Source organism: Zingiber officinale, chromosome 2B (assembly GCF_018446385.1).
Source record: "Zingiber officinale cultivar Zhangliang chromosome 2B, Zo_v1.1, whole genome shotgun sequence".
NCBI classification, from domain to species: Eukaryota; Viridiplantae; Streptophyta; class Magnoliopsida; order Zingiberales; family Zingiberaceae; genus Zingiber; species Zingiber officinale.
In genome coordinates, this window is record NC_055989.1 from 150,364,234 (window position 1) to 150,508,412 (window position 144,179).

At 39.3% G+C, this 144,179-nt stretch overlaps 4 protein-coding genes, 2 long non-coding RNA genes and 4 other non-coding genes across 10 annotated transcripts; 3 read left to right on the plus strand and 7 right to left on the minus strand.

Moving 5' to 3' along the window:
* Nucleotides 1-15,868: 15,868 nt before the first annotated feature.
* Nucleotides 15,869-15,942, minus strand: TRNAI-AAU. The gene has a single exon. It is a non-coding gene; the product is annotated as a tRNA-Ile (tRNA).
* Nucleotides 15,943-22,887: 6,945 nt separating this feature from the next.
* TRNAI-AAU lies at nt 22,888-22,961 on the minus strand. Its single transcript has one exon. It is a non-coding gene; the product is annotated as a tRNA-Ile (tRNA).
* A 1,420-nt stretch (nt 22,962-24,381) lies between these two features.
* TRNAI-AAU lies at nt 24,382-24,455 on the minus strand. Its single transcript has one exon. It is a non-coding gene; the product is annotated as a tRNA-Ile (tRNA).
* A 104-nt stretch (nt 24,456-24,559) lies between these two features.
* On the minus strand, nt 24,560-24,633 carry TRNAI-AAU. The gene has a single exon. It is a non-coding gene; the product is annotated as a tRNA-Ile (tRNA).
* Nucleotides 24,634-56,925: 32,292 nt separating this feature from the next.
* Nucleotides 56,926-67,682, plus strand: LOC122047829 (nardilysin-like). The gene is made up of 19 exons (XM_042609332.1): nt 56,926-57,371; nt 58,005-58,080; nt 59,356-59,402; nt 60,806-60,918; nt 61,013-61,086; nt 61,211-61,306; nt 61,386-61,505; nt 61,640-61,873; nt 62,367-62,515; nt 63,455-63,611; nt 63,802-63,957; nt 64,401-64,780; nt 65,191-65,340; nt 65,792-65,974; nt 66,104-66,307; nt 66,487-66,593; nt 66,741-66,894; nt 67,004-67,125; nt 67,324-67,682. The coding sequence occupies exons 1-19, from the start codon at nt 57,033-57,035 to the stop codon at nt 67,568-67,570; spliced, it is 3,108 nt and encodes a 1,035-aa protein (XP_042465266.1). The 5' UTR covers nt 56,926-57,032; the 3' UTR covers nt 67,571-67,682.
* Nucleotides 67,683-71,354: 3,672 nt separating this feature from the next.
* LOC122047831 (transcription factor CSA-like) lies at nt 71,355-72,969 on the plus strand. Its single transcript, XM_042609333.1, has 3 exons — nt 71,355-71,898; nt 72,001-72,441; nt 72,513-72,969. The coding sequence occupies exons 1-3, from the start codon at nt 71,637-71,639 to the stop codon at nt 72,761-72,763; spliced, it is 954 nt and encodes a 317-aa protein (XP_042465267.1). The 5' UTR covers nt 71,355-71,636; the 3' UTR covers nt 72,764-72,969.
* A 2,435-nt stretch (nt 72,970-75,404) lies between these two features.
* On the minus strand, nt 75,405-90,686 carry LOC122047832. Its single transcript, XR_006130670.1, has 4 exons — nt 90,535-90,686; nt 89,564-89,692; nt 76,233-76,413; nt 75,405-75,571 (listed from the first exon to the last, which is right to left on the minus strand). It is a non-coding gene; the product is annotated as an uncharacterized LOC122047832 (long non-coding RNA).
* A 345-nt stretch (nt 90,687-91,031) lies between these two features.
* On the plus strand, nt 91,032-96,330 carry LOC122047835. The gene is made up of 3 exons (XR_006130671.1): nt 91,032-91,135; nt 93,394-93,671; nt 95,602-96,330. It is a non-coding gene; the product is annotated as an uncharacterized LOC122047835 (long non-coding RNA).
* Nucleotides 95,388-96,769, minus strand: LOC122047833 (NAC transcription factor 29-like). The gene is made up of 3 exons (XM_042609334.1): nt 96,563-96,769; nt 96,191-96,492; nt 95,388-96,120 (listed from the first exon to the last, which is right to left on the minus strand). Exons 1-3 carry the CDS (start codon nt 96,726-96,728, stop codon nt 95,608-95,610), a joined length of 981 nt encoding a protein of 326 aa, XP_042465268.1. The 5' UTR covers nt 96,729-96,769; the 3' UTR covers nt 95,388-95,607.
* An 8,161-nt stretch (nt 96,770-104,930) lies between these two features.
* On the minus strand, nt 104,931-106,162 carry LOC122047834 (NAC domain-containing protein 67-like). The gene is made up of 3 exons (XM_042609336.1): nt 105,896-106,162; nt 105,515-105,813; nt 104,931-105,443 (listed from the first exon to the last, which is right to left on the minus strand). The coding sequence occupies exons 1-3, from the start codon at nt 106,080-106,082 to the stop codon at nt 105,045-105,047; spliced, it is 885 nt and encodes a 294-aa protein (XP_042465270.1). The 5' UTR covers nt 106,083-106,162; the 3' UTR covers nt 104,931-105,044.
* Nucleotides 106,163-144,179: the final 38,017 nt, after the last annotated feature.

Here is a 144,179-nt window from a genome sequence, read left to right on the forward strand (position 1 = left end):
ATAATGATATAATATTATTCACTTTAGACTTAAGTCCTGTTTTATTTTTGGACTCTATCCAAAAAGTCTATAGCAATGGAGATATCTTTTTCTTATAAACTCATAATTTTTTCCATGTATTTTCAACATGTAACTATATTTACAACTTTACAATCCTAACAATTACCTCATATTTGCCGTTGCCTATGCCAAAAATCCTCTAAAATATTCTTTATTGTATTATTGACAATCCACTTATGAAACTCTCGTATAAAATGGATACAGTTAAATATTTGTAGTTATTTATGATTTATTTCTATCATATTTACTTTGAGACGGATTGACGAGGATGTTGAACAAGTGCAGTCACCTTTTATCAATTCTGATATAAGATGGACTGAAGGATGGATATAACAGCGTCAAAAATTATGTATTGACATAACTTTTCATAAATCTTCTCAAAGAACTAGCTAAATGAAATCCTATATCAGGTAACGTTAAATTATTTTATTGGTATGTTAAAACTTAAATTTAGCATTTTTTTTAGTTGACTCATGTATATAATCTTTATTCAAGTTTTAAAATGTCGAACTACAATACAATATTAGGGTGCATCAATGAGATTTTAATACTTAATTAAAATAAATTATTAATTATATTATAACTAATTTTACTTGCTATACATTATAATTAATCATATATTTAATAATTAATTAGATTGTTAAGATATGTTTAGTCTTTTATTTTTTTTCATAATTATTTTTATTACTTAAGTTTTTAGAATTAATCAATTTTGTCCATTAATCTAACCCAATCGATTTTACTAATAAAATCAAACAAACCGAACTAATTAATAATTGATTCATTTGATTGGTAACCGAATTAACTTATTATAAAAAAAATGTTAAGAATTTTTTAGAAAATTATAATCAGTATAATAAAAATCTCAAAGAATATTATTTTTATTAATTAATAAAAATTAGTTTAATCGGTTCCATTGATTGTAAAAATTTATAACCAAACTGATTTACCTGAAATAATTAATATTTAAAAAATAATATAAACTCAATTAGTTTTTTGAATTAATTTATTTGGTTGGTCATTTCGATTGAATTAAAATTTTATTTTAATGATTGTTAATAATTCTGGTATGAATTATCTACTTTAATGTTGATACAGTAATGTTTGTTTGAATGAATAATTTCTCTGCCTATATAATGCTTTTAATGATACAGTCATTTAGTAGATTTGGTTGTTCTTCCTCTTCTACTTTACTAATATTGAAATGCTGATTATTTTTTTATAGTTATCACTTGGAAAGTAGTTGTGAGTACTCAAAGGGTGCCTAAAAAAAGTTAATAATGCGTTGATTTATGCATCTCCGTGACATAATTTTTCTCTCTCTCAAACTAATACAATCTAGAGCATTTTCATAATGCCATGGCAGATTTATTAATTTCACCATCAATATTTTTGTATTATAGACAAATATATATCTTAATGTTAATTATTTTTTAAAATTCTACTCTTTATGTCTGTTTTGAAAAAAAAAAACTAACTACTGTTTTGTTGATTTTAATCAAGCACTGCAAAGTGCTAGTGCTAGTTTACAACAGCTTCACTGCTATATATCTACACTATGTCAACCTTTCAATATATTCTTTTAGGTTAAACTTTTTGCAAAATTTTCAATTAACTCTTTGTATCATTTTAATAGCTATTAATTATTTCTAAGTTACCTTTATTGTAGGGAGTAAGAAGAGTTTGATGGATGCCATGAAGCATGGTGCAAAGTTGTTGGATGATGTATGTGCATTGTATTCATTAAGAATGGATCTAAGAAAATATCATATACTTATATCTTTTTCATTTACGAACAAATAAACGATTATAATATGCAAGTTATAGTGATTTAAAAAATAAAATAAGGTTATAAAGGTGCACTCTTATTTGGACAAATCCAACTCAACAATAATGAGTTAAGTTCTATGCATTTACAGCACACTTTATTATTTTTCTATAGTATTTTCTACACGAATCTTTCTTTCCAATGAACTTTTATCAAGATTATTCCATTAGGAATATTCAAATCTCTTAAATCACTTTAAATTACAATGGTTAATAAGAGTTTATGCCCTTCTATCCATTACTACTAATGTGAGCAAATCGTCCACTATAAAGTATTTGTTGGAAGGTAAATAACTAAAGAGCATAAAACAGAGTGAAGTTATTGATTGGTTCAATAAATATTTGAGACCACCATCTTCACAATATTTGAGACCACCATCTTCGAAACACCGACAACTTGTTGTTCAAGACAAACAATGCAGAAGAAGCACCTTCACTTAGTGAATTGGGTATGATCATTGAAGACATTAATACATTGAAATCGTTTTGTGATCTCTATCCAAGTCTTTAGTAAACAATAATCCATATACAGCAAGAGTGGAAAAAGTAAAGTCGAGATTTGCTTTTATACTGTTCGTCAAAATTACCAATTTTGCTTTAATATGGTTTGGCAAAATTGCCATTTTTTCATACTATAAACTAGTCCCCTTCCTCTGCTTGTGATGGAACATCATAAGGTGTAAATATTATATCGGTAAAGTAGAGAAAAATCTCCAATCATAATTTGAATTTTGCATACAATCTCCATTCATAAAAAAACTTTGTTTTCACTCCTGCATGTAAAGTTTTATTTGTTTCAACTCCCTCATGTAAATATTGTGACCTAATTGTCCCTCAGATTTTTAGATACAAAATGTTTAAAAATGAGTATAATTCCTCTTAAATTCAGTACTTTACATTAGAATCGAGTATATTTTCTATTAAATTGAGTATATTTTTTTCCTATTTTAATATAATTCCTCCTAAATTCAGCACCATATAAAAAAAAATCTAGTATATTTTCTATTATAATTTAAAGAAAATCTAGTATATTTTCTATCCAATTGAGTATCATTTAAAGAAAATCTAGTATATTCGAGTATATTTTCTATTAAAATTGCCCTTCATATTTTTTAAGAATAAATAGTTTAAAATTGAGTATAATTCTTATTAAATTCAGCATTTTAAACTAGAATCGAGTATATTTTTTATTAAATTGAGTACGATTTTTTTTCTATTTAATATAATTCCTCCTAAATTCAGTACCATTTGAAAAAAAAATCTAGTATATTTTTTATCCAATTGAGTATCATTTAAAGAAAATCTAATATATTTTCCATCCAATTGAGTACCATTTAAAAAAAATCTAGTATATTTTTCATCCAATTGAGGTGGAAAAAGAATCGTACTCAATTTGATAGAAAATATACTAGATTCTAATTTGATGTACTGAATTTAAAAGGATTTATACTCATTTTTAGACTTTTTATACTTAAAATATCAGGGGTAATTAGGTAAGTATATTAGACTAGGGAGTGAAAATAAAAAAATTTTCTAATGGGAAATGCATGTAAAATTGTTTTTGTCAATGAGGATTGCATATAAATTTTCCCTTAATAATTCTTGTGCTATAACTAACATCTCCGCTATAATGTGTCGAGTGTCTAACTTAGATCTGTAAGAACTATTGTGTCCTTAGATTGTGATGTTTCTTTTGTTTATTGTCAAAGACGGATGTATGCATGAGCTACGATAGAGTGTAGCCCACCAAATTTTGAATTTGCATCCAGAGGTTTTTTAATTATATTTGTCGGGTTTTGACATGACAGTGATAAACATGTAATAAGTAAAACCGAGAGAAAAGAAATAATTATTTTATCAAGAATATTATCATAAACTAACAAACTTATTTAATAATATATGAAATAATATTATGATAAATATGATAATATATTATGATATTTATGATGATAATAATAAATATAGAAATAATGATAAATAAGAATATAATTGTAATCCAAACCTAATAAATCATCAATAATTTAAACTAATTTTTGATTTTATTTCGACATAGATAAATCTTTTATTATTATTTTGGATTATTATTTTGTTGTTATTATCGCCATAGACAAAAAAAGATGGAGATAACGCTCCACAATAACAGCGACTACTCTGCCGCAACTGGGTTCATGCGTTACGTGACCGTTAGGTAGATGATCATGTTGGCATGCAATCCGAAGCTTTGTCGACCGCTAGATCGTTCATTGATTTTCTCCGGCAACTTGTCTTCATCGAGCGACTGCCTCCTCCCCAATCATTGCCCACCAAAATATCTATTGAGTGGCCGTTGCCTCCCCAAGCTTTGCTTGCCAAGATATCTATTGGGATATAATCAAAGTCTTATAAGAAAAAAAAAATAATGAGCTTAAAAAAATGTAAAATATCGTAGAGCTTGAAAATAAAATTATGAGGATTTAGATTAAAATAGATAATATCATATTATTATATAGATATATGAATATTTTTTTTAAGACAATAATATTGGTTAGATGATTTTTCGTTCGTTCATAAATGAGTTTTCGAAATTTCCACTGGTTTTGTATTCAACTAAGAATAAGGAAGAAAAAAAAACAGGTACGGATTAACTAATTAAATGCTTTAATTCAAAATAACTACACTGACATGTAAAAGTTGCGATGGATTATTGAGAATAATTTTAATTTATTAAATGAGAATTAGAAAGATACATGACATGTGTAAAGTCATAAGAGGGTATGTATTAAATAATTTAAATTAAACAAATCATTTGATTAGTTTAGATAATGTTGGGATTAATTACTCATATCTTTAGGATTATAAAATATTAAATATTTTTTTTTTATAGATTCGACTTCTCAACTAATTCGATATTAGATAAATTCTTAAAACTCACATAGAGTACATTTCTCTTTTTTATCTCCTTAAATTATTTTTATACATGAATAAATAATTAAATATATTGTATTATTATTTTAATTAGGGTATATAATTGATATTAAATATGAGTTAATATTGAAATTTATCAAACTAAATTAAAATGAGAGAAAAATTAAAAAAGATGCTCTATATTACTTAATCGACTAGGTTTACTTTACTTGATCGGTGTTAATAAAAATGAAGATTTTTCACTTCTTTTGTTAAGCCACACTCTCAAATGATAGAAAAGATGAGTTTGAGGAGCTCCCATATGACTATCATCACTTGATTGCCTAGGATTGCTCAGTTTTATCGGTATTGCCGGTAACACTGAAGATTTAATCTTTATGTACTTGCAGCATATCTTGTTATTTGTCTACAACATATTCTATTTGACAAGAATATGTTTTTCCAATGAATACTTTTTACAAGATTATTCCATTAGTAATATTCAAATCTCTTAAATCACTTTAAATTTGTAAGAGTTTGTTTATGTTCGTTCAATATATATAAGATCAATTAATGAGCAAGTTTAAACAACTCGTTTAACTAAACGAATAAGTTTGAACACATGTGTGTTCAGCTGATTATCGTTTGTGAATAATATTCATGAATATGTTCCTGAACAACATTCTTGAATAATGTTTGTGAACAATATTCGTGAACATGTTCATGAATCATGTTCGTCAATAAAATTCTCATCAACTTAATAAATAAAGAAATTTTCAAAATGAATAAATAAATTTGTATTATAAAACTTAATAACTAATCAAACAAGCTTAAAATATAAAAGTTTCAAATAATCAAACAAGCTTAAATTGAAAGCTCAATAACATCTAAACGAACCAAATTCAAACGAAACTCAAGCTCATAAAAAAGAAACCAAACCAAACTTGAGCAATCACTTTAGCGGCTTAGTTTATTTTAGGCTAGGTTCATCTTAGCTCAATTATCTTATCAAATAAATTTAAACATCATAAAGCTGGGCTCGGCTTGACTTAACTACAACCCTAGGCAAAATTATCCGGAAAGAGTTTGAGGAACTTGGTCATCCCATATGACTTGAATCACTTGATTTAATAGGGATGCTTGGCTTGATCAATGTTGTAGGTAAAATTGAAGATTTTTTTGCTACTTTGACCAAGGCACACGCTCCAATGATAGAAAAGTTTACGTGAAAATAGTTTGAGAAGCTTGCCCACCTTATATTGTTGGAAATATTTTATTTTGATTACAAAATTTTCTTTATTACGTATCACATATTTGTTAAGATTTTATTTATATACAATCTTATCTTAATTAAGAGGTTATATATTGTAAGATTTAAATGTGCCTCTACCTAGGTCAGTAAAGAAATCATCTAGGTTATATATTATAAGATTTAAATTTGTTTCCTTATTTGTTTCCTCATTAATATATTGAAATCGTCTTGTGACCTCTACCTAAGTCTTTGTAAAGAATCCTCCTTATACGGGTAAAGTGAAAAAAGAATAATCAAGATTTGCCTTGATACTGTTTGACCAAATTGCTAATTTTGCTTCAATATGATTTAGCAAAATTGTCATTATTTTCATATTTTAAATTGACCCCCCTTTCTCCACTTAAGATGATGGGATATTGGAAAGTGTCGTTGGTGCTGGAAATATCATATAATCAAACTTAGTTTTAATGTTGACAAAGATTTAAAGTTAAAAATTATTTGTGATCTAACTAAGCGTGCAAGAAAGTCATAGTTGAGGCTAAATCAATAAAGAAGTCGTGATCAAATGGATTGAGAAAGAAAGTCTTGGTCATGGACTGGGCAATAAGGAAGTTTTGGTCAAGTGGATTAGATAGAAATCTTAGTAAATCTAGGACGTCGGGCAGAAGTCCTAAGGGTCGAGGATATTAGACAGGAAGTCTTGGGAGTCAAGGACACCAAACAGAAGTCTAAGTGAGTTGAGGATCGGAGATCTAGCAAGAATTCCTAAAGGTTAAGATTAAATACTGAGCAAAAGTCTAAACATATCTGAAATACCAGATATTTGACAATAGGTAAACTCTTCAAAGAGGAGGAAGTAAAAAACGTGTTCCCCGTTGAAGGAATAGTAGGTGTCGATCTGATCTAAGGTTTCAGCAAAATTCAAAAGTGAAAATTGGACAGTCTAAAGACTGTCAAATCATTTTATTTCATATTATCATGTTTTCTGTGTTAACTCTGTGATGCAGAAGTCAAAAAGTCTGAAAGAGTTGATCTAGACACCTGGAAGGGATCTAAGCTCTCTAAGCTATTACAAATGTCTGAAGGGATTCAGGCACCCTGATCACCTCGGCTTACGGCAGGATGCGGTGGCAGTCTCTGATTGGTCGGTGCACGGTAGCATTCAGACGCTCGGAAGGGATTTTGGGGCCTGGGACGAGATAGACTCGTCCATGATAGAGCTCCAACGAGGTGTTGTCATGTTAGCGATCCAAGCACCCGGGAATAGTCTAGGCGCCTGGAAGTAGAGAAGTTGGTGACGAAGGTGAATCGAATATGCCTCAATGGAGATACCTGGAATGGCCTATAAACGCATCTTCAACCAATAGCCTTTTACACCATTCTTCTATGCTCAAACAACGCTCGTGCTTCTCTGAAACTCCGCTACAACGCTGAAACGCTACTCCGACAACAACCTCCAAGTCTATACTCTTTCCGAATTGTCGATATAATTATTTTTCCTATTACATTTCATTTCCTTATTTGTAATCAGATATCTTGTACTTATCAAACTCTTAGTGAATTACTTAACAAAAGTACTTAACGAGTACATGTCTTAGACAAGCAGGATGGGTTATGAACCAAGTAAAACAAAATTGTTAGTATTATTTTTTTTTTAATTTTGCTATATTATTTCCTATGTTTACCAAAAAAAAAAAGGGGGGAAAGAATGATGAGCGCTATTCATCCTAGCGCTCTAAAGGGTTGACCCAAATGAACTAGAAATAGTTCAATTGCTACTTAAGCATCGATACATTTATATTTATTTTAAATTTTTTATTTTAGAATTTTCAATCATAATCTTTTATTTAATAATATTTATAATAATTTAATAATATTAAATATTGTTCGACCAACAACCAGTTATCAACTAAATTGATAACCCAATTGATTTTCTTAGCTCAATCGGTATCCCCAACTTGGCAACTCTAATAAGCTCACCTATGACACCCAATTAGCTCTAATACGGCTCGATTAGTTTTCCTAACCTAATTATCTTGATGAGTCTGTCTATTCAATTAGTTGCATTTTTTTTCCCGCTGTGCTAAATACACGTGTTCTTAAATATATTTTATGTTTCTTCATAAAAGAATGTCAGTCCAGCCCGTTTATAGAGGCCCATAATAACTGGCCAATTTATACATAATTATTCAATATATAAAGAATCTCAGTACAGCCCATTTCATAAAAGGGCCTTAATATAGGCCCATACATAAATAATTATTGTCAAAAACGACCAAATGGCCCATGCAAGTTTCGAACCTGCGACCTTCGCGTTATTAGCACGACGCTCTAACTAACTGAGCTAATAGGCCAGTTGAAGTTTTAATGAGCCATCATATTAATAATTGTTATTAATTTCATTAACTTAATGTAGGCTGAGACATATTGCTTCTTAAATTCTTAATGTAGGCTGAGACAATAAATGAATTATTGTCAAAAACGAGAATATGGCCCATCCTGCGACCTTCGCGTTATTAGCACGACGCTCTAACCAACTGAGCTAATAGGCCAGTTGAATTTTCATTGAGACATAATATTAATAATAGTTTATATTTCATTAACTTAATGTAGGCTGAGGTATATGTCTCTCATCAGCCTTTAGGATTATAAAAAACTGCCACTATTTTTGACAATCAAATTGGAAAGCAAGTTTAATCCCATCGAATCATAGTTCATTTTAATAGGTTCTATTTTCTTTAAAAATATATATTTCTAACTTTAGAATTTGATGTAAATAATCAATTATCAAATTGTAGTTATTTATTCATAGATTTTATATCGGAGGAGATTCCCCGAGTTAAGGCTTTCAAGGTAAATCTTGTTTTTGTCAATCATTCATACGGAGCTTTGTCACAAATCATGTATGTATATGTATATGTATATGTATATGTATATGAAAGGTGTCTCCGATGATATTTATCTTTTGCTACTATATATATATATATATATATATAATTTCTCTCATCTCTTAATTAATTTGGTGGATAATTATACGATGATCCTATAATTTACCTCCCTTAGTTTCATATAACTTAAAAGATGGAATATGAAGGGTGTCTGATGAGGATATTTATCTTTTGCTTTCACGATATTATTGTCTATGATCCTAAGCATATATTAATTACTGCACGCCACAATGTGCTTCTAAAATGGATCCATGGTAACTACTATATTTTACTTCTCCCACCTGGTTAAATTATTGATTTGGTCGATCGGTCAATCTAGCTAGCAATTTGCATCTAAATTATCTTATTATTTTTTACAATTTATATTTACACTTTATTACTTTTATATTAAAAATAAAACATAATTATGCTTATCCCAAACGCTCTCTTAGTTCATCCCTAAATTATATGAAGTGAAGCAAATCACAAAATTAATTTATAACTGACCGACGAATGATTAAGGGTGAGAGAAGATTTTTCCTAAAAGCATGGATCGGTCGAAATTTAATCTCTATCTAATTATATTAAACTTGTCATCTTCTAACTAATGGAGTAGCCAAGGAGACTTACACTTTATTTGTTAAATACCTTAGAGGCAGATCATAACTTTTCCTGGTCTAAAGTAGAAGAAAATCATGCATCAAGTAGTCTCTAATGAAAAATACACACTCCACTTTAGTTAGGAGCTTTGTTGTCCACGGGGTTGTCCTCGGGGTATGGTGTCATGGTAGGACATCCAGATTGTCATCCAGACACCCACGGTTCAATCCCCAGCTACGACGTATTTACAGGAATTTTTCTCCAAATGGGGAGCGCAATCAAAGATATTGGGCATCTGGGTTAGCTGCCGCGTGCGCTTCCCGATTTATCCTGGTGGTCGGTGAGAAACTTCCGTGGGATCGGTCCGGTCACCTCCAGAGATAATCAATGAGACTAACTGAGATTATCATCATTTTTTTTTTGTTGTCCACGAGGCTATGATATAGTTTGAAGATCATCCCGTTATCATCTAGATACTCACTACTTGATTCTCAACTACGACATATTTGTAGGAATTTTTCCTTCAAATAAGACTCGCGGCTAAGAAATATTAGATTTCTTGATCATCAGTCGTAAGTACTTTCTGATTTATCATGACAATTGATGAAAAAATTTCATGAAGCCGGATCGATTGTTCGAGATTTGACGTTATCTAATTGGGTAATCAATTTTTTTTCTCATTACTATTTCTTTCTTGTATACTTTTCGAGTAACTTAGTTTAATTTTTGAGTTTGCTTCTGCTTAGCCGAACAAGGCGTCAAATCCAATTTTCAAAACATTAATCCAACCTCTACTGTAATGAGTAATATAAATTATAATCAATCCCTTCTACGTTTTCCTTGATTGTATTTTATATATTATTATTTTAAATGACAGTTAGGAAGGAAGTAATTAAACTATTATATATTTCTTCGAACCACTTTTTCCATTTTATTTACTTTGACAAAACTAAATAATATTTTATCTATGTTAAATGCAAGTTATCATTTTCTCAAATTCCGTTCCATTTTAAGAAAAAGAAATTAAAAAAAAACTTTTTTCATTCTTTTTCCCTTCCATGTAAAGGCGAAAATAAAATTTTGAACCCAACGGTCAAATTTGAATTGAAACGGCAGCAACAATAAACGGCAAAGTTGGCAAATGCTCTCAAATCTAATTTGCTTTCTTTCCATTTCTTACCGAGCTAGCTTCCTCTTTAGCTATTATTTTTTTCTTTCTCCCATAAAAAAATCCACAGCTCCTCTTCGTCATTGGCATTGGGTCTCTGGACTAGAGCCCGGGTAGGCTATCACATGGCTCCGCCTACGACTGCATCCTTCTCTTTTTCTAACTATTTTTTATAAAAATCTTTCCTCATGGTAGGTGTTGATCTTGGTGCTTGGTCTCATAACCCTCTTGTTGGAGCACGTCTAAAAGACCTGTCTTCTTCTTCGAACGTGTTCTTTGAAGATCTGAACTCCTTGAAAAAGGTATGATCCTCAATTTTGTCCTGTTTTTTCTTATCTCCTTAGATTTGGAAATGTACGAGTAGCTAAATTGTGATATAGAAGACATGAATAGAAGAATGAGAATGAAATAAATCAATTTGCATGTAATACCAATAGCTTCACCACCAATGAGCACATATCCATGTTAAATTGCCAATTCAATTTTGTATAATGTTGAGAAGTCATTTTATATGAAACAATAGTTGATTAGTTAAGATAAAACTCAAGACACAAATCTGTCAATATTCTTTCTAAGTGATTGGGACATATACATAATAATTTGGATCAACTCCTCTAAAGACAATTTCACCCTCATCTCCTTCATTGTAATCTCAATTCAACTAGAATGAGAAAATAAGTTCTTTGATAAGATATTGCTCAACCATATTATACCTAATAGTAAAAATTTTTGATTCAATTAATGAATAGTGGCTCGTTCCTATCTAATTAAGAATTCTCTCAATGAAAATTATAATAAAGTCATTATTTGCAAGGGCATCAACTCTATTAGGGTTTATCTCATATTAAATAGCTGTGTGGTTTATGAGTTATGGCCAACTTAATCCGTATAAACTATTCTGCCCTTCCTATAGTGTGATGTTTTGTATGCTTCCTATATAAAATTCTGAGTCATGGTCTCTTCCAACCTTGCAATTATCCCCCTCCTTTCTTTTCAACCCTATTAGGTGTTGTCGTAAAAGTAAAGTGAAGCTTGCTGATCCTATATGACTTGAATTATTTGATTGACAAAGGTTGCTCGGCTTAATCGGTGTTGTCGATAAACTTCCGGATATAGTTTTATATTAGTTACGTTGGTGGAGCTGTGTCTTAGAGAAGTGCAAGCAGACGTTGACTATCACTTCCATTATGGAGGCTGAGTTCGTATCTTATTTTTAGACGATCTCACATAGTGTTTGGATGAAGAATTTCATTTCGAAATTTTATTTCTAAGCCATTAAGGATATATTGTGATAATTCAACTATTGTCTTTATGACTAATAATAATAAAAGTGGAAGTTGAATTAAGCATATAAACATTAAGTATATAGACATAAAAGAATGTGTTAGAGATAAGACGGTGTGGTTATTAAACATATTAGCATTGAATTGATAATTACTAATTCTTTAACTAAAGACATGTGACTGTTAAAATTTAAGGATCATGTAGAGAGGATGTGACTTGATTCCCTTATATAATTTTTGTTGTTAAAATAATTTGGTTATTAATGAAACTCAATTATGATATTTTTATAATATTTGTGTGCACATTAATTAATTTGAAAAATATCACTAAAGTTGAACCTTAAATAAATATAAGGTTTATTCATTAAAATATGCTAGTTGAGAATCATGATACAATATAATACATGGAAGATAATATTAATTGTGGCAAAATTAATATTATCTTCCATTTATTATGTTGTATCATGATTCTCAACTAATATATCTTAATGAACATTAATGTTTAGAGGGCATGTTGTCATGATTCAAAAATCTTGTACACTCGTTTAGTGAATGGTGAGATACATATGTCAAGTGGTAGAATGTTAGAAATATTTTATCTTGATTACAAATCTTTCTTTATTAAGTGACACATATTTGTTAAAATTTTATTTATACACAATCTTTAATCTTAATTAAAAGGTCATATATTGTAAATTTAAATGTACATAATTAATTGAAATTAATCTTACCTTAATATGCATATCATATCTTTTTATATGATATGATTATCTTATTATGATTTGCCACGATATTAAAAATTGACTCAATGATGATAATGAGTTCTTATCAATAGTGGTATTTAGGATCCTAAACATACATACCTTTAAAGAATAATAACACCACCTATAGAAAAGGTTTGGAGTATTTAGAAGGCTCTAAAGTATTAAACAACAAAAGTGGTGTTCAAATGTTCTTAAAAAAATGATTAACTAGGTAGGTAATGTCGAATCTGGGGTGACTAGTTCGGCCCCATGAAAGTTTCCCACCGACTATTTGAGTAAATCAGGAAGCGCTCTTGACGGGCAGCACAGAAGCCTAATATCTCTTGATTGTGAGTCCCATTTGGAGAAAAAAATCCCTATAAATGTGTCGTGACTGGGAATTGAACCATGAGTGTTTGGGTGACAACTGGACGTCCTTTCATTCTACCATAGCCCTGGGGGCATGTTCAACCGTTCTTCAAAATTCAATGATCGTAGAGATAACAATCGATTTATTTTTTCACATTTAGTTATCTTATTTATTTAATACAAAGGATTATTTAAATTTCTAACACATACGACTTAAATCACTTGATTGACTAAGATTGCTCTGCTTGATCAATGTTGTAGGTAAAAGTAATTTTTTTTCACTTTTTTACCAAGGTATATGCTCTAACAATAGAACAAGTTACCTGAAAAGAATTTGAGAAGTTTGTCCACTCCATATGATTTGAATCACGTAATTGAATATGGTTGCTCGGCTTAATCGGTGTTGTCAATAAAAGTGGAGATTTAAGCTCTATACAATTGCAGCATACCTTATTATTATTTTTATAACATTTTCTCTTTCACAATAATTTCTCTTTCCAATGAACTTTTCCCAAGATCTTAAATCAATCATTTTAAATTAAAATGGATAATTAGAGTTTTTCTTAATGTAATGGATATGGATAATTAGAGTTTTTCTTAATGTTCTTCTATCCATTACTACTAATACGATCAAATTGTCCTTTTTGAAATATTTGTTTGACACATTGGAATTGGAGGCTAAAGAACTAAAGTGCATAGAAAGTGTAACGTTATTGATTGGTTCAATAAATATTTGAGACCACCATAATATCAACGACTTGCTATTTATGTCTAGGGTTGCAAGATAAACTATGCAAAACAAGAATCTTTACGTAGTTAATTGGATATGATTATTGAAGACATTAATATATTGAAATCATCTTGCGACCTCTACCTAGATCTTTGTTAAAGAATCCTCCTTATATAGGGAAAGAGAAAAAGAATGATCAAGATTTGCCTTGAAACTGTTTGGCCAAATTGCCAATTTTGCTTCAATATGATTTGGCAAAATTGTCATTTTTTTTATATCATAAACTGACCCCCTTCCTCCACTCACGATGATGGGATATTGGAAAATGTTGTTGGTGTTGAAACATTAGATAATCAAATTTAGTTTTAATATTGACAAAGATTTAAAATTAACAACTATTTGTGATCTAATGAGATTGACTAAGTGTGCAAGTCATAGTTGAGGTTAAATAAAGAAGTCCTGATCAAATGGATTGAGAAAAAAAGTCCTAGTCATGGACTAGGCAAGGAAGTCTTAGTCGAGTGGACTAGATAGAAATCTTAGCAAATCTAGGACGTTGGGCAGAAATCCTAGGGATCGAGGACACTAAACAGGAAGTCTTGGGGGTCAAGGACACCAAGCAGAAGTCTAGGTGGATTAAGGATTGGACAGCTAGTAGGAATTCCTAAAGGTTAAGATTAAATGCTGAGCAAAAGTCCAAACATATCTAGAAGACCAGATATTTGATAATAGGTAAACTCTTTAGAGAGAAGTAGGTGAATACGTGTTCCTCGTTGAAAGAATAGTAGGTGTCGATCCGATCTAAGAATTTAGTAAAATTCGAAAGTCAAAACTAGACAGTCCAAAGGCTATCAAATCATTTTATTTCATATTATCATGTTTTCTGTGTTAACTCTATGATGCAAAAGCCAAAAAGTCTGGAAGAGCTAATCTAAGCACCTGGAAGGGATCTAAGCGCTCTAAGCTATTACAAGTGTCCGAGGGGATTCAGACACCCTAATCACCTCGGCTTGCGATAGGATAAAGTGACAGTCTTTGATTGGTCGACACACGTCAGCATCCAGCGCTTAGAAGGGATTGAGGGGCCTGGGACGAGATATACTCGATCATGATAGAGCTTCAACAAGGTGTTGTCACGTTAGCGATCCAGGCGCCTGGGAGTAGTCTAGGTGCCTGGAAGTAGAAAAGTTGGTGACGAAGGTGAATCGAATATGCCTCAGTAGAGGTAGCTGGAATGACTTATAAAAGCATCTTCAACCAATAGCCTTTTATATCATTCTTCTATACTCATCTATAGATGGATCACTAAAGGGTAGACTCAAATGAACTAACGATACTGTAAATCATGAGAATGTCATAACCATCCGGTCAATGAGGGGACACGGGGACATATCATTTTTAGGAACTTTACTAAATCATCGATTCATTTATTTATTTAAAAAAATTATTTTAGATTTTTTAAATCATAATCTTTTATTTAATAATATTTATAATATTTTAGTAATATTAAATACTATTCGACCAACAACTAGTTATCAACTGACCTAATTATTGTCTTGTCTAACTCAATTGATTTTCTAAGCTCAATTGGTATGCCCAATTTGACAACTCTAATAAGTTCACCTATGATACACAATTAACTCTAATACGGCTCGATCAGTTTGCCTAACCTAACTTGAGTCTGTCTATTCAATTAGTTGCATTTTTTTCCCGCTGTGCTAAATACACGTTTCTTCATAAAAGAATGTCAGGCCAGTCCGTTTATAGAGGCCCATATATAAAGAATTTCAGTACAGCCCATTTCATAAAAGGACCGTAATATAGGTCCATACATAAATAATTATTGTCAAAAACAGCTAAATGGCCCATGCAGGTTTTCGCGTTATTAGCACGACGCTCTAACCAACTGAGCTAATAGGCCAATAGAATTTAATGTGAGCCATAATATTAATTATTTATTTACTGTGCTATAAAAAGACCGTAATATAGGCCCATACATAAATACTTATTGTCAAAAACGACAGAATGGCCCATGCAGGTTTCGAACCTGCGACCTTCGCGTTATTAGCACGACGCTCTAACCAACTGAGCTAGTAGGCCAGTTGAATTTTCGATGAGCCATATATTAATAATGGTTTCTAATTTTATTAACCTAATGTAGGCTGAGACATATTTCTCTCATCAGCCTTTAGGATTATAAAAAGCTACCACTATTTTTGACAATCAAATTGGAAAGCAAGTTTAATCCCATCGAACCATAGTTCATTTTAATAGGTTCTATTTTCTTTAAAAATATATATTTCTAACTTTAGATTTTGATGTAAATGATCAATTATCAAATTGTGGCTATTTATTCATAGATTTTATACATGAGGAGATTCCCCAAGTTAAGGCTTTCAAGGTAAATCTTGTTTTTGTCAATCATTCATTCATATTCATATGTAGCTTTGTCACGTACCGTGAATGCATGTAAGGTTAGCTAACATTTCATAGCCTTTTATATATATATATATATATATATATAGCAGCATTTATGAGATGATTTTATAATTTACTTTCTTTCATATAATTTAAAAGACGGAATATAAATGATGTCTGTGATGAGGATATTTATCTTTTGCTATCACAATATTGTTATATTGTTGTCTATGATCCTAAGCATATATTAATTACTGCATGCAACAATGTGCTTCTAAAATGGATCTATGATAGTTTGGCTATTATACTTAACCTCTCCCACCTAGTTAAATTACTCTTTTTCCTCGATTGGTCGTAAATTATCTTATTATTTTTTAGAATTTCTATTTACACTATTTCTTTTGTAGTAAAAATAAAATATAATTATGCTACCCTAGACGTTCTCTTATAGTTCATCCCTAAATTATATGAAGGAAGGTAAATCACAGGATTAGGTTATAACTGACCGACAAGTGGTTAGAGGTGAGAAGCGATTTTTCCTGAGAGCATGGATCCATTGAAATTTATTCTCTATATCATAATAAATTTGCCATCCTCTAACTAACGGAGTAGACCGAGAGACTTGCACTTTATTTGTTACATACCTTAGAAATCACAACTTTTCTGGGTCTAAAGTAGAAGAAAATCATGCATCAAGTAGTTTGTAATGAAAAATACACACACCATTTATGACTAGGAGCTTTGCTATCCTCGGTGCTATGATATAGTTAACATTTAGTTATCATCCAGATATTCATTATAACGTATTTATAGAAATTTTTCCTCCAAATAAGATTCACAATCAAAGAATATTAGGTTTATGGGTCGTCCATTGTAAGTACTTTCTAATTTATCATGATAACTGATGAAAAATTTTCATAGAGCCAAATCGTCGACATCATCTAACTGCGCAATCAATTTTTTTTTCTCATTGCTATTTCTTTCTTATATACTTTTCGAGTAACTTAGTTTAATTATTGAGTTTGCTTCTGCTTCCTGATTTAACAGCCGAACAAGGCGTCAAATCCAATTTTCAAAACATTAATCGAACCTCTACTGTAATGAGTAATATAATCAATCCCTTCTGCATTGTCCTTGATTGTAATTTTTATATTATTATTTTAAATGACAGTTAGGAAGAAAGTAATAAACTATTATTTCTTCGAACCACTTTTCCCATTTTATTTACTTTGACAAAACTAAATAATATTTTATTTATGTTAAAGGCAAATTATCATTTTCTCAAATTCTGTTCCATTTTAAGAAAAAGAAACTAAAAACAAACTTTTTCCATTGTTTTTTCCTTTAATGTAAAGGCGAAAATAAGATTTTGAACCCAACGGTAAAGTCGGCAAATGCTCTCAAATCTACTTTGTTTTCTTTTCATTTCTTACCGAGCTAGCTTCCTCTTTAGCTATTATTTTTTTCTTTATCCCATAAAAAATTCCACAGCTCCTCTTCATCATTTCACGGTAGGTGTTGGTCTTGGTGCTTGGTCTCGTAGCCCTCTTGTTGGAGCGCGTCTGAAAGACCTATCTTCTTCTTCGAACGTATTTTTTGAAGATCTGAACTCCTTGAAAAAGGTATGATCCTCAATTTTGTCTTGTTTATTCTTATCTTCTTAGATTTGGAAATGTGTGAGTAGCTAAATTGTGATATAGAAGACATGAATAGAAGAATGAAAATGAAATAAATCAGTTTGCATGTAATACCAATAGCTTCACCACCAATGATCACATATCCATGTTAAATTGTCAATTCAATTTTGTATAATGTTGAGAAGTCATTTTATATGAAACAGTAGTTGATTAGTGAAGATAAAACTCAAGACACAAATTTGCCAATATTCTTTCTAAGTGATTGAGACATATACATGATTTGGATCAACTCCTCTAAAGACAATTTCACCCTCATCTCCATTGTAATCTCAATTCAACCAGAATGAGAAAATAGGTTCTTGATAAGACCTTGCTCAACCATATTATACCTAATAGTAAAAACTTTTGATTCAAAATTATAATAAAGTCACTATTTACAAGGCATTATGTACTACTAAGCAACTCTATTAGGGTTTATCTCATACTAAATGGTTGTGTGGTTTATGAGTTATGGCCAACTTGATCCGTATGAACTATTCTGCCCTTCCTATAGTGTGATGTTTCATATGTTTCCTATATAGAATTATGAGTCATGGTCTCTTCCAACCTTGCAATTATCTCCTTCCCTTCTTTTCAACTCTATTAAGTGTTGTCGTAAAAGTGAAGATTTTTCACAAGGCATGTACTCTAACGATATAAAAGTGAAGCTTGCCCATCCCATATGACTTGAATTATTTGATTAACAAGGGTTGCTCGGCTTAATCGGTGTTGTCGATAAACATCTGGATATAGTTTTATGTTAGCAGGTGGAGCTGTGTCTTGGAGAAGTGCAAAGCAGACGTTGACTGTCACTTCCACTATAGAGGCTGAGTTTGTATCTTGTTTTTAGGCGATCTCATATGGTGTTTGGATGAAGAGTTTCATTTCGAGATTCTATTTTTAAACCATTAAGGATATATTGTGATAATTCAACTATTGTCTTTATGACTAATAATAATAAAAGTGGGAGTTGAATTAAGCATATAAGCATTAAGTATTTGACATAAAAGAATGTGTTAGAGATAAAACAGTGGTTATTAAACACATTAGCATTGAATTGATAATTACTGATTCTTTAACTAAAGGCATGTCATTGTTGAAATTTAAGGATCATGTAGAGAGAATGGGACTTGGATCCCTTATATAATTTTTGTTGTTACAATAATTTGGTTATTAATGAAACTCAATTATGATATTTTTCTAATATTTGTGTGCACATTAATAAATTTGAGAAATATCACTAAAATTGGACCTTAAATAAATATAAGGTTTATTCATTAAGATATATTAGTGGAGAAGCATGATACAATATAATACATAGAAGATAATACTAACTGAGGACTTGTTGTCATTATTCAAAAATCTTGTACACTCATTTAGTGAATGGTGAGATACATATGTGTCAAGTGAGAGAATGTTAGAAATATTTTATCTTGATTACAAATCTTTCCTTATTAATTAAGTGGCACATATTTGTTAAGATTTTATTTATACATAATCTTTTATCTTAATTAAAAGGTCATATATTGTAAATTCAAATGTACATAACTAATTTAAATTAATCTTATATTAATATGCATATCGTATCTTTTTATATGATATGATTATCTTATTATGATTTGCCACAATATTAAGAATTGACTCAATGATGGTAATGAGTTTTTATCAATAGTGGTCTTTAGGATCCTAAACATACACACCTTTAAAGAATAATAACATCATCTATAGAAAAGGTTTGGAGTGTTTAGAAGGCTCTAAAGTATTAAACAACAAAAGTGATGTTCAAATGTTCTTGAAAAAATGATTAACTAGGTAGGTAACGTCAAACCTGGGATGACTAGCTCAGCCCCATGGAAGTTTTCCACCGGCTATTTGGGTAAATCAAGAAGTGCTCTTGACAGATGGCCCAGAAGCCTAATATCTCTTGATTGTGAGTCTCATTTGGAAAAAAAATCTCTATAAATGTATCATAGCTGGGAATCGAACCATGAGTATTTAGATGACAACTGTACGTCTTTCCACTATACGATAGTCCTGGGGTCATGTTCAAGTGTTCTTCAAAATTTAATGACTGTGGAGATAATAATCGACTTATTTTTCCGCATGTAGTTATCTTATTTATTTAATACAAAGGATGATTTAAATTTCTAACAAATATGACTTAAATCACTTGATTGACTAAGATTGCTCTGCTTGATTAATATTGTAGGTAAAAGTGAATTTTTTTTTCACTTTTTTACCAAGGTATATGCTCTAATGATAGAAAAAGTTATCTGAAAATAATTTGAGAAGTTTGTTCACTCCATATGATTTAAATCACTTAATTGAATATGATTACTCCGTTTGATCAGCGCTGTCAATAAAATTTATTATATTTAAGCTCTATACAGTTGCAACATACCTTATTATTATTTTTATAACATTTTCTCTTTGACAATAATTTCTCTTTCCAATGAACTTTTCTCGAGATCTTAAATCAATCACTTTAAATTAAAATGGATAATTAAAGTTTTTCTTAATGTTCTTCTATCCATTACTACTAATACGATCAAGTTTTCCTTTTTCAAATATTTGTTTGACATATTAGAAATGCAGGCTAAAGAACTAAAGTGCATAGAAAGTGTAAAGTTATTGATTGGTTCAATAAATATTTGAGACCATCATAGTATGTTGTTTATATCTAGGGTTGCAGTTCCCGGGGTTATGGAACCGTAGTAGGACATTTAGGTTGTCACTTAGATATCCACGATTCGAATCCAAGCTACGGTATATTTGTAAAAAAATTTCCTTCAAACGGAGAGCGTAACCAAAGGATGTTAGACTTCTGGGTTGGCCATCACGTGCGCTTCTCAATCTATTCTGATGATCGATGTAAAACTTCCGTGAGATAGGACTGCCATCTTGCGACCTCTACCTAGGTCTTTGTTAAAAATCCTCCTTATACGAGTAAAGTGAAAAAAAGAATAATCAAGATTTGCCTTGATACTGTTTGGCCAAATTGCTAATTTTGCTTCAATATGATGTGGCAAAATTGTCATAATTTTCATATCTTAAACTTACCCCCTTCCTCCACTTACGATGATGGGATATTGGAAAGTGTTGTTGCTACTGGAAATATCATATAATCAAATTTAATTTTAATGTTGACAAAGGTTTAAAGTTAAAAATTATTTGTAATCTAACTAAGTGTGCAAGAAAGTTATAGTTGATACTAAATCAATAAAGAAGTCGTGATCAAATGGATTGAGAAAGAAAGTCCTGGTCATGAACTGGGCAAGGAAGTCTTGGTCAAGTGGATTAGACAAAAATCTTAGCAAATCTAAGACGCCGGGCAAAAGTCCTAGGGGTCGAGGACACTAGACAGGAAGTCTTGGGGGTCAAGGACACCAAGCGGAAGTCTAGGTGAGTTGAGGACTGGATATCTAGCAAGAATTCCTAAAGGTTAACATTAAATGCTGAGCAAAAGTCCAAACAGGTCTGGAATACCAGATATTTGGCAATAGGTAAACTCTTCAAAGAGGAGTATGTGAAGGCATGTTCTCCGTTGAAGGAATAATAGGTGTCGATCCGATCTAAGATTTCAGCGAAATTCAAAAGTCAAAATTGGACAGTCCAAAGACTGTCAAATCATTTTATTTCATATTATCATGTTTTCTGTGTTAACTCTGTGATGCAGAAGTCAAAAAGTTTGGAAGTGCTGATCTAGGCACCTGAAAGGGATCTAAGCTCTCTAAGTTATTACAAGTGTCTGAAGGGATTCAGGCGCCCTGATCACCTCGGCTTATGGCAAGATGAGGTGGCAGTCTCTGATTGGTCGGTGCACGGTAGCACCCAGGCGCTTGGAAGGGATTTAGGGGTCTAGGACAACATAGACTCGACCATGATAGAGCTCCAACGAAGTGCTGTCACGTTAGCGATCCAAACGCCCGGGAGTAATCTAGGGGCCTGAAAATAGAGAAGTTGGTGACGAAGGTAAATCGAATAGGCCTCAATGGAGGTACCTGGAATGGCCTATATAAGCATCTTCAACCAATAGCCTTTTACATCATTCTTCTATGCTCAAACAACGCTCGTGCTTCTCTAAAACTCTGCTACAATGCTAAAACGCTACTCCGACAACAATCTCCAAGTCTATACTCTTTTCGGATTGTCGATATAATTGTTTTTTCTATTACATTTCATTTCATTTCCTTATTTGTAATAAGATATCTAGTACTTATCAAACTCTTAATGAATTACTTAACAAAAGTACTTAACGAGTACATGCCTTAAACAAGTAAGATGGGTTGTGAACCAAGTAAAATAAAATTGTTAGTATTATTTTATTTTAATTTTACTATATTATTTCTCTTGTTTACCAAAAAAAAAAAAAAAAAAAAAGGAAAAGAATTATGAGCGCTATTCACCCTAGCACTCTAAAGGGTTGACCCAAATGAATTTACTTAATCATCATTCATTTATATTTATTTTAAATTTTTTATTTTAGATTTTTTAAATCATAATCTTTTATTTAATAGTATTTATAATATTAAATATTGTTCGACCAACAACTAGTTATCAACTCAATTGATCAACTGACCTAATTGTTGTCTTGACTAACTCAATTGATTTTCTTAGCTCAATCGGTATCCCCAACTTGACACCTATGACACTTAATTAGCTCTAATACGGCTCAATTAGTTGGCCTAACCTAACTAGCTTGATGAGTCTGTCTATTCAATTAGTTGCATTTTTGTTCCCGCTGTGCTGAATACACGTGTTCTTAAATATATTTTATGTTTCTTCATAAAAGAATGTCAGTCCAGCCCGTTTCATAAAAAGGACCGTTATAGAGGCCCATAATAACTGGCCTATTTATAAATAATTATTCCCATACATAAAGAATCTCGATTTCATAAAAGGACCGTAATCTAGGCTCATACATAAATAATTATTGTCAAAAACGACTTAATGGCCCATGCAGGTTTCGAACCTGCGACCTTCGCGTTATTAGCACGACGCTCTAACCAACTGAGCTAATAGGCCAATTGAAATTGGAGCGACCCATATTATTAATGATCTTTGTTAATTTTATTAACTTAATGTAGGCTGAGACATATTTCTCTGATCAGCCTTTCGGATTATAAAAAACTACCACTAGTTTTTTGACAATCAAATTGGAAAGCAAGTTTAATCCCATCGAATCATAGTTCATTTTAATAGGTTCTATTTTCTTTAAAAATATATATTTCTAACTTTAGACTTTAATGTAAATGATCAATTATCAAATTGTGATTACTCATTCATAGATTTTATACCTGAGGAGATTCCCTAAGTTAAGGCTTTCAAGGTAATCTCTCTCATCTCCTAATTAATTTAGCAGACAATTATAAAATAATTTTATAATTTACCTTTCTTAATATAACTTAAAAGATCAAATACGTAAGCTATCTGTGATGAAGATATCTACCTTTTGCTACTATGATCCTAAGCATATATTAATTACTACATGCTACAGTGTGCTTCTAAAATGGATCTGTGGTAGTTTAGCTACCATATTTAACCTTTTCCACTTGATTAAATTATTGTTTTGCTCGATCGGTCAATCTAGCTAGCAATTTGCATCCAAATTTTCTTATTATTTTTCAAAATTTCTATTTACACTTTATTTCTTTTGTAGTAAAAATAAAAAATAATTATGATAATCACAATGTCAATGTATAACTGATCGGCAAATGGTTAAGGGCGAGAAAAGATTTTTCCTGAGAATATGAGTCTATCGAAATTTAATCTCTGTCTCATTATAGTAAATCTATCAACCTCTAATTAACAAAGTAGCTAAGGAAACTTGTACTTTATTTGTTAAATATCTTAGAGGTTGACCATAACTTTTCTTGATATAAAGTAGAAGAAAACTATGCATCAAGTAGTTTGTAAAGAAAAATAAACACTCCATTTTGACTAAGAGCTTTTCTCTCCTCGGGGTTTATATAGTCGAAGAACATTATGTTATCATTCAGATATTTATTGTTTGATTCTCAACTAAGACACATTTATAAGAATTTTTCCATCAATTGAGACTCACGATCAAGGAATATTGGACTTTTGGATCATCCGTCGTAAATACTTTCTAATTTATTATGACTTCATGGAACAGATTAATCATCCGAAATTTGACGTTATCTAACTGGGTAATCAATTTTTATTTTTCTCATTGCTATTTCTTTCCTATATACTTTTCGAGTAAACTTAGTTCAAATCTAATTTTCAAAACATTAATCGAACCTCTACTGTAATGAGTAGTATAATCAAAAAGGAATCTCAGTCCAGCCCATTTCATAAAAAGGGCCGGTATACAGGCCCATATATAAACGATTATTCCATATATAAAGAGTCTACAGCCCATTTCATAAAAAGAACTTAATAAAGACCCATAATAAATAATTAAAACAAAAAAAATCTTATATGGCCCATGCAGGTTTCGAACCTGCGACCTTCGCGTTATTAGCACGACGCTCTAACCAACTGAGCTAATAGGCCAGTCGAAATTAGAATGAGCCATAATATTAATAAATTTTGTATATTCTATAAAAGGAAAGTAATATAGGCCCATACATAAATAATTATTGTCAAAAACGAATAACTGGCCTATGCAGGTTTCGAACCTGCGACCTTCGCGTTATTAGCACGACGCTCTAACCAACTGAGCTAATAGGCCGGTTGAATTTTGTATGAGCAATAATATTAATAATGGTTTTATATATTTAGATTATAACTACCTCTGTTGTTTACAATCAAATTGGAAAAAAGTTTAATCCCATCGAAGCATAGATCATTTTAATAGCCATTAAGTTCGAATCTCATTAAAGTCGAGATAAATATTTCCCTTATGTGTTAGTCATTATTCCAAATGTTAGTAGTCATCCGTGATTTATCTCCTCCGTGTTGACCTTGGGACAAATTGATGGGGGCGCTGGGGGCGAGCATATTTACCTTTTGCCATCATTTTAATAGACTCCCTTTTTTCTTTAAAAATATATGCTTCCAACTCTAGAATTTGATGTAAATCAATTATCAAATTGTAGTTACATTTCATAGATTTTATACCGGAGGAAATTTCACGCGGTTGATAAATTATCAAAATAACTCCTTTATATTATAATTAATTTGGTTGTGCATTTACTAAATTATCTCAATAAAATATCAAAAAATTATTTAGAATATTACAAAAATAACTAAATTAATTATCTCAAATTAAATCACATTCTTACATTTCACCATAAATTATCTATAAGTTTCAACTTTAAAAAATTTAACCACTAAAAGTTCAAAATTAAGAATTATAAGTTTTGTTAAATGTCAATTAAAATTTGAGATTAGAAGCAGAATCAACTACATTGTGAGGCAGCAATAGGAGGCTGTAAAGTGGTGGAGATATTGGTATTGTGTAAAAGATGAAATATTCGTACTCAGTGCCCCGCCAATCGATCATACCACCAATAGATTCTATAAAGAGTTATGATGCGATGATAAGAATTTATCTGGGTCAGGTGACACGGTGTCGATCAAAGTCAATGTGTCAACACCTGGACTTGCGGAAAGAGCATCAGCCAATCTCGGTGGGTAAAGGAGTGGATAAGTGGATCACCCGGCCGGTAAGATAAATGAACATCATGGGTCGGTTAGACAAATGGCCAACCAGCAGTTATTTGTTCTGGTAGGCAGAAAAACAAGCCGCTCGGATCGCCCGTCCGGCAAAAAAGCGAGTCGTTCGAACCGCCCATCCTGTGCTAGAATGACACTACACAGGAAGAGATGAGAAAATAAAAGAGAACACTCCGTCTATCATCATTAAATATGAAGAAGTCAAGACCAAGAAGAACACTCCATTTATCATTAATGCACAGAAGTCAAGATAAAGAAGGTTTCCTCTGGTAATTAATATCATTAAATAAGGACAGATGAACGATCACAGAGATATAAAAGGGTACACCAGGTATGAGAAAAGACAAGATTCATCTATTTCTCAAATACTTATTTTCTCTTCCTGATTCTAACTTGAGCGTCGGAAGGCCAACACTAGATATCCCTTCCCTAGTTTGGTTATATTTTGTAGGATTAAGATTTTCATCCTGTCGGTAGTCACCCCATCCCTGACTTTCCAGATTCCTTCATTCGGGCATGATCAAGTGGCATTAATATTTTAGTTTGGACAATATTTAGTATTTATTTCATTTTATGTTCGCATGTTTGGTTTGAACAATAATTTCTATTTAATGTGTTACTTTTAGCTCATCATTAATGCTAATGACAATAATGGAAATAATCTCTAATTGATTTTAATCAATTGAGATTTATTATATTTGACACACAATCAAGATTAACATGAATCAAATAGGAAAAATAATATTTCCAAGTCTATTATATTACTATGTTTATAATATTATGATTGTATGCCTTATTTAATATTTCCATTATTATTTTGGACAATTTGTATAAATAAACGGCTTTAGTAATAAGATTATCAAAAAAAACTTCATATTATTTCTTTCCTCTACCTATTAATTTCTATATGGTATCAGAGTCATGATCCTTCCTTTTGCTTATCTTCCCTCAAAATTTAGCTTCTTCCTTCTTTAATTCCTCTTCCAACACCTCAATTCGAGCACTAGATTTCTACAACATTAGTCAACATCAACGTGAACATCTTGGAACACAACAACAACTTGGAGCAACCTAAAGATCAATGTGTTCTAGTAACATCTTGCAGTCTCATCACCAACGTCCTTTCTTGTCAGTTTTGTGCGGCGACCTCGGGAACTTCGACAACTACAATAACAATTTTTTTTTTCTACTAGTTCGGTTTTAGATTCTCTACATTGAAAGAAAAAAAATAGATTTTGATTGATGTATCTGTTCGCTTTCATGTAAAGTCTTAAGATTTATATTTGTTTAGATTAAAAAAAAGTGAGGAAAAAAAACCAAGGAAAAAAAAAGTGAGGAAAAAAATTGAGAAAAAAAGTGAGAGAGAAAAAAAATGTCTTCTCTCGAGTCTACTGAAATCTCTTCATCATCACAAAATACCTCTTTTTAAATTCCTATGGTTCATTCTTTCTCCATTAAATTTGACCATGATAATTATTTACTATGAAAATTATAATTTCTTCCTTTACTATGTGTTCATGATTTACTTGGTCATGTTGATGGTAGTTTATCCCCACCACAAAAAGATGATTCGTCCTATACTATTTGGTTTAAGAAGGATCAATTAATCTTGACTTGGTTAATTTCATCAATTATTGAGTTTATACTTCCTATACTCGTTGGGCTCAACACTTCGCGCCAGGTTTGGGAAGCTCTGATCATTCTTTTGCATCTCACTCTCAAGCACGAGTTCTCCAACTTCGTCTACAATTACAGTCGATACAACGACAAGATGCCTCCATTATTGATTATATGCAATCAGTCAAGATCATTGGCAATAACCTAGCTGCAATTGGACATCCAGTCTCTGATCCAGAACCATTAATGCATATTCTTATAGGATTTGGTCCTCAATATGATAGCTTTGTTCCCAGTGTGACGACTCGCATGGATCAAGTGTCACTGGAAACGCTTCATAGTATGTTATCCTCTCATGAAAGGCTTCTATAAATACAATCTCAAAGGATGTTAGATTCTCTATCTTTATCGACACACATGATTAGCAAGGCTCCACAACCTGATCAACATAATCAGTCTCCTCCCCAATATAGTCACCAAAATCAGTTTGGAGGTTTCAGAGGTCGAGGTCAAGGGCGCTGTCAAATTTGCTTTAATTATGATCATTATGCTCAAAATTGTTATAAAAGATATGATTCAAATTTTCGAGGAGAACCTGTATCATCAAGTTGACCCTCTTCCTCATCATGGAAATCCAGTACTTAATCATCTAATTCTGGAGCATTTTCACTCTTCATCCCTCCTAATGCAACGTCATCAGTTCCTAAAACCTGAGGATGCCATCCAGATTCTGGAGCAACTCATCATGTTACACCAGAATATAATATTCTCACATAAGCTTTGCCTTATCATAGACCTGACATGATACAAATAGGCAATGACTCAGGTTTACAAATTGCTCACATTGGAAACACATCTTTTCATTCATATGGTCGTACTTTTCGCATGCGCGACACTCTTCATGTTCCTTCCATTACTAAAAATTTACTTTTTGTCCATCAGTTTGCTCTTGATAATAATGTGTTCTTTGAATTTCATCCTCATCATTGTCTTGTGAAAGATCCCACAACAGGAAATATTCTACTTCAAGAAAATATTAAAGATGATCTTTATCGTTTTCAGCTCACCTATACTAATGTGTTTGTTGGAGAACGCACTGATAAATTCTCTTAGCATGCGCGTCTTGATTATTCGTCTCTACATGTTGTTCAGAATATCATTAACCAGTATAGTTTACCAATTTCTTTAGTCTCCTATTCTCATTTATATGAAGCTTGTATGAAAGCAAAATCTCATAAATTATCTTTTGTGTCTTCTTCTCGCACTTCTAGTTTTCCTTTAGAAATTATTCACTCAGATGTGTGGGGTTTTGCTCCTATTCTATCTAATCTAGGTTTTCTTTATTATGTTATTTTTATTGACAATTTCAACAAGTTTACTTAGATTTTTCCTATGAAAAGAAAGTCTGATCTCTTTGATAATTTTTTTTCGCTTTCAAAAATAAGTTGAGCGCTATTTTGATCGTAAAATCTTCTCCCTTCATTCTAATTGGGGTGGATAGTATCAAGCGATTCATCGTCATCTTACTTCCTCTGTCATCATCCATCGAGTCTCTTGTCCCCACACTCTTGAACAAAATGGGTCCGCCGAGAGAAAACATCGTCATGTGGTTGAAATTGCCTTAGCTCAATCATGCCTTGGTTCCACTTAAATTTTGGGATGATGTCGTCCAAACCGTAATTTACCTTATCAATCGTTTACCCACTCCACTACTTCAAAATAAGTGTCCCTTGGAAAGACTTTATAATTATCTTCCAGATTACTCCTTTCATATCTTTGGTTGCGCATGTTATTTTTGGCTATGACCTTACTCTAAGCACAAGTTAAACCCTCACTCTTTATAATGTATTTTCCTTGATTATAGTAATTTGCATCATTGGTACCGTTGCCTCCATATTTCGACCGATTATATATATATTTTTCGACATGTTACTTTTGATAAATCTCTATTTCTATTTGCAGTTGCTACCTTAGATTCTCCTTCAGATAATCAATGCAACTATCTAATATCACCAAGTAATATACTAGAAGCCCACATATTGATTCATTATGACATATTAAAAGTACAAGGGAGGATGGTATCTTGGGTCCTGCTCCATCTCCACAAGTTCCAGTAGACTCGGCGGCTAGTGGTGATCTACTCTCTAGTTTTGATTATCATCCGTCTAACCACTCATCTCCGAGTAGCTCTGATGATGATATTCCTCAGCGGATGCTTCCTCTAAGCAATATTTATGCACAATGTCCACCAATTTCCACTCATTATCCTCTTTCACATGCTCTTATTGTTTCTTCAAATTTTGTTGAACCTTCTAGTTTTACACAGGCAGTCAAAGATCTAAATTGGCGTGTTACGATAGCTACAGAATTTGATGCTCTTTTTCGTAATGCAACCTGGAGCTTAGTCCCTCATACCCCTTTTATGTATATTGTGGACTCTAAATGAGTTTCCGAATTAAGTATCGCGCAGATGGTTCTATTGAACGTTACAAAGTTCGCCTTGTTGCTAAAAGCTTTAATCAACAGCTAAGTATTGACTTCAATGATAGTTTTAATTCAGTCGTCAAAATTACAACTATCAGATTGCTACTATATATAGTTGTAATCTCCATTGGCCAATACGCCAATTAGATATTTCCAATGCTTTCTTTCATAGACACCTTGAAGAAATTGTTTATATGGAGCTACCTCCTGGATTCATCCACTCGTAACTTTCAACGCATGTGTGTTAATTTCAGAAGTCTATATATGGTCTTCGACAAGCACCCTGTGCATGGTTTCATCGTCTATCTACCTAATTTCATACTCCGGGATTTTCTGGCTCAAAAATAGACTCTTCCCTATTTTACAAATGTAATGAGAAATTTTTAATATTTGTTCTGATTTATGTGGATGATATATTAATAATTGGTAGTGATCAAAATGACATTACTACTTTACTACATCTTCTCCGTCAAGAGTTTCCTATTCGGGATCTTGGCAATGCTTGCTTTTTCTTTGAAATAGAGTTTCTCTCATATTCTGAAGGTTGTATTCTCTCTCAGAGCAAATACATTACTGGACTCCTACAACGAGCTAAACTGGATGGTGTACGTCCTATCTCCACACCAATCATTGATGGTGGTTTTACTGCACCTTCATCCTCCTCTTCGATGTTTGACCCGAGATCTACCGTAGTATTGTTGGTGCTTACTTACAATATGTCACAATTACACGATCCGATATTGCTTTCTCTGTGAATCGTGCCTATCAATTTATGCATGCTCCTACTGAACATCATTGGGAATGTGTTAAGAGAATTTTTCGATATTTCAAAGGCACTATTTCTACATGGTCTTCTTTTATATCATCAGTCTTCACGAGAGTTGATTACCTATAGTGATGCAGATTGGACTGGATCTCCCGAAAATAGACATTCTACTAGTAGATATGCTATATTTCTTGGGAGAAATCTTGTTTCCTGGCTTTCAAAGAAGCAACCTATAGTTTCTCGCTCGAGTACTGAAGCTGAATATAAAGATATCGCTAACGCAACGTCAGAAATTATTTGGCTACAATCTCTTCTTTCAGAATTACACTTTTTCCTAACTGCTACGCCTAAAATATGGTGTGATAATATTGGAACGACTTATCTTGCGACAAATCTTATTTTTCATGCTCGTACTAAGCATGTAGAGATTGATTTTCATTTTGTTCATGAGCGTGTAGCGACTCGACAACATTCGATTTCTTATATATCTACGGAAGATCAAATTGCTGATATATTTGCCAAATCATTATCTTGACAACGTTTCACCAAGTTAGCACTCAAACTCAACGTTTAGACACTCCTGTTGAGTTTGTCGGGGGTAATGACAATAATAGAAATAATCTCTAATTGATTTCAATCAATTGGAATTTATTATATTTGGCACACAATCAAGAACGATATGAATCAAATAGGAAAAATAATATTTTCAAGTCTATTATATTACTATGTTTATAATTTTTATGATTGTATGTCTTATTTAATCTTTCCATTATTATTTTGGACAATTTGTATAAATAAGCCTATTGACTTTAGTAATAAGATTATCAAAAAAACTTTATATTATTTCTTTCCTCTACCTATTAATTTCTACAAAGGCTACTAAATACATTTCCTCTGTATATTGGAAACATTGGGTGATGCCTCTTTTTTAAGCGATAGCTCATTATAACAACGATTCTCCAGTCCCGTGACAACATTTTGAACGTGCTAGAAGATTGAAGTATAGTCTCCCGAGATGGTGCGATAGTTGAGGTATGAGATGTTATCATATAAGATTTTAGGATTGAAACTCGGCACGTCTAAGTATATCTTTCTTCATGCCTTAGCCACTTGTACTAATGGCTAGTAATTACTCGTGATTTACTTCCTCCGTATTAACCTAGGAACGGGCTACCAGGGACGCTGAGAGACGCTGGGGGTACTGGAGGTAAGCAAATTACCTTTTTATCACATAGAAGATTGAATTGTAGTTTTCATAGGGTGCCTAGTTATCTAGTGGCTATTGATTTATTATTATAAGATAGAGATCAATTTTCAATGGACACATATTCTTGGGAAAAAAACTCCTTCTGCTCCTGATCATTAACGGTCGACTATAAACTAATTTGGTAATTTATCTTCATTCATATAATCTAGGAACAGACCGTGAAAAATACTTGAGGTGGGATGAACATGATACCTTTTATTATAATAGAAGATTGAACTATAGAAATCCTAGTTTGCTGAGTGCTAAGCTATAAGCCGACTCATTCCCTGAATTGGTCTAAATTTGTCGGATAGTAAGATGTTAATACTTAGTATAAAAAAATTAAACAGTACGACATTCATGAATATTCGATTTATTTACTCCTCAACAGTTTTTTTTTAACAGAGCGTGTTCCTCATGAGGTTTGATCATCCGCTCTGGATACCATGTGGCTTGTATGTTTTAAAAATAGAAATAAAATCGGTTGTTGTTGATAGGAGGGATATAATGGAAATCAAATACTTCATTTGGAAAATCAGAAACTTAAATACGTTTTTAAATTTTTTTGACAATTTTAAATGTGCCTTTTTGAAAATTACCGTTAATTATAATTTAATTCGATTCAAGTAGATTAGGATATCTATCGTTGTGAAACCTCTAGATTCTAGATTTTTCGTTATATATATTTCTTTCATGTTTCTATTCTACTATATTATATAATTAAATTATAATAAACTTAAATTCATAAATTATTAATAGAAATAAAATTTAAATTCAAAATTTATTAATCACAAATTGTTTTATTAATATTTTAAATCAGAAATAAAACTAGTTAATAAAAAATTAAAAAAATAGCAGAAGCAACTCTATAAACACGGAGTCACTTTCTCATAATTATACGAAGGAACTCCTCCATTATGAGAGAGATCCTTCACTGGAGCCACATCATAGTTAGAGCTCTGTATGGATGCTCTTATCAAATTAATTTAAATATTACAAAATTTAATTTAGTTTACTCATTTATAGCCCACGATTCAATATAAAAATTTTCACATGTTATCCATTGGCCGCCCTTTTCAATATGATCCTTCTCTCACTCTCCATGAACAAATTTTGCAATAAGCAGGCACCAAGTAATTAAATTAATTTTCTTACAAAGTTCTCATGGGGTTCAAGAAAAAAACATATTGTATACAGGTTGATCCTAAGAGATCGGTTTTAATACTTAAATTCATGACTTTTAAGTCCCACATCAATAATTCTACTAGATACATTGCAAGAGCAAAGCGAAAGTCCAACAAAGTTCAAATGAGTAAAAGTATGCTGGATATTTAGTAGACATGTAAGAAGTTTCGGTAGATCCGAAATTGTGAAGTTGGAAAGTTGAAAATGTGACGGTTCCGTTAACTGGTTAAAGACCTCGCTTCTATCTATAAAACAAATCAAATTAGGGAAGGGGTCCTTGACGTTGACCCTCCGACGCTCAAGTTAGAAATAGAAGAGGAATCGAAAATAATAGGGACAGAGATCGATGAATCTTCCTTTGCTTCATACCTATCATACTCTTTTATACCTATCTTAGTGTCCCTTCATATTCTCATGTTCAATGATATTAATTTGCATACAATGATAGATGGAATGTTTTATTTTGTTTTCTTTTTTTTCTTAAGTACTAGTGACCCTTTATAATGAAGTCATTAGGGTAAAGTACCAGACTTTTGAAAATCTAAATTATTTGGATCTTTGAAAATCCGAATTGTTTGGATTTTCAAGTATCACCCTTACAGCTTCCCAAAAAATTAATTTAATTTAATATTATACTTATCTTAGTAAAAAAACTATGAAAAGTATATTTTTTAACATTGTCGGCCTAACATATTTATAGAAGCTTATTTAATCATAGTATTTCAATTCTAAGATGTGGGACTAAAGAGAACTATATTTTTTTTATATAAAACAACCAGATAAAAAATTAATGACGAGAAAAATTCATAATAATATACCGTAGCTGAGTCTCGAACTCTAGATCATTGATTGCTTGCTTGTGGAATTACTAATAAACCTTGGAATTATTTTTAGTGTGAATAGAAAAAAGGATATTAACGTAAATTCATTTTAGGCTTCACTAAAGTTAGTTAGTAAAGGGGGGGAATTTTTAATAAAATAGTAAGATATTCATTTTTTCCCTTTTTTATTAATTATATCGGTTCATATATTGTCAATGGCATACCCCGAGCCGAATGGGTGACCCGCTCGACCTTCTCCCCTGCCGATCGGGCTGACCGGACGTTGTTTCATCCAGATGACCGATCGAACAACGGTTCCTCCGATCAGCCTATGTAATTCCCTCGCGACGCGGTTGAGCCTATGAGTCATGACGTTGACCGTTTTGACTTTGACCTCTATCATGACTGTTGATCTGTACCAGGTGGGCTCCTCCTTACCATCACATCAAATACTATTATGAAATGAAATAGAGTTGTACCTGCATTTACCTCCCTCCATATCCGTGGGACCGACTCTAGGAGGGCCGCTGATGTGACGGTTCCACATTTTTTTTTTAATTTTATGGAATGAAATAGAGTTTTAAATTCATTTTAAGTAAAAAATATAATTAATTAAACAATTCAACCCATCTTTACATCATCTAAACGATTAAAATAAGGGTCCCATTAAAATAACTAATAGGTAATTGATTCATCGAAATTTACAATTTATAATTAATCAAATATATTGTCGGATAAAATAATTAATTTATCAAATAAACTAACTATAAAAAGAAGTTTAAAATAATACCAAGACTTAGATAGATATATGACTATGCTAAAACACCATACGATTGATTAGGGGTGTAAATGAGCCAAGCCACTCGTGAGCTATTCAAAGCTCGATTCGATAAAAGCTCGTTTGAGCTCGTTTAATTAGACTCGTTAAGATAAACAAACCAAACTCAAGCTTTACAATATTCGGCTCGTTAGCTCGTGAACATGTTCGTTAAGCTCATGAATCAATTTTTAAATAAAAAAATAATAGTATTAATATTGAATTAATAGATTTTACACTCTACTTATGAAAAACATAAACAAATATATTAAATTTATTGATTAAAATAAAATTATAAATTTTAACAAGAATATTATAATTTTTTAAAAATATATAATTTAGTTTTTAATGAATATTTAAATTTATAATTTATATTTATTAAGCTCGTTTAGGCTCGATAAAAGCTCGAATAAGCTCGTGAGCCATGAATATATTCGTTAAATAAAGCTCGAGCTCGGCTCAATTATAAACGAGCCAAACTCATGTAAAACATTACATATTTTGCAAACCATATACCTCCGGCCATCGTTTTGATCAAGGAAGACGACTGCAACAAAACTTGATGCTTCCGGCCCTTTCTCCACAAGAAATGATGGTGTATCTTTGTCTCAAGAAGAAGACACGAGAGGAATAGGAACCAGGGACCAAATTTATATCATGCTCCAATATTCTGCCATCATCGAAATTTTGGAAGCAAGGGAAAGTAGTTACAGTGGTTTTTGGAACCGTTTCAGTTTTTGGAAATGTTTTCACATTTCACATTCCAAATATATAGACCAATAATCGATTGGTTGTTCCATGGCCAATGGAGTCAAAATTTAACCAACATTCTCCCACTTGGTCTATGTATATCCACTGTATAACAACATTAACATATGGATCATGGCGACAGTTCCTCTAAATATGAGTATTATCATCCATGTATCACAATATGTTACACTTCTCAATATCAACCCAAACCAAATTAAAATAAACCCAATGTTTATTGTGGTCCAAACATAATGACATTTTTCAAACAATAAATATGTATACAACTCAAGAGAAAAATATCCAAACTAAATAAGAGTTTCATTAAAGAAACAAAAAACATTACATTATGGAACTAAGTCCCATACGCGCTACATGATCCCTGAAACCCTTTGGTGGCATGCCCTTAGTCAGAGGATCCGCGATCATCAATTCAGTGCTTATGTGTTCAATAACCACTTTTTTTTTTTCTTTAACACGCTCTCTTATGGCTAAGTACTTAATGTCGATATGTTTACTACGACTACCACTTCTATGGTTCTTAGCCATAAATACAGCAGCTGAATTATCACAATATAATGTCAGAGGCTTTGAAATAGAGTCCACAACTCTAAGCCCAGATATGAAACTCTTCAACCATACACCATGCGAGGTTGCTTCAAAACAAGAGACGAACTCAGCCTCCATAGTGGAAGTAGCAATCAAGGTCTGCTTGGCACTTTTCCATGACACAACCCCATCGGCTAACATAAACACATAACCAGATGTTGATTTACGTGAATCAATACAGCCAGCGAAGTCTGCGTCACTGTATCCAATGACTTCCAATTTCTCAGTTCGTCTATACATGAGCATGTAATCCTTGGTTCCTTGAAGGTATCTCATAACCTTCTTTGCAGCCCGCCAGTGGTCAACACCTGGATTATTCTGATATCTTCCAAGCATTCCAACAACAAATGCAATGTCAGGCCTAGTACAGACCTGAGCATACATAAGACTTCCAACAGCTGAAGCATATGGAATGGTTTTCATTTGTTCCTGTTCGAGCTTATTTTTAGGACACTGATTCAAATTGAATCTATCACCTTTCACAATGAGTGCTACACTTGGTGAACAATCCTTCATTCGAAACCTCTCTAGAACTTTGTTGATATAGGTCTCTTGAGACAAACCCAAAATGCCTCTAGATCTATCTCTATGAATCTTTATGCCAATGACATAGGATGCATTACCCATATCCTTCATATCAAAGCTCTTAGAAAGAAATTGTTTTACCTCATATAGCAAACCCTTGTCATTAGTCGCCAGCAAAATATCATCCACATATAGCATAAGAAAGCAAATTTTGCTCCCACTAACCTTCTGGTATATACAAACATCCATGATATTTTCTTCAAAACCAAATGAAGTAATAACATCATGAAATTTTAAATACCATTGACGAGAGGCTTGTTTTAATCCATATATGGACTTATTTAACTTGCAGACTAAATTCTCACCACTACTAGAGGAAAATCCTTCTGGTTGTTTCATATAAACTTCTTCCTCTATATCACCATTGAGAAATGCTATTTTCACATCCATCTGATGCAGCTCTAAATCAAAATGAGCTACTAATGTCATGATCACACAAAATGAGTCTTTCTTAGATACAAGAGAAAAGGTATCCGTGTAGTCTATCCCTTTCCTCTGAGTAAATCCTTTGGCAACAAGTCTAGCCTTATGTCTCTCAATGTTACCTTTTGAGTCTTTCTTAGTTTTAAAGACCCATTTACAACCAATGATTTTTACATCATTAGGCAACTTGACAAGATCCCAGACTTTGTTAGATGCCATAGAATCCATTTCTTCTTTCATGGCTTTGTACCATAAGTCAGAGACATTAGAACTCATGGCTTGTGAAAACGTTTCAGGATCATTTTCGGCTCCAACATTGTAGTCACATTCTTGTAGATATACAACATAATCATCAGAAATTGCTGATCTCTTAGTCCTAGTAGATCTCCTCAATGTTGCATCAACATTCTCCTGTGTAGTAGGATCATGTTGCTCAACAGATTGTTCAACAATTTCAGGTATTTGTTGAACCTCAGAGTCTACTGAATTTGGATTAGCAGTCCTCAATGTTGTATCAACACTCTCCTGTGTAGCAGGATCATGTTGCTCAACAAATTGTTCAACAATTTCAGGTATTTGTTGAACCTCAGGATCTAATGAATTTCGATCAGCAGTTTGTGGAACCTCTTGGACCTGTTGCTCAATATGCGCATGAACACAAGGCGCATTATGAACTATAACAATTGGTCTACTAGTTGAAGTGGAGTATTGAGTATCTTGATGATCTTTCCCAAGACCAAGGTCTTGAAAACGATCACTCCCACTAATTAAATCATTTTCAAGAAATTTGGCATTTCTTGATTCCACAAACCTAGTGCTGTGAGAAGGACAATAAAATCTATATCCCTTGGATCTTTCGGCATAGCCAACAAAATATGCACTTAAGGTCCTCGGGTCTAACTTCCTTTCATGTGGATTATAAATCCTCACCTCGGCTGGACACCCCCAAACGCGTAGATGTCGTAAACTCGGTTTCCAACCTTTAAACAATTCAAAAGGTGTCTTTTGGACAGCTTTGGTTGGAACTCGGTTTAATATGTACGTCGTCGTCTTTAGGGCTTCAGTCCATAAGGACCTAGGAAGTTTGGAGCTAGCAAGCATACTCCTAACCATGTCCATTAAAGTTCGGTTTCTTCTCTCAGCTACACCATTTTGATCTGGAGAACCAGGTAAGGTGTATTGGGCAACAATCCCACAATCTTGAAGAAACTTTGCAAATGGACCGGTTGCTTGTCCACTCTCAGTGTATCTACCATAGTACTCTCCTCCTCTATCAAATCTTACGATCTTAATTTGTTTGTCACACTGTTTCTCTACTTCAGCTTTAAAATTTTTGAAAGCATCAAGTGCTTCACTTTTGCTGTCTAATAAGTAGAGATACATGTAACGAGAAAAGTCATCAATAAAGGAGATGAAGTACTTGTCACGATATGATTTTAAATCAAGACTACAAATGTCTGTATGAATTATTTCTAACAATTTAGAACTTCTCTTGGCACCTTTCTTTGACTTGTTGGTCTGCTTACCTTTAATGCAGTCTATACAAGTACTAAAATCGGTCCAATCAAGAGCACTAAGTACTCCATCATGTACCAACCTCTTAATTCTTTCAATGGAGATATGACCTAATCTCCTGTGCCACAAATTAGAGGAATTCTCATTAATGACACATCGTTTAACACCAACATGCATAGAAGAATAGTGATTATCATTTTCTAAATTAAGACGAAAAAGACCATCAGACAATGTACCACATCCAATAATTTCAGATTCATAAGTAATACTAAAAGATGAATTTGAAAATTTAAAGGAATATCCAACAGATACAAGTCTTGAAATTGAAATTAGATTCCTAGCAAAACCAGGAATATAAAATGTCTTTTCCAAACTTAAAATAAAACCACTATCTAAAACAAGCTTGCAAATGCCAATGGCTTCCACATGTGAAGACATTTTATTTCCAGAATAAATGTAACACTCACTTCCCACTGGTTTCCGTAGGTCTTGTAAGCCCTGCAAGGAGTTGGTAACATGAATTGAAGAACCAGAGTCAATCCACCATGTGTCATGAGTAACATCAATCATGTTAGATTCATAACAAACAAAAGAGAGTTGAGTACCTTTCTTGTCAAGCCACTGTTTGAACTTGGTGCAATCTTTCCTTAAATGCCCTTTCTTCTTACAGAAGAAACATTTGGAACTTTTCTGAATGTCCCTTTTGGCAGGAATCTTGCCCTTGTCCTTGGCTTGAAATATCTTCTTCTTTCCAGGTGTAGTCAAATTTACCTTCTCACCCTCTTCCATAGCAAGTCTACCCTCCTCTTGAACACACATGGTCATAAGTTCATTAATTGATCATTTCTCTTTAGGTGTATTATAAGAGATTTTAAATGGGGTATATTGCGATGGTAAAGTGTTGAGAATGTAATGCACTAGGAAAGAGTCAGACATCTCAACCTCAAGTCTCTTCAATTGAGCTGCAATGTCCCTCATCCTCATAATGTGGTCACGTACACCGTGTATCCCACTTAGCTTCATGGATGAGAATTGGTGAATTAGGGTGCTAGCTAAAGCCTTGTCCGAAGACACAAATTGATCATCGATTGCCTTCAGTAAGTCACGGACATTGTCATAATGCTCAAGGGAACCCCTAATGTCATCTGAGATCTTGGTCTTTATGAACATTATTGAGAGGCGATTAGATCGCTCCCATTTTTCATAAAGAGCAATATTTTCAGGAGGCGGTTCATCCTTCATTATGGCGTAATCAACGTCCTTGCACCCTAAATGAAGGAGAGTTCTCTCCTTCCAAATTTTATAATTGTCCCCTCGGAGCTCAGGAACATCACATATCATATCAGAGAAATTAGCAGGCTGACAAACTACAAAAACAAAAATTAATCATAATCATGTTACAAAATTTGAAGCTAATTAAACAACATGACATATCTACCAATGTAAAGTATGTCTAAAATATGAATCTACTGACATAAAACTTGCTTGTGGGCCAAAGCATTAATTCAATTAGATTCATAAAATAATATGATAAAATTATCAAATTATTTCTAATCCCTGTGGGTAAAAATTAGAAAACATATAGTTGATATTTTATCCAAATCAAGTACATGAGATATAATAAATTCTCCTGTGGGATAAAATTTATTACATCTTATATAATGAATTAAAATTTCAATATCATCCTACACAATTTTTATCTAAATCAATTACATAAAATATAATAAATTTTCCTGTAGGATAAAATTTATTACATTTTATATAATGAATTAACATGTCACAATCATTCTACAATTAAAAATAATTAATTGCCCATATCATGGAGTAAAATTGAGAGAATAATTAATAAGGCCAAAATAAAGTTAACATGCAGCCTAATAAGAAACTAAACAGAATGATTTTTTTTTTTTTTATATATATCAAAGATGCGATAAGTTTCTGCCCTATTCCCAACTTTGGCGACACTGCTCGCCGCCCATGCAAGCTGCTGCAACGCCTGCAGCCTGCGCTCACCAGCAGCCCCGCAATCCAATGGCTTCGCCGACGCCAGCAGCCCCGCGATGCGATGCGATGGCTTTGGTGGCGCCAGCAGCGTTTCAAAATGCAGAAATTACTATTTGGGACAAAAGATTGCTGGGGAAAGAAACTCAAAGTTCAACAACAGGTAAGTGCCTTTGCAAAGCACCATCTTTATTGACTTTGCAAGGAAGAATCAGAGGCAGAAGCAGTAATTTCAACAGGCATGAAGAAACGAGGCAGAGGCAGTAAAGCTCTGATACCAAATGTAAAACATTACATATTTTGCAAACCATATACCTCCGGCCATCGTTTTGATCAAGGAAGACGACTGCAACAAAACTTGATGCTTCCGGCCCTTTCTCCACAAGAAATGATGGTGTATCTTTGTCTCAAGAAGAAGACACGAGAGGAATAGGAACCAGGGACCAAATTTATATCATGCTCCAATATTCTGCTATCATCGAAATTTTGGAAGCAAGGGAAAGTAGTTACAGTGGTTTTTGGAACCGTTTCAGTTTTTGGAACTGTTTTCACATTTAACATTCCAAATACAAGACCAATAATCGATTGGTTGTTCCATGGCCAATGGAGTCAAAATTTAACCAACAACTCAAACATTCAAGAGTTCGGCTCGACTCGACTCGGCTCAATTACACTCCTACGATTGATCAAAGTCTTTTTAATCTAATCGAATTTATCGATCGGGAAGGATGATCGGTTGAAGCTCTTTTAAATCATGACCTTCCGCTCTTAGCCTCCAGTCGGAATTGGATTTGAGAGTGGGCTCACTCTGATATCTAGTTAAATCTAATCAGGTGAGAAAATTTTATTAGGGGTGATGGATCAGACTGATTCCAATCGGATTGAAGTAAAAATATTTATTATAAAAAAAATCTCAACTCAAAGTCGATCTAAATCTGAACATAATTCGAAAATTCAAAATCTAAACTTGAATAACTTGACCAACCCAAATAATCAGATCGACCCGATTATCTTAATACTTCATCTTATTATACTAACTTTTTACTATTATTCATATAAAATATCTTAATTATTAAAATAAAAATTAATTTATCTAAAAAATCTTCAACCCTAAATTCAAGTGAATCCAAATTCAATCCAACCCTAACACAATTCCAAAAACTTCAATCCTAATTTGAAGACTCTCAAATTTAATCTGATATTTTTTAAATCAATTCAGATAAGATTGACAGATAAGTTGATTTTTGATACCGTAAGTGGGATTATTATTCTTTTTTCTTTGAAAGAACAATGAAAAATTGATAAGGATTGAGCCAGCGAGAAGAAATGGAGAGGGAGATGGAAGGCGAGAATGATAAGAACCGATGAAGATTGAGGCAACAAGAATAAGCAATGTAAATATTAAAAAATATGTTAGGTTATGCATATATGATTTGAGAATGATAAAAAATTAAAATTATTAATAAATTTAAATTATTTTCGGTATAAAAAGAAAAATAAAATACTAACATAACTTAATTTTGTGTTTCACAAAATCAATTGAAAGTTGCTTATTTAGGGTCCAAATTATTAATTAAATACTACGATTATAATTTATTATGAATTTAGGTAATAATTGTGTTATTCAAAGAAAATTAAGAGATTTTTTCTTGTCATATTTAGAAATTCACAAGTTATAAAGTAATTTTAATTTACTCATTATTAAAATTCAAATTTATCCCGGCTAAAAATACCCTTTTCTCTAATGCACTTTTTCTGGTTGGATTTCATAGTTTTGTATTCACTTTTATTCAATAGCAAATCACATATGATTTAAATTTGTGACTTTGTAACAAAATTATATTGTTTGGGTTAAAAATAGGGATGACAATTTTCCCCGTGGGTTTGGAGCCCCGCGGAAAAAACCCGAAATGGGGATGGGGATCTCCGATTTTTCGGGGATGGGACGGGTTTAGGGCGGGTATGAGAATACTATCCCCATCCCCGAATCCGTCCCGAATATTATTATTATTAATATTAATAAATAATAATATGATTTTTTAAAAAAGTATTAATAATAGTATTAATATTAATATTAAAATTTTTAAAAATATTAATAATAATAATATTATTAATATTGATGATCCGGCGGTAAAAATCCGGAACCCCATAAGGAGTCAACGCTGAGGGGAGGTCAAAGGGTCTAGTGGTTCGCCAGAAAAGGGCAAGCCGACCGGACTCAGAAGAAAGGGAAATCTGATAGTAAAAGGCACCCTGGTAGGGACCAGGGTTCCGACGCTCAAATAAAACAGTGTATAATGACCGAGCGGAAGGAGGTGCCGCCCGTACGGCGCAAAGAATCCAGCCCGTCCGGACGACGTTCATCGCCCGCTCGGTGGGCCGGGCACCCCCGTCAGACGGTGGGTAAAAGACGGGGACGTCTGCTGACAGCCGTCAAGTCGTATGGCTATGCCATACTTCTAGTCTGACAACGGGTGGTCCTGCCGTCCCATCAAAGGACATGCTCGACGGTGGCAGCATGGTGTCAGGTAAGCTCTCCGACAAGTGCATACCGTGGTATGGGTTGCTGATACGTACGCACCTCGGTAGGCGTGCATCAGTTCCTTCTCCATCCTATATAAAGAGGCTATTACTTCGCCGAAGGTACGCATAATAAAAATTTGGCAGCCACTTTCTCCACCACTTACCTGACTTGAGCGTCGGAGGGTCGTCGCCGGGAACCCCTTCCCGGCTAGACTTTGGTGCAGGATCGCCGGAACTTCGTTCGACCAGCCGGAGGTTCACTCCAACGATTGGGAGCGTGCCGCGTGCCCAGTGTCCCTTGGTTCAGCGATTCGGACAGGATCAAATTGGCGCCGTCTGTGGGAACGCTCCTGCATCCGATCGGAAACAATGGACGAGGCTGGACGACAACACACGGTGACGCTTTCTAGGGAAGAACTCGACGCTCTGGTCGAGATAAGGGCCGCCAAAATTGTTGAACAAAAACAGAAAGCAGCGGAGCAACAAGCAACATCTGCGTCGGGTGGCCGAGCGGAAGCACCTCCAGCCACCGTCGCATTCCACCGGGCCTTATTTCGCACCCCTGAAGCCGGACCAGCTCGGAGAGATAGAGACTCTTCCTCAGACGAAATGCCAAGGCGAGACGACAGAAAAGGGAAAGCTCCCCGAGCGGACCCATCTCCCGAGCGGACCAATCGCCAATTCTCGGAGGCTATTCTACGAGACCCTCTACCCAAGCACTACGTGCCTCCGACGATCGGCGAGTACAATGGAACAACGGACCCGGATGACCATCTGGGTAAGTTTGACAACACAGCCACGCTCCACCAATACACCGATGGAGTGAAATGCCGCGTCTTTCTTACCACTCTCTCGGGGTCTGCTCAACGGTGGTTCCGGAGGCTGCCGGACGGATCCATCACGAGCTTCAAGGAATTCCGAACGGCCTTCCTCCACCACTTCGCCAGTAGTCGGCGGTATCAAAAGACAAGTGTCAGCTTGTTCGCCATCAAGCAAGAGCCGAGAGAATCGCTTCGAGCTTACATTCAGAGATTCAACCAAGTGGCGATGGGCATCCCAACGGCCACTTCGGAGACGATGATGAACGCCTTCACGCAAGGCCTTGCAAATGGGGACTTCTTCCGGTCGCTCATCCGAAAGCCGCCCCGAGACTATGATCACATGCTACATCGAGCCAACGAATATATAAATGTGGAAGAAGCGCAAGCCGCTCGGAAAAAGGAAGCTCCAGCTGAGCGGGCACCTACTCATGCCGAGCGGAAATAGCACACCGCTCAGCAGCCACCTAGAGGACCGAGGGCCGATGCAATCCGATCCCCCCATGCCAGATCTCACGTACAAGAGGTGGCTGCCGCTCGGCCCAAGCCAAAGAAGAGGTGGACCCCTATGTTCTGCACCTTCCACCAGACGGATACGCACAACACGAGGGATTGCCGAAGCCTTCCCTTTGTATCCAATCTTGTTCCCAGGAAAGCCGAACGACGGTCTCCTCCCATCGACAGGAGACATAGGACCCATGAAGCTGACTGGACCCGCACCGAGAGACGACATCAGCAGACACCCGAGCGGCACCGATCTCCGAGGCAGGAGAATCGCCGGGCGTCCAGAGAACGGTCACGACCGTCCGCTCGGGAAGAGGAAAACTGGAACAATACTTCCCGAGGCGAGATCAACGTTATTGCCGGCAGACCGACCGGAGGAGACTCCAATCGAGCCAGAAAGGCGGGCGTCCGACAGCTGCAGATCCACGCGGTCGGCTGTAGCCAAGAGCGAGCAAGTGGACCGGAAATCACTTTCGGACCCGGGGACTTGGAAGGAGTAGAAGTGCCCCACGACGACGCGCTGCTCATTAAAGCGGTAATAGCAAATTACACCATTCACCGCATATTTGTTGACACAGGGAGCTCGGTCAACATCATATTCAAGAAGGCGTTCGATCAGCTGCAAATTGATCGAGCCGAGCTGCTGCCCATGACGACCCCTCTCTACGGGTTTACGGGCAACGAAGCCGGTCGGACAGATCCGGCTAGCCACCTCGCTGGGAGAGGAGCCGCTCAGGAGGACCAGGACAATAAACTTCGTGGTGGTCGACTCTCCATCATCCTACAACGTCATTTTGGGACGACCGGCGCTCGGCGAATTCCGAGCGGTTGTCTCACTTCACAAAGATAAAGTTCCGTGGAGGACAAAGTAAGAAGTGCGTGGAGATCAGCCCGGCGGTGCTATATAGAGATGATCCGGGCAGAAGCTGGCTCTGCTCGGAAGGCGCCCCGAATCGAGGTACACGCCATAACCGAGAAACCTCCTGCTTTAACTTATGATGAAAAGGAGGAAGTTCAGATCCATCCGACCCGACAGGAGGCCACGACTTTTATCGCCTCGGATCTGAAGGAAGAGCAGAAGGAGAAGCTGATCCAATGCCTCCAGCGAAATCATGATGTCTTTGTCTGGTCGACACATGAGTTGCCCGGAATTTCGCCAAGCCTGGCGCAGCATGAGTTGCATGTCCGACCAGACGCTCGGCCAGTGAAGCAGAGAAAAAGGGACTTCAGTGCCGAACAAAATGCCATCATCCGGGCGGATGTAGAAAAACTTCTGAAGGCCGGCCACATACGCGAGGTGCAGTTCCCGAGCTGACTGGCCAACGTGGTATTAGTCTCCAAGCCGGGCGGCAAGTGGAGGGTCTGCATCGACTTTCGGGACCTAAACAAAGCGTGCCCCAAGGATTTTTATCCTCTGCCCCGGATAGATCAGCTGGTGGACTCTACGGTCGGCTGCGAATTAATTTGCATGCTTGACGCCTACCAAGGATATCATCAAGTGCCGCTCGCCCGGGAAGATCAAGAAAAAGTAAGCTTCGTAACGGCCGACGACACATATTGCTACAAAGTGATGCCGTTCGGATTGAAGAATGCCGGGGCCACCTATCAACGCTTGATGAACAAGGTGTTCAAGGAGCAGATCGGGCGGAATCTGGAAGTTTATGTGGATGACATTCTTATCAAATCCGTCCTAGCTGCCGATCTTTTCAAGGATATGGAAGAAACCTTCCGAACACTGCGCAAATATGGAGTCAAGCTAAATCCCCAGAAGTGCCTGTTCGGAGCTAAAGGAGGGCGTTTCTTGGGGTATATAGTGACCGAGCGGGGAATCGAAGCAAATCCCAGCAAGGTGAAAGCACTGCAAGACATGCCGCCCCCAAGAAATACAAGAGAAGTGCAAAGGTTGACCGGTCGGATAATTGCTTTATCCAGATTCATCTCCAGAACCGCCGACCGGAGCCTGCCATTCTTCAAGATCCTGCGCAAGGCTACTAAGTTCCAGTGGGATGAAGAGTGTGGCCGAGCATTTGAAGAATTGAAGACATATCTAAATTCTCTGCCTGTGCTGGCCAAGCCGATCGGGGGTGAGTCACTGTATATGTATCTGTCGTCAACTGAGCATGCTGTAGGCTCAGCACTTGTAAGGGCGAGCGGCGAAGAGCAGCCGGTGTATTTTCTAAGCCACATTTTAAAAGATGCTGAATCTCGTTACACTGGGCTCGAAAAGTTGGCCTTAGCTTTGGTTCTAGCCGCTCGGCGCCTTCGACCGTATTTCTTGGCTCACACCATCATTGTCCGAACGAACAGTCCACTCGGAAGGGTGCTGTTGAATCCAGAAGCGTCCGGACGGCTTATCAAGTGGACGACAGAATTAAGTGAATTTGATATCCAATATCAGCCCCGCTCGGCGATTAAAGCCCAATCCTTGGCTGATTTTGTGACCGAAGTGCAAAGACCAGAGCCGGAAGCTATGTGGAGAATATATGTGGATGGGTCCTCCACTCGACTCGGAAGTGGGATCGGAATATTACTACTCTCACCTCAGGAGGAAAAGATGCACTTATCCGTCCGGCTAGATTACAAAGCGACTAACAATGAAGCCGAGTACGAGGCCCTTATAGCCGGATTGCAGGCCGCACGGCATGTGGGGGCCGGTCGGGTGACACTTTATTCGGATTCACAGTTAGCCGCTCAGCAACTTTCCGGCACCTTTGAAATCAACTGTGTTCGGCTTAAGCTCTACGCTGAGGCCTTTGAAAAACTCAAAGCTACTTTCCGAGAGGTGTTTATTCAGAAGATTCCCCAAACGGAGAACCAGGCGGCCGATGAGTTAGCCAAACTCGCGAGTTCAATAACGCCGGTCACCATTCAGCAACCAATTGAAAAAACGCTGCTGGTGGCGTATGTCGACCGGATGCAAGGCCTCACATTTCCAAGCGACTGGAGGATACCTATTATAGAATTCCTCCGTTCGGGCACCGCACCATCCGATGAATATGCAGCCCGGCTCCTCAGAAGAAGAGCCGGTCGGTTTACGCTCATCGGAGATCAGCTTTACAAGAAAGCTTTCTCGCGTCCTCTGCTGAAATGTGTAAGCTCGGAGGACTCAGCTTACATCCTCCAGGAAGTACATCAAGGATCATGCGGAGGTCATCCGGGCGGACGCTCGTTATCCAAGAAGATCCTCTTGGCCGGATACTTTTGGCCAACTTTACAGACAGATGCCGCTCGGACAGTATCTACTTGCCTTTCATGCCAGAAGTATCACAACTTCTCTCACCGACCGGCAGAGGAGATGAAGGCATCAACCATCTCATGTCCGTTCGATCAATGGGGAATGGATATTGTGGGTCCATTTCCGATGGCGACCGGGCAGAGGAAATTCTTACTAGTGGCGGTAGATTACTTCTCCAAGTGGGTGGAGGCCGAGCCACTCGCAAAGATTACTGAACAAATGGTTAAAAAATTCATCTGGCAACACATCATTTGTCGATTCGGCATCCCTCGCCGACTAGTGTCTGACAACGGGCGGCAGTTCACAGGGAAGATGTTAGAGGATTGGTGCAAGAGCTACGGCATTGAGCAACATTTCACATTCGTGGCCTATCCTCAGAGCAACGGTCAAGCTGAAGTCGCCAACCGGGAAATTTTTCGTATTCTGCGCGCTCGGCTCGACCATTTGGGAGGGAGTTGGCCAGATGAAGTGCCGAGCGTCTTGTGGGCCATCCGAACGACGCCGAAAGAAGGGACAGGAGTCACACCGTTCCATTTGGTATATGGCGGTGAGGCTGTCATTCCGGTCGAAGTCGGAGTTGAGTCAGCCCGGATCCAGAGCTACGATGACGATAACGCCGAACGAAGAAACATGGAGCTGGACTTGGTAGAAGAGGAAAGGGCAAAGGCGTCCGTTCGGCTGATGGCATACCGTCAGCGGATGAAGCAAAACTACAACCGGCGCGTCATTCCCAGAGCGTTCCAGGTCGGCGACCTTGTTTGGAAGAAGGTCAAGCCGGTCGGTGACGTCGGCAAGCTTGAAGCTCCATGGGCGGGTCCTTTCAAAATCATCGAAAAGCTCCGCTCGGGCGCGTATTATCTGGAGGATGAGGACGGTCGGCAGCTAGATAGACCGTGGAGCGCGAACCACCTCCAGCCTTATCGGGCGGGGTGAAAGGTGTATCACTGTAAATCACCATGTGTACATTTTTCGACTGATTACTGAAAATGCAGAAATGAAAAGTCAAAAGAGCGAAAATAAGGCATTATCATCGAAAATCGAAGGCCCCGTACCATTCGGACGGAGGTAAATTATCCAAGCCAAAATGCTCGACGAAATAGACCATGAGCCGTTCGGCCAGGAGTACGTTCTCCGCGCTGGGTGACAGGTGCGCTAAATATAAATGTATATACTTTTTCGTCGCCTATATGCTTGCGATGCAGGAAGCAAAAAGATAAAAACACATTGAGCATTCTCCGATGAACGGCTTGAAGACCCCGAGCTGTTCGGCCGGGCTGCATACTAGTGTGGCAGGAAGGAAAACCAAAACCCTGCGCTGATCAGGGTGATAGAGGGAGGTTATTGCCTGGAGCGAAGGCCTGAGTCGTTCGGCCAGGTACATTTTAGCTGATACTACCTCGGGGATGATTATGCACAAGCCCAGCGCTCGACGACGAACGCCGAGCCGTTCGGCCGGGTGTGTAGTCTCACTGGGACGCGCCGACGAGCCCCGTCGTTAAAAATCGAGAGCCGCACCGACCGGCTATAAATATCCGTGCCGTCGAGCTCCGACGATAAATATCTAGAGACGAGCCGGCGTTTATAAATAATCCGAGCGGACGCGCCGACGAGCCCCGTCGTTAAAAATCGAGAGCCGCGCCGACCGGCTATAAATATCCGTGCCGTCGAGCTCCGACGATAAATATCTAGAGACGAGCCGGCGTCTATAAATAATCCGAGCGGACGCGCCGACGAGCCCGTCGTTAAAATCGAGAGCCGGACCGGCTATAAATATCCGTGTCGAGCTCCGACGATAAATATCTAGAGACGAGCCGCCGTCTATAATCCGAGCGGACGCGCCGACGAACCCCGTCGTTAAAAATCGAGCCGCGCCAAATATCCGTGCCGCCGAGCTCCGACGATAAATATCTAGAGACGAGCCGGCGTCTATAAATAATCCGAGCGGACGCGCCGACGAACCCCGTCGTTAAAAATCGAGAGCCGCGCCGACCGGCTATAAATATCCGCGCCGTCGAGCTCCGACGATAAATATCTAGAGACGAGCCGACGTCTATAAATAATCCGAGCGGACACGCCGACGAGCCCCGTCGTTAAAAATCGAGAGCCGCGCCGACCGGCTATAAATATCCGCGCCGACGAGCCCCGTCGTTAAAAATCGAGAGCCGCGCCGACCGGCTATAAATATCCGTGCCGTCGAGCTCCGACGATAAATATCTAGAGACGAGCCGGCGTCTATAAATAATCCGAGCGGACGCGCCGACGAGCCCCGTCGTTAAAAATCGAGAGCCGCGCCGACCGGCTATAAACATCCGAGCGCGAAGTAAAAGATGGTTAATCAGAATTAAAAAATGCGAGCAAGTGAACGAGCGCCATCAGTGGTGCCGAGCGGAAGAGTTTTAAAAAAAAAAAACACTTAAAGTGGGGACGAGGGAAAAATTTCTCGCTAAAATAGGAAGGAACCGAAGATTGTCTGATATGCAAGCCAAAAAAGTCATTTTCACAGATAATCGGGGCCGAACGACGGGAATTCAAAAAGAAGTTAAACAGAAACGCTCCTCACACATCAAAATCAAAAAGAGCGTCGGGGATGGTGCCCATCACGCTCGCCAGATCCTCGTCGGGGATGGTCAGCTCGGCAGACAGGTGACCTTTGGTCTTCAGATAGCCCACCGCCGCCTTAATGGCCTCCTCGAACGTGAGGGATATCTTGTCGGTAAACTTCTCTCCGAAGTCTTCCGAGCGGAGGAACGCCTTCCTCACTTCGTCCGAGCGGGCCGACTCCCCCTCTTGATATTCCTTGAGCGCGGCATGGGCAGCGTCACTGGCGGCTTGTAGATCCTTCAAGTCCCCATCGAATCTTTGGAGATCAGCCGAGCGGCTCTCTTTTTCGGTGGCCAGCAGAGCGTCGAGATCCTTGATGCGTTGCTCCAGCCCCCGGATCTCCACCTTCATGTGGTCCATATCGTTGATGGTCTGTCGCTTCCGAGTGGTCGCCGTCTGGATCTCCTTGTCTCGTTGTTTAATCATTGTTTCTAGCCGAACGACCTTGCTCGCCAGATCAGCAGTTCATTTCCGCTCGGCTTCTAGTGATTTCTTGGCCTTCTCCAGAGCGGCCGTTGACTGCCTGGCATCCCCCTTTTTCAGTTCCTCCTCCAGCTCGGCCAACCGATCGCTAATGGCGATCTGCTCCACCCAGTTCTGCTAGCAAACACGAGCAGGTTAAAAACTTCAAATAAGAGAGAAAGGAAGGGGAGGGGCTATACCTCGGTAGCCGATTGAAGGTTGCTGTCACCGAGCTGCCCGGGAGTCAACTTGGCTATACGACTCCGAGCATCTATCCAAGCTTGCGCGAGAGGACCCGTCAGGGTGATCATCTGCTCAGGAAACACCGGCCGATCGGCGGCAGCCATGTACGCCTCTGAAGGGAGGCGCAGAACGGTTTTAAGTAGATTCTGGCCGTTCGGCCCGCTCTGAGATGGCCCGCCAGCAGAAGAGGTGGGTAGCTCGCCTAAACGCCTGAGACGTCGTCGAGTCCTCGAAGGGCCGGACGGCGGCACTTGAACAGCACCGGCGCATCTGCACCCCGCTCAGGTTGTGGCTCATCAAGTGTAGAGGCAGGTACGGATTCCGGTCGCCGGGGTTTCCGAGTGCGCAGCGGTACATCATCGGCCGAACGACCCTCCAATTCAGCTTCACTCGCAGGTTCTATATTGCCCGTGGCCTCATCAGGAGGGGCAGGGGCGTCCGGGGCTTCTGGGACCGTTGGCGTCCCCTCACCTTCTTCGCCGGCCGGATCAGCCGGAGCAAGGCCCCGTTCGGCGGCCTCCTTGCTCGTCACCGCCTCAATCCGAGCGGCCTTCAGTTTGACCTTCTCGGTGGCTCTGGCCCGCCACATGACCTCAGCTGCAGAAGCAGAGAATAAATCAGTTAGAACAAAATAAAGGGGAAGATAGGGAAGCTTACTCATGCTACAAGGCAGATCGGCTGGTGTAGAAGACAAGCCGAATATATGCATTACTCCTGGGAGAAGCATCTTGTCAATGTGATAGCGCTGACCGACTAGCTGTTCGGCTGCGTGGAGATAGTCTGCGTCACCTCTAAACTTGCCGAGCTCCGGTTGCGCAGGCATAGCCGTCTGCCACTTGGTGCGGAAAGTGGGCCGCTCGGGAAAGCGTATGTAGAAAAAATGCTCCTTCCAGTGTTTGTTGGAGCTCGGCATATTATCGAAAAGGACGAAGCCTATCCTAGATTGGAAAACAAAGGTGCCCCACTCGGCCTGCTTGGGATAAGTAGTGGAAGATTTTTGGGGTTAAGGGAATGCCGTTCAGCTTGAACAAAACTACCACTCCGCTCAGCAATCTAATAGAATTGGGAACTACTTGGCCGAGCGGAATGCGGAAATAGTTGCAAACTTCTAAAAAAAATTTGTGAGGAGGAAAACGTAGTCCGGCCAGGAATTGATCACGGAAGAAGACAACAGTGCCGGACGGAGGATCGTTAGGCCGATCGGAAGGCGTGGCTAACACTATTTCGTGGTCGGCCGGTAGGTCATATGCTCGAGTAAGGCGCATGGCGTCTTCCTCGTCGAACCGACTTTCCATGTTCGAGTACCAAAGACCCGGAGCACCGCCGGTTGACTGCGAGGTACTGGTCATGATCGAAAGGCCAGAATGCGGGATAGAAGAAGATGGTTCAAGCGATGGAAGAAAACCGACTGACAAGGATGATTAACAGAAAGAGGAATGCGTCTGGAGCGAGAAAAAGGATCTTACAAACGAGGGAGATGATCGGAAGTTGCCGTGTGATCGTCGGAAAATCTGAGCACAAAGTCGCCGGCGAAAGGAGGAGTGACAGGAATCTGGAAACGAAGAAGACGAAATGCGGCGGAAACCTAGTCAAGAGTCTTATATCGCCGATATCGAGGTTGTCATCGGATCGTCCGTTTCAAACGGCGGCTGTCCCATCGGAAGTGACGCAACCGCCATACTCTGACAAATGCACGGTCGCCACGTGTCAGCCGGTTACTAGCCGCATTTAATGAGCTCCTCTTACCGTGCGCAGAGCACGTGATGGGTAGTGTGGGAGAACAACGGACATCGATTCCAAGAAAGTACAAGGCATGGACAGAGTATCGCCGAACGGAAAGATATCGCCGCTCGGCTGAGCATCCTTATGCATGGCCGAGCGGCCTAAGGCAATGATCATTGTTCGACAGATCGGCGGTCCAGTCAGTCGGACTTTGCCTCCTTCGACTAGACTCGAGAGGAAGGCAAGTGATCCGGCGGTAAAAATCCGGAACCCCATAAGGAGTCAACGCTGAGGGGAGGTCAAAGGGTCTAGTGGTTCGCCAGAAAAGGGCAAGCCGACCGGACTCAGAAGAAAGGGAAATCTGATAGTAAAAGGCACCCTGGTAGGGACCAGGGTTCCGACGCTCAAATAAAACAGTGTATAATGACCGAGCGGAAGGAGGTGCCGCCCGTACGGCGCAAAGAATCCAGCCCGTCCGGACGACGTTCATCGCCCGCTCGGCGGGCCGGGCACCCCCGTCAGACGGTGGGTAAAAGACGGGGACGTCTGCTGACAGCCGTCAAGTCGTATGGCTATGCCATACTTCTAGTCTGACAACGGGTGGTCCTGCCGTCCCATCAAAGGACATGCTCGACGGTGGCAGCATGGTGTCAGGTAAGCTCTCCGACAAGTGCATACCGTGGTATGGGTTGCTGACACGTACGCACCTCGGTAGGCGTGCATCAGTTCCTTCTCCATCCTATATAAAGAGGCTATTACTTCGCCGAAGGTACGCATAATAAAAATTTGGCAGCCACTTTCTCCACCACTTACCTGACTTGAGCGTCGGAGGGTCGTCGCCGGGAACCCCTTCCCGGCTAGACTTTGGTGCAGGATCGCCGGAACTTCGTTCGACCAGCCGGAGGTTCACTCCAACGATTGGGAGCGTGCCGCGTGCCAAGTGTCCCTTGGTTCAGCGATTCGGACATGATCAATTGATATTAATATTAATATTATCAATTGACCCAAACAAACAACAGACACTAGAATAGCTCATGCCAGATCAGATTACATGTATTAATATTAATATTAATATTGATGATAATATTGGTATTAATACATGACAGTTAAACTTTCACCTCCATGGATTGCATGTTTCTGTGTCTGTGATTTGTTTGGGTTAATATTCTACTGTTTCTGGTGTTTGTGGTTTGTTTGGGTCAATTTGGAAATGGGGCGGGGATGGGGAATCCCCGAACCCGTGGGTTCGGATTCGGGGAATCTCCGAACCCGAAAAAATAAGAATGGGGCGGGGATGGGAATGGCAAACCCGTCTCCGCCCCGCCCCATTGCCATCCCTAGTTAAAAATGAACCCATCAATTTTTTTTTTTCAAATAGATTGAGCTGATCAATATTTTTAATAAAAAATAATAAATTAAACTAATAAAATATTAAGTAATTCAATTTTCAATTGAATTAACTTAACTTTGAAGACTAAAATTTAACATTTTGGAGAGGGCAGATCCTCTAGTCCGTAATTTGTGGATCAGGGGATGGTCCACTATTATAGATCGTTGATTTGGATGGACCCTACCAACTTAAAGGTGAGCTCCATCTAAATCAATGATCCTTATAAAGTGGATCATCCCCTGATGCACAAATTGCGGACCAGAAGATCCGGTCCGCATTTTGGAGAGTAATTCTCTCCTTTATTTTTTTTAATAAATGGCGCAAATTACAGATAAAAATTATTTAAAATTTCTATTGATAAATGAGACTTAATTAGAATGGAATCAATTAGTTCAAAATATTTCTAAAATGTCTCTTTTTAGATAATTATTTTTTAAAATTTGAATTGAAAGAAAACAAATTGATTTCCTTTTAATTACAATTATTGATGCCTATCATATCAAAATAATTTATTTCTCAAATTCTAATCTAATTAGAATTATATAATTCTCCTACAGTCTTAACTATAATTTTTAATAAATATGATATATTTATCAATTGATAATTAATTATTATTATTAATTAATTATAAATTTTTTAAATAACTAACAATTAATTAATATGATATATTTACCAATCGATAATTATTTTTATTAATTAATTATCAAGTTTTAATAACTAATAATTAATTAATCATAGTGCATTGAAGAGAAAACCTAAAATTAATTAATATTTTAATTAATCTAAAAACATTCAATTTTGATTATGAGAGGGATAATGACTTATGAATTCAAGTTTCAATAAATTATAAAAATTAATCATCACGACTAATTATCAATTTATTAATATTGATGTTATTCTATTATAAATATGAGATTGAACTCTTAAATTAAATTAGTTGCATTTTTTTCCCCGTTGTCGTATTCTTAAATATTTTGTGTTGCTCAGGTACATCATTGGATTAAATAAACAATTAGACCAGCCCAAATAGTAGAAAAGAATCTCAGTCCAGCCCATTTCATTAAAAGGACCATTAAAGAGGCCCATAATAAATAATTATTGTCAAAAAAAAGGTTAGTGGCCCATGCAGGTTTCGAACCTGACCTTCGCGTTATTAGCATGACGCTCTAACCAACTGAGCTAATAGGCCAGTTGATTTATAATTAAAATATAATTCTAATAAACATTTAATGCTGGCTGTGATGGAATGTCACTATTTTTCACAATCGAAGTGGAAAAAGTTTAATCACATCGAATCAAAGATCATTTTAATAGGTCTTTTCTTTAAAAGTATATGTTTCTAACTTTAGAATTTGATGTAAATCAATTACAAATTGTAGTTATTTATGAGTTTATGATTATATAAATTGTAATTACTTAGGTTCATTAATAAATTCAAATATTTCCGGACTAACACCTATCTTTGGGAAATAAAATTGTTCTATCCTTAGTAATTTGACAATCAGTATTAGTTAACCATATAATTTATCTACTTTTACACAAAATAGAATAAACTGTAAAAAATAACTGTCATCTTTTACTACATCAATAAATTCAAACATATTTATTCAAAAGTAAAATATAAATAATAATTGAATAATTAAAAAAAATGACTATTTACCCAACAACGTATCTAAAATTTTAAATTTACTAAAAGGCATACATTACTTTACTATTTACCAAAGAGAGCACATTTTCCAAATGCAATTCTTATTTTACCCTTATGATAATCTTATTTTTTTTTACCGTTTTTCTTTTTTCTACTATTTTTCTCTCTCTTCTCTTTTTTATAAGCACACGTAAGTACGTAACATATGAATAACATTACATAGATTTAATCAATTTTTAATAATATTTTAATACATTTGAGAAACTGAAATAAATAATAGATACCATATTTGAATTCTTTGAAATCTTAGTAATTCATAGAAACTGAAATGGGTGCAATCAGAACTTTTAGGTCCATTAGTGGATTTCGGTCAAAACCCACTGATGGACCTAGAAGACTCCGATTGTAAGTATTTCAGTTCCTATGAGTTTCTGAGGTTTGAAGGAGTTCAAATATAGTATCCATTATTTATTTTGACTTTTCATAGATGTTAATATGTAAAATAGAAGAATCATCAAAAAGACACAGATCGGGCCTGATATGATTCCATATCAGGCCTAACGTGGGTCTGATAGCATTTCATATCAGACCCACGTCGTGCCTAATATGATTTCATATCAGGACGTGTGTTTGATATGATTCCATATCAAGACCAATGTGGGTCTTTTTGACGATTCTTCCATTTTACATATTAACATCTATGAAAAACCGAAATAAATAATGGATACCATATTTAAACTCTTTGAAACCTCAGAAATCTATAGGAAATGAAATGAGTGCAATCGTAGCTCTCTAGGTCTATCAGTGAGTTTCGATCGAAACCCACTGATAGACCTAAAGAACTCCGATTACTTTCATTTCAGTTCCAGTAAATTTCTGAGATTGCAAGGAGTTACAATATTTTATCCATTATTTATTTTGACTTTTTCAAATATATTAAAATATTATTAAAAAATTAACTAAATCTTATATAATGTTATTCATATGTTCTGCATGCCTGTAAAAAATATAAGAGAGAAAAATAATAGAGCAAAGAAAAACGATAGAAAAAATCAGATTGTCAAAAGGGTAAAATAGGAATTATATTTGAAAAGATGTGTCCTTTGATAAATAGTAAAATAACATACGTTTTTTAGTAAATTTAAAATTTTAGATCCATTGTTGGGTAAATTGTCGATTAAAATTTTTTTTAATTTTAAAATTTTAAATCTTAAATCCTACAAAATTTAAAGAAAATATACCCATCCAGTTAACCAAGAGAAAGACATAAAGAGATCGGGTAAGGATGTAAGTAAGTTTATGAACCAATAAAAAATTCGAGTAGAAATGCTGTTAGTCCACGTCCTATATAACCGCTGCCACTGGACGACAGTATAAATTTCCAATCTTCCGCCGTAAACCCTAAATCAAGAAAACTGGAAACCGAACCTCCGATTGCTCTTGCTCAGAGCTCACTCGAGAATCAAAGGGCGGCAGAGAGAAGGGTGGACATGGCGGAGCGCTTCGACGATGTGGTCATCAAGTCACCCACCGACCGTAGATTGTATAGGATCCTTCACCTTCCTAATGGACTTTGCGCGCTGCTGGTACATGATCCCGAGATTTACCCCGAAGGCCTTGATGCGCCCCATGACGGTGCCGTGGAGGAGGATGCTTCCATGGATGAATATGAAGAAGATGATGATGACGATTGCGACGGGGTTGATGATGATGAAGAGTACGAGTCGGATGAGGAGGATGAGTCGGATGAGGGAGAGGACGGGGAGGGAGAAGGGGACGAGGGCCAATCAATGATAAAGAGCAAGGGGAAACTTTCACACACCAAAAAGGTGAGAGCTTTTATCTGTTTTTTTACGAGGATTTAGTATCAACACGAAATCTGTTAGTTGAACTCTTATGATTAGTGATTTTGTCTGGCTATCTTAAATATCTGAAATTAGCTCATTGTAATCTGTTTTTTTTCTAATTTACGAGGTCCCCCTCGTAGATTCTGCATAAAAGATATGATTTTGCAGTTCGTTGCATTGGTGCAATTTGGAGATTTTAAATTTGGTTCATTATCAAAATTGACATCTAATTAAAACTTTGTTTAGGTTATTTGATAATTATTTGTTTCAATTGGAGATACTCATACTACAATACATTAGCAATGATGTTTACCAATATCATAAATTACACTATCACCCTTTACCATTTTCAACTTGTATTGTTGTGTTTTTTGCATTATTATACCTACTCAGTTAACCACAAGTTTAGAAATTGAAAATGACCTTAAAATTTGGTCCTTAGACTATAGATAACCCTTTTAAATACAACAGCCTATAGACCTAGTTCTATCTTCTAAAATAGGTATAAAATACATTCATCAAATATCTTAAAATATATTTAATTGCATGGATGTATTATTCTCTTGGTAATTTTGTTGATCGTCAATTGTGCTTATATGAATTATCTATTTCTAGGTTGCTGCAGCAATGTGTGTAGGAATGGGTAGCTTCTCTGACCCATATAATGCTCAGGGACTCGCCCATTTCTTAGGTTTGGCTGTTCTTCCTCTTCTATTTTACAGAAATTGAAATGCTGTCTTATTTCATGTTTTTAAAAATGTCATTTGGTACTTATTTTTATGTTTTAATTCCCCATGAGTTAATGCTAAACTATGCCTTATCAATATTCCCATGACCATGTCAAGATGGCACACTTGTCGAAATGGGTATGGTATGAAAAAGTATTGTCTTTTCATTCTATTCTCTTTTGATTAGGAGGACAAATGATAGTTTGCAACTTGGAAAGTAATGGTTTTCAAAATTTTATTTTACCTTGATTTTAAGTTAAATAATTATAATTGTTAAATAGCTTACCTTGGTTTTAGTTTTTAAGGGGGCAGTACCTATATCATATACGCATTGAAATGTAGCGTATTTAGTTAGGTTTATGTCTGTATGCGATTTGACATGGCTAAGCATGCTCTTGCAAAGTAATGGTTTTCAAAATTTTAATTTACCTTGATTTTAAGTTAAATAATTATAATTGTTAAATAGCTTACTTGGTTTTAGTTTTTAAGGGGGCAGTACCTATATCATATACGCATTGAAATGTAGCGTATTTAGTTAGGTTTATGTCTGTATGTGATTTGACATGCCTAAACATGCTCTAGTGAGACATTGAACCTTTTTAACTTTAACTGTCAGAAGCTCCATTTTTTTTTACAGTTTGGAGTTTGAAACTATAATGGACTGGTGCGTAGCTAAGACTGTTATTCGGGCTTGGCTCCAGATTTGCCTGACAGTTTTTTTCTGTTTTTTCACACTTTTTTTGTGTTATTTTTTCATCTTGATCTCTTGATAATTGTCATCTGAGTTACATGTTTATTGCTATTGATTTTTAAGAGTATTTGTTGATCTGATATATTGTGCACATAATTTTGTTTATTCTTATTTTGTTAAAGTGAAATAATACTATGCTACCTAGCTAATATAGTACTTTATAATCATGCTAGGTTTCTTAACCATAACAATTACAATTTAACTAAGTGGAAGATCCTTTATGAAAGGAACCCTCTAGGAATCTAAGGAAATATGTCTTCGATGAAAATAGATCTAATTAGTGTGAATCTTACCTTGTTTCCCATCAATGATACACTTTTCTAGAGGTTCATGCTTTTGTGGCTGTTTTTAGTCTCTCTTGGTTCAATGCTAAGGCTGTAATCCACTAGGATGGTTATTTATTCTGAAATTGAATGTGAGATCCAATGTTTAAGTTTTTTTATCAATATAAATTATTGGAACAATGATGATGATGCTTGATTTGCAGAGCATATGCTTTTCATGGGGAGCAAAGAATTTCCAGATGAAAATGAGGTCTGGACATCTCACATTACTATGAACCTTAAATTTTCTCTCTCGTGCACATGATTCATGTTTCCAAATTGGGGCATAAATGCATATATGTAACAAATTCTAGTTGCTGAATTCTATATTAGAAGGGAAAGCTGTAAGGTGCACAGAAGAGACAAATAGATGAGAAAATCTGATGCCGTTTTATACTCTCCTAAGCCCAGGTTGAAGGTTGGAAGACCAACAATATCCATGGGACCTTTGCGCCAAACAATTATAGTCTAAACATCTTTATATTTACTTACCGAATTAAACTTGGGGACAGAGAAAGTAGTGTCTGTTGGATTTTTAAACCAACTAAATATAGATCACTTGTCAATTACATGACCTTACAATTAAAATACAACAATATAAGTGATTTGTCATAACAGAAAGTACGATAAAACCCTTTTACCTAAAATTAAGCGAAAAGACTAATCGATGTTGGATGATTCCCTAAACCCAAAATACCAGGATTAAATGCATAAAACATCTATATATATATATATATATATATATAACACAAATTATCTATGACACTCCCCCCTCATGTTAAGCATAAATAAGATATCATGTTTTTTTACATTAATCAGAAAAGCTCTTGTGACCTAAACATAGATAAAGAAGTTAATCTATTGCATCAGAAAGGTAATTATATGGGTATAGATGACCTAATCTAAAACCCTAAACCTAAATTACCAACATAACATTCTCCAATGTTATAGGTAGTCTGGCTAAAATCCCTTGTTATGAATTCAGATGTAGATAACAAAGAGATTGTAAACGGCAGCCAGAGTTTGAATTCCAGTTATTGATTTTGTCTTGCTAAAAGCCCTTGTTATGAATTCAGAAGTAAATAACAGACTGTAGAGGGAAGCAAGAGCTTGAATCCCACTTTTTGATTTTGTCAGCGACACCTTGACAATTAGGAATTCCCATATACTTTTAATAGAATTCAGGGAATATGTCTATTCATTTTTTTTAAATATAACTAAATAATTATTTCAAACTGTTGCTTTGGTTTCCGACATTTCCTTTGGTAGGTCTGCATCAATCAATTTTTAATATATAGGTTCTATGGAAGCCAAATAATAGTTAGGATAGGATTTATTGTGGTTGCTTCCCAAACTTGTTTTTGCTCTACACTGATATTATTAGAAGAATGATGATTTTGTCTATGTAGTGAATGTTTTGGCTATTTTGTTTGGTTTTGAGAATTATTGTTCTTATCGTTATAAGAATCAACTGCAATTATCATCAGTAAATGGTGTGTAATTTTTTTTTAGCTTAGATAATTTACTTTTCCCTTACACTATTTAACTATAAATTATGGTACATTATTATGGCTTATAAGCCATTGACCTGTTGTCTATTGTGGTATTTCTTAGTATGATAGTTATGTGTCCAAGCATGGGGGCTCAACAAATGCTTACACCGAAACCGAATACACTTGTTATCACTTTGAAATTAGTCGTGAGTACTTGAAGGGCGCCTTGAAAAGGTAATAACGATTAGCTTTGTGTATCATGGAGTCAATACCTTTTTGTCTCTCGAACTTATATAGGTATGGTGCATTTTCTTAATGCCTCTTGTAGATTTAGCCAGTTTTTTATATCTCCATTGATGAAGATTGAGGCAATGGAACGAGAAATCTTGGCTGTTGATTCAGGTTTCTTAATATTAACTTTAATTTCACTACTAATAGTTTATATAGTATTACTTAATATCCTGAGGTTATTGATTTATAAATTCTTCTCTTTATGTTGTGCTATGAGAAAATTATTGTTTTGTAGAGTTTAACCAAGTACTACAAAGTGATAATGCACGTTTGCAACAACTTCATTGCCATGCATCTACACCAGGTCACCTTTTCAACAGATTCTATTGGGGTACACTATGCAAAATCTAACTCAATTCTTTGCACCATTTTATTAGCTATCAATTATTTCTAAGTCACTATTATTGTAGGAAATAAAAAGAGTTTGATGGATGCCATGGAGCATGGTGTCCTTTTGCAAGAAGAAATCTCAAAACTATATATGGAAAACTATCATGCAGGAATCATGAAACTAGTTGTAATAGGAGGAGGTGAGGAGCTGGATGAATTATGCATGGTATTCAATATAAATTGTCCATCAGTTACCAATAACAGTTGCTGCTGTTGGACTGAGAAGTAAACTTTCTCACCTTTTCATTTATGGGTTCACCCCATCATATTGCAGATCCCTTAGATGTGTTAGAGAATTGGGTAATAGAGCTCTTCAGTAATGTGAAAGCAGGCCCTTCATTAAAGACAAACTATAACACAGATGTGCCAATTTGGAAAGTGGGGAAGCTGTATAGATTAGAGGCAGTTAAGGATGTACATGTTCTGGAGTTGGCTTGGACACTTCCTTGTCTTCACAATGAATATCTGAAGAAACCAGAAGACTATTTAGCACATTTGTTGGGCCATGGTTAGTACTTTCATACTAAAATTATTTATGCCTAAAATTCAATTTTAGTAGTTGTTATTTTACTTGACAAAGATGAACTTATTGTCGACCTATGCTATCACAATATGTGTTCATTGAAATATAAAGATTATTTCCTTCCATCAAACAGTGTATGACAAACTATACCAGGTTCCATTCAAGTTATGATCAGATAGTTTTATTTCTTTTTCTAATTTTATTATTTCACTTGTATAGTTATAAGGTCCTATTCACTTTTATCTAGTATTGGTCAAATCATGAGTTAATGGATCTGTAGTTCCTTGAACTGTATTATACCCCATGGCTTTCTTTCATTATTCTCTTTCAGTCCAATTTTAAAATGTCTATCAATTCATCATTTCGTATCTAGTGGTTTGTTAAATTCTTAAAATATTGTTACTTTTTTTTTTCCATTGACGATACTTTTGTGCTCAATAATTGGAGCTTGCTTCTGACAAATGAGAAAATTATTCAGAGGGGAGGGGAAGCTTGCTCTATTTGCTGAAATCTAAAGGATTGGCAAGTGCATTATCAGCTGGTGTTGGTGAAGAAGGAATGAGCAGGTCCTCCATTGCTTACATTTTTGTCATGTCCATCTACCTCACTGATTCAGGTCTAGAGAAGGTATGCATAATTATATAAAGCAATGCATATAGCGTATTGTCATTGAGTTTCCAATGGATTTAATGAAGTGATTGTTGGATTACAAAGATCATAAATCTTATATGCACTGTGATTTCATAGACCTTTATTGATATCATTACTGATACAACTTCAAAAATTAAAATAGCTTTCCGTTTCAAATTCTATAGGCTATATTTTGAATATATCAATCAGTTCAAATTTATCTTTTATCATGTCTGAGCACCGTCTTCAGTCTTAGCTTTTTTGTCTGTGAGTCATTCCATATTATGCAAAATTCACGATGATAAAAGATGATGATATCTGTCTATTATTTAGCACAATATTTTACATTTTAGTATTTGCATTACGCTCATAGAATAAACTTAGTTTCTGTATGTTCTGCTAAAGTACGAACCTTTTTCCGTTGAATTTAGTATTCTTTTCCTTATGATTGATCAAATTGTGGATGAGGTGGATTTTTGTTTTATTTTTTTTCTTTTTAGTCTTTATTTCATTAAATTTTAATTGTTCCACTATTTTGTAAGACTCTTTGTACTTAAAAGGGTAGGCCGGTGCACAAAGCTCCCGCCAATGCGGGGTCATAAGGAAGGGTTTATTGTGCGCAACCTTACCTTGCTTTACAAGAGGTTATTTCTAAGACTCAAACCGTGACCTTTAGGTCACACACCGACAACTTTTCGCCCCAAGGCTCCCCTTCACTCTTTGTACTTCTTCGAGCAAAATAAAAATTAAACCTTATTAAGGAGATAGTTTCTATTTGTTAATGTTATAGTTTCCATTATATAAAGGCTTCAGTTTTTCCATTTTCTAGGAACGATCTTTGCTCTGTACTTTTTGAACAACATTACTGATATTTACTCCTTCCACAAACTAACATGTAAGGTGGATCGCTTAACTTTCTCTGTAATGCTTCTGCAGTTTGATGAGGTAATTGGGTTTGTATATCAGTATATTAAGTTGTTGCGCCAAACTTCCCCTCAAGAATGGGTTTTTAAAGAACTTCAGGATATAGGAAATATGGATTTTAGATTCGCTGAGGAGCAACCTCAGGATGATTATGCAGTAAATCTTGCAGGTAAATGAACATTAACCTTTTCATATATTTTCAGTTTTAACTATATTTATTCTGGAGAAACATGGATTAGCTATTCCAGTAAATTACATCTTACTCGTTTGTTAATGTGCTTCCGTGAATGTATACCATGATTTTTGCTATGACCTTTTGTTACTGGACAGGTTTTGATGTTTTGATCTTTCTTCTGCAGAAAATTTCTTTTTTTATTCAAAAGAGCATATTATTTCTGGAGAATATGCTTTTGAGCAATGGGATCCTGAGTTGGTGCAGAACATTTTGAGTCTTTTCTCACCAGAAAATATGAGAGTTGTCGTACTCTCAAAATCATTTGATAAACAGTCGCAAGGTAGTTATGCTTGCTTCTTTCACTTGCTTTACCTTTTAGATGTTGGCTGAATACAGTTTCTAAGTTTCTAAAGATTGCAATTTGTTAGTTTACGATTTTACGGAGAGTTTGTATGCCTCAAAGTTTGTCTTGCTATTGTATCTAGCAAAGTTAATCCCAAATATGGTTCATTGATGCAATGGAGCAACAAATTATTCCATTGAGTTCTTGACTGAACTATTATTACTAACTGTTGGATTGAATTTTCAATTACAATCTAGAGTCATTCACCATAAAGTGATACTCTTTGAATTTTTGTGCAAATTACAATTGTCTTACCTAATTTTCATGTCAATTTGTTAAACAAAATTTTGATGTGACATACAATTCATTAATCTTCTCTGAGTTCATATGTATTTTCAATGAAATTTATAAATTGAAACTACATTCTTTCATTATTTCAGCCATCCAATACGAGCCATGGTTTGGGTCCCAATACATTGAAGAAGACATTTCACCATCTCTTCTCAAGCTTTGGGGAAATCCTCCTGAAATTGCATCATCTTTGCATTTGCCTTCGAGGAATGACTTCATCCCTTCTGACTTTTCACTTCGAAATGCTAATATATCAAAAAACCTATCAAATATTAGTTGCCCTCAGTGCATTATTGACAATCCGCTAATGAAACTCTGGTATAAGATGGACACGACGTTTAATGTCCCCCGTGCAAATGTGTACTTTTTGATCACAGTAAAGGATGGATATAGCAGTATCAAAAATTGTGTGTTGACAGAGCTTTTCATAAATCTTCTCAAAGATGAGCTAAATGAAATCATATATCAGGTATACTTCAAAGTCAAAGAAAGATTTTAAGTTGTTCAATTATTTGTTTTATTCTTTAATTTGTGATTTTGTTATTTCATTAACCATTTAATCAATATTGTGTCATGTATTTATATCCTAGGGCAAAGATGGAAACTCTAATTTTAAATATGTTTTCATCAATATAAAATGTATTAAATTTGTTTTTTTTCCCTTTTAGTTAGTAACCTTGTCATATGATTCACTTAAATTTGTGAATATTCTTCTGTCAATATTTACCTCATACAGGGTCTTTATCTGTTTATTTTTCTGCCTGATTCCCTGTTTTACTCTCTTAATTGCTTTATGGTTTCAATGTATAGAAAGATTGACCTTTTGTGTAGAATTTTGGGTACTGTTCTTTGGTGATCATCCTAATTTTAACTGTGTAGGCTGGAGTGGCTAAACTGGAAACTTCTTTGTCATTTGTTGGTGATAAGCTCGAGTTGAAGTTGTCTGGTTTCAGTGACAAACTACCGATCTTGCTATCAAAGATATTGAACTTGTCCAAAACATTTATGCCAAAAAATGATCGATTTAAGGTATGCCATTTGTTCTGAAATTTTTGAGCAATTATAAATGTAGATAGAAGAGCAACTAGGGGTGAGTACTACATTCTTCTGTTGTGCGCCTCATATTGTTGTCTGTGGTGCTAAAAGTAAAAAAAAAGAAGCAATAGAGTTATGTGTTGAACCTTGCAGAACTTGTGTATGGAGCTGTTTATTTCAATGCATGATTTAAAATTATGACCGTATCAAAGTTTTGGTTTATGATTGGAACCAACTCTAGCAATGAGTCTCAACACTCAACTTTTTTTTTTATTTTTTTTCTTTTAGCTGATAAAGGGGCCAATATTTTGATGCTTCTATGATTACTTCATCAAAGTTTCGATTAAATTTTAGATGGGTTCTAATGTTGATTCTTTTTTAGTTCTACTTTCTGTTTTTTGGATAGTAAGAGTTTTTTTTCCTCCTTTTTTCTTGAACTATTTAGGTTATTAAGGAGGACATGGAGAGAAAATTCAGAAACTACAATATGAAACCTTTGAGCCATTCTTCCTACCTGAGGATACAATTATTGCGTCGTAAATTCTGGGGCGTGGAGGACAAACTTTCCTGCCTCTTGCATCTTACGCTTTCCGACTTAATTGAGTTTATTCCAAGACTTCTATCTCAGGTAACCAAATCGGTAGTATGAAGCTTACTGTCGATTTTTTTCTCTTATTAATCTGCAGTCTGAGTGATTGAAAAAATTTCAATTTACTATCTAATAGTTCTTACAACTAAGACTAATAAATCCTTTCAGTTATATATCGAGGGCCTCTGCCATGGAAATTTATCTGAAAAGGAGGCAATTGAAATATCAAATATCTTTACCGATACCTTCTCCGTAGAACCTATACCTGCAGAGTTACGACATAAAGAGAGTGTTATCTGCCTTCCATCTACTAGCAATCTGATCAGAAGTGTTCTTGTAAAGAATGCCCAAGAAGTGAACTCTGTGGCCGAGGTATTTTGTACTTCCATTTTATTTCACTTGCAGATCGAATCCTCCATTAGTTGGATTCATAAAACCGCGATTAAGGCTTGCTGCTATGTGCAGTTGCAGTCGCCTTTCGAAATTTTACTTCATTTTCTTGAACTCCTTCTGTATTATTCTGCTTACATGTATTTGATTTGAGTCGGCAGCTTTATTTTCAAATTGAACAAGATGTGGGGATCGAAGCCACTAGATTAAGAGCCATCACGGATCTTTTCAGCAACATTATAGAAGAACCGTGCTTCAATCAGCTTAGGTAATGTCCGTTGCACGGAAACTTCACCATGCTAAAACTCGATGTATTCACTTGACTACTTGAATGCCTATGAATTTGCATGCCATGCTTTAAAGTTTGTCGCGTAGAGATTTGAGTTAATGGAAAGTTGTTGTGTGCTGGTCACAGGACAAAGGAGCAGCTCGGTTATGTCGTTGAATGTAGCCCAAGGATGACCTACCGTGTTTTGGGATATTGCTTTCGCGTTCAATCCTCAGAATATAGTCCGATACACTTGCACGGCAGGATAGACAACTTCATCAACGGTCTGCGAGATTTACTGGTATTCCAATACCTGATTTTCTCTCGCTGAGTTTCTTAAATAAGACTGGATTCTAAGCCTAATATAAATGCTAACAATGTATGACCATATATTGATTGCTTTGCTATAGGAATCTCTTGACGACGAATCTTTTGAGAGCCATAGAAGTGGACTTATAGCAGAAAAGCTGGAGAAGGATCCATCACTTTCATACGAGACGGGAAATTATTGGGATCAAATTGTGGACAAAAGGTTTTCTGATAACTTCCTTCATTTTGTGCTCTTCTTCGTCGTCTAGCAACATTTTAACGACTTCATATGCTCGATAGATGGAAAAGATTCATGCAGCTAATTTGGTTAAAGATAACTGGATGATAATGAGTCGTATAATTCTGAAATATTTCAGCAAGATTGTTTTGTCACTAACAATATTCAAATTGTCCTTCTTAGGTATCTGTTTGACATATTGAAATTGGAAGCTGAAGAACTGAAGAGTGTCAAAAAGAGCGAAGTTATCGATTGGTTCAATGAATATTTGAGGCCAGAGTCTTCAAAATGCCGATGGCTCGCTGTTCACGTCTGGGGCTCCAGAACAAACTATAAAGAAGAAGCACTTTTGCATGGTAAATTGGGAAAGGTCATCGAAGACGTTGATCTATTCAAATCGACATCGAACTTCTATTCGAGTCTCTGTTGAATAACCCTCAAACAGCTAGAGTGTGAAAAAAAAGGCATTCAACGTTCCTTTTAATACCATTTTGTAAAATTGCCAATTCTTTTCTTTATTGTAAACTGATCCCCTTCCCCTAGAGTGGTATGGAATATCGAAAAAAAAATGGGTCCTTTCGCTAAAAAAATAATTAAAATAGTCATTTATATATATTTATTTAATTATTTTGTTATAAAAACTATTGAGCTAATAGGCCAATTGTATATTTGTTGAGCAATTAAAGTATAATTACTCTATAACTACCCTACATTTCAACCCCTGCTTTGCTCTTCAACAATAAGGATTGTAAAAAAAAATGGCACTAATTTATAAAATTAAATTGGAAAAAAAGAAGGTTCAATCTTTTTCTATTCCATAAAAGAAGGGGAGCTAATCGAACTAGTAAAAAATTATTACTATATGATCTTGAAGTTAGAGATTTGAATTATGAAAATAGCTTCTTAAGTGAGATTTCGTACATCAGATTCAATGTGGCATGATTAGAATTCCACATTGATGAAAATTTTATACATCTTTTTCTATTTCCTAAAAATTTGTTATCATCAAAAAGGCTAAGCGAGTCAATTAGACACCCACCAACCTCACCACCGACGCTCACATGCACACCACAATTCCAAAACCGAAACAATTACTTGAAGCATGTGATAAACAAATAAATTAAGTCGGCAATTAGTGGACAAACTCCTAATCACATGTGCTTAATTCTTCAACTACTTTACTAATCCGACATTTAGCTCTCCATCCAATCAAGTGTTACAAACAAACAAGATTAAGAAGACTAATAATTAATAATAATAGCAATCGAATGAGTGCACTTTATGCATCCATCACGGTCGCGGACGGCCTAACCCTAAGAGGGATAGGGCATGCTTTACTATTAAATCCAAATATTAACATAGATATTTCTTCGATTGATAATCTAGTAGTTATTCAACAAGATGGATAGGTGCCTATTGCCAAGCTAATAAAAGATGAGACGACAACATTCCTAGACTTCGTTCGGTGTGTTGTGTACAAAAATAATATTTTAGCTCCTAACTTTGTTTGCGGCCATAGAGGTCTCGGGAGTTAGGAATCTCGGAACTTTGCATTCTTCACTCGACATGTTTCACATGTAAATATAAATATAGATAGGCAGCGAGAAAAATTCACCATAAATTGTGACTCTTAAGTTCAAGGAATAGGTAAGTAGATTGCCTTTTTAAATGATTATTATCATTCGCAATGAAATATGATCTTTTTAGCACATTTCTAGCCTCGCACAAAGAATTTGATGCTTTTCCACGCAAAAGAGATGACGACAATGAACAACAATACCGAAGGGATCTTCGGATAGGTTCGACTTAATGATCTTTTCATCAACAAAATTCACCGAATCCATTCATGTCATTTCCATCTCTCAACTTGCCCCCCTTAATTTTTGTCTTGTTTTGAATATATATATATATAAAAAGAATATAGTTATTTGCACATAGGCCCACAACTTTAAAACAATAACACTTCGACAGTGTACTAAATTAATATCAAGTCAACTAATTCACCAAAAATTAGTCTTTAAATTGAGTTTGATCAAATCATATTGAATTAGTCTCCATATAATTATAAAATTATTTAATTAATTTATTTAACAGAATAGTAGCATGATAGATATGTCTCTTGTCCCTTACATCACTTTTTCTATCGAATAATATTTTTTCTCTTCTCTTTCTTGGATTTAGAAGAAAATATAACAAATTCTATGATTAATATGGTCCAACAAGATCAAGGAATCCAAATAGGAATGTTATTGCTCCTAGGCAACGGTATAGTGATAGAAAATTTTCTTATTTTTTTCATGGATAGGATTGAATCTTAATTTCATCGAATTAATGAATAATTTTTTTTAATAGACGATTGACCTAAAAATATTGAGCTGATAGGTCATCCGTTTTTCAATTTATCATGATCATAGGACCGAACAGATTACCTTTAAAATTAATCAACGTAAATTGAATACTTAATACCAACTTTAAAAAAAATAAATCGGAATGTTATCCATTATATGCTTCTATCAACCAACAAAATCAAGCAAAAAAAATTTCTTAAGAGCATCACTTCTTACCTCATGATTATTCTAAATACCCTCGGGACGAGTGAGTTATCATCTTTGACACTCTTTATCTAACGCGAATGATGCTATGTGTTTGTCATATCACAGGTCTCAATGGTGGGAGGGAGGGATAAGGGGACAAAGGGATCGCTAGAAAACTTTGCTCTAGGAGGAGTTTGGGGGGCGTTTGGAGAAAAAGAGATACCAGAGGGGGGCTACGACAAAACTCAATCTTTCCTTATCCCTCATTGCAAAAAGAAAGAAGACAATTGATTGAATGTGCAACATGCAAAAGGACAAGCACAAACCTGCAATTAGGGGAGCAAGTGCATGAACCTGAAACCTCCATCACCATGTCAACTAGTGATGGATCCTTGAGAGAGCCCCTGTTTACTGTTCTTCCTGTTGAGCAAAAGAACAAGGCATGAGGAAAACAGACCCCCCCAGAGCATCACAAAAAACCAAGTATCCAAAGATCACAATCTTTCCTGTTGTTCATTCTTTGAGAGCAAGAACGATTCCAAAAGGATTGGGCAACCTTGTCATTTCTTTTCTTTGCAAGTCCAATGATTCCTTCCTTGAGCATCATCATAATTCTTCTCCTTCAACTACAGTGCGGCAAAAAGAAAACTGATCATGCTTAATTTCAGTATTAAAATGAGGGAATGACTAGGTTAGCTTTTTCTTTAAGCCTGAGCATGTGTTAAGTAACTTGTCTTTTAGCAAAATGGAAGGGCAAAGTGACACAAGAGAACGTAGTATCCAAAGGAAAAAAGGTGATTGAGTTAAGCAGTCAATATTGACTAGGAAAAGGAAAAAAAACAATGTTTATAGTTTGATTGGGTCCACTCTACACATGAAATATATTCTTTCACACAAGTTTACAAACATCTGGAGTGGAGAAGAAAAGCAGAAGTAGGCCGATCCATTCCACAAAAACTAATGAAATGCAGGCACTAGTCTTTGGTTGTCAGCTATAGTGTGATTAAAAAAACATTGAGCTTAAACAACATCAGGAAATATATAAAACATAATATACTTTATTTGAGTGAATAATCTAAGCAGGACTGTTTGTGAACTAGTTGGCGAAAGCAATTTAGCAGGTAGAATGATGCCTTGATGGCGAGAGACTACAGAATATTGAACTAACAGGAATCAGATATAAACATTGAATATGACCACCAAACAGATTGGTTAGAAAAAAGAGGCATATGAGTACCTTTAGCCAATAGTTGGGCAGTTCACATGCATGTAAAAAATTCCTAGTTTTGCAGGTTTGTTCAAGGGCATTTAGCTAATGAGTCAGAGTTGAATCTTTTGATTTATTTTTTTTTTCAAAAAAAAAAAAAATTAAAACTTTGCCTGTGAAGTTCATCAATGTATTCTGAAACAACAGGAGCAGAGAATGCACAAGCATGGGAGTCTGATTCGGACATGGGCGAAAGAAGAGCAGTCCTATTCCACTAAAACTATGGTACACCAACCACCTACTGTGCACAAAATGGCAGCAAAAAGAAGAGGGTAAATGGTCACTGTAACTTTGTATTTCCCCTCGTTTGGCAACTTTTTTTTCTTTGCTCAGGAACAGCAAGAATGGTGGGGGACGGAAGAAGACAAAAAAAAATTCTGATGGCTCTGTTAAGTGTTAGAGAGACAGAGGCAGGTATCATCTATAAAAGTGTGTGTAGGGAAGAGGAGAGACTCCAACTCCAATACCCACACGAGTGGTTCTCCATTGAACCCTGTGCTTGCCATAACCATTTGTCTCCACCTAGACAGAGAAAGAGGGAGGGAGAAGATTTCTTCTTGACCTCCTTTTTTTTTTCTCTCTCTTACATTCACATTTACAAAGTTTTAAAGCTCCTTGATCTTGTTTGCTTCTCGATAGCATCCTTGCAGCCCTCAGCTGGTCATTTTGGGGCTCATTGTGGAACAGGTCTTAGAATGGCTGCAAGAGATGACATGGGGCTCTTCTCTGGAGGGAGAGAAGGCTGGGAGAGAACAAGGGGCCATGAGGGCACTGAGGATGAAGAAGAAGTTGGTGATGGTAGTGATAGCCATCAAAGTGAGCAGAAGAATCGGCAGCCGAAGCTATGTGTTAGGGGGCACTGGAGGCCAGCTGAGGATGCTAAGCTCAGAGAGCTTGTCTCCAAGCATGGTCCCCAGAACTGGAACTTGATTGCTGAGAAACTAGAAGGAAGATCAGGTAGTTGCATGCTTTTCAGTTCAAACACAAGCAAAAAATTGAAACAAAAAAAAGTGATTTTTTTGTGTGTGTGTGTGTGTGATCATCTTGTTTTTATGGCAGGGAAGAGTTGCAGGCTGAGATGGTTCAACCAGCTCGATCCAAGGATCAACAGGAAGACATTCAGCGAGGAGGAAGAGGAGAGGCTTTTGGCTGCCCACAGGATGTATGGCAACAAATGGGCATTGATTGCCAGGCTCTTCCCGGGGAGGACAGACAATGCTGTCAAGAACCATTGGCATGTCATCATGGCCAGGAAGCAGAGGGAGCAGAGCAATGCTTATAGGAGAAGAAAGCCATTTCTGGCTTCTTCTTCTCCCTCTCCCCTCCTCTCTCACGCCCTTCTCCCCAGTAGCAAAGGTGTCAGGACCAGGAACAACACCAACGCATGCAGTGCCGACTCTGCCATCACCAGCACCAGAGATGAGTCAGCCTCCACTAGCACAGACCTCTCTCTCAGTTCCTTCACCAGCAGCACTGTCCCTATCTATTCCATGACCAGCGGTATGTCTCTTGGCTTCCATCACATGTTTACTTTGCAGTTGTAACTGATCAACTCTCACACTCTTACGAAGGGTTCGATGAAAAGGCCTCCACTGCAAGGAAGAGGTTCTTCAACAAGTTTGGTGAATCTGATGATAGTTTTCTCCCCAGCGGCCCTCCAATGGTGTTGGTCCTTGGTTTTGACCAGCCATCTCCTGAGGCTTCAGCCAATCAACCAGTGGCCCACCAAGTCAGCAATGCTTTGCCTCATGGTGAACCACAACATGGGAGGAAGAGAATAATGATGCCCTTCATTGATTTCCTAGGTGTTGGAGCAACATAGAAGGTAGGGTAGGAGTATTAAATGCACAAGTAAAACCCTAGAGGGCGGTGGTAGAAGAAGAAGAAGAGGTTTACAGGGATAAGGTTGGAGCAAACCAGTTGACAAAGATTACAACTAAGAGCCTGATTATGATACTAAAGGTTTTAGTGGAACTGTATCTCTTCTTCCTTGTTGAAACTTAGATGGAGAATGGATATTTTCATCTACTTGTCATGTGCCATGAATCTAACTCATCATCTCGAACGGACTGCTAAAGATTGAACAAATAGAAGTCTTTCAAAGTAATAAGTAAAAAAAAAAAACACTACTTTTGTGAGCTCTGGTGCCACAGTGTGGAACAGCCAAAGCCAGGCCATAGTGGTTCCATGTCCTCAGCAAGAGGAAACCAGTGTAGTTGGTTATCACTTATCACCCTCCCAACTTGGAAGGTTGTTGAGTGCTCAGAGGCACTGAAAGCTGACAGTGCCAGCTTCCCAACTCACAATTGTTGGTGAACAGTTACCCTCAGTGAGGTCCATGGGAGAGAGAAGAGAGGGGAGGACCTAAATCTTTAATGCACTTCACCAATCAACCTAGCTGAAAGAGCAAAAAATTTGAACCTGTGAAACAATGAGACACTTATTTCTGCATTGAAGAAACACAAGGACATGCTCTTTCTTCCCTTAAAGTGCTCTGTTGAGGTTCTGTAAGAGCATTAAAACAGCATTTAGAGAACAGTACTGGCAAGGACAATGCTGAGCACACATTCTCTTTCAAGCTTAATGTAGATAGCAAGTATATCTTTTCCTGCAATTAAGTGAGTGGTCACACACCAATAGGACTTACACTCTTTGTGCTAATGGTGAATCATTGGAGGGTAAGGTCTCTCTATTATCTACCCTCCTAGATAAAATAAAGTTGGCAAAAAATGATTAAGCTCATCCTAACATCCCGTTAATTCGTCATAAGGTCAATACAAAAGAATTAAATAATGAATGACTATTAATTTTTGAAATAATGATTGACGGTGAGAAACTACTAAACAGTTTTGAGAGGGCATCCTAAATAAAATAAAGTGAAAAGGAGAGTGGGAGAGGACTACTACGAAGGAAAATAAATACAATATTTCCATTGGTGAAGCGTTCTGTCTGCTACAAAGCTTACGACTGAGTTTGATAATCTAATGGGCATGCCCTAGTTTCCTCAAAAGGGTGAGAATACTTGGTTAGATTTTCTCCACGACTGATGGCACAGAAGATTTCTTTTCCATATATGGGTCAATGATTGATGATGAATATAGTTTATGCAATGATGAACTCTAAACACCAGGCTACAGTCAATTAGTTCGAACTAAATCCGGTCTCGACCTATAAACTATAGCTTACTGTTAATCGATGACCTTGCCTTCAAGCTATATATATATATATATATATATATAAACATGTCTATAATTCTTATAATATAACACAATATGACTAAATTTCTTGAGATATACGACAAGGGGATAGTGCCCAGTGGGTGGACAAAAAAATGAATCATCTGAAATGACCTGTCTTCATGCATACAAGCCACACGTACGTGAACCGGGGGCCAAGCTAACTATGACAAGGTTTTGTAGGTGAAAAAAAAAAAATCTCAAACCTCCCACAATAAGATATAGATAAATCACAGAAAATATTTTACCCAGTATATTTAATCCCAAAATCTATTAAAACAAATACTATACATATATCAACTACATTATGACAAGATTTTAAAGCATGTCTAGACGACGATCCAGTCTAACAATCGAGTATGATACATTGGCCAAACACAACCCACTTCATAGAATTAATCATATCATTTTTTTTACCTAGAGTGAGCGTAATTATTTTTTACTACCATCGTATCATTTTTACTTTTTTTAAAAAAATTATTAACTATTTTAATAAATTTAAAACATCTTGTTTAGCAAGCCTATTAGTACACCATAGGTTTAGATAGACAAAACACATATTTTCTTTCACAAAGTGTAGCATTCCTCGAACATCAGTTGATCGAGAAAGAAGCCATAAAATAGCTCCTTCCTCCACTACCTCTAATTTGCTACTAGCTAGCACCATGCATCAGCCGAGATAGCACCGAAACCATCTCGTTGAAGTAGACCATTAAACTCCATTTCGAATGGAATTTTGAACCTTGATATGAGCACATGTCTATGGGTGCATGAATGATCAACTTGTGAAAAAAGAAATCAAGCTACAAGAAAATGTCTGAGAGAAACAAAGAAAGTATCTCAAATCATAAAAGCATGAAAGTCTCTGAAACCTAGTGAAACACAGAAACAAGTAAACTGAACTTTTGTGTGCACCAACCACTTCAAGGAAAAGTAAGTGTAGCAGCTTTGAAGAACTGAATGCCGACCATTGATTAAAATTATCAAGGAAGCAAAACAGGTGATAAAAATAAGAAAAATGATAGGTAGAGGGAAAAAATCTCAAAGAAAAGTTCAGGGATAGACACATAAAGTGATGGAGCCCACAAAAGTGAAATGATGAACCATGAATTTATGTGTCTATCATTAAATTTTTCCTTAAGATTTTTTTTTTCTGTATATTATTGTTCTAAAAATAAATGTAAGACACTCGCAGATGCATAAAAGTAATTGAGTGTGGTGATTTTTTTAAGTCATTTTCCCCTCAGCAAAAAGCTAAAGAGGGTAACCACTGTGTAAGCCATATGCTAGCAAGACATAACTAATATATTAAAAGTACAATTGTTATTATTAAAGATGTTTGCTTTATCAGATTGCAAGAAAACAGCCTAGATGAAGGCGCAGCAATTTTTGACCTGGGGAGAAAGTAGATTAAAAGACTTGATTAGCTCACCCTATAGCTAAACTAAAAAGAAACATTATCTTAGGCAGAGTACAATCAACTTTGAAGACAAGGCATATGCCAGAACTAATAAATCTTGGAAAAGGAATCTCTCCTGTTTAGAATGCATACAATCCTCCTTTTCAGTGCCAAAAAGAAGATCATAACTCACCTTGCAGTATATTTAGACGACCACATGGCTACTTTTGGTCAGCAACGAGAGGTTATAGGTTAAAAGAACGTCAAAAGAATTATAAGTGCATTTCGTTGAAGAGTCTCGACTCAACATAAAAAATGCAATCATGATTAGGTGGTGTGTAACCATTACCTAGTAGTTTAATTGACCATAGATGCTAACAATGCTAGCTAGGTGCATTTAGTTACCGGTCCTTGTCAGAACCTCATTCTATTAGTTGCTAATGACGATAGAATTGGCAGTCCTACAAGCAGTATTAGTCTTCCCCTACGCTTGAGAACAAACGAGGATCTTGATGGTATTTCTAGGTGTGTGCTTAAAGACCCAACTGTGACTCAATCTCATAATCCTATAAAATTTAGAAACAAACAACTCTCCTATGAAAATAAAATATAAATTTTCATTCGTTGTCTCGACTACTTCAAAATAAAAAACTTACATCTAAAACCCTGGAGACCAAGTGCTGTTGATTTCTCAACTGTATCATTCAACCTCAAACGAGAATCTTTAAATCGAACATCATTTTCAATGAGCAAGGAATACTGGCAATGCCATTCAAGTTTTCACCTTCAAGGAGCAGTGTTTTCGTTGTCTTCTTCTTAGTCATGCCTTCCATGTATCTGCAACCAAGATCAATGTATCAAGAAAACTAAACCAAGAATCCAGGGTTGCAGCCATGAATTATCGGCGATCCCATTCAATCCATCTCTCATCAACTTCACAGGAAATCCAGCTTCAGCAAGGATCATGAGATTAATCAACGGAAAACCAAAAAGCCATGTGTCAGACATAAATCCAAAAATATCATTTTGGCACAATGCTTTAATTCAGCTACGAGTAGGTGCAGTTCTTTTATGTGATTTCTCGCTTATCTTCGGCTATCCCAGCACTAAATCTTTATCTTAGACAGAAATTCCAGATATTAGTAAATAGGGAACCCCATAAACTTCAATAGAGAATTAATCCAACTCCGATTTTCTCAGCTGCATCATGTGCTTGAATCATAGATTCAAACACATCCAACCTTAACATAGGCAGCAACCAATATGAACCCAGATCAATCTTAACATCAGGTTCAAGAGAAATCGAAACTGACAAATTCAATCACCATCAACCTAGGAACTGAATCAGAGTTGATGCAAAAGACTGTGAATTGAATTTAGCAATCAGAACTGTTGGTGTAATCGACCTCCGTGGTTTTGATATTTATTTGACAATATGTTTCATAAAGCTTGGTCAAGGTTGAGCTTGGTCAAGGATGATCTAGTTAAGTGTGAAGTCTAGTTAAGTCAATATTGACTAGATGACTGGTAAGTGGTGAGTAGTCTACCGAGTGACTAGCAAGTCCAAATGGATCAAAGTTATTGGGTCACTTAGGAGCTAGAAGGGGGGGGGGGGGAGGTGTGAATAGCTTCTCGCGCTTCGATGATAATGATTTTTAGCGGAATAAACTCGAAGCAAGCGACTAATCCAAGGATCCACACACCGAGCACACTCCACTATGTAAACTCTCTTTCTCGGAACAACCGGAGGTGGAGAAACCTCATACAAGACTCAACAACAAAATACAACTCAAACAAGAAGTAAATACACAAGAATACAGATAAAACCTTCTTGCTTGATCTTGTTGATGAAGATTGTCTCTTGATGCTTGAAAATGCAGTAGCACCTTACTCTAAGCAACTTCAAGAACTGGCGGAAGAAATGGGAGAAGTGTTGTGTGTTCGTTGTGGCATTTAAACCTCATCATTGCCTTTATACTTCGCAATCTAGGGTTCCCAATCGATTGGGCATGCTCCCAATCGATTGTCACGTTAGATCCCAGCGATCCCAACCATCCAAAGCTCGCAACCTGCGCAACGGTCATATCCCAATTGATTGGGGAGACTTTGATCAATCGACCGATCAATCTAGAGTGCCTCTGTGCTCTCGCAGATAAATCTGGAATTGACCGATTGATTCCATCTGCCTCGCGATCTTGCGAGAAAACAAGCCCCAATCGATTGACTGATCGATTGAAGTATCGCAATCGATCGGTTGATCGATTGGGGAGCACACTGTGCTCTTCGCGAGCGGCTTCCAATCGATCGCCTGATTGATTGGCCTAGCCCGAAGCTCTCCCAATCAATCAACTGATCGATTGAGCTCTAGTTCAATAGATCGGCCATATTTCCCATTTACCTGGCTTCACTCAATCAACTGACCTGGCTTCACTCACCAGGATTTTCCATTTACCTAACTTCACTCACTAGGTCTTTCACTTGTCTTCACTCACCAGGATTTTCTATGTGCCTGGCTTCACTCAGCAAGATTTTTCAATTGTCTAACTTTACTCACTAAGACTTTCCATCTACCTGACTTCACTCACTAGGACTTTCCACACCAAGTGTCCGGTCAACACTGACCCACTTGGATTTTCATCATTTGTTAACCTCCCCATTGGACTTGCCCTTGCCTAACTTCCAGTTAGGACTTCTCAATCAAGTATCTGGTCAACCTTGATCTACTTAACTCTTCTTCACACCAAACTGGTCAAACATTGACCAGAGGAGAATTGCTCCAACAATCTCCCCAAATAAACGATTGCACCTGCAATCTCCATACATTGTCAAACATCAAAACTTAAACATCAAGGCTTAAGTTTGAGTCAATTCAAGCTTAGTCAACTTGGTCAACCTTGACCTAGGAAATTGCACCAACAAAAGTGACTTGATGCTTGGCCAGAGGAAAACCCTAGGGGGAGGTAATCCTAGGGGGAGGTAATCCTAGGTAAAGAGGAAAACCCTAGGGGGAGGTAACCCTAGGTAAAGAGGAAAACCCTGGGGGAGGTAACCCTAAGTACCTAAGGGGAGGTAACCCTAGGTCTTGGAGGAGTGAACTCCAAGTAAAAGTCTTAATAAGTGAAGATAGATGGTGAAAGTTCTGGTGAGTGAACCTATATAATGGAAAATCCTAGGGGGAGGTAACCCTAGGTAATGAAAAGCCTTAGAGGAGTGAACTCCAAGCTTGTGTGACCAACGGATTTTGGTAAACCTAAGTATAGTTTTACTAACACTATTTTGCATTACTATTATTGTTATTGTGCTAATTTAGTATTAAGGAAAAGTCTTAGTGGAGCAGGTGATGCTTGGCAAGTTAGTTGAGGTAAATTACTGGAGGTAGTGAAGTGAGGTCGTGTCCCATTAGGGAAAAACCTTAGGTACTGATTCAACTAAAAAAATCGACAGAGGTTTCTAAATTGAGATCAAGACAATCATTATTGTCTTATTCAAACATACTATATTTACACTAATCTTGATATGCAGATTTATGTTCTAACTCTGTTTGCAGGGTAAATATTATTTTTATTTACTAACACTGTTTTGCAGAAAAAGATCTCCCGTCGACGGAACAAAGGTGTTCAGTCGACGGATCCATGGAATATCGGAACAGTGAGATTCGATCTAGAATACAAAAGGAATTTTCGATTTAGTCGGCGGATAAAGTTAATCAGTCGACAGATTAGTTTATTTCTAGAATTAAACAATATTCGAATTAGAGTACAAATGGAAAAAGATGATTAGTCGACAAAAAGATCTTGATCCGTCCACGGAACAGCGAGATTTCAACAATCGAACTGATCGGATCATTGCAAACAAAGAAAGAACAGAGGATCAGTCGATGGATAGAAAGATCAATTTACGGATAGGTTCAGTCGACGGAACCCTTTGTCAGTCGACGGAATGAGCCCTATAAAAGGAGCCCTCGAACTCCGAGCTAGATAAAACCTCCTGCTTTTCAATTTACTAATGTGCTCATTCTCTGTCATGCAAACTACAACTACTAAGATGCTGAGAGGGTTCCGACAACCCGCGCTACTTCTTATATACATCGTTGTCGGTATACTTTACTTTTACTTGCACATTGTACTCTTATTTGTAATATCAGTTTATCATTTAGTGGATTACCCAACGAAAGCGATCGACGATTGCAGATCTTAGAGTAGGAGTCAGCTGGGCTCCGAACCAAGTAAAAAAACAGACATGTTCTTTATTTTTATTTTTACTTTATTCCGCTGCTTACTCTAAATACAAAAGATAAAAAAGAAATTTTAAGGCTACGAGATTTACCCCACGCTCTCGTTCTTTCATGATCCAATAGAAACGACCTTGGAACAAACATTTCAATTCCAAAAAAAGAATTCCAGAAACTGCACATGTTCACAATTGACATAGACACTCAGATACTAGCATAATAGCTATGCTTGTCAATGAATATAGCTTAGGCTAAGCCTGACTTGGGTAGTATATTAAAAGAAAAAATAAAAATATGATAAAAAACTAAAAATTATGTATAAACAATTTTTATTAAATTTAAATTATAATACATGGTTATCACTTATCATTACAATCACATGGTTTAAAAATTATATAATACTAAATAATTACCTTTAGTGAGCATAAACATCTACTAATACAGATTACAAAGTGTAGATATGCAATCTGCATGCCCGAAGTTTGATCCAAATGCTATCATTGTTGTGGAACCTCAACATCAGTATATAAAGCTAGATATCCTAAGTTGGATTATAGCTAGTAGTTTGTAAGACACATGTCTTTGACTGTTGAGAAGATATGATACCCCTATAAAATCCCAACGAGATCATCTAAATAACTGAGTAGGACATCATTTGTCTACATCCGCCCGGGGGGGGATCTTAGTGGTGGAATGAGAAAGTGAAGGAAAAACTGTAGGATCGAAAAACGCTAAAGGAGAGGGGGGAGGTAAATAGTGCTCGTGGCTAATTCGTTTGTTTTTAAGATAATCGAGTAATCACAGCGGAAAATAAAGATCAAACGCAAACACCAAGAATTTACTTGGTTCGGAGCAGGTGACGACTCCTACTCCAAGGCCTGCATGTAAGAGTACTTTCGATGGGCAATCACTATAACTTCGGAAATATTACAAAAAGAGTACAACAATTAAAGTGCTACCAAATATTATACCGACAATAAAGAAATCTGAAATTGAGAACTTTTGGTCATCGGAGTAGTGTTAGGAGTTTGCCGGATCGATTTGTTAGCCGCACACGGAAGAAGTATTGCAAGTTACTGTTGTATTTTTGCCTCTGCTCGAACCAGGCTTAAATAAGCCATTGAGGGCGCCTCCAACCTCCATAGGAGGCGCCTTCAGCAAGGATGCTTATCCTGGTTCCCGCGGTATCGATAATCTCTGATGCCTGCGTTGCTTATCCACCCGAAGGCGCCTCCAAGCTCCATGGAGGGCACCCTCTATCCAGCGTTCAAGGCGCATTCTATCTCCTTAGAAGACGCCTTCGCTCCTTGCTGCGCGAGGTTTTCATCTAAGGCACCCGAGACACCTCCAAGTTCCATGGAGGGCGCCTCGGGTACTGTTCATCCGAGGCTTCCCTTGGGCAACTTCATTCCTGCAAGGTATATTAGTCCACAAACAAGGTATACTTTGCAAAACCAAGTTAGCACAATAATATAAAATAAATACAAGTATTTGACAGTCACCGGACTGTCCGGTTCTGATTTCAAATTTCTCGAAAACCCTAGGTTGAACTGACGCCTACTGTTTCCTCTTCGGGGAACGTGTCTTCACCTACTCCTTTTAGGAGAAGTTACCTGTTGCCAGATTGATCCTCCAGATCAATTGGACTTTTGCTTAGCGCCCGAAGCTTCCGGTCTTCATGCTGGACGTTCGCTCCACGACCCGTCCAGACTTCCACCCGGTTCACGACACCAGGATTTCAACCTAGAGTCCCCGATTCTAGGATTTTGCCCGAAACGCTCGACCCGCCAAAACTTTCCACCTAAGGTTACCACCCCGTAGGATCTAAGGTTACCGCCCCCCTAGAGTTTTCCACCTGCCTAACCGTAGCTAGGACTTTTGCCTAAGTACACTTAGGACTTTCCTGCAATCTCATTCAAACTCGTTAGACCACAAATAACCTTAACTTTGAATCCTTTGTCATTATCAAAACTCAGGTTCGATCCTCTAATGCTTCCCGCACTAACAAAAACGAATAGCTTATAAAGAATTATATATTTATAAGAACGAGGAAAACTTTAAAAAATATACAATAGCCAAGAAAGAAGCTAAGAAAGTAGTGAGTGAAACAAAAAATGAAATTTTTGAACGATTATATAAAAAATTGGATACAAAAGAAGGGGAAAGAGACATTTATAGAATAGCTAAAGTGAGAGAAAGGAAAACAAGAGATCTTAGTCAAATAAAATGTATTAAACATGAATATAATAGGGTATTAGTAAACGATGGAGAAATAAAAGAGCGGTGGAAGAGGAATTTTCATCAATTTTTTAATAAAGGTTTAGATGACGAACTTAACTTAGGTAATTTAAGTAGGTCAAATGAGCATAGAAATTTTAATTTTTATCGTAGAATTCATACTTCAGAAGTAAAACAAACTTTAAATGAGATGTACAATGGAAAAGCTGTTGGACAAGATGACATTTTGATAGAGGTATGGAAGTGTCTAGGGAAACAAGGTATTAAATGACTTACAAAATTATTTAACATGATATTGAAAACGAAAAAAAAATGTCTGATCAATGGAGGATAAGTACTCTAGTTCCCTTATATAAAAATAAGGGAGACGTACAAAATTGTGCAAACTATAGAGGTATTAAACTAACGAGTCATACAATAAAAGTTTGAGAAAAAGTAATAGAAAAAGATTAAGGAAGGAGACCCGACCGAAAATCAATTTGGGTTCATACTTGGAAGGTCGACAATAGAAGCTATACATCTTTTTAGATAATTAATTGAAAAATATCGGGAGCAAAAACAAGATCTACACATGATATTCATTGACTTAGAAAAAACTTATGATAGAATCCCAAGAGAAATTATATGGAGTATTCTAGAAAAGAGAGGTGTTAGCATAACATATATTGAACTATTTAAGGATATGTACGAGGATGTAACGATAGAGTAAAGACTTCAGGCGGAGTAACTGAAGCATTTCTAATAAAGATAGGGTTACATCAAGGATCAACTCTAAGTCCCTATCTTTTTACACTAATTATGGACGAACTGACTGTGATACATGTTGTTTGCAGATGATATTATTTTGGTAGATGAAACACGTGAAGCAGTAAATGCTAAACTAAAATCTTGGCGAAAAACACTAGAAGGGAAAGGTTTTAAGCTTAGTAGATTAAAGACAAAATATATGGAATTTAAGTTTAGCAATATTAGAAGTAATGAGACAATTGTTAAGATAGGAGAGGACGAGTTGCCCGGAACTGAGAGATTTAAATATTTAGGATCATTTTTGTAAAACGGTGGAGGAATTGAGAGAAATATTTTACATAGAATACAAGAAGGGTGGATGAAATAGAGGGGAGCGTCAAGTGTTTTATGTGACAGTAAAGTATCTCTTAAACTAAAGGTAAGTTCTATAAAACTGCAGTTAAACCTGTTATGTTATATGGAGCTGAATGTTAGGCTATGACTCGAGCACATGAGTAGAAAATGAGAGTTGCAGAGATGAGGATGTTAAGGTGGATATGTGGACATACGAGGATGGACAAAATAAGAAATGAGAGCATTAGAGAAAAAGTCGGAGTTGCATCTATTGAGGAAAAACTCTGAGAGACACATTGAAGATGGTACGGACATGTACTTAGACGACCAATAAATGCTCCAGTTAGACAATGTAAAACTATGATAAACATGCATATCAAACGAGGAAGAGGAAGACCAAAAAAGACTTGGTTAGCAACAATAAAACAAGATAAAATTTATTTAAATATAGATGATGATGTAGTAGGAGATAGAGTTCAATGGCGTAAAAGGATTCATACAGCCGACCCCACTTACCCTATGTTTGGATGGAGTGAGGGAAGGTTCATTAACGGAAGGGGAAGGGAGGGGAAGGAAGGGGAAGTGAAGGGAAGTAAAGTATTTAACTTCTCTTTGTTTGGGAGGGAGGGAAGGTTCATTAACGTAACACGTGTTACTTTGTTTGGGAGGAAAGAAAGGGGAATGAAGGTTAAATAGACAAAGTTACAAAAATACCCTTACTTTTTAAATTAGACATTTTTCATAATATTAATATTTATTTTATAAATATAAATTAGATATTTTTAATAATAAAATTAATTTTTTATATTATCATTTAAATTAGTTATTTTTTTAATAAAAAATTAATCTTTTTATAATATTCATAACAAAACAATGAATTACCGATAATCAAGTAATTAAATGAGAAATAATGAAAATAATGATTCTAGAAACCTTAAATAAAAAAATTTGAAAGATAACGCTAATAACGAGAATTCCTATTCTTTAAAAACTTATTAAATTTTGATAGAAAAATTAAAAAATAGTAGATATCCTCTTAAATTTTGATGACAAAAATGATTTCTCCCTTCAATTCAATTAGAAGATGTGTCAGAGCCCCTCCTCTAATAATTTGGCAACAAACGAGCTATGAAGAAGGCGAGGAAATTAAACTCTGACGACATAGCAAAATTAGAAATTGGAACATTTCTTATACTATTAAGAACAGGGATAAAATTGGAAAAAAAATCTTTTATTTTCCCTTCCCTTTCCTTACGCCCCAATTCGGGGTGTAAGAAAATCTCTCTTTCCATGGGTAACGAAGGTTAAAGCTTACCCTTCCTTACCTTTCTTTCCCTTTCCTCACTCCTTCCCAAACAAGGTTCAAAGTTTCCCTTCCCCTTATTTCCCTTTCCTTCCCCTTCCCTCACCTCCTCCCAAACAGACCGTTAGTGGGAAAAGGCTTGGTTGTTGTTATAATTATCAAAATACAAAATAACCAAAATATCCCCATGATTTTATTTATTTTATTAGAAGAAGAATCATTTTGGGTTTTATAAATGTAAAAGTGCACCAAGCATAGCCAAAAACCAAACTCAAATTGGGTTAAGTCCGCATGTCACGTCTCAGGATAGGTAACTCAAATTGGGTTGAGTTCGCATGTCACGTCTTAGGATAGGTCAGTTATGACATGCAAACCAGCCATATGTTGCATGGCTCCCCAACCTATCTTCCTCTTTAATTTCAAATCATATATTTTTTGTAAAAATATACAATTAGAGAATAAAGATCTCTTAAATCAGTTTGATCCTCAAACAAGTAAGAAATTTTAAGATACAATGCTCTTTTTACACCATCTTTCCATGGCAATCATTTATGAAATAACACTCAAGTTATGATAGGGATCTTCCCTCTAAATTAAACAAGGTCATGCCATCCAACCCGAATCATCCAATAACAAGATAATGTCATATAATCACTTGGCAAGGAGACTTTTCCTCTAATAACTTGATCACTCAAGTTTGACAACATAGATTAAAAAATTTATTCATAGTTCAAATATTCATTAGTTTCTCTTACCAGTAATTTGATAATATAAGCATATCTTTTATTGAATAATATTTTATACTTAATACAAGCTTAGAAGATTTTCAAGGTTGTGCCCTTTATACACATTTTCAAATTTTTGTTGTCTTTAAGTCACTTTTTTTTCAACTCCGCCCATGACGAACCAGTCATGGTCGGCTTCAAGCCCGGATAAAGGAGAAGGATTACGTTAGGTTGCTAGTCAGCATTAAAACTATGACAAATATTTAATGAATGGATCCATTAAACTATTATACTAATGTTATGTTGTTCCCCGAAAAGAACGCGTTGTAGGGTTCAACTGTAACGTCTCGACAAGGGCTGCTACATCTTCAGAACTCGGGTGTAGTGCTAAATACGCAAGAGTTCGCAACAGTTCCACTGTAATGCATTGAAAAGGACCACTACATTTCCATGAGAACTGGGGTGTAGTGTTAAATAGGCAAGAGTTTTCACACCATTAGAGGTGTCAAAAATGAACCCGACTCGACGAGTCAACCCGAAAAAAATCAGGTTCAGGTTAGGCATTTTCGGGTTCGGGTTGAAAATTTTTGGGTCGGGTTCGAGTTGGGTTCGGGTCTGGTTTGGGTTGACTCGAATTTAGGGTTAAGTGGATTTTTTTTGGGTTAAATCGAATTTTATTTTGAAAAGTAGGATCTTTTTACATATATTAATATCAATGTTAATATGTGTTGGGGTTCAATCAAAGTCCCACATTGGAAAGATTTGGTAAAGATCATGAGGTTAAAAGGATGCATGATATCTTCATTGGCATGAGGCCTTTTGGGGAGAGCCCAAGAGCAAGCCATGAGGGCCCAGACCCAAAGTGGACAATATTATGCCATTGTGGAGATATGTGGAGATCCTTTGGGCACAACAAATGGTATCAGAGCCATGGTCCGGACCAGATGCCATGTGGGGTGGCCTTGAACGAAGTTGAGGGTGAGCCCGAAGCAGGTCAAGGTGACCAGATGTTCACGGATAGGCCCGAAGTAGGTCAAGATTGACCGGATTAAGCTGCTTACGAGGAGGCCCGGAACAGGTCAGGATGACCGGATGCTTGTGGGAAAGGTTCCGAAGCAGGTCAAGGTGACCGGATACTCGCTGGGAGGCCCGGAGTAGGTCAAGGTGACCGGGTGAGGATGCTTGTGGGGAGGCCCAGAGCAGGTCAGCATGACCAAATGCTCGCGGGGAGACCCGGACCATGAGAGTAATTGTGGTCATTCGTTTAAGGGGAGGATTGTTGGGGTTCAATCAAAATCCCACATGGAAAGATTTGGTAAAGATCATGGGGTTAAAAGGATGCATGATATTTTCATTGGCATGAGACCTTTTGGAGAGAGCCCAAGAGCAAAGCCATGAAGGCCCAGGCCCAAAGTGGACAATATTATGTCATTATGGAGATATATGGACATCCTTTGGGCACAACAGTATGCTAATGATGGAGTATTGAGGTAAAAGTGAAAATTATAGGGAAAATAGCCAAAAAAAAAAGAAGTCATTTTCAATTGGATTTTCAGGTTATTCAGGTTGGGTTCGGGTTGGTCGGGTTCGGATTCGGGTTTAGGGTTTTTGAGTTGAATTTGGGTTCAGATCGAGTTCGGGTTCGGGTTGAGTAAAAAAAAAATTTAACCCGACCCAAACCCGACTGACCCACCCGAATTTACACCCTTACATACCATAGATTAAATAAGAACAAATATGATAAGAAAACTAACAGTTTAATATTTGAAACATGGAACATAGAAGCCCTTAAAATGAAGGTAGTAAATACAATAATTAGGAGAAGAATTAACATTTTGTGTGTACAAGAGACAAATGGGTAGGTGAGAAGGCAAAAATGATAGAGAACTCGGATTTTAAGTTATGGTACATAAGAAGAGTAAAGAAAGAAATAGAGTGGGTATTGTTGTAGATAGTTCATTAAAGGATAAAGTTGTAGGAGTAGTTAGCAAAGGGGATAGAATTATAGCCCTTAAAATAATAGTGGTGAAAGAAACTATGAACATAATTAACGTATATGCACCGCAAGAAGGATTAGATAAAACTACCAAATCAAGGTTTTGTGACAATTTAGATGAAGTATTACAAAACATTCTACCAAATGAAATGATTTTAATAGGAGGTGATATAAATGAGCATGTGAAAAATGAGGAATATGAGAGGGTCTATGGGGGTTATGGGTTTGGAAAGTGAAATGAAGAAGAAAAAACTATATTAGATTTATAGTAGCTAATACATTTTTTAAGAAAAGAGAAGAACACTCAGTCACGTTCAAAAGTGGGAATAATCACAAATTGACTTTCTTATAGTTAGGAAGAAGGATAGAAAGATTTGTAAAGACTGCAAGGTCATCCCTTATAGATTAATAGTGTTGGATATATGTCTCAAGCATAATATCAATAGAAAGAAAATATATACAACTCTTACAATTAAGTGATAGATAGTTAAAAGATGGAAAGCGAAATATATTTAAGGAAAAGGTAGGAGTACAAGTATTAGGTGAAATATATAGCGACTCTAATAGATATGGGATAAGATGATATCAAAGTTGAAAATAGAATTAAAACTTTAAAAATAAAACAAACTTTAAATGAGATGCACAATGGAAAAGGACTAGATGATATTCTAATAGAGGTATGGAAGTGCCTAAGGAAATAAGGTATTAAATAACTTACAAAATTATTTAACATGATATTGAAAATGAAAAAAATATTTGATTAATAGAGGATAAGTACTCTAGTTCCTTTATATAAGAATAAGGGAGACGTACAAAATTATGCAAATTATAGAGGTATTAAACTAACGAGTCATACCATGAAACTTTGGGAAAAAATAATAGAAAAAAGATTAAGGAAGGAGATGGTGATCGAAAATCAATTTGGGTTCATGCCTGAAAGGTTAACAATAAGCTATACATCTTCTTAGACAACTAATTGAAAAATATCGGGAGCAAAAATAAGATTTACACATGATATTCATTGACTTAGAAAAAAACTTATGATAGAGTCCCAAGAGAAATTATATGTAGAACTATAGAAAATAGAGGTGTTAGCGTAATATATATTGAACTAATTAAAGATATGTACGAAGATGTAACAACCAGAGTAAATACTTTAGGCGGAATAACTGAAGCATTTCAATAAAGATAGAGTTACATCAAGAATCAACTCTAAGTCTCTATCTTTTTACACTAATTATAGACGAACTCACTACACACATTCAAGACACAGTACCATGGTGCATGTTGTTTGCAGATGATATTGTTTTAGTAGATGAAACATGTGAAGGAGTAAATACTAAACTAGAATCTTAGCGGGAAACACTGGAAAGGTTTAGACTTAATAGAATAAAGACAGAATATATGAAATTTAAGTTTAACAATATTAGACGTAATGAGACAATTGTTAAGATAGGAAATGATGAGTTGTTCAGGATCGAGAGATTTAAATATTTAGGATCATTTTTTCAAAATAATGGAGGGATTGAGAGAGAAGTTTTACATAGAATACAAGTAGGATGGTTAAAATAGAGGAGAGTGTCGGGGTGTTTATGTGACCATAAGATACCTCTAAGACTTAAAGGAAAGTTCTACAAAACCGCAGTTAGACCTACTATGTTATATGAAGTTGAATGTTATGCTATGACTCAAGTACATGAGCAGAAGATGAGAGTTGCAGAGATGAGGATATTAAGGTGGATGTGTGGACATACGAGGATGAATAGAATAAGAAATAAGAGCATTAGAGAGAAAGTTGGAGTTGTATCTATTAAGGGAAAACTTCAAAAAACACGTTTAAGACGGTACGAGTATGTACTTAGACGACCAATAAATGCTCTAGTTAGGCGATATGAAACTATGACAAACACACATATCAAATGAGGAAGAGGAAAACCCAAAAAAACTTGTTTAACAACAATAAAATAAAATAAAATTTATTTAAGTATAGATAATGATATAGTAGGAAATAGAGCTCAATGACATAAAAAGATCCTTATAGTTGACCCCACCTAGTGGGATAAAGCTTGATTATTGTTGTTGTTGTTCAAGTCACGTTTTTCATATTTTGATATTTACGTTTTAGCTGTCAAAACATAACATCTTTTGTTGAGATGCAACATCCATGATCTTTTGATATATAGGATTACCATCCAATGTGTTTCCAAACTGTTATTTTCATGACATATGCAGAACTTGGCCACTGAAGCAGCCTGCTTCAATCCATCTAACATGAACTGCTTTAAAGCAAACCATGTGTTGGTTTGTATATTGCTTGTTGGCAGAACATACTATTTGGCTACTTTGCACCCATAAGGAAGGAAAATAGAATAAGTACAATAAAAAAAATTAACAAACACTAAGGAAACAATTACCTCAAACATCTTCATTGGGAGTCAAGTATAAATCTTCTCCACATGTGCTTTAGGCTCTATTCGAAAAATCTTCTGGCACTGTGTTCCACTGCATTGGAGTGTAATCTTTATCTCTCAATGAAGAGAAGCCTATTGACCAAAAAAAACTTATGTTAGCACACCCTTTTTTATGTTTTTGAGGAAAAGGAGAGGTTGTCTACCTTGTTTGAATAAGTAAACTAAAATTAAAGGGCAAAGGTTATATGCAATAGGTATATTGATGCAAACTAGAGTAGGTACATCCAGGATGTAAGTTGGTGGATTTTCTGTTTGGTAATACTAAAGAATATGGGCTCATAAGAGAAAATTCTTCCGTCTCAATAACTGTTAGTGAAAATATCCAGGGGGTGGTCATTGGAGTGATAACAATTCCTCTGTCTCAATAACTGGAGGATTCAACCTCTTAAATGAAAAATTCTTCTGAATGGATGGAATTCCAAGTTTCATATACAATCAGGTGAAGCGAAAGACCCTTTTTATGCATGGAAACAAAGATATCGGCCAATTCTCTTTGGCATTATGATGCCTAAACTGCAACTGACATGAAATGCCTCGTTGGCGTAGCTAACATAAATTCCTCTAAGCCCAGTTATATGCATGCTACTCTCTCCTAGTTTTAGCAACAGAAGTGTCATGACAAACTAAAACTAGCATAGCTCTCATTAATACATCTAATATTGAATAACTTTGTAAATTATAGCTTAATAGAGTATTAAAGCACCATTGATTTCGAACACTCAACACCAGATTGGCGGTAGCACCAAACAGAAATTGGAACGAAATAATTACCGCAGCATTGAAAAGTTCCATGTGTCTAAAATTCCACAAAATGGACAAAATCAAGGATTCACACAATTACATCTTTCTTCGAAAATCCCAAACCCTACTTAGGCAGCAGGACACAGAGAGAAAAAACAGATGACGGCGAGTACCTAGCTAGATTCGCCAACGCGGGGGCACGAATAGGACGGCAGCAGCTCTCCGAAGATCAAAATAAGACTTATCGAAGCTCGAGGTTGAGCGTATGCGCCGCACTTCGACGCCGGCGGCGCCGGCACATGAAAGCCCCGCCGATTTGGGCCGCCGCGTCGTCGCGTGTGTATCGGCACTGCCTTTTATAGGGAAGGAAATTCCGGGTACCGATTTTCGAATTTTTGGATCCGAAACATGCAAATTTCGAATACCCCCCTCAACTATGTTTTATTGTAACAAACTTATAATTGTATGATTACGTTGAATTCTTAACAAATTTATTTTCTATTAAATTATTATTAATAACTGACGTACTACTATGTTAATTTATCAATTTATTTTTTATTTTATTTTTTTAGCATTTGAAAATTGTCGGTTTTGAATAAGTTGGGCCTGAACCGGACCGGGCCAGATGGTTACCCGGCCCAACTGGTGGAGTTGAGGATTCAGCGAGCAGGTAAACTCGCAGTTCGATGGTTGGCCCGGGCTCCTCTCCTTGATCGGCTGTTAGGGTTTCAGAATTTGGTTGCGGAATTTACATTCGTCTTCTCGCCTCGTTGGGTACCTTCTGGCACTTGGAATAGCATTCAATTCTTATTCTTTTCCGTTTCTATTTGATTCGATGATAAAAATGTCAACTTTCAATGAGAGTAGCAGCGTATTATGGGAACGATGCATTTCTGAGTTACTTCGATTGTAATCTCATTCCTCATATTCATTGTTCTAGTATTCCATTTCTGTTTCTGTAAGCGGAGTCTGTTTTTTTCCCTTTCAAAGAGCATCTTTTGTTAAGAATTTAGATGAGATTGTGTTCTGGTGCCTAGCAACGGATATGAAGTAAGAATTGGAATGGCGTTAGAGTTCAGTCTAAAAGAATCCAAGTGTTCTTCAGTTTGTAGCAGTCCATTGGATTACGGAGTCAAAGAGTAGTGTTTCTAAAACTGTATAGGACCGGACTGCTGGTTGAACTGGTTAACCTGGAATTGTAGGCAAACAGTCCAATGACTCGGTAAAAGAATTCTGTTGAACTAAATTTTGGGCCAGTTCAACTGGTGAAGACACTGTCTTCCAGCTCACCCATCGGTCTAGTTTTAAGTCACTGACGAAGATTTGCACAGTTAGTGAGGTCCTATGTAAGTCTGGTTCCCTGGTTTCTATCTAGAAGTCTAAAGGGTTTGTGATTTCTCTAATTCTTAGGTCTTTATTTAACATTCCGAAACCAACATTTTGAGGTGACAAACAACACCCTATTGATCATTAGCAAGTTAGGAACAGATGTGTTAAATGCTTGGTTTTACACCCTGTTGATCACGTCTATTAAGATATTTAGTGTGAGCATTGCTTCTCCTTGATTTCCTTTCAAAACAAGACTAATTGAAGTAGGCCCTATTGAATTTTTTTTCATCTCGAACTTTGGAAACTTCCTCTAGTTCTTAAACCATTAATGTTGATTGCCCCAACCAATATTAGATAGATCTCTAGGATATATATATATATATATAGGCAAATGATTCTTTATAATTGTAATTGTACGAGAGTTTGTTACAGTAACTTGATTGGATGAGATAAATATAAATTTTTGCAAGATCCTCTGTTGGAACTGGAATTATTTTTTTAGCCTGCCAAAGATCAAGTATTTAGAAGGCAGATTTCAGGTGGTAGGTATTTGACCCACTGCATAGTGAATTGGCGGTAAGCAGGAGGCTAAGCTGTAGTTATTAAATAATATTAAACTAAAATAGATTGATATTAGCATTAAGAATGACTAACATATGTATACCTAATAAAGAACGTTAATCAATTAAAACAAGTTTACAATCAAATAAGTGGTAATTGATAAGTAAACACGTAACAACATTAAAATTGTAAATTGAAAGAAAACACACTGTAAGAAAATGCAGCAATATTACATAACAATCAAGTAACTCTTAATTAGTGTCATGGTACATTATCAAAATGCAAAAACTTAGTTTAAGTTTGCAATCAACAAACACAATAGTTAGTTTTGTCCTCTTAGATAAAAAAATATTTTAAAAAGAAATCTTCAACTCTTCATTAGATTTGCATCATCAGTCATCGCCTTCCTCACTTTATTTTTTTCAATTATTAGAGTTAAGCAGTTCAACAAATGATTTTTTTTTTCAAGGGAACTCATGTAAACTGCCTAGCTACTCTACCACACTTCCTAACCTTCTTAGTTGGACCGTCTAGGTTTCTGTTTAGAAGACTTGTCTAAAGGGTACTACACAATGGGTAGGGAAAGTGGTCCCCTTGTCCAGACTGAGTAGGTAACCACCTAGATGGTCCAAGCTGCCAATTTAGAAATGATAAAGAAGATAAGAAATCTGAGAATAAAAGGAGAACTAAGAAGGTTGAAACCTGATATTGCCTTAGCCTCTTGGATCTACAAAGGGAAACGTGTAATTATATAGAATTTCAGAATGTAGAATTTTTATATTCTCTAGATGTTTCAATATTTTCTTTGTGGTCATTACCTTCTACAGTTTGTATTGTTTTATACACTCCATGGTGTGTTGTAAGACTCCATGGTGATCACACTGTCTTTGTTGCATTAAAACCAAAAGTTAAGCTGTATTTTGGTTTCAACCTTTTTCTCAACATAATCTTCCAGAAACAAGTTATTCTGCTTTTGAAAATGTTATGTGCTGAAAGGTTAACATGGCTATTTCAATGCTCTTTTATGCTACTAGTTTTAATTCAAAATTGTAGCCTTTTGCAGTCTGTTGTATGAAATTAATTAGTGTAAGCTACATGATATTCAATGATACTGAAGGTTCCTGCCACCCTGATTGGCACAGATACTAGGGACCATATATCAGCAGGGAAGGATATAAAACCAACGTCTTCTCCGATTCCAAGCTGATTGATTGTTTTTGATCCATACTGGCTATGATGAAGGTTGGCAGAGTTTGGACAAAATGGTTGGAAAAGCACTTTTGTTTCTATCCTCACTTGAAGATGTAGATCAGAATTATGAAAAAGGAAAAAAGGCCAATTAATAAGAATAAATGATGGTAAAAAAGCAAGTCACCTAGAGCAGCACCATTTATATTTTATTGCGGAATGCATCTCTGAGGTAAATTTCTCATCCGAATTCTGCAACCCTAAATTTTCTCTTGGTTTCTTTTTCACATAGAAAATATGTCCTCATTACAAGTTTCTAAACTAGTCACATCAAACAAATACAATACCTGTGTTATGAAAACACATATATGTTTAATTTTTGCTGCATCAACACTAATGAAATGTTTCAATCCCCCTAGTTACATCGATTCAAATCACTTGAAGCACTGTTATCAAACTAAGATCAATAGAATTGCTTGTGTGTTCGTATATATATATCATATTTCTTGTGAGTGAGCAACAAATCACGTCATGTGTTTCCTTCATGCTGTGCAAGTTGGACCAATGGCTTGCCTAAAATGGGGTGGTTTGAGGTATGGATTTGCATCGGGTTGGTGCAAGCATTACTTTATAAAAAACAACCAATTGTTTCTGCTCTAGAATTTATAAAAGTTACTCCTCAGGATGAATATTATTAACTTAAGGGTGGTCCTTCATTGTCCATGTGCATTTAACAAGTGCTTTGTCATTCAATGAGGTAAAAGGAGACAAAATTCTAACTCTCAGAGAATCCATGAGATACGTATGCTATCTTATTTGATGACAACTGCATGTGTTCTTGCTGAAAGATGTCTTTGTTTTATCTGTTAGCATGCAGCTCTTCATGTTCTTGTTCCTTCTGCTTTTCTTTGGAGGCTCTCTATTTTTTACACTCAATACATCTCCCTCCATTCTGATTAATATTTGTTTAATCCCCCAGAACAACATTAAGCATTTGGACTGGTGTGAGAGGAGATCCTATATAAGGAGCTGGAAAGGCTCCTCCACATGCAACCCCTTCTCTCCCTTCTCTGCGTTGCTCTCTCTCTCTCTCCTCAGCTCATGCGAGATATAGACTTTGAGAGGAAATGCATTGCTCGGTTCATTTATGGCTTAACATTAGGCACATGAAGTAAGTTGCAGCCAAGGATGACTTGCCTACACAAATTTCTTCCTGTTTGATAAGTAGGAGTAACAGAGAGCGATGCTGTAGGCAAGTTTGTCTTTGGCTACATGTTGCTTCCTGAGCCTCATGTTAAGTCTGAGATGATATATTTTTAATTCTTCTGCGCGTTTGAATCCAAACTAAGTATAAATTTCTTTCTTAAATTCGAGATGATACACGTTTAATTCTTTTGTGCTTAAAACTTCCAGTTGCTGATGATGTTTTTTTGTTGGTGGTTAAGTTCTGTTCTCTCAGTGTGAGGCCTGTCTTCTTGTATGAACTCATGAATTCCTACATCTTCCACTTCATCTCTAACCATGTTGCAATAGTCTTTATAACGATGGTAATTATATGGCTGACCCCTTCTTTCTCAATAGGAGATCCTCTATCACTCCCCACTTACCAAAACTCATGTCTTCCATCTAAAGCAAAAAATCAAACTCTTGTTTTTATCTACTATTGGTGCTCGGAATTGCACTCTTGAGCACTCGCAAATGCTATACCAAGACGTTGTAAGAATTGATGTGCGCTGTTCATTACATTGCCAGTAGTAATTCGAATTGACACACCATCATTTTGAAGTCATTGTCTATGTCTTGAGTAGGATGCAGATGCGGCTCTCAAGTACATTCATAAAACTATACTTTTGACTAGGCCCTAAAGTCTAAGTTTTCTTTCACGATCTCAATTAATTCACATCCAAATCAAACAACACATCATTAATCAAAGCAATGGATTTCATAGTTTATAGCATTTCAAAGAAGAAACTTCTTCTATAAAAATTTTATTGAGCAGTATAATGATCATCAAGTCATTTTCACAAAGCTACTGATTAATCAATCTCCTGCAGTATGCTTTAAACTGCAAATAACAAAAAAAAAACTTCTTGCAAAAAAATTATATAATCCTTCATCCATTTTTCTTCTTCTAATTGTATGTTTTCTTGTTTCATTTGCAGGCCAAGCTAATGCAATCCCAGGTGGGAGTTGAGCAGTAGCTGCTGGTTGAAGAACCTCTGGTTCAGCATGGAGAATTCATCTTGGAATTGGATTCCTGCATCAGTGCTGTAATTAGGGTTCTTGAGAGGTTGATTAATGAGTCCATGGATGCTTTCCATGGTGGAATTTGCCGAGATTGAAGCAGAGGAGTCTTCTCTGGTCCTCTGTTTTGGCTCAGCCAGCAAGAGCTGGTGGTTCATGCAGGGATTGGGGATGAGCTCAGGCAAAGCGTCTAACAGGTTGTGGGCAGCTCCAAAGCCATCCAGGAAGTCTGAAACTGATAGTGATTTCTGCAGCCGGAGGAGGCTGTTCGGTTGCGGGTCGTCGTTGTCGGTCGCGAAGCTCGATGTGTGGCCGAGATGATTCCTAATTGCTGCGTCGATCACTTCTTCTTGCTCTTGTTCTTGCTCTACCGAGGATGGTGCTGGTTCCTGGTGGCTCAGTTTCCTGTAGATCCTGCACAGCACCCAATCATCCAGCTGCAAAACATGGTTTATAGTTCGAGATTAGGTTTGCCTTCATGATGCATTTAAGAATTAGCAGGATTACCCTCATGGAGGTGTCGGAGAACTTTGCGGGTCGGTAGGTGTTGCTCGGTTTGGCCTCTGCGAGCCGGAACTCATGCATGATCCAATTTGTCTTTCGCCCTTTAGGCGGTTTTCCTCTATAAAACACTAGGGCTTTCTTCACCCCGATGTGCCCATCTCCTCGGCCCGACCGAATGGGTTTATCTGTCCCCGTCGCCTTCCAATACCCTGACACAGCCGCCCGATTCGGTCGGACCCCATTCGGATACTTCCGATCCCTCGGGCTAAAGAAATACCACTCTTGCTCTCCAAACATCGACTTAGCTACAAAACTCATAATCAAAAATCCATATCGATATTTCGAATCAGTTTATAACAAAAGTAATTTACAAACCAGGAAGCTCCCATGGGTCACACTTGTAGATATCAACCTCAGCGATGATCGAAGCTGGGCACGGCCGGCCAGCGGCTTGGTTGCGTAGGTAGTGCAAGATGAGCTCCTCATCGGTCGGGTGGAACCGAAACCCTGGTGGAAGCCCCGCCGGATCCCCCGCCATCATTAACTAATTAATATCGCACCACCAAGAACCACAAGAAGAGATTGAAATTTTGAGGAGCAAAGGGGTGGATGAGCTTATAAAGGCCATGTTTTCTTGTCTTCTCCTCCTTGATCGGTTCAGCCGTCGGATCAAGTCATGCCAACCGACGACGACCGTACAAGTGTACCAATGATGTGCTAGCTATTCCTCGGTTAGTCGACATCAACTAGAACCCAAAATGAATGTGGACTCTTGTCACTTGTCAAACCACAAGACTTGAATACATACGCCAAAATAATTCCCTTCCTTTTATAAAGATATGATCAAAACCCTAATGAGCTCTCCTCTTCTCCCAACCGAAAGCCGACACGTGCCCTTTCGGTATCTAACAAACACAAAAGCATATCCCATATGCTAAGGAATAGCCAAGTAGTATAACTTGTTCCTTCAACACTTGATCAAAAAATGTGAATTATGAGTCACACATGAGGACAAATCATGGAACAAAAAAGGCACGTTTGCTGAGATAATTAATGTGTCGAAATGGATTAATTAGTGGTTAAGTAAATTGATGAGAGGGGGAAACAAGTTAAAAAGAAACAGAGTGATTAGTGGATGTCATTAATTAGCTAGCTAATCAACTTTGCAAAGTTGGATAGCTTTGCACATGCATGTGATGCATCAAAAACAGTGACGTGCATGGATTTGCATGGAGAGAGAGAGAGGGAACGCTGAAGCTCATCTTCTCCACAATTATTTCCAATTATTTTCTATTTAAAGAAGAGTTGAGTTGTCATGCACTCATTTGAGTCAAAGTCTTTATGAATGACAGGTGCATGAATGAGGCTTGAAAGTGAAAATTGAATAGATTTAATTAATTAATTATTATTATTATTAATACTAAATTAATTAGTTTAATTAAAAATAGGTGGAGAAATTGTGATGGTGCAATCTCTTGGAGGGTTTGCATCAAAGGAAAGTTTGGGGTGATAGTGAGGAATGTGATCATGCTAGATGCCTAGCTCTCTCTTTCCATGTTTAATGGATGGATGTGGATGTCAAGTTGATTAAGTAATGAGAGGAGTGGGGGTGTCTCCGGATTAGTGGTGTAGTCTAAAGGTACCATCTTAATTGTTTTAGATATCTAAATATCAAGTTTTGTCTTCGTCGAATTAATAAATAAGTTTTTTTAAATAAGTGGTTGACCTAAGAAGGTTAATTTATAGGTCCATCTATGAACACTTCCTAGTTTATCTTGATGATCGATAAAAAAATTTTATAGGCTCAAATTGATCAACCCTAAGATTGATCCATCAATATAAATTAGATATTTAGTGTCAACTAAAAATAAAAAAAATGAAAATGAATAGGATTATAAATGAGTCGAGTCTAAGTTAAACTTTGTTTAAATTGTTTTATTTACTTATTATGTTTAAGATTATTTATTAAAAATTTATTGAGTTCGAGTTCAGATTATTTATTCTTACCAGTGTTGTTGTCGTAATAAATTATATTAAATGTTTATTTATTACATGAAATGTATATTATTTTCTTAATTTTTTATATTATATATAATTAAAAATTAAATTTTATATAAATTAATAAATAAGTTTATTAATAAATTATCCAAGAACTTTGTTTATTTTATATACGATGATGGTGTCCTTTTCTCCCTCTTCCTTCGGAGCTCAAGTGATGTGGGTCCTTTAGTGTCTTCGTTGCTTGGGTCTTATGAATTGAAGTGTGTCAATCAAGGGTTGGCATTGCCGGTGTGGCTCTTTCGACGATCAAGTCAGCGATGGACTGAAGCAAGAGTCCCGTGGGACTACGCAAGAGAGAGCGAAAGAGATCGGAGAAGATGAAAAGAGTTGTCTTTGTGTGAGAAGAAAATCATGCATTCACTTTGTGGAACCTTATATAGCCGCAGAAATAGATGGTCCATTTGGATTGCCCTGCAAGCCCTAAGCGGGCTACGTGGACAACAACATGAGTCATACGTTGTCCACCGGCCAACTGCACAAGAAGGCTATTGTGCCAGGGGCGACATCCATCGGTCCGTACTACTGGACAAGGGTGACAGATGTTGGTCCATACTACTGGTGTTGTTTGGTCGTTAGCCTGACGTCGTTTTCTAGGTGGGCAATCTCGCTGGGGTCGATTTTGCATTAAGGACGGTCGAATGTATGAGGTCTAAAAGAGTTCACTCGACTAGGATTCCTCGTTATTTTGGAACCTCTATGGTCGCTTTGGTAAAGGAAATTGGGATTGGATGGGACCCTATTATCGGGGAGGGCATCAGGCGAGTGTATAAGGTTCTGGTATGTGTTAGGATACTTTGGGAGTTAGAGGGGGGTGATTAGCTTCAATCGCTTAGTTGATGATGATTTTACTTGATATCTACCTTCTTGAGGTGACTAATCCAAGGGTCTACTCTTCTCACGATCTCATTCACTATGAAATCACTCATTCTCGAAAACAAACTAGAGGTGGAGAATCCCCGTACAAGCTCACAACAAGAATACAAGGAAAATAAGGAAGTAAATACATAATATAATGAAAATGTTACTTGGTTGATCTCTTGTTACTTGTAGATGCCTCTTTAAACTTGGAAAGTACAGCAACACTTGCTCATGAACTAGTGGAGAGTGTGTGTCAAGGATCTAGTTTGAAATATCCATGAAAATCCCTTTCTAGGGTTCTTTGACGTCTCTCAATTGATTAAGCTCACTCCTAATCGATTGCCACGTAGGATATGCTCGTTCAATCTACAAAATGACTTTTTTTTTAACCCAAATCAATTGGTGAGTCATCCCAATCAATTTAGAGAGCCTTAATCAATTTTCCAATTGATTCTTCAACTCTCTATTCACTCATAAACATGCCTTAAACAATTAGCCCAATCGATTAAGACTTACCTTAATTGATTCTTCCTTCTCACAATAAAATACTATCTAATCGATTAACAATGACTAAATCAATTGTCCCAATCGATTCAGTCATTGTTTTCATGATTTCTCTTTGTGAAACTCCCAATCGATTATGATTGCCGATTAGGATGCAATCCTAATCGATTGGGGTGGCTCTAATCGATTGGGGTGGCTCTAATCGATTAACCCAATTGATTAGGCGTGGACTAATTGATTGCCCTAATCGATTCTCTAACCCTAATTTATTTAATCCAAGTCTAAGGTTCCTTAGTCCAACATCTGGTCAATCATGACATGTTGAAACTTTCTCACTAAGTATCCGGTCAACCTTTAACATACTTGGGTTTTACTAACTTTCTGATGGGCCTCCGATCACCAAGTGTTGCTCTCCTTGACCCACTTAGATTTTTCTCTTATCTAACCGTAGTTAAAACTTTCCTCTTACCAATGTGCGGTCCTCCCTTACCTACTTACAACTTCCTTTGCTTAACTATTGTTAGGACTTTTCCCTTTACCAACATATGATTCTCTTTAACCTACTTGGACTTCCTTTGCCTTACTATAGTTAGGAATTTTCGCTTTGCCGACGTGTTGTACTCCTTGACTCACTTGAACTTTTCCTTTGCCTAACCCTTGAGTTAAGACCTGCCTTGTCAACGTGCGGTTCTCCTTGATCCACTTGAACTTCCTTTTATCTGACCATAGTTAGAATTTTTCTTTGTTAATGTATGGTCTTTGTTGACCCACTTGGACTTTACCTTGCCTAAACTCCAGTTAAACTTTACTCTTGCCTAACCCTCAAGTTAGGACTTTGCCTTGTCTGACCATCAGTTAGGACTTTACCCTTGCCTAACCCTTGAGTTAGGACTTTGTCTTGCCTAACCTCCAGTTAGAACTTTACTCTTGTCTAACCTCCAGTTAAGACTTTACCGGTCAAGTATTCGGTCTTCCACGACCTACTTGATTTTTTTCTCACACATCATCAAGTATCCGGACAACTTTGACCTACTTGACATCTTTCAGATATTTTCCAAACATATTAATGTTCAAGCATCGAAACTCAAGCTCGAAGTCACTCGAGCTTAGTCAAATTAATTAACTTTGATCCGATGACGATTGCACCAATAATCTCTCAACAGTATGAAGATCCAATCCGATTCACTCGGGTTACAAATTAAAATATACTTTTTATTATTGAACAAATATAAACTAGCTTTATCGAACATGATAAATTTATTCACGAATGCTTAATTCATTTACAAGGGTGGAACGTGATAATTCTTTTGTTAATCATGAATGTCTATTGCATCGATCAAGACAAAGTATATTTATACCAATAGATTCGATGATACACTAGCTATAAGGAATTGGCCGTATAGTTGATTTGTTATCTTATGATGTCTTTACAAACAAATGTTAGTGAGAGTATGAACAAACTAGGGTTACTAATTTAATTACACGAGAAAGGAGTCGTTTGATTAATAAAAAGGTCGATAGGGAGGATACAAATGAGCTAGGTTACTAATTTAGAGAAACTACCGGCCGGTCTCAATAGAGACAATGACAGAGTCAAAGGAATGACCTATTCAGGCTAATTGAAAATAAAAACTCTAAGCTGACAATCTACCTGATTAATATTTTCCCTCCCTTTTTCACATTCTTCCTTTCTCCTCTTTCTGAATTCGTCGGGCTCTGATCCCTTGGCTAAAGCCCAAGTAGGGCAATATGTGGCTCCGCCCTTGATGGAGAACCGATAGGACGGGATGATGCAAAACTCTAAATTGACACGATGATCCATAATTCATACACCTTATTAACAAAGAGGATATGAAGTTGACTAGTTCAAATGCCTATGTATGTATGAATCAAAATAGTATAGTCAGTGCGGATGGATAAGATCATCAAGAGTTTGATTCCAAGTCAAGTACTAGGCATGGAAACTAATTAATTAATTAATCGATCAAAAGTGAGAGACAAAAGTCTAGATGAGATGGAATGTTCATGTCAATCCAAACTTTTATTTGAGGAGGTCAAAAACAAGCACATGTGTTTTGTAGACTTAAAATTCGATTAGAAATCGAGAAGGATGATTGCCCAAGTCATAAATCATTCTCAAAAAGTGATGTAATATTGTCTAGTTCAAGTCATGCTAAGGATATATATTTTAGTCGATAATGATAAAGTTGTGAGAGTTTGATACCTATTAGTACTCTTCAACTACTTGTTAATTAATAATTAATTAAGGAATTATTATGGTGACCATGTTTTCCAATACCTTGGGAAATGGTAGTGTTCATGGCATTGACTCCTTCAAAATCAAATGGTTGATTGTTAGATTTAGTCCCAACCAATAATATTTTTTTTTATCATATATGTGGTAATATTATAATAAAATAATTTTACATGTGCATGCTCAACTTTAGGAAAATATTATAATAAAAACAAAATTAATTAATTAACGTACACGCATGCCATTGTGTTGATCCTTATCCACTTCGATGGCTTTAGTAACGTCCCCAATCAACATGAATCCACCCACTCTAACTAGAGTAATCGAGAATTGAGTTTGTTTGATTATTAGTTATCTGATTTTTAATATCAAAATTTTATATTCGATCGACCGTTCTTATATATCAAATATTCAACGGATTATTCGTTATTTAGATATCTAATTTTATATCTATTAAAATATAAAATATAAATATAATAAAAAAATAAAATATTTTAAAATAATAATAGACATTTCTCATTACACGTTGTACGTGTAGTAGTTTATATATCAATGGTAGCTAATACAAATATGAGTGATCATGGATCGAATTGATTCGATTATTGAGAAAAATAATTATCCGATCCTACTAGATCAGATAATATAATGTATTATCAAAATCCTATATCAAACTTTATATCTAGTAAGATTTTTTTCAATTTAATTTTGATTGATATAAATGAGTTGGGTGATTTAACGAGTTGACTGCTGACTCCTAACTCTAACAAATAATAAGTTTTTACATTATATTATATTAATTTATTTATTAATAACATATTTGATGAATGAATTAATCGTGATTTAATTATGAAATATCGACAAAGTGTTACATTTACTCTGCTCATCTAGTAGAACCTCTCTAATATAAGGTTCTAATATAAGATTTTTGGTCCCTCAAATAGGGGGTGTTATAAAAAATACTAGACTTCTAGATTAGTCATCATGTGTACTTCTCGATTTATTCTGATGATCGATAAAAAACTTTCATGGACCGGACTGATCACACCAGGAATACTCAATAAAACTAATTAGGATTATATATTTTTTTAATATAAGGTTTTTGGAAAGGTTTATAAAATTAAACTTAAAACTATTGTGGATATGAACTTTACGTTTAAGGTTTATAGGAAAGTTTTTTTAGTAAATTTTTATATCTATAATTTGGCATATTGAAGATTAAAAGAAAATCTTATTTAAAATTCTAACCATTAAAGATGCCCTTATTTAAGATGGATTTGGAATTTGCTAGTTTTACAATCATAACATAGTTTGTCATGATCAATGAAGTTTTCCAAGTAGCTTGATATCTAGTCTCTATCGAAGCTTATTATTCTATGCATCAATCTCCCTTGATCATATCTCCTTGAATGAGTCTAGTGGATAGCGTATGAGGTGTTGTCACAATGAGGTCTGGGGTTCGAATCTCGATAAAGTCGAGATAAATATCTTCCTTATGTGCTAGTCACTATTCCAAAGGCTAGTAGTCACCCGTGATTTATCTCCTCCGTGTTGACCTTGGGACGAATTGACAGAGACGATGGGGACGAAGGTATTCACCTTTTGTCACAATCTCCCTTGATCGAGCTTGTGATGGTAAGGGCCAAACTTGCTAGGTAGTTCTTCAACTCGGCAAAAATGTTTGATTGCGTTATTTCCCCATGAAGGTTCTCTTGTTCGGGCATCACTTGACTTAGGTTGCTAAGAATTTGACGAAGGATTATACGACTAGTCCATTTATATGTTTATGCCACGAACAATCTTTGGAAATGAAGCACCAAATTAAAGTGAGCCCAATACTAGTCTAAACTCACCATGAGCGTCTTGCTCGTTCAATGGACCACCTTTCGACAGTGGATCTTTTATGATCATTTCGATGATAGATTGTTGAGAAGGTGCGGTTATAGATAGCTCATCTTTCTTCATAGACAGACCTACAAAGTGATGTATTTCTTTGCTAAATAAGATTCTCAATTTCCACTTAAATAATCAATTTATGGTACTAATTAAGGGCCTTAAAGCAGGTGGTGTTGTTAATTCTTTCCCCTCTAAATTAACTGTGATTTGCTTGGAATTTCACTTTCTATCTAGATTATAATTTGAGTCAAGTCAGATGATCGAAGATGGCCGGCAATAGGAGAGTCACCTCCTGGTCAAAGCCATATAATTCATCTAACCATCGACGGCCTCAGGCAATAGGAGAGTCACCTCCTGGTCAAAGCCATATAATTCGTCTAACCATAATTTGAGTCAAGTCAGATGATCGAAGACGGCCGGCAATAGGAGAGTCACCTCCTGGTCAAAGCCATATAATTCGTCCGGCAATAGGAGAGTCACCTCCTGGTCAAAGCCATATAATTCGTCTAACCATCGACAGCCTCAGGCAATAAGAGAGTCACCTCCTGGTCAAAGCCATATAATTCGTCTAACCATCGACGACCTTCGGTCACCTGACTCGACCTACAAGATGAATCCAAAAACAGATCTGATATCCCGCTTAAAATATTTTCTCCAAATCTACAATCCATGTGGATTCCTAATATGGCATAGAGTGATTAATAGGGCTGGAAACGAATCGAGCCGGCTCACGAGCTTTTCGAGCTGGCTCGAAAAATATTCGATTCGTATTTGAATTTATCGAATTCTAGCCGAACTCGAACATGTTCGAACTTTTTTTCGAATCGAACTCGAGCCCAAATTATATTATTCGAGCCGCTCGCGAGTTGCTCACGAGCCTTAATATTTATTAATATAAATTAAATATATATTAAATAAATAAATTTCGAACCTTTCGAACCTATTTTCGAATAATAATTCAAATAGTTCGCGAACATGTTCGAATATTTCGAGCCGAATTCGAACCCGAACCCTAATTCGAACCGAACTCGAACCAAACATTTTAAATTTTTCGAGCTTCGAATCGAGCTCGAACTCGAATATACCTATTTCGAGCCGAATTCGAACCTTAAATTTTTTAACATATTCGGCTCGATTCGATTCGTTTACACCCCTAGTGATTAACCAAGAGAATGGTGAGAAATAAAAAACCAATCAATATAATGCTACACAAAACAAAACAGAGTTGCTATGCTAAATAAGCTATACGCAAAACAGAGTCCTCTGTTTCTTCTCGCCCCATCTCACTCAAAACGGAGGCATTGGTTTAAACAATGGAGGAAAAGCCGATGAGAAGTAGCCATCGGACTGGTTTAGTCCGTCGATGATGGATTCGATGCCGGCGAATGGGTTCTGTAAGTTTTCCAGGTTCAACTCCATCATCCAGTCCCTCTCCTCCTTGATCTGTTGCTCGTCCGGCGCCAGATATTGATGATCGAACCCCGTGTGGGATTTAGAGGGGCCATATTGCATCAGATCGTCGAGGTCCGGCGAGAATTCGTCGTGTTCGATGACGGATTCGGGGGTGAGGGGGCTGCCGGAGTTGGCCAACTCCGACGACTCCATGGAGGCTTCGGTTTTTGGCTTTTGCATCTTTTCCCACTTGTTCTTCTTGTTGTACAGCCGGCACAGCACCCAATCGTCCAACTGAAATCGAGAACGATTTCGTTAGAATTGGAATCAAAATTTGATTCTTTTAAGATGGTGGAATGACTTACTCGAAGGCCGCCGCCGCCAACGCCGCCCTTCTTTCCCGGTGAGCGATTTGTGTCGGCGAGACGGTACTCGTGCATGATCCAATCCGTCTTGACGCCCCGTGGCGCCTTGCCGTGGTAGAACACCAGCGCCTTCTTGATGGCCAACGTCTTGCCGATCCCGGGCGTCGCCACCGGCTTGTCGGCGCCGGTCGCCTTCCAGTACCCGCACCCGGCGGTCCGGTTCGGCCGCGACCCGTTCGGGTACTTCCGATCCCTAGGCGTGAAGAAGTACCACTCCCGCTGCCCGAATAGCGCCTTCTCTGCTCAACGCCGCCATTGATTAGCGCCAAATAAGAAGATCGAAACAAGAAATCTCCCATCAAAATCAGATTTTTGGAGTACCTGGAAGCTCCCACGGGTCGAACTTGTAGAGATCGACCTCGGCGATGATCGGCACGGGCAGCCGCTGGCTCGCCGTCTTCCGGCAAAGGTAGTGCACGACGAGCTCCTCGTCCGTCGGGTGGAAGCGGAATCCCGGCGGCAGGTTCAGCTCCGCCTCCGCGTCTCTTCTCCTAGCCACCACTCCCATTTTTCCTTCCTCTCTTTTCGATTCAAATCTTCTCCTCCTGCTGCTTTTTCTTACTGAGTTTGACGGCGAAGGAAGCAGGCGAGAACAGGGGAGATATAAAGCGGCGACGAAGCCGCAATCCAATGGCGTTCGGAACGTGGAATATGCGGCTCAAGAAAGCACCACGTGTCGAAATGGAGGAGACCAGGAAGGAAGCTTCGCGCGTACCGACGTGCGAATCGGACGGGTCGAAGCGCCGGTTCGGTTCGGTGGCAAAGCGGGACTAGGTGCGGTGCACGTGTCGCTGTTGCGGTGATGTCACGGAGGACATAATCCACGGTCGACCAACCGGCCGCACCACGTGGCGCCAGGACAAGGCTGGCTCGGCGGAGCTTTTGATTTATCTGCAAAAGATTCCGCGCCGAGCTGGCGCTCTGGAACGCTCACGTGAACCACGCGTCGACATCGAGTCGGCGTGCCTGTTTCCGGCTCGATTTGATTAACTACCGAGGGCTTAATTCGGTTCGCTGAACCGATTACCAAATTGACAAGAAGCTTCGAGAAGGGGTTTGAGCATGATTAATATTATAAAGATGGCTAGTGATTATGTGAGTACGAGAAGCATCCATGTGTCATCATAGGATGGAGATCAAGATCAAGATGTGTCAATATTGAGCCAATTCATTCGGGTAGTTCTCTAGTCTCAATCAGACGAGCTTCGCCTCTCTATCTCGATCAGTTCCAACTTATTTGGATGTGCTCTGTCTCTCCGTCCTAATTGGTTCCACTGATCAGATGCCCTCTGTCTCTTCTCAATCGGTCCTATTGATCGGATGCATTCTATTTTTTTCTCAGTTGGTCCTACCAATTGGGTGCGCTTCACTTCTCTTAGTCAGCCCCACCGCTCGGGAGATCTTCGGTCCTCCCCAATTAGGCGCACCAATCAAGCGTACTCTGTTTCTCTCGAGCCAGTCTTTTCAATCAGATGCGCTAAAATTATTCCCCAATCGATCCCATCAATCAGAGGCACATCACTCATATCGATTGGGCACACTTTACAAATCTTCGCTTAGTTTTGATAGTCCGGCACTCTTCCACTTAGCAAATAATACCTTGACCCATGTAGATATGATGAGATATTCTCTTTACTATATGTCATTTCAGTAATTAATATACAATTAATACAAAAAAGAGAGATAGACACCTATGAATGAAAACTATACTTTTTCATCTTTCACCTCACCACTATTCTTTTTTTTTATTTTTTCTTCACATCTACCATCAAAATCTTGTTTAACAGAAAGAATAGTTATGACAGGACATCTTTGATCACTATTCTAACTCTTTTCTTCTTTATTTTTTTCTTCCTCTCAGATATGACATTCTCACACGTGGATCTTCTTCTCTTGACATTTAATGACTCTGTCAACACAGCCTCTCACTATCTGATGACCTATTATAAAATATCAGAAAAAAAAAAAAAAAAACAAAACGTATAGTCATAAGGGAATTTTTAAAAAATTTTAATTTTTTTTTAGATTTAATCGGAGCTCGTATGATATATTTGGAGGGATGCATTTATGAGCTTAGGAAAAACCCGTTTGGAATATCAATAAAGAGGAAGCTAATTGAGAAACTAACCTTAGGTCTAATTAAAAGTACCTAAGTTTATAACCTTTTATTTCTTTCTCACCCGTGCCCTAAACCCATCCTCACCCGACACCGTCACCTCCCCTCCCTCTCGTGGCGCTGAGCAACGCCGACCACCTCTTTGCCTCCCCCAACCGACGCCACGCGACGCCTCTTCTCCCCCGAGTACAAAAGTCATCGGCGAAGGAAGGCTTCAAGCCTTCCCCTTGTGTCGATCCCCTTTTCCTCTTCTCCTCTGTTCCCCGACTCCTCCCTGTCTCAGTCCCCATCGCGTCGTTGCCACCATGTGTTGACCGTCGGCGTTGTCGTTCATCCATGCGAGTAGCCGATGTCGAGGTCCCTTCTTCTTCTTCTTCTTCTTCTCCTCGATTCTCCCTCTCCAAGTTGTGCCCTAGCCGCATGGTCTCGCCGACCATCAGAGATTTGAGTCCCCCTCACAACGTCTCTGCCCTGATTCTCTAGCCGACGCCGCCACCAGATTTCGCCGGCACCATAGAGCCACTGCAAATCGCTCCTTGTTCATCGTAGCTACACTTGGGGTCTCCTTTGAGCAGTTGCGAAACTGGTTAAGGGCACTATTTGACGACAACGATCCACAACTCCCGGCCAACCAACGTCCCCTGTCTTAGCTCACACTCACGGAGCTTCTTCCCTCATGCTCCTTACGGCTAGATTCGAGGTAATTGTTAACCCTAGCTACTAGTTTAGGTATGTGAATGTGCAATAGTTGGTTTGGGTACTTGGTTTGGATGTGGGGGTTGCTGATTTAGGGTCTCTGGTTTGGTGGATAGCAGCTTCATCTAGCTCCAGCCCTACCTTGTGGCAGCAAACTTCTCCGGTCGTGAATCAGTAGGGGTACATCTGAGGATTTGGTAAGTGGTTTAGTAGTTGATGTTAACAAGAGGGGTTAGCTAATCGAATTAGATTTATTCATACTGAGATTAGCTATGAAGGAAAAGTGGATAATCAAATGGAATTAAACTATAGTTTCCTAATCAGATTGTTTAGCTATTTTGTTTATAATAAAATTTAGCTATACTGTGCATACTATATGCAGGACGTTGATTCGAGACGAGCGTCTCGACGTTGGATTACTGGATGTGATCTCTATTTTTGAGGCGGGTACCTTTGACTTATCTTTTTTATATTGTCATTCTGATATGCTTAGTAGGTTATAACTAGTAGTAATAGTTATGCTTATATCTGCTTGGTATGTCACTACGTGATACCGTAGTTTACCATATTGTTATTTGTTATGCATTTATGTTTATGTCATTTTGATTCTTGCATTGTGTACTTATGTAGTGACATACAATGCATTACCGGATACAGGTTTATGTCCTTTTGATTCTTGCATTGTGTATTTATGTAGTGGCATACTGTTGGGATTTTCGGGCCGCGAAAACCGCTTTTCGCGTCGCGGAAACCCCGAATCACCCAAAGCCGTAGATCCGTGCAAGAAAAACCGAACGAAATACAAGTACGAGTTTAAAAAAAAACTTTTAGATCTACTCCTAGATCTGTGTTGAGAGTTTTACCCTTGTTGCGTGCCCTTTCGCGTTCTCGCTCGTCCAAGGAGTTGCCGGATCTCTAGACCGTCAAGCGTCGGTCCTCTAGAAGTATCCACACGGACACGTAGGTGGAGAAGACCTCACACAAAGGTGTGCTAGCACCTTGTGTGGTCACAGCAAGAGGAGGAGAGGGAGAGAGCTTTCTTGAGGAAGAAGAAGAAGAAGTAATGCCTTGAATAAAATCAAATTTCATTCACCACTTTTGTGTGGCCGGCCACTCCATGGAGTGTAACTCTCATTCCACATTAATCACAATTAATGTGAAGCCATTAAGAGGTGTTGTGTAACTCCTATGATGTGGCACATCATGAAGATGTGGACCATTACCATTGGCCCACATCTTGCCACCTCACAACGATGTGGCAAATGAGTAACCTCCACTCATTTAATGTGGCCAACCCACATTAAATGCAATGGAGGCTTGTAACCTCCATGAGGTGGCATAGCAAGATGATGTGGAACAACACCATTGGTCCACATCTTGCCACCTCACTCATGATGTGGTAAAGAGTCAAGTCAAACTTGACTCTTCCTCTTCCTCTCTAGTCAAGTCAAACTTGACTCAATCTCTCTCATGGTTGATCTAATCTAACCATTTGATTCAAGCCAACTTAATATAATGAAACTAATTCATTAAATTAAATTGATCTAATGAGTCATAATCTAAATTAGACTCATTAAATACATGAATCAACTTGAGTCTAACTCAATTAGCCCAATTTGAATTACTCTTAATCCAATTTGATTCATCAAATGAATCTAATCCTCTTGGTTCATCGTATGAATCAAATCTCCATCTAATTGTCCTTAGTGTGTGACCCTATAGGTTCTTGTAACGTTGGCAATGCCCCCTAAACTCATTTAGGAGCATAAGTAATGAGCGGTATCTAGCAACACATCATTACTACCCAAGTTACAAGAATGTTGAGATCTAACATCACCTTGTGACTACTAATTGTGACTCCTCACAATATGTGACATTGTCCTTCTATCCTAGACATCTAGATTGATCAATATGAGGCATAGACCGTGTCATCCTCTAATCAATCTAAATCTTGAACTCCAAGTAGACTCACTCGATCAAATGAGCTCAACATCTAATGTTGACTCATTTGGGCATGACCATGCACTTAGTGGTCTCACTCTATCAAGAATACCGATGTCGCTCCCGTCATATGGGAGAGATAGATCTCATCTACATCATTCACATCCCTCTACATAATTCGTTATATACCCAGTAATCGCCTTTATAGTCCACCCAGTTACGGGTGACATTTGACGAAACCAAAGTACATAACTCCTTATGTAGGGATCCATGGTGACTTCAGGTCTAAAGACTAATAGTCATACTAATAGCCACATGAGAAAGTATATGACACTCATATAACGATCCATGATACTTTCTCATGGCGGGTCATTCAGTATACATTCTCTAATGTATACCCATGTGTCAACTTGATATCTCTATATCCATGACTTGTGAGATCAAGTCATCGAGTTGACCTACATGCTAGTCTTATTGCATTAACATTGTCCCTGAATGTTAATACTCGACTAGGAATGATTAAGAGTAGTGTTCCCTATATCATCTCACTATCGGTTCAACTAACCGATTGATATAGGTGAGAACCATCTACTCAAGGACATTATTATACTTAGTTTATTTGGCACCAATACAAGTAAGTATAATAACCAAAATCCAAATGCCTTTATTAATATACAAGAATATGATACAATGAGTCCATACAATCATCAAATGATTGGCTCTAGGGCTCTAACTAACAATCTCCCACTAGCACTAGTGCCAATCAGTATAGGCTCTAAGGCCTAATGACCTAGTGTGACCATCATGCTTTCTCTGTGCCAAAGCCTTGGTCAAGGGATCTGCGATGTTAGCCTCTGTAGGTACTCTGCAAATCTTCACATCTCCTCTATCGATAATCTCTCGAATGAGATGGAAGCGCCGTAGTATGTGCTTGGTCCGCTGGTGTGAGCGAGGTTCCTTCGCTTGTGCTATAGCTCCATTGTTGTCACAATAGAGCTCAACTGGGTCAGCGATGCTAGGAACCACCCCAAGTTAAGTGATGAACTTGTGGATCCAAACTGCCTCCTTTGCTGCCTCTGATGCAGCAATGTACTCGGCTTCTGTTGTAGAATCAGCTACTGTATCCTGCTTCGAATTCTTCCAGCTGACAGCACCACCATTAATGCAAAATACGAACCCCGACTGCGATCTATAGTCATCCTGGTCGGTCTGGAAGCTAGCATCACTGTAACCCTTTACAGCTAGCTCATCATTGCCTCCATATATCAAGAAATATTCTTTAGTCCTTCTCAAGTACTTAAGAATATTCTTGACCGCTATCCAGTGACTTTCACCTGGATCTGACTGGTATATGCTCGTCATGCTCAAAGCATACGAGACATCAGGTCGAGTACATAGCATGGCGTACATGATTGATCCTATGGCTGAGGCATAAGGGATTTGATCCATGCGGTCTCTCTTCTCTCTAGAAGAGGGACCTTGAGTCTTCGAAAGACTCATGCCATGTAAACATCGACAGAAATCCCTTCTTGGAGTTCTGCATGGCAAACCGATGGAGTATCTTGTCAATGTATGTACTCTGACTTAGGCCAAGCAATCTCTTAGATCTATCCCTATAGATCTGTATCCCTAGAATGCGGGATGCCTCACCTAAGTCCTTCATTGAGAAGCAACTCCCTAGCCAGGTGTTGACAGACTGAAGCATAGGGATGTCCTTCCTAATGAGTAGAATGTCATCCACATACAATATGAGGAAGACAACTATATCTCCTAAAACCTTCTTGTAGACACAAGGCTTATCTTCGTTCTTGATGAAACCAAACTGTTTGATTGCATCATCGAATCGAAGATTCCAGCTCCGAGAAGCTTGCTTTAGTCCATAAATGGACCTATACAGCTTGCATACTCTGCTAGCATGCTGTGGATTTACAAAACCCTCAGGTTGTGTCATGTACATATCCTCAAGCAGGTTTCCATTCAGAAACGCGGTTTTGACATCCATCTGCCATATCTCATAGTCATGGTAGGCTGCAATAGTAAGCATGATCCGAATAGACTTAAACATCGCTACTGGAGAAAAGGTTTCATCATAGTCAATACCATGAATCTGCTTGAAACCTTTAGCTACCAAGCGACCCTTATAGATAAGTCCATCCATGTCAGTCTTTCTCTTAAAGACCCACTTACACCCAATGGGTTTTACCCCTTCAGGTGGATCAACCAAAGTCCATACTTGGTTGGTGTACATGGATTCCATTTCGGATCTCATGGCCTCTAGCCATTTCTCGGAATCTGGTCTCATCACAGCTTCCTGATAGGTGGTAGGCTCATCCTCTATGAGCATAACGTCATCATGGTCAGACAAGAGAAATGAGTATCTCTCAGGCTGACGACGTACCCTATCAGACCTGCGAAGAGGTATGTCTACTTGAAGCGGTTGTTGTTCATCAACTCCTTGTGGAACAACATCATCCACAACACTTTGTGGTTCTAGTTCAATTTCCATCGAGGCATCAGTGCTATTGTTCGCATCTTGAACTTTTTCAAGATCGAACGCGCTCCCACTAGTCTTTCTAGAAACAAAGTCCCTTTCTAGAAAGACCCCAGTCTTTGCCACAACTACCTTGTGCTGACTGGGAATGTAGAAGTAATATCCCTTAGTTTCCTTGGGATATCCGATGAAATAGCACTTGTCGGATTTGGGTCCTAATTTGTCTGAGACTTGACGTCGTACGTAAGCCTCACAACCCCAAATCCTCATGAAAGACACCTGGGCATCTCTCCCAGTCCATATCCTATATGGTGTCTTTATCACGGCCTTGGATGGAACTCGGTTGAGAATGAAAGTTGCCGTGTCTAGAGCATATCCCCATAGATATGTCGGAAGATCTGTGTGACTCATCATAGATCGTACCATATCTAATAAGGTACGATTCCTCCTTTCGGATACACCATTCCACTGTGGTGTTCCAGGAGGAGTGAGTTGAGATAAAATCCCACACTCAGCTAAGTAGTCACGAAACTCATGGCTTAAGTATTCACCACCTCGATCTGATCGAAGTACCTTAATACTCTTGCCAAGCTGGTTCTGTACTTCATTCTTGAATTCTTTGAACTTTTCAAAGGATTCAGACTTATGTGTCATCAAATACACATAACCATATCTACTGAAGTCATCAGTAAACGTGATGAAGTATATATAACCGCCTCTAGCAGCGACATTGAAAGGGCCACATACATCACTATGTATGAGTCCTAACAAATCAGTCGCTCTCTCGATGTGCCCACTAAAGGAAGTCTTGGTCATCTTGCCTCGTAGGCATGACTCGCATATCTCATATGATTCAAAATCAAATGAGTCCAGCAAACCATCCTTATGGAGCTGGGATAAGCGCTTGTCATTTATATGACCTAAGCGACAATGTGTGGTTCATATCGTTCGATTTGAATCTCTTGGTACTAACGTTATAGATAGAGCTTTCAAGGTCTAGAATATAGAGTCCGCTCACAGAGGTGCACTATAATAGAATATATCGTTTAAACGTAACAACATTTATTCTTTATTATAAACGAGAATCCTTTCTTGTCCAAACAAGAAACCGATATAATGTTCTTAGTCAATGCAGGCACATAACAACAATCGTCTAACTCTAGTATAAGCCCAGAGGGCGTAGATAGAAAATAAGTCCCTACAGCAGCAAACCGTGCTCCATTGCCTACTCGTAGGTCTATCTCGCCCTTTGTCAATGCTCTGCTATTTCTCAGTGCTTGTACATTAGTACAAATGTGCGAAGCACATCCGGTATCTAATACCCACGACGAAGAAATAGAGAGGTTGACTTCTATAACATTTATACCTGAAGTAGAAATCTTATTTCTCTTCTTGTTAAGATCTTCCGGTATCCTGTGAAGTTCCTGTTCCCTGCTTGTCCTTGATATAGTTGACGAAGATGTTCAACCATATCGTAAGCACACATCAACTCATGTTGCTTCTGAAGCTCAGAGTTCATAGTTGCGAGCATTAGACAGGACACATCTAATGCGTCATCTTGATGCTTCTTGGAGCCTCCGGAATGGGATGCTCCAGAACGTACAGTTTACGTTCCTGAGTGAGAACTATTCTCAGGTTCCTGTACCAGTCCAGGAAATTTGCTCCGTTGAGCTTGTCCTTCTTAAGGACAGATCGCAGAGAGAAAGTGTTCGTATTCGACGTCATGGATATTCTACAACAGAAATAAATGCAGAAATAAATATCATATTCTTTTAAAATCATTTAATTAGGCCTTTAATTAAATGATGCTCCCACTGAATTCTATAATTCTTGTGGGACAAGATCCACATCATACTAACCCTTGAGTTAGCTTTGGCTAATACGCCCAAGGCTTAGTATGATCGGTAGGTAACGATTACCAATTACATCTCTATGCAACTCTTGTTTATAAAATCAATATCCGCATTTATATTAAAACTCGAGTTAGCTTTGGCTAATACGCCCGAGAGTTAATATAGATGTGATTTTGACCTATCTTTTCCAACCGTTGGAAGAATGCCTATAGTTGACTCGATCTAACCGAGCAACTAGGAATACTCAATCTAATTGAGTTTGTATTCACCCATGCGTTGATAGGCGGGACCAAGATTGTCCCTCCGTACCCTACCAAGATAATATGTATTGTTCTGCTTTGGCAGATTCAACAATACATATGATCGAAGTAGTGATAGGTATCACGGCACGGTTAGGCATTTAGAGTTGGTTCGATCAAGATCTAATCTAATCGAAAAGGATGCATCTTGTGCACGACTTAGATCTAATCTAATCGCAAGGGTGCATCATGTGCACGACTTAGATCTAATCTAATCGTAAGACACTAATTAATTAATTACTTATTAAACATGCATCATATACATAAGCAATTAACTAATTAATCTATTTGTGATTTAGTCATGGCCCTACTACGATCTTCTCAAGCCAATGAGAAGATCGAATGGTCAACCTAGGGTCAACAGCTTCTCCAAGCTCCTCCCTTTGACCACCTTGTGTTGCTCGTGCCCGCCTCGGAACTCCGTCTCGTGTGGACCCTCCACCGCTCCAATTTGTACATTACAATTTGAAACTCGAGTTACATTCGAGTCTAAATCTAATTTACAACAAGAATATAAGAGAAAGGCACGACGCCGGAAAAATAAAAACATACAACACGCGCAAACACATAACGGCACGCAGGCCGTATTATGAATTACAACACAATCCAATCATATTGGGTTTTGGGCCATGACTATCACAAAATTAATATATAATTCAAAATTATATATTTTCATAATTTTCTATAATTTAAAAATAATTTTTACAATTTTACGAGTAAAATTTCCCACGGTCCCGTTTAGCGGTTTGAGTGCAATCATGAGCGGATCCCAGGCTGTGGGAGCGCCACCGCGATCTAACCATCGCGAGGGTTCCTTTGATTCAACAGTGCCCAAACTCGCTGTCCCAAAACGATTTGGGTCGAGACATTGCCGTTCGTAAAAATCTTCCGTGAGTTCATTTTAGCGATTTGGTGCAATCATGAGCAAATCCTCATGGGGTTAGGGGCAATACCCCTACCCACGATCTAACCATCGTGAGTTGCTCCTTTGCGATCTAATGGCACCCAAGCCCGCTGTCCCAAACGGATTTGGGGCAAAACGAAGCCGTTTTGAAAAAATCTTTCCGGTAGCCGAAGCTTACAAGTGCCGAGACACTTGTGCTTCGCTTCTACGGAAAAATTACCCATAAAAACTATAAAAATCATAATTTTACAGAAAATTACAGAAACTTTAGTTTTCATAAAACCAAAAATTAAACTCGTACAAGCCTTGCACGTGGCTCTGATACCACTGTTAGGTTTTTGGGGTCACGAAAACCGCTTTTCACGTCACGGAAACCCCGAATCACCCAAAGCCGTAGATCCGTGCAAGGAAAACCGAACGAAATACAAGTACGAGTTTAAAAAAAAACTTTTAGATCTACTCCTAGATCTATGTATTGAGAGCTTTACCCTTGTTGCGTGCCCTTTCGCGTTCCCGCTCGTCCAAGGAGTTACCGGATCTCTAGACCGTCAAGCGTCGGTCCTCTAGAAGTATCCACACGGACACGTAGGTGGAGAAGACCTCACACAAAGGTGTGCTAGCACCTTGTGTGGTCACGGCAAGAGGAGGAGAGGGAGAGAGCTTTCTTGAGGAAGAAGAAGAAATGCCTTGAATAAAATCAAATTTCATTCACCACTTTTGTGTGGCCGGCCACTCCAAGGAGTGTAACTCTCATTCCACATTAATCACAATTAATGTGAAGCCATTAAGAGGTGTTGTGTAACTCCTATGATGTGGCACATCATGAAGATGTGGACCATTACCATTGGTCCACATCTTGCCACCTCACAATGATGTGGCAAATGAGTAACCTCCACTCATTTAATGTGACCAACCCACATTAAATGCAATGGAGGCTTGTAACCTCCATGAGGTGGCATAGCAAGATGATGTGGAACAACACCATTGGTCCACATCTTGCCACCTCACTCATGATGTGGTAAAGAGTCAAGTCAAACTTGACTCTTCCTCTTCCTCTCTAGTCAAGTCAAACTTGACTCAATCTCTCTCATGGTTGATCTAATCTAACTATTTGATTCAAGCCAACTTAATATAATGAAACTAATTCATTAAATTAAATTGATCTAATGAGTCATAATCTAAATTAGACTCATTAAATACATGAATCAACTTGAGTCTAACTCAATTAGCCCAATTTGGATTACTCTTAATCCAATTTGATTCATCAAATGAATCTAATCCTCTTGGTTCATCGTATGAACCAAATCTCCATCTAATTGTCCTTAGTGTGTGACCCTATAGGTTCTTGTAACGTTGGCAATGCCCCCTAAACTCATTTAGGAGCATAAGTAATGAGCGGTATCTAGCAACACATCATTACTACCCAAGTTACAAGAATGTTGAGATCCAACATCACCTTGTGACTACTAATTGTGACTCCTCACAATATGTGACATTGTCCTTCTATCCTAGATATCTAGATTGATCAATATGAGGCATAGACCATGTCATCCTCTAATCAATCTAAATCTTAAACTCTAAGTAGACTCACTCGATCAAATGAGCTCAACATCTAATGTTGACTCATTTGGGCATGGCCATGCACTTAGTGGTCTCACTCTATCAAGAATACCGATGTCGCTCCCGTCATATGGGAGGGATAGATCCCATCTACATCACTCACATCCCTCTACATAATTCGTTATATACCCAGTAATCGCCTTTATAGTCCACCCAGTTACGGGTGACGTTTGACGAAACCAAAGTACATAACTCCTTATGTAGGGATCCATGGTGACTTCAGGTCTAAGGACTAATAGTCATACTAATAGCCACATGAGAAAGTATATGACACTCATATAACGATCCATGATACTTTCTCATGGCGGGTCATTCAGTATACATTCTCTAATGTATACCCATGTGTCAACTTGATATCTCTATATCCATGACTTGTGAGATCAAGTCATCGAGTTGACCTACATGCTAGTCTTATTGCATTAACATTGTCCCTGAATGTTAATACTCGACTAGGAATGATTAAGAGTAGTGTTCCCTATATCATCTCACTATCGATTCAACTAACCGATTGATATAGGTGAGAACCATCTACTCAAGGACATTATTATACTTAGTTTATTTGGCACAAATACAAGTAAGTATAATAACCAAAATCCAAATGCCTTTATTAATATACAAGAATATGATACAATGAGTCCATACAATCATCAAATAATTGGCTCTAGGGCTCTAACTAACACATACAATGTACCTAGATCATTGATATGGACTTGGTTTTCCTTTTGGTACACATTATGAGTGTTAGGATCTTCGGATGGCTAGAGAGGGGGAGTGTGAATAGCCTCCTCTAAAACTTAACTAAATTCTCCAATCAAATCGTTAGCGCAGCGGAAATATGCACATGAAAAATCTAATACAAGGAAAAGAAAGACACACACCACTAACACCAGTATGTACGAGGTTCGGGGATAACTTGCCCCTACTCCTCGGCGTGTCCGTAAGGTGGACGATCCCTTGATCTTTCGGTAGATCACACCCCGGATAGATACCGGCTAAAGATTTCTCCTTCTCGGTGGATTAACCTCTCCACAAAGTCTCAGAAGATATGTAAATAAAGCACAAGACCTACAGATCAGTGGCTAAAGAGAATGAAGAAAAACGCTCACAGCCACGCGAAGACAACAGTTAAACAGAGCACAAGAAGGAAGCACAGCCAAGAACTCAAAGCTCAACACCCTTGCTTGATCGACTGAGAGTTCTCTTTTCGAACCTCTCTTCATCCTTCTTCTTATGCCTCTGCTTCCACTGCGTTCAGCCTGTCCCGAATTGCTGTCAACCTGCACCGAATCCCTGCTGCAAGCTACGACGTCGCCAATCCTCTTCCTCCTCCTCTGGTTCTCTGAACTCACACCAATAGAAACCATGGTCTTCACTGGGGTCTCTGAGCTCGAACCAATGAGCAAGAGTCAAGCTGATTCCCAACTGATCGTAGCCAGATCACAGCCTGATCGCAGCCAGTAACCGTTGATGCTCCAATTGCACCATTTGCAGCGAAACACAGTAGAAAGAACTCTTTGCCTTATTCTTCTGATGGAGCTTAATTTGAATTTAAGCATTGGCATGATACCTGCAACTTAAAAAGCTAACAGCAGATGGTTAAATCAGATGGATCAGAAGTTGTAGAGAAACAGCAGAAACTTCAGACAGTATTATGGATCGGTCAACAGATCGATCCACAGCTTGTTGGACCGATTAAGCTATGGCCTGATCCGTCCAGGAGAGCTCTGATCGGTCTGTGGACCGATCAGGCTATAGGTGGATCGGTCCACAGACCGATCCCCTATACTCTCTCCCGAACTTCATTGCCTCCAGATCGGTCTCCAGACCGATCAGTAAATCTTACAGAGTGTTACTGATTGGTTACTGATCGGTCTACAGATCGATCAGTAATTCTCACAGTGAGTTACTGATTGGTTACTGATCGGTCTGGTGACCGATCAGATAACCATAGTATCACTGGATCGGTCAACAGACCGATCCAATGCCTATATAGGTAGGTTTAGAGCTTCCCAGCCCTAAACCCTAAACCCCTCCTGGTCTAGAGAACGAGCTACCGAGCCCTCTCCGACTTCGTCTGGTTCAGAGAACGAGCTACCGATCCCTCTCTGTCCTAGTCCGGAGAACGAGCTACCGAGCCCTCTCCGACTTCGTCCTGTCCAGAGAACGAGCTACCGAGCCCTCTCTGACCTAGTCCGGAGAATGAGCTACCGAGCCCTCTCCGACTTCATCCGGTCCAGATAGACCTGACCACGGTTCGGAATCGACGGTTCGACGGTTCGGAACCGCAGGTTCGACGGTTCCAGGCAGGTCGACCCTTAACCTTAACCGCCCAAGACGGTTACGGTTCACGGTTCAGAACCGCCGGTTCATGGTTCGGTTCACGGTTCGTCACGGTTCGTCACGGTTCAAGATTAATGTTAAAAAAAATTAAAAATTAAAAATTAAACATTAAACATTAAAAATTAAAAATTAAACATTAAACATTAAAAATTAGAAATTAAAATTTATTAAAAAAAGGGCTTGCACTTATTTAAGTTGCCTACGTATCCCTTTAGGGGAATCAAAGTCCACGTAGTTCTTTTACATTTTTATCCTTTTACATTTTCATTCACTTCCATTTCCTGTTCCTGTTGTATTTGTTCCTTCAGTATCAAAATCTTCAACTTCGTCATCTGAAAGTTGCATTCCTTGGATTCTTTTTTTGCCTCTGGTCCAATCGTCAAGTAATGCTTGGGCTTCCAATGAGTCGGGAGACAAAGTTGATCGTTGTTCATCCAATATATTACCGTCGACACTAAACATTTGTTCCACAACAACTATTGACATTAGATAAACTAAAATTTCTTTAGCGATCATGGAGAGGACGAGAAAGTTTTAAACCTCTTCTATAACCACCACTTTATGACATCGAAATCTATTTCATTAAAGTCAAAAGAAGTCATAAAATAATTTTCAAGCTCCTCATGGAACTTAAGGATCTTCATGGGTATTTCGTCCATTCTTTTAATAAGAGTTGTGCTTTTGTAAGTTTTAAATTACTACTAGTAGTTTGTTGAATTTAAGAAATATTAATTTGTGTTCCATATTTTATACTATATTGATTATAAATATCATATAAATAAATTCTAACATTATATATAATATTATTTGGATCAGGAAGAAGAATCTTTAATTGGAATTAAAGCATCATAATATAAAGTTAACATTTCTTGTAAAACTTCTAATTTAAATCTAGGATCTAAAGCAAATGCAATTAAATAAATTTCAGGAATTAAATAAAAATATTTTTCCCATTTAGTTTTCATAGCTAAGATGCAAGGAGATAAAGATTCATTATTAATATGTTCATTTAAAACTAATACTATATTAGAAAAATTTTCTAAATTAATTGAGCAGTGGGATAATAAACACCGGAAAGTTGTTCGGTTACATCATTAAATACTTTTAAAATTTCACAAATACTACTACAAATATTCCATTGTTGTGAAAATAAATATATATTAGTATTAGTGTTTTATGCAAAAAATGAACATAATAATTCTTTATATTGAAATGAATCTTGTAATAATTGGTATGTTGAATTCCAACGTGTTGGTACATCACGTGGAAATTTTTTAGGTCTCATTCCATTAATTTTACAAAACCTACCCCATTGTTTCATTATAAATGGATGGGACCATAAATAAGAAATTGCAATTCTAATTGGTTTAATATATAACTTTTTAAAATTTTTAATCCATCTTGAACACATAAATTTAAAACATGGCATACACAACGAATATGAAAAAATAAACCGCCAATAATAGGTTGACAAACAAATTTTAGATCATCTATACAAGCGGTATTGAAACTAGCATTATCTAATGATATTGAAAATATTTTATGAGTTAAACCATATTCTTCTAAAATTAAACATAATAATTGTGCGATATTATGAGCATTATGTGATTCATCAAAAACTCTATAAGCTAATAATCTTTTTTGGAGGTTCCAAGAGTTATCGATCCAATGGCAAGTCACACCCATATACGAATGTGTTTGCCAATGATCACTCCAAATATCGGAACATAAAGAAACTTTATTATCTAATTTACTAAATTCATCAATTAAATTCTTTTTTCCTTGTTTTACTAATTTTTTTAATTGTATGAGTAAGTGTAGTCCTAGGAACACGTTTAGCACATGGATTAAGAGATTCTTTACAAAAATCTTCAAATGTGCATTTAGATCCAAAACTAAAAGAAAGATGTTCTACGGAAACAAATTTAGCTAATGATTCTCTTAATTTATTATCCGAATATAAAAATAAACCGGAATCGGTACTACCGCTAGTTGAAGAAAATCTTGATAATTGTGTTTGAGAACGGTCGAGCCCATATTCCGTCGGGTGCTTCGTTTCTACATGTCGTTTCAACGACCCATAGCCGACGCCGGCTTGGAATTTGTAGGAAGCATTCAGTGCTTACATTTTACACGCATTTCTCCCGACGGAAGAGTGACCTTCTCAAAATGTTTAGTAAAAATAGAAGACTTTAGAGGAGGAAGTTCCCGAACCTTAGAAGTAATTGCATCGGTACTTCCTTGTGTGTCGGGTGTCGGATTCGGAAGATGCTCGATCTCATCATCGGTGGATTGAATGTTGGGGTCCTCCTCCCGCGGATTCATTATTTGCTTTCCCTTCCGAGCTCGAGATGATGCACCTCCACAGCCTCCTTCCATTGTAATTGAAAATTGAAAACGAAAGTGTATAGAGAATACGAAATGAGATTAAGAGTAGAGAAGATGTGTGTGAAAATGATGAAATAAGCTCTCTATTTATAGAGTTTTGATAGTAATGGACACTAAATCATAGTCATTGATCAAAAAACGGTCAAATGATCCTAACTGTTGGAAAAAATACCCAAAACCCTCCCCTAACTGCTACGAACCGTCGGTTAATCGGTGGTTCCAATGGCTATGAACCGGCGGTTCCAACTGACAAAATAAAAAAAACTTGTTCAATCGGTGAGCCGGCGGTTTGCCGGTTTTTACACGCCATGAACCGGAACCGGCCCGGCAACTTGCCGGGCCGGTTCCGGTTCGACCCGGCGAACCGGGTCAACGGGCAACCGGCCCATTGACCCGGTTACGGGCCCGGGCCGGGTCCGGGCCAGAGAACGAGCTACCGAGCCCTCTCTGACCTAGTCCGGAGAATGAGCTACCGAGCCCTCTCCGACTTCGTCCGGTCCAGAGAACGAGCTACCAAGCCCTCTCTGACCTAGTCCGGAGAACGAGCTACCGAGCCCTCTCCGACTTCGTCCGGTCCAGAGAACAAGCTACCGAGCCCTCTCTGACCTAGTCCGGAGAACGAGCTACCGAGCCCTCTCTGACTTCGTCCGGTCCAGAGAACGAGCTACCGAGTCCTCTCTGACTTCGCGTGCCAAGTTTCCATACTTGGACTTTTTCCTTCCACCTGATCAACATTGATCAGTAATCAATCTGAGTTTAATTAATATCTGATACAAACTTAAATCAGTGTCAGCATCAAAACAACAGCCAGGTCAGACCGTATCAACAATCTCCCCCTTTTTATTTTTTGACAACACGATTTAAATTTAGATCAGAAATGCTCATATTTCCCTAATTTTAGGGGAATCAAGATCCTCCCCCTAAGACGAATACAACACTAAGGAAGTCAATAATCCTCAAGGTTATCCTCTCCCCTAAAATCAAAACTTCATTCATCTCTAAACTTAGTCATCTTCTCCCCCTTTGTCAAACACCGAAAAGTTGCGAATTAGGTAATAAGACTCAAAGGACTCCTCCTTAACCCATACTGTCTCTTTCTTAATCCACACAGAATTCCCTCTAAGTGTAATATCGGACAGTAAATAAGAGACAATCAAGATATGGCATATGAAAAGCATATAAATAGTCAATAAGAACTGAAAAATAAAGAGAAGCAAGTAATAGAAAAACGAGTAGCATAAACAGCTAATATCCAGGTCAGACACAGTATCTATCAAACAGTATCTGAAACATAGGCAGTCAAAATGACCAACATAAAACAAAGTGTATCAATCAACATCCTCAATATGATTGATCGGACGGCTGTCCGATCAGGATCTCCCTTGGCCTCCTGAATACCCTGATCGTCGGTGGACCGATCAGGGAATCTCCTGATCGGTCCCTGGACCGATCAGGATCCTCGCTTGGTCTCCTGGATACCCTGATCGGTCGGTGGATCGATCAGGGAATCTCCTGATCGGTCCCTGGACCGATCAGGATCCTCGTGTACCAGAATAATCTGATCGGTCCCTGGACCGATCAGGGAGAGTATCAGCAAGCAAACAGAGAGTTCTGGATCGGTCGATAGACCGATCCAGCCTCTTCTGATCGGGCTGTAGACCGATCAGTGTCTGACAAATTGAAAATTCAGGAATTTCAGTAATCTGAGATTCGAAGAAGTTTTAGGGTTTCTAAAAACTGAAGATTCAGAACTCAATAAGTTCATAAACTTCCAAATTCAGAACCTAGTACTTGAAGAATCTACAAACATGAATGATCCTGTCCGAATGCTGAATCAACGGACGCTGGGCACGTGGCGCTCTCCGGTTGCTTACGTGGGTCTTCGACTGGTTGCACGAACCTCCGGCGAGCCTGCACAGAAGTCGGGCCGGGAAGGGGTTCCCGGCGGCGACCCTCCGACGCTCAAGTCAGGCAAGCTAGTTGTAAAAAAAGTGGCTCCAAAGTTGTCGAACGCGTACCTCCGGCGAAGTATAAGGCTACTTATATAGGGCGATGAAAGAGCTCACGCACTCCTATCGAGGCAAACACGTGTCCTCAGCCCATACCTCGGTATGTGTTTGTCAGAAAGCTTACCTGACACCATACTACTACAGTCCCGACATGTCCTCGATGGGACAACGAAGCACCTCATTGTCAGACTTGGAGTCTGGCCTAGCTATAGGACTTGATAGCTGTCATAAGATGTTCCTTGTCCTTCTTTACCTACCACCCGCCGGGGCTTCCGTCCGGCCGGCTAGACGGGGAGTCCGTCCGGCCGACACTCATCTTACGCGACGTCCGGCCAGACGACACTCACATCACGCCAGGCCTGCCGTGTGCATCGGTATGCTGGGGATATCTTCGGTAAGGTGCTATGTAAGGACTATTAGCACTATGTTACCTTATGTCTTCGGCCAAGCATGACTTCCGCTCTGCCCCTTGTTACTGTTCAATCGAGCGCCAGAACCCCGACTCCTGTCGGGGCGCCTTTTACCATCAGTTATTCATCGGTGGGCCGCCCGGGAGGCCGGCCCATCCTTCTCCGGTCGACCACCTGGCCTTTTGACTTCCACGTGGCATTGACCCCTCAAAATGGGGGTCCCCTGTTCTATCTGCCGGATCACTTGCCTCCCCCTCAAGTCTAGTCGAAGGAGGCGAAGTCCGACTGACTGGACTGCCGATCTGATTGAGTAATGGCCGCTACACTAGTCCGCTCGGCCAGGCACATAAATGCTCATCCGGTCGGCAGTGTCTGCTCGTGCCTTGTATTCCCTTGGAATCCTTACCAAATCCTTCTCTTTACTGCCAATCACGTGCGCTGCGCACGGTAAGGTGCGCTCATTAAATGCGACCTGTGTCCTGCTGACACATGGCGATCCTGCTCTTGTCAGCGTATGGCGGTGACGTTACCTCCGATGGGACAGCCGCCGTTTGAAATGAACGGTTGGATGATGACCTCGTTCCTCGCGACCTAAATCGGACGGCCACGGCCGTCCGACGCTATCGTTATAAATCTCGCGGCCACTTCTCTCCGCCGCCTTCTTGTTTCATCGACCTTCGTCCTCACGCTGCTCTTTCTGCTCCGGCGACCTCGCGTTTCAACTCTCCGACGACCCCGCAGCTCCTTTCGATCATCCCTTTTGCCCGTAAGCTTTCTTTTTCCTCGCTACCTCCTTCTTTTTTTTGTTAGTTATCCCCTTCAAGTCTACCGTCTTATCCGAACCCTTATTTTTGCTTCGACCTTCTTACTGCTTTTCGCCCATGACTAGCACTTCCCAGTCGACCGCCGGCGCTCCTGGTCTATGGTACACGACCATGGAGAGCCGGTTTGACGAGGAGGACGCGCTGCACCTCGCTCGGACTTATGACATCCCTTCCGACCACCACATAGTATTAGCCACCCCAGCCGATCGGCCTCATGAACCGCCGCCCGACACAGTTCTCTTCTTCCGAGACCAATTTTTGGCCGGGCTACGCTTTCCACCCCATAAGTTTTTCGTGCAAGTCTGCAATTACTTCCGCATCCCGCTCGGCCATCTAGTTCCGAATTCCATTAAGCTGCTGAGCGGGGTGATAATTCTATTCAAGCTGAACGGCATTCCCCTAGACCCCAAAGTGTTCCATTACTTCTACTACCCCAAGCAAGCCGAGTGGGGAACTTTTGTTTTCCAATCTAGGATAGGTTTCGTCCTTTTTGATAACATGCCGAGCTCCAACAAACATTGGAAGGAGCACTTTTTCTACGTGTGTTTCCCCGAGCCACCGGCCTTTCGTATCAAGTGGCAAACGGCGATGTCAGCGCAACCGGAGCTCGGCAAGTTCAGGGGCGATCCGGCCTACCTTCATGCAGCTGACCGGCTGGTCGGCCAGCGATATCACATCGACAAGCTGCTCCTTCCGGGAGTATTGTATCTATTCGGCTTGTCTTCCATCCCGGCCGATCTGCCCTGCAGCATGAGTAAGTTCTCTTATCTTCCCATTTCTTTTGTTCTAACTGATTTATTCTTTGCTTCTGCAGCTGAAGTCATGTGGCGCGCCAAGGCTACCGAGCGGCTGAAACCACCGTGCGGACCCATAAGGGCTCCGACGGGCAGGCCTCGGCTGCGTCTTCCAGGAAGAGGACGGCGGCGGATGTCGGCCTGACGCTCCTGCCTCTCATGACGAGGTCGCGGGCGACATAGAACCCTCTACTCAAGTCGAGGTAGAGGGCCGTTCGGCCGACGACGTTCCCCTGGCAACCCGGAAGCGCAGACGACCAGAGTTGGCATCTACATCAATTCCATCTGATGAGCCACAGTCCGAGCGGGGCGATGAGGCTCCAATGTTATCCGGGACAGTTTCTATAGAGAGTACCCCGATGCCGCGCGGCTCTCCAAGGGCTACCTCTGAGGTGCCGCCCTCCAGTCCTCCCCGATCACTGCGGCGTCTTAAGCGGTTGGGCGAACGTCCTTCTTCCTCCACCGGTGGGCCGTCCAGTAAGGCCGCTGCTTCTCAGGGTGATCCGAGTAGGGATGGCAATTTTCCCCGTGGGTTTGAGACCCCGCGGGGAAAACCCGAAATGGGGATAGGGATCCCCGATTTTTCGGGGATGGGGTGGGTTTGGGGCGGGTATGGGAATACTATCCCCATCCCCGAACCCGCCCCGAATATTATTATTATTAATATTAATAAATAATAATATGATTTTTTTAAAAAAATATTAATAATAGTGTTAACATTAATCTATTGGCTTCAAATAGGCAACAAGATCTGTGAGGTCTGTATGTACTTCATGATTTACCTGAGCTATTATTTGGAACCATGTCTTCTGTATTTCCCTGTTTGCCATCCTTGCAGGAAATCGAGCTGAATAAGACTAGCTGGAATGCACTGTTTGAGCCTTACCTTTTCTTTGAGACATACAAAAATTATCTCCAGGTTGACATTGTTGCTGCCGATAGATCATGGAGATGGGGCGGGGATGGGGAATCCCCGAACCCGAAAAAATGAAAACGGGGCGGGGATGGGAATGGCAAACCCGCCCCCGCCCCGCCCCATTGCCATCCCTAGATCCGAGCGGCCCCAAGTTGATAAAAACCGTCCTGCGCCTCCCTTCGGAAGAATACATGGCGGCTGCTGATCGGCCGGTGGTCCCTGAGCAGCAAATCACACTCACGGGTCCTCTCGCCAAGGCTTGGGAGGACACTCGGCTCAGAATTGCCATGCTGACTCCTGGGCAGCTCGGCGACAGCAATTTACAACAGGCGACCGGGGTATGTTCTTTTGCTTTGTTAGTTATTGTGCATCGAATTTCTAAGTTGTTCATATCCGATCGCAGAACTGGGTGGAGCAGATTGCCATCAGCAATCGATTAGCCGAGCTGGAGGACGAGTTGAAAAAACTTAAAGCTGCAGGGGACAACAGACAATCGACGGCCGCTCTGGAGAAGGCCAAAAGGTTGCTGGAAGCCGAACGGGGTAAGTCTTCCGGCTTGACAAGCGAAGTGGCCCGCCTTGAAGCCTTGGTCAAGCAGCGGGACAAGGAAGTAAAGACCGCGACCACCCGGAAGCTTAAAGCCATCGAGGACATGGACCGGATGAAGGTGGAGAACCGGGGACTAGAGCAGCACGTTAAGGAGCTGGACGCCTCGTTGACTGCCGAACGGGAAGGCCGCTCCGCCGACCAGGCTAAAGCAGAGGGGGCTTTGAAGGACCTTCAAAATGCCCTTGACGCTTCCAAGGTTACTCTCAAGAGTATCAAGATGGGGAGCCAGGCCGGGCGGCGGAAGCTTGCAAAGCATACGTCCTCTCGGACGAATTTGGCGAAAAGTTCAGCGACAAGCTGTCCTTAACTTTTGAAGAGGCGATCAAAGTGGCGGTGGAATATATGAAGACCAAGGGCCACATACCCGCTGAGCTGTCCGTCCCTCCCGAAGATCTAGCGACCATGATGGGCTCCATCCCCGACTCTCTCTTTAATTTCGACGACTGTGAATGAGAGTCTGTTAAGTTTCTTTCAAGTATCTACGATCTTCTGTACGCTTGCCGCTCGGGGCAGATGTTTATAAATTTTGTCTGTCCGTCGCTTGGCTTGAATGGATTTTTTCTTTTGTTATTCGTTTGCTTGACCAGCGTCCAATCTCTAACTTTCGTCTCGATCATAATTTTTCCGCGTCAAAGTACATTTGGCAAAGGAGTCACCCGGCCATACGATGGCTTCATTCTCGCTATCACAGCCGACCCGATCACCGTTCGGCCCTTTCAACCAAGGACCACGCATAGAGTCATTCGTCCAACGGCCTTACAGGCTCCAGTTGCCTATCTTTTAACATCAAATTTTATCATCAGAACTTGACTACCTTTCGGTCGGAAGGTTTATAGACGCTGATCCGTCTCTCAATTTTTAACGTCGGAGCTCGACGGTCTTCCGCTCGGAAGTTTATAGACGCCGGCTCGTCTCTCGATTTTTAACGTCGGAGCTCGACGGCCTTCTGCTCGGAGGGTTTATAGACGCCGGCTCGTCTCTCGATTTTTAACGTCGGAGCTCGACGGCCTTCCGCTCGGAGGGTTTATAGACGCCGGCTTGTCTCTCGATATTTAACGTCGGAGCTCGACGGTCTTCCGCTCGGGAGTTTATAGACGCCGGCTCGTCTCTCGATATTTAACGTCGGAGCTCGACGGTCTTCCGCTCAGAAGTTTATAGACGCCGGCTCGTCTCTCGATTTTTAACGTCGGAGCTCGACAGCCTTCCGCTCGGAGGGTTTATAGACGCCGGCTCGTCTCTCGATTTTTAACATCGGAGCTCGACGGCCTTCCGCTAAGAGGGTTTATAGACGCCGGCTCGTCTCTCGATTTTTAACGTCGGAGCTCGACGGCCTTCCGCTCGGAGGGTTTATAGACGCCGGTTCGTCTCTCGATTTTTAACGTCGGAGCTCGACGGCCTTCCGCTCGGAGGTTTATAGACGCCTGCTCATCTCTCGATTTTTAACGTCGGAGCTCGACGGCCTTCCGCTCGGAGGGTTTATAGGCGGCTCGCTCTCGATTTTTAACGTGGAGCTCGATGGTCTTCCGCTCGGAGTTTATAGACGCTGGCTCGCCTCTCGATTTTAACGCCGGAGCTCGGCGGCCTTCCGCTCGGAGGGTTTATAGGCGGCTCGTCTCGATTTTTAACGTCGAGCTCGACGGCCTTCCGCCGGAGGGTTTATAGACGCGGCTCGTCTCTAGATATTTAACGCGTCGGAGCTCGGCGGTCTTCCGCTCGGAGGGTTTATAGACGCCGGCTCGTCTCGATATTTAACGCCGGAGCTCGGCGGCCTTCCGCTCGGAGGGTTTATAGACGCGGCTCGTCTCTCGATATTTAACGTCGAGCTCGACCTTCCGCCCGGAGGGTTTATAGACGCCTGCTCGTCTCGATTTTAACGCCGGAGCTCGACGGCCTTCCGCCGGAGGGTTTATAGACGCCGTCTCTCGATATTTAACGCCGAGCTCGAAGGTCTTCCGCTCGGGAGTTTATAGACGCCGGCTCGTCTCGATATTTAACGTCGAGCTCGATGGTCTTCCGCCGGAGGGTTTATAGATGCGGCTCGTCTCGATATTTAACGCCTGAGCTCGACGGCCTTCCCTGGAGGGTTTATAGATGCTGGCTCGTCTCGATATTTAGCGTCGAGCTCGACGGCCTTCCGCTCGGAGGTTTATAGACGCCGCTCGTCTCTCGATATTTCCTGAGCTCGACGGTCTTCCGCTCGGGAGTTTATAGACGCTGGCTCGTCTCTCGATATTTAACGTCGGAGCTCGACGGTCTTCCGCTCGGAGGGTTTATAGACGTCGGCTCGTCTCTCGATATTTAACGTCGGAGCTCGACGGCCTTCCGCTCGGAGGGTTTATAGACGCCGGCTCGTCTCTCGATATTTAACGTCGGAGCTCGACGGCTTTAAAGGCTAACTCTAACACAGCCGCTCGGCGAACATATTAGCCATCCTTTTAAATCATTTTTGCTTCCTGCATTACAAGGACATGGGCGACTAGAATATACACAAAAATGAGTTACATCAGTGCACCTTTCACCCGACTCGATAAGGCTGGAGATGATTCGCGCTCTAAGGTCGGTCCAGCTGCCGCCCGTCTTCATCCTCCAAATAGTAAGCGCCCGAGCGGAGCTTTTCGATGATTTTAAAGGGGCCCACCCAAGGAGCTTCTAGCTTACCGACGTCGCCGACCGACTTTACTTTCTTCCAGACAAGATCGCCAACCTGGAATGATCTGGGGATTACGCCGCGGTTGTAGTTCTGCTTCATCCGCTGCCGGTACGCCATCAGCCGAACAGACGCCTTGGCTCCTCCTCGTCGACCAAATCCAGCTCCATGTTCCTCCGTTCGGCGTTGCCATCATCATAATTTTGGATCCGGACGGACTCGACGCCGACTTCGACAGGAATCACCACTTCGCCGCCGTATACTAGATGGAAAGGCGTGACGCCCGTTCCTTCCTTTGGAGTCGTTCGGATAGTCCATAGGACGTCCGTCACTTCATCCACCCAACTTCCCCCCAAATGGTCGAGCCGAGCGTGCAGAATACGGAGAATTTCCCGATTGGCTACTTCGGCTTGACCGTTGCTTTGGGGATAGGCCACAGACGTGAAGTGTTGCTCGATGTCATAGCTTTTGCACCAATCTTCGAGCAACTTTCCTGTGAATTGTCGCCCATTATCGGAGATAAGTCGACGGGGGATGCTGAATCGACAGATGATGTTCTGCCAAATAAATTTCTTGACCATCTGCTGGGTGATCTTGGCTAGCAGCTCGGCCTCCACCCACTTGGAAAAATAATCAACCGCCACCAATAAAAATTTCCGCTGTCCGGTCGCCATAGGAAACGGACCCACAATATTCATTCCCCATTGGTCGAACGGACAAGACACAGTAGCGGCCTTCATTTCTTCCGCCGATCGGTGAGAGAAATTGTGATACCTTTGACAAGAAAGGCACGTCGTGACGGTCCGAGCGGCGTCTGCTTGCAAAGTTGGCCAGAAGTATCCGACCAGCAGTATCTTTTTAGCTAGTGATCGCCCGCCTGGATGTCCCCCGCACGATCCTTGATGCACTTCTTGAAGGATGTATGCCGCATCTTCTGAACTCACGCATTTCAGAAGCGGGCGGGAGAAAGCCTTCTTGTATAGTTGATCTCCAATGAGCGTGAACCGACCGGCTCTCCTCCTTAGTAGCTGGGATTCATCCCGATCGGACGACGTAGAACCCGAGCGGAGAAACTCCATGATGGGTGTCCTCCAGTCGCTCGGAAACGTGAGACCCTCTATACGGTCGATGTGCGCCACCAACAATACTTGTTCAATCGGCTACTGAATGGCAACCGGCGTTATTGAACTCGCGAGTTTGGCTATCTCATCGACCGCTTGATTTTCCGCTCTGGGTATCTTCCGAACAATGACTTCTCTAAAATTGGCTTTGAGCTTCTCAAAGGCTTCAGCGTAGAGCTTGAGCCGAGCGCTGTTGATTTCAAAGGTGCTAGAGAGCTGCTGAGCGGCCAACTGCGAATCCGAATGAAGCGTTACCCGACCGGCTCCCACATGCCGTGCTGCCTGCAATTCGGCTATGAGGGCCTCATACTCTGCTTCGTTGTTTGTAGCTTTATAATCCAGTCAGACGGATAAGTGCATCTTTTCTTCTTGAGGGGAGAGCAACAGTATTCCAATCCCGCTTCCGAGCCGAGTGGATGATCCGTCCACAAATATTTTCCACATAGCTTCCGGCTCTGAATTCTGCACCTCAGTCACAAAGTCTGCCAAGGACTGCGCTTTGATTGCCGAGCGGGGCTGGTATTGGATGTCAAATTCACTTAACTCCGTCGTCCATTTGATGAGCCGCCCGGACGCTTCTGGATTCAATAATACACGCTCAAGCGGGCTATTGGTTTTGACAATGATGGTATGCGCCAGGAAGTATGGACGAAGGCGCCGAGCGGCGAGGACCAGGGCGAAAGCCAGCTTCTCGAGCCCAGTGTAGCGCGATTCAGCATCTTTTAAAATATGACTAAGAAAATACACAGGCTCTTCTCCGCTCGCCCTCACTAGTGCTGAGCCGATTGCTTGCTCGGTTGAAGACAAGTAAATACAAAGTGGCTCACCCGCAGTCGGCTTGGCTAATACCGGAAGAGAGTTCAGATATGCCTTCAAATCTTCGAACGCCCAATCACATTCTTCGTCCCAGTGAAACTTAGTGGCCTTGCTCAAGATTTTGAAAAAAGGAAGTCTCCGGTCGACGGTTTTGGAGATGAATCTGGACAGAGCAGTTATCCGACCGGTCAAACGCTGCACTTCCCTTGTATTTCTCGGAGGTGGCATGTCTTGTAGAGCTTTCACCTTGCTGGGATTTGCTTCGATGCCCGGCTCGGTCACTATGTAACCTAAGAAACGCCCTCCTTTTGCTCCGAACAGGCACTTCTGGGGATTTAGCTTGATTCCATATTTCCGTAGCGTTCGGAAGGTTTCCTCCATGTCTTTGAAGAGATCGGCCGCTCTGATGGACTTGATAAGAATGTCGTCCACATAAACTTCCAGATTCCGCCCGATCTGCTCCTTGAACACTTTGTTCATCAAGCGTTGATAAGTGGCTCCCGCGTTCTTCAATCCGAACGGCATCACATTATAGCAGTAGGTGTCGTCGGCCGTCACGAAGCTAACTTTTTCTTGATCTTCCCGGGCGAGCGGCACTTGATGATATCCCTGATAGGCGTTGAGCATGCATATCAACTCGCAGCCGGCCGTAGAATCCACCAATTGATTGATTCGGGGCAAGGGGTAAAAGTCCTTTGGGCACGCCTTGTTAAGGTCCCGGAAATCGATGCACACTCTCCACTTGTTGCCGGGTTTGGAATCTAGCACCACATTCGCCAGCCAGCTCGGGAACTGGACCTCGCGTATATGGCCGGCCTCTAAGAGTTTCTCCACCTCCGCTCGGATGATGGCATTCTGCTCGTCGCTGAAGTCCCTTTTTCTTTGCTTTACTGGCCGAGCGTCGGGTCGGACGTGGAGCTCATGCTACGCTATACTTGGTGAAATTCCGGGCAGCTCATGTGTCGACCAGACGAAGACATCATGGTTTCTCCGGAGACATTGGATCACCTCCTCTTTCTGCTTCGCCTCCAGATCGGACGCGATGAAGGTTGTGGCTTCCGATCGGGTCAGATGTATCTGCACTTCCTCTTTTTCTTCATAAACTAAAGAGGGAGGCTTTTCAGTTATAGCATTCACCTCGATCCGTGGCGACTTCCGAGCGGAATTTGCTTCTGCTCGGACCATTTCAACGTAGCACTGCCGGGCTGCTAGTTGATCTCCCCGTACTTCTCCCACTTTGTCTTCGACGGGGAACTTAATCTTCTGGTGGAAGGTGGAGACGGCCGCCCGGAACTCGCTGAGCGCCGGTCGTCCCAAAATGACGTTGTAGGATGAGGGAGAGTCCACCACCACGAAATTCGCTGTCCGCGTCCTCCTGAACGGCTCTTCTCCTAGTGAGATGGCCAGCCGGATTTGTCCGACCGGTAGGACTTCATTGCCCGTAAACCCGTAGAGGGGGGTTGTCATGGGCAGCAGCTCGGCGCGGTCAATTTGTAGTTGATCGAACGCCTTTTTGAATATTATGTTGACCGAGCTTCCTGTGTCAATAAAAACGCGGTGAATAGTGTAGTTAGCTATTACCGCTTTAATGAGCAGAGCGTCGTCATGGGGCACTTCAACTCCTTCCAAGTCACCGGGCCCGAAACTGATTTCGGGTCCACTCGCCCGCTCTCTGCTGCAGCCGACTGCATGGATCTGGAGCTGCCGGACGCTCGCCTTTCTTGCTCGGTTGGAGTCTCCTCCGGTTGGCCCACCAACTATGATGTTGATCTCGCCTCGGGAAGCATTGCTTTTATTTTCTACTTCCTGAGCGGACGGTTGGGGACGTTCCCTAGACATCCGGAGATTCTCCCGTCTCGGAGAGCGATGCCGCTCGGGAGTCTGTTGTTGTCGTCTGTCAGTTACCGTCCGTTCGGCTTCACGAGGCCTCTGTCGTCTGTCGGCTGATGGCGACCGACGACCACTACCTCTAGGAACGGGGTGGGCAATTAGTGGAAGACTACGACAATCCCTAATGTTATGTGTGTCCGTCCGGTGGAAGGAGCAGAACATCGGAGTCCATCTCTTCTTTTTCCTGGGCCGTTCGGCTGCTACTTCTTGAACATGAGGTCTTGGATGAGCACGGATTGTTTCGGCCCTTGGTCCTCTTGGTGGTTGATGAGCAGTGTGAGGCTTCCGCTCGGCAGGTGGAGCCCGATCAGTCGAAGTTTCCTTTCTTCGAGCCGATTGGGCTTCTTCCACGTTGATGTACTCGTTGGCTCGGTGTAGCATGTGATCGTAGTCTCGGGGCGGCTTCCAAACGAGCGAGCGGAAGAAGTCCCCATCCACGAGGCCTTGTGTAAATGCGTTCATCATTGTCTCTGAGGTGGCCGTTGGAATGTCCATGGTCACCTGATTGAACCGCTGGATGTAAGCTCTGAGCGGCTCTCTTGGCTCTTGTTTGAAGGCGAACAGGCTCACGCTAGTTTTCTGGTAGCGTCGGCTGCTGGCGAAGTGATGGAGGAAGGCCGTCCGGAAGTCCTTGAAGCTTGTGATGGATCCGTCCGGCAGCCTCCGAAACCACCGTTGAGCCGATCCAGAGAGGGTGGTGAGGAAAACCCGACACTTCACCCCATCTGTGTATTGATGCAGGGTTGCCGTGTTATCAAACTTGCCCAAATGATCATCCGGATCGGTGGTTCCATTGTATTCGCCGATCGTCGGAGGCACGTAGTGCTTGGGCAGAGGGTCTCGTAGAATAGCCTCTGAAAATTGGCGATTAATCCGCTCGGGCGATGAGTCCGCTCGGGGGGCTTTTCCTTTTCTGTCGCCTCGTCTAGGCATTTCATCCGAAGAAGATCCCTGATCTCTATTTGCTGCTGCGGCTTCGGGGGTGCGGAATAGGGCCCGATGAAATGCAACGGTGGCCTGTGGTGCTTCCGCTCGGCTACCGGACGCTGACGTTGCTTGCTGCTCTGGCCGCTCGGCTGTTGCTTTCTGTTTTTGCTCCACAAGTTTGGCGGCCCTCAATTCGATCAGAGCGTCGAGTTCCTCTGTGGAAAGCGTCACCGCATGTTGTCGTCCAGTCTCGTCCATTGTTTCCGTTCGGATGCAGGAGCATTCCCACAGACGGCGCCAAATTGATCCTGTCCGAATGCTGAATCAACGGACGCTGGGCACGTGGCGCTCTCCGGTTGCTGACGTGGGTCTTCGACTGGTTGCACGAACCTCCGGCGAGTCTGCACAGAAGTCGGGCCAGGAAGGGGTTCCCGGCGGCGACCCTCCGACGCTCAAGTCAGGCAAGCTAGTTGTGAAAAAAGTGGCTCCAAAGTTGTCGAACGCGTACCTCCGGCGAAGTATAAGGCTACTTATATAGGGCGATGAAAGAGCTCACGCACTCCTATCGAGGCAAACAGGTGTCCTTAGCCCATACCTCGGTATGTGTTTGTCAGAAAGCTTACCTGACACCATACTGCTACAGTCCCGGCATGTCCTCGATGGGACAACGAAGCACCTCATTGTCAGACTTGGAGTATGGCCTAGCTATAGGACTTGACAGCTGTCATAAGATGTTCCTTGTCCTTCTTTACCTACCACCCGCCGGGGCTTCCGTCCGGCCGGCTAGACGGGGAGTCCGTCCGGCCGGCACTCATCTTACGCGCCGTCCGGCCGGACGACACTCACATCACGCCCGGCCTGCCGTGTGCATCGGTATGCTGGGGAGATCTTCGGTAAGGTGCTATGTAGGGACTGTTAGCACTATGTTACCTTATGTCTTCGGCCAAGCATGACTTCCGCTCGGCCCCTTGTTACTGTTCAATCCAGCGCCGGAACCCCGACTCCTGTCGAGGCGCCTTTTGCCATCAGTTATTCATCGGTCGGCCGCCCGAGAGGCCGGCCCATCCTTCTCCGGTCGACCACCTGGCCTTTTGACTTCCACGTGGCATTGACCCCTCAAAATGGGGGTCCCCTGTTCTATCTGCCGGATCAATGAATATTTCCGAAAGATAAGCTTTTACAATCTGAAATTGCTCAGAACCCGAAAGTTCCAAACCTTTAAAAACTTAGATCAACTCCAAACGCATAGAGTTCAGACGTTTTTGAATCTAAAAGTTTCAAAACCAGAAAAACTTCTGAAACTATGATCTATAGTGGACCAAGGTATTAATCAAGACTTAGGCTCTCTATTACCTGGTTCAAAACACATCCTTGCTATGATCAGTTTCGAGTTTGTCAAAATATATCCAAATTGCTATCATTACTTCAACAACTTGTCCTATTTTCAATCAAAATCATGAAAGGTATCGATCAAAGGTATCAATCAACACATCATCCATAGTTAGATAATTTCTAGGTAAAGGTCCAACCAAGTTTCCTTGGTTGGAATATATGAGTAAGATCTAGGAACCAAATACACATGAATTATGTAATGGTCTTCCCCATACTCTATTTATGTCTCTTCAACCTAATTGATCCTGTCCGAATGCTGAATCAACGGACGATGGGCACGGGGCGCTCTCCGACTGCTGGTACGCCATCAGCCGAACGGACGCCTTGGCTCTTTCTTCTTCGACAAAGTCCAGCTCCATGTTCCTCCGCTCGGCGTTGTCCTCATCATAATTTTGGATCCGAGTGGATTCGACGCCGACTTCAACAAGAATGACCGCTTCGCCGCCATACACCAGGTGGAACGGCGTGACGCCCGTCCCTTCCTTTGGAGTCGTTCGGATGGCCCATAGGACGCCCGACACTTCATCCACCCAACTTCCTCCCAGATGGTCAAGCCGAGCACGCAGAATACAAAGAATTTCCTGATTGGCTACTTCAGCTTGACCGTTGCTTTGGGGATAGGCCACGGACGTGAAGTGTTGCTCGATGTCATGGCTTTTGCACCAGTCCTCGAGCAACTTCCCGGTGAATTGCCGCCCATTGTAGGAAACCAGTCGGCGAGGGATGCCGAACCGACATATGATGTGTTGCCAGATGAATTTTTTGACCATCTGTTCGGTGATCCTGGCTAGCGGCTCGGCCTCTACCCACTTGGAAAAATAATCGACCGCCACTAGCAGAAATTTCCGCTGTCCGGTCGCCATTGGAAATGGACCAACAATATCCATTCCCCATTAATCGAACGGATATGAGATTGTGGATGCCTTCATTTCCTCTGCCGGTCGGTGGTAGGAGTTATGGTAATTCTGGCACGAAAGGCACGTTGACACAGTCTGAGCGGCGTCTGCTTGTAAGGTTGGCCAGAAGTACCCGGCCAGCAGGATCTTCTTGGCTAGCGATCGTCCGCCCGGATGCCCCCCGCACGATCCTTGATGTACTTCTTGGAGGATGTAAGCCGAGTCCTCGAAGCTCACGCATTTCAACAACGGGCGTGAGAAAGCCTTCTTGTAAAGCTGATCGCCGATGAGTGTGAACCGACCGACTCTCCTCCTTAGCAGCTGGGCTTCATTCTCATTGGATGGTGTGGCGCCCGAGCGGAGGAACTCTGTGATGGGTGTCCGCCAGTCGCTTGGAAACGTGAGGCTTTCCATCCGGTCGACGTGCGCCACCAACAGTACTTTTTCAATTGGCTGCTGAATGGCGACCGGCGTTATTGAGCTCGCGAGCTTGGCTAACTCATCGGCCGCTTGATTTTCTGCTCTGGGTATCTTCTGGACAATAACTTCTCTAAAATCGGCTTTGAGCTTCTCGAAGGCTTCAGCGTAGAGCTTGAGCCGGGTGTTGTTAATTTCAAAAGTGTCAGAGAGCTGCTGCGTGGCCAACTGCGAATCCGAATGAAGTGTTACCTGACCGGCGCCAACATGCCGAGCTGCCTGTAAGCCGGCTATGAGAGCCTCATACTCCGCTTCATTATTGGTAGCTTTATAATCCAGCCGGACGGATAAGTGCATCCTTTCTTCTTGAGGGGAGAGCAACAACATTCCAATCCCACTTCCGAGCCGAGTGGACGACCCATCCACATATATCTTCCACATTGCTTCCGGTTCTGGCCTTTGCACCTCAGTCACAAAATCGGCCAAGGATTGCGCTTTGATCGCCGAGCGGGGCTGGTATTGGATGTCAAATTCACTTAACTCCGTCGTCCATTTGATGAGCCACCCGGACGCTTCTGGGTTCAATAATACACGCCCGAGCGGGCTATTGGTTTTGACAATGATGGTATGCGCCAGGAAGTATGGGCGAAAGCGCCGAGCGGCGAGGACCAGAGCGAAAGCCAGCTTTTCGAGCCCAGTGTAGCGAGATTCAGCATCTTTTAAAATATGACTAAGGAAATACACGGGCTCTTCTCCGCTCGCCCTTACTAACGCCGAGCCGATTGCATGCTCCGTTGAAGACAAGTACATATAAAGTGGCTCACCCGTAGTCGGCTTGGCTAATATTGGGAGAGAGTTCAGATATGCCTTTAAGTCTTCAAACGCCCAATCGCATTCTTCATCCCAATGAAACTTAGTGGCCTTGCGCAAGATTTTGAAGAAAGGGAGGCTCCGGTCGGCAAGTTTGGAGATGAATCGGGACAGAGCAGTTATCCGACCGGTCAAACGTTGCACCTCCCTTGTATTTCTTGGAGGCGGCATGTCTTGCAAAGCTTTCACCTTGCTGGGATTTGCTTCAATTCCCCGCTCGGTCACTATGTATCCCAGGAAACACCCTCCTTTTGCTCCGAACAGGCACTTCTGGGGATTTAGCTTGACTCCATATTTGCGCAGCGTTCGGAAGGTTTCCTCCATGTCTTTGAAGAGATCGGCCGCTCGGACGGTCTTGATGAGAATGTCGTCCACATACACTTCCAGATTTCGCCCGATCTGCTCTCTGAATACTTTATTCATCAAGCGCTGATAGGTGGCTCCCGCATTCTTCAATCCGAATGGCATCACATTATAGCAGTATGTGCCGTCAGCCGTCACGAAGCTGACTTTTTCTTGGTCTTCACGAGCGAGTGGCACTTGATGATAGCCTTAGTAAGCGTCGAGCATACAAATTAATTCACAGCCGGCCGTAGAGTCCACCAACTGATCTATCCGGGGAAGAGGATAAAAGTCTTTCGGGCAAGCTTTGTTGAGATCCCGAAAATCTATGCATACTCTCCACTTGTTGCCCGGCTTGGAGACTAATACTACGTTCGCCAGCCAGCTCGGGAACTGCACCTCGCGTATATGGCCGGCTTCTAGAAGCTTCTCTACCTCCGCCCGTATGATGGCATTCTGCTCGGCGCTGAAATCTCTTTTTCTCTGCTTGACTGGCCGAGCGTCCGGTCGGACGTGGAGCTCATGCTGCGCAATACTTGGTGAAATTTCGGGCAGCTCATGCGTCGACCAGACGAAGACATCATGGTTTCTTCGGAGGCATTGGATCAGCTCCTCTTTCTGCTTCACCTCCAGATCAGACGCAATGAATGTTGTAGCCTCCGATCGGGTTGGGTGTATCTGTACTTCCTCTTTTTCTTCATAAACTAAAGAGGAAGGCTTTTCAGTTATAGCGTTCACCTCAATCCGTGGCGATTTCCGAGTGGAACTTGCTTCTGCTCGGACCATTTCAATGTAGCATTGCCGAGCTGCCAGTTGGTCTCCCCGTAGCTCTCCCACTTTGTCTTCGACGGAGAATTTGATCTTCTGGTGGAAGGTGGAGACGACCGCCCGGAACTCGCTGAGCGCCGGTCGTCCCAAAATGACGTTGTATGATGAGGGAGAGTCGACTACCACGAAGTTTGCAGTCCGCGTCCTTCTGAGCGGCTCCTCTCCCAGCGAGATAGCTAGCCGGATTTGCCCGACCGACAAGACTTCATTGCCCGTAAACCCGTAGAGCGGGGTTGTCATGGGCAGCAACTCGGCTCGGTTGATTTGTAGTTGATCGAATGCCTTCTTGAATATGATGTTGACTGAGCTCCTTGTGTCAACAAATACGCGGTGAATAGTATAATTGGCTATTACCGCTTTGATGAGTAGGGCATCGTCGTGGGGTACTTCAACTCCTTCCAAGTCCCCTGGCTCGAAACTGATTTCCGGTCCGTTCGCCCGCTCTCTGCTGCAACCGACCGTATGGATTTGGAGCTGCCGGACGCTCGCCTTTCTTGCTCGGTTGGAGTCTCCTCCGGTCGGCCTGCCAGTGATAATGTTGATCTCGCCTCGGGAAGTATTACTTCGATTCTCTTCTTCCCGAGCGGATGGTCGAGACCTTTCTCGTGACATTCGGCGATTCTCTGCCTTGGACAGCGGTGCCGATCGGGAGTCTGTTGATGTCGCCTATCTGTTCGCGCCCGATCGGCTTCATGTGTTTTCCGCCGCCTGTCAACTGAGGGAGACCGTCGGCCGCCATTCAAGGGCACAGGATGAGCAATCAAAGGAAGTCTCCGACAATCTCTGGTGTTATGCATGTCCGTGCGGTGGATTGAGCAGAACATGGGAGTCCATTTCTTCTTTGGCTTGGGCCGTTCGGCTGCTACTTCTTGCACATGGGACCTCACGTGAGGGGAGCGGATTGCTTCGGCCCTCGGTCCTCTTGGTGGTTGATGAGCGGTGGGAGGCTTCCGCTCGGCAGGTGGAACTCGATCAGTCGGAGCTTCCTTTCTTCGAGCCGCTTGGGCCTCCTCCACGTTGATGTACTCGTTGGCTCGGTGTAGCATATGGTCATAGTCTCGAGGCGGCTTCCGAATGAGCGAGCGGAAGAAGTCCCCGTCCACGAGGCCTTGTGTAAATGCATTCATCATTGTCTCTGAGGTGGCCGTTGGAATATCCATGGCTACCTGATTAAACCGCTGGATATAAGCTCTGAGCGGCTCTCTCGGCTCCTGTTTGATGGCAAACAGACTAACACTGGTTTTCTGATAGCGCCGACTGCTTGCGAAGTGGTGGAGGAAGGCCGTCCGGAAGTCCTTGAAGCTTGTGATGGATCCATCCGGCAGCCTCCGAAACCACCGTTGAGCCGATCCCGAGAGAGTGATAAGAAAAACTCGACATTTTACTCCATCTGTGTATTGATGGAGCGTAGCGGTGTTATCAAACTTACCCAGATGATCATCTGAGTCGGTTGTCCCATTATACTCGCCGATCGTTGGAGGCACGTAGTGCTTCGGCAGAGGATCTCGTAGAATAGCCTCTGAAAATTGGCGATTAATCCTCTCGGGCGATGCGTCCGCTCGGGGGGCTTTCCCTTTTCTGTCATCTCATCTAGGCATTTCGTCCAAAGAAGATCCCTGATCTCTATGATCTCCTGAGGCTCGGAATAGGGCTCGATGAAATGCAACGGTGGCCGGCGGTGCTTCCGCTCGACCCTGCTCCGGCCGCTCGGCCATGGCTTTCTGCTTTTGCTCCACAAGCTTATCTCGATCAGGCGTTGAGTTCCTCCGTCGAAAGCGTCACCGCGTGTTGTCGTCCAGCCCCGTCCATTGTTTCCGTTCGGATGCGGGCGTTCCCGGCGGCGCCAAATTGATCTGTCGAATCTTTGAATCAGCGGACGGGCGCGGGCGCTCTCCGACGTGGATCTTCGACTGGAGGCACGAAGCTCCGGCGAACCTGCACAGAAGTCGGGCCGGGAAGGGGTTCCCGGCGGCGACCCTCCGACGCTCAAGTCAGGTAAGCAAGTGGTGGAAAAAAGTAGCTCCAAAGGTGCCCCACGCGTACCTCCGGCGAAGTATGAGGCTCGTTATATAGAACGGTGGAAGGGTTCCTGTGCGTCCATCGAGGCACATACATGTCCGCAGCCCATACTTCGGTATGTGTCTGTCAGAAAGCTTACCTGACGCCATACTGCTACAGTCCAATCACGTCTTCGATGGGACAACAGAACACCTCGTTGTCAGACTTGGAGTATGACCTATCCATAGGACTTGACGGCTGTCAGAAGAGGTTCCTATCCCCCGTTACCCACCGCCGGCCGGGACGCGCGTCCGTCCGGCTGGACGGAGACCGTCGTCCGGACGGCCCTCATCCCCTGCGCCGTCCGGGCGGCACACCCCTCACGCCTCGCCTGTCGCTTGCATTGATAGGCTGGGGAGACTTTCGGACGAGTGCCTTCCGCTCGGCTCTTAGACATTGTTTCAACTGAGCGTCGGAACCCCGACCCCTGTCAGGGCACCTTTTACTATTGGATGCTCCTCGGTTAGCCGATCGGTCTATCCTTTTCTTCCGAGTCCGGTCGGCTCATCCTCCTCCGGTGGACCCCCCGACCCTTTGATCTCCACGTGGCGTTGACCTCTTGCAATGGGGTCCCCTGCCTTGACCACCGGATCACTAATTATTCAAGAGATGCATGATACAATTTGAATAATTTGGCTGATCCTAGCATCTCACCCCATTTCTAGCAAACAAAAATAATTTGTTAAACCTTATAGTTTGTGTGAGATGTCCCCAAGTTGCCCAAATTAATTTCCCAATTTCTCTTGTCGTTTTAATTGTCCTTATTGATCATGATGAAGTCCTAATGGCCTATTGAGCCAAACACATTCCCAATTCTCTCCTTAAATGACTAAATTCATTTTCCGGAAGGGGTTTGGTGAAAATATCGGCTAGGTTTGATTTTGACTCAACATATGTGAGCGCAATGTCTCCCCTAGCTACGTGATCTCTAATGAAGTGATGACGCACTTCAATGTGTTTGGTCCTTGAATGATGGACTGGATTTTTCGTTAGGTTTATTGTGCTGATGTTGTCACACAACACTTGCACTCCCTTATACGAAAGCCCATAATCTTCTAGAGTGTGGATCATCCACAACAATTGTGATACATTCTCTCCCATGGCAATGTATTCAGCCTCGGTCGTGGAGAGAGCAACGCAATGTTGCTTCCGACTTGACCAACTAACCAATGATGAACCTAAAAATTGGCAACCCCCACTAGTGCTTTTCCGATCCAATTTGCACCCAGCATAATCGGAGTCGGTATAACCTATCAAGTCAAAAGACTCCGTACGAGGGTACCATAGACCTACTCTAATTATGCCTTAAGGTATCTCAGGATTCTCTTAACTGCAATTAAATGAGATTCCTTGGCACAGACTTGATATCTAGCGCACATGCCCACAATAAAAAGTATGTTCGGTTGACTAGCTGTGAGATATAGAAGACTACCGATCATGCTTCTATATTGCGTTAGATCAACTGGTTTTCCATTCTCATCATTGTCAAGGCGAGTGTTTGTCGCCATTGGAGTGGATACTTCCTTAGAGTCACTCATTTTGAATTTCTTGAGCATCTCTTGAGTGTATTTCGTCTGATGGACATAAATGTCATCTCGAGTTTGTTTAATTTCAAGTCCAAGGAAGAATGTCAATTCTCCCACCAGACTCATCTCAAACTCACTTTCCATGTGAGTGATAAATTCATTCAAATAGCCCTTGTTATTTGAGCCACAAATTATGTCAACGACATACACCTGGGCTACAAATATATTTTCACCATCTCTACGTAAAAATAGTGTTGGATCTATTTGACCTCTTACAAAACCCTTTTCTAGTAAGTAAGTTGACAACCTTTCGTACCAAGCTCGAGGTGCTTGTTTAAGCTCATAAAGAGCTTTCTTGAGCTTGTACACGTGGTTTGGAGCTTCGGTATTTACAAACCCCGGTGGTTGTTCAACATAGACCTCTTCTTTAATGAAACCGTTTAAGAAGGCCGATTTAACGTCCATTTGATAGAGCTTGAAGCCTCTATGTGCAGCAAAATCTAGCATCAAACGAATGGACTCTAATCAGGCCACGGGAGCATAAGTCTCATCATAATCGAGGCCTTCGACTTGACTATAGCCCTTGGCTACAAGTCTTGCCTTGTTTCTTACGACTTCTCCCTTTTGGTTTAACTTATTTTTGAAGACTCATTTGGTTCCAATAA

Bases quoted from the DNA above. Each gene is read 5' to 3' on its own strand.
- LOC122047829 (XM_042609332.1), top strand. From the start codon at position 57,033: ATGGCGGAGCGCTTCGACGATGTGGTCATCAAGTCACCCACCGACCGT. The intron at 66,308-66,486 runs GTATTTTGTACT...TTGAGTCGGCAG, and splicing joins AAGTGAACTCTGTGGCCGAG to CTTTATTTTCAAATTGAACA. The intron at 67,126-67,323 runs GTTTTCTGATAA...TGTCCTTCTTAG, and splicing joins GATCAAATTGTGGACAAAAG to GTATCTGTTTGACATATTGA.
- LOC122047834 (XM_042609336.1), bottom strand. From the start codon at position 106,082: ATGGGAGTGGTGGCTAGGAGAAGAGACGCGGAGGCGGAGCTGAACCTG. The intron at 105,814-105,895 runs GTACTCCAAAAA...GGCGTTGAGCAG, and splicing joins CGACCCGTGGGAGCTTCCAG to AGAAGGCGCTATTCGGGCAG. The intron at 105,444-105,514 runs GTAAGTCATTCC...TCTCGATTTCAG, and splicing joins TTGGCGGCGGCGGCCTTCGA to TTGGACGATTGGGTGCTGTG.
- LOC122047831 (XM_042609333.1), top strand. From the start codon at position 71,637: ATGGCTGCAAGAGATGACATGGGGCTCTTCTCTGGAGGGAGAGAAGGC. The intron at 71,899-72,000 runs GTAGTTGCATGC...TTTTTATGGCAG, and splicing joins GAAACTAGAAGGAAGATCAG to GGAAGAGTTGCAGGCTGAGA. The intron at 72,442-72,512 runs GTATGTCTCTTG...ACTCTTACGAAG, and splicing joins TATCTATTCCATGACCAGCG to GGTTCGATGAAAAGGCCTCC.
- LOC122047833 (XM_042609334.1), bottom strand. From the start codon at position 96,728: ATGATGGCGGGGGATCCGGCGGGGCTTCCACCAGGGTTTCGGTTCCAC. The intron at 96,493-96,562 runs GTTTGTAAATTA...TGAGTTTTGTAG, and splicing joins TGACCCATGGGAGCTTCCTG to CTAAGTCGATGTTTGGAGAG. The intron at 96,121-96,190 runs GTAATCCTGCTA...CATGTTTTGCAG, and splicing joins TCTCCGACACCTCCATGAGG to CTGGATGATTGGGTGCTGTG.